Source organism: Candida metapsilosis, assembly GCF_017655625.1.
Source record: "Candida metapsilosis strain BP57 chromosome Unknown scaffold7, whole genome shotgun sequence".
NCBI classification, from domain to species: domain Eukaryota; kingdom Fungi; phylum Ascomycota; class Pichiomycetes; order Serinales; family Debaryomycetaceae; genus Lodderomyces; species Lodderomyces metapsilosis.
This window is the reverse complement of record NW_027138165.1, coordinates 1,535,692-1,647,842: the sequence shown is the minus strand read 5'-3', so window position 1 is coordinate 1,647,842 and position 112,151 is coordinate 1,535,692. Positions and strand designations below refer to the sequence as shown.

At 37.9% G+C, this 112,151-nt stretch overlaps 46 protein-coding genes across 46 annotated transcripts; 13 read left to right on the top strand and 33 right to left on the bottom strand. All coding sequences in view use genetic code 12, as the record gives it.

Moving 5' to 3' along the window:
- Positions 1 to 2,833: 2,833 nt before the first annotated feature.
- On the bottom strand, positions 2,834 to 4,483 carry I9W82_005298 (uncharacterized protein; the record flags this gene model as incomplete). The annotated part of the gene is made up of 1 exon (XM_067694459.1): positions 2,834 to 4,483. One exon carries the CDS (start codon positions 4,481 to 4,483, stop codon positions 2,834 to 2,836), a length of 1,650 nt encoding a protein of 549 aa, XP_067546778.1.
- Positions 4,484 to 6,548: 2,065 nt separating this feature from the next.
- Positions 6,549 to 8,492, top strand: CDC7 (serine/threonine protein kinase; the record flags this gene model as incomplete). The annotated part of the gene is made up of 1 exon (XM_067694458.1): positions 6,549 to 8,492. One exon carries the CDS (start codon positions 6,549 to 6,551, stop codon positions 8,490 to 8,492), a length of 1,944 nt encoding a protein of 647 aa, XP_067546777.1.
- Positions 8,493 to 8,647: 155 nt separating this feature from the next.
- I9W82_005296 (uncharacterized protein) lies at positions 8,648 to 10,828 on the bottom strand (the record flags this gene model as incomplete). Its single annotated transcript, XM_067694457.1, has 1 exon — positions 8,648 to 10,828. One exon carries the CDS (start codon positions 10,826 to 10,828, stop codon positions 8,648 to 8,650), a length of 2,181 nt encoding a protein of 726 aa, XP_067546776.1.
- Positions 10,829 to 11,362: 534 nt separating this feature from the next.
- RPC40 (DNA-directed RNA polymerase core subunit) lies at positions 11,363 to 12,388 on the bottom strand (the record flags this gene model as incomplete). The annotated part of the gene is made up of 1 exon (XM_067694456.1): positions 11,363 to 12,388. The coding sequence occupies one exon, from the start codon at positions 12,386 to 12,388 to the stop codon at positions 11,363 to 11,365; it is 1,026 nt and encodes a 341-aa protein (XP_067546775.1).
- A 189-nt stretch (positions 12,389 to 12,577) lies between these two features.
- Positions 12,578 to 13,531, bottom strand: I9W82_005294 (uncharacterized protein; the record flags this gene model as incomplete). Its single annotated transcript, XM_067694455.1, has 1 exon — positions 12,578 to 13,531. One exon carries the CDS (start codon positions 13,529 to 13,531, stop codon positions 12,578 to 12,580), a length of 954 nt encoding a protein of 317 aa, XP_067546774.1.
- Positions 13,532 to 13,825: 294 nt separating this feature from the next.
- Positions 13,826 to 15,490, bottom strand: BUD14 (protein phosphatase regulator; the record flags this gene model as incomplete). The annotated part of the gene is made up of 1 exon (XM_067694454.1): positions 13,826 to 15,490. The coding sequence occupies one exon, from the start codon at positions 15,488 to 15,490 to the stop codon at positions 13,826 to 13,828; it is 1,665 nt and encodes a 554-aa protein (XP_067546773.1).
- An 840-nt stretch (positions 15,491 to 16,330) lies between these two features.
- On the bottom strand, positions 16,331 to 17,653 carry AAT1 (aspartate transaminase; the record flags this gene model as incomplete). The annotated part of the gene is made up of 1 exon (XM_067694453.1): positions 16,331 to 17,653. The coding sequence occupies one exon, from the start codon at positions 17,651 to 17,653 to the stop codon at positions 16,331 to 16,333; it is 1,323 nt and encodes a 440-aa protein (XP_067546772.1).
- Positions 17,654 to 18,979: 1,326 nt separating this feature from the next.
- On the bottom strand, positions 18,980 to 20,075 carry I9W82_005291 (heat shock 9/12 family protein; the record flags this gene model as incomplete). The annotated part of the gene is made up of 2 exons (XM_067694452.1): positions 18,980 to 19,035; positions 19,892 to 20,075. 2 exons carry the CDS (start codon positions 20,073 to 20,075, stop codon positions 18,980 to 18,982), a joined length of 240 nt encoding a protein of 79 aa, XP_067546771.1.
- Positions 20,076 to 21,140: 1,065 nt separating this feature from the next.
- Positions 21,141 to 21,812, bottom strand: I9W82_005290 (uncharacterized protein; the record flags this gene model as incomplete). Its single annotated transcript, XM_067694451.1, has 1 exon — positions 21,141 to 21,812. The coding sequence occupies one exon, from the start codon at positions 21,810 to 21,812 to the stop codon at positions 21,141 to 21,143; it is 672 nt and encodes a 223-aa protein (XP_067546770.1).
- A 401-nt stretch (positions 21,813 to 22,213) lies between these two features.
- I9W82_005289 (uncharacterized protein) lies at positions 22,214 to 24,274 on the top strand (the record flags this gene model as incomplete). The annotated part of the gene is made up of 1 exon (XM_067694449.1): positions 22,214 to 24,274. One exon carries the CDS (start codon positions 22,214 to 22,216, stop codon positions 24,272 to 24,274), a length of 2,061 nt encoding a protein of 686 aa, XP_067546769.1.
- Positions 24,275 to 24,285: 11 nt separating this feature from the next.
- Positions 24,286 to 25,659, bottom strand: PEX2 (ubiquitin-protein ligase peroxin 2; the record flags this gene model as incomplete). Its single annotated transcript, XM_067694448.1, has 1 exon — positions 24,286 to 25,659. The coding sequence occupies one exon, from the start codon at positions 25,657 to 25,659 to the stop codon at positions 24,286 to 24,288; it is 1,374 nt and encodes a 457-aa protein (XP_067546768.1).
- Positions 25,660 to 25,890: 231 nt separating this feature from the next.
- CDC15 (serine/threonine protein kinase) lies at positions 25,891 to 29,178 on the bottom strand (the record flags this gene model as incomplete). The annotated part of the gene is made up of 1 exon (XM_067694447.1): positions 25,891 to 29,178. The coding sequence occupies one exon, from the start codon at positions 29,176 to 29,178 to the stop codon at positions 25,891 to 25,893; it is 3,288 nt and encodes a 1,095-aa protein (XP_067546767.1).
- Positions 29,179 to 29,466: 288 nt separating this feature from the next.
- Positions 29,467 to 30,582, bottom strand: I9W82_005286 (MDR family NADP-dependent oxidoreductase; the record flags this gene model as incomplete). The annotated part of the gene is made up of 1 exon (XM_067694446.1): positions 29,467 to 30,582. One exon carries the CDS (start codon positions 30,580 to 30,582, stop codon positions 29,467 to 29,469), a length of 1,116 nt encoding a protein of 371 aa, XP_067546766.1.
- A 525-nt stretch (positions 30,583 to 31,107) lies between these two features.
- CDC21 (thymidylate synthase) lies at positions 31,108 to 32,064 on the top strand (the record flags this gene model as incomplete). Its single annotated transcript, XM_067694445.1, has 1 exon — positions 31,108 to 32,064. One exon carries the CDS (start codon positions 31,108 to 31,110, stop codon positions 32,062 to 32,064), a length of 957 nt encoding a protein of 318 aa, XP_067546765.1.
- A 72-nt stretch (positions 32,065 to 32,136) lies between these two features.
- On the bottom strand, positions 32,137 to 33,651 carry SGO1 (Sgo1p; the record flags this gene model as incomplete). The annotated part of the gene is made up of 1 exon (XM_067694444.1): positions 32,137 to 33,651. The coding sequence occupies one exon, from the start codon at positions 33,649 to 33,651 to the stop codon at positions 32,137 to 32,139; it is 1,515 nt and encodes a 504-aa protein (XP_067546764.1).
- A 163-nt stretch (positions 33,652 to 33,814) lies between these two features.
- On the top strand, positions 33,815 to 34,183 carry DAD2 (Dad2p; the record flags this gene model as incomplete). The annotated part of the gene is made up of 1 exon (XM_067694443.1): positions 33,815 to 34,183. The coding sequence occupies one exon, from the start codon at positions 33,815 to 33,817 to the stop codon at positions 34,181 to 34,183; it is 369 nt and encodes a 122-aa protein (XP_067546763.1).
- Positions 34,184 to 34,204: 21 nt separating this feature from the next.
- I9W82_005282 (uncharacterized protein) lies at positions 34,205 to 37,318 on the bottom strand (the record flags this gene model as incomplete). The annotated part of the gene is made up of 1 exon (XM_067694442.1): positions 34,205 to 37,318. One exon carries the CDS (start codon positions 37,316 to 37,318, stop codon positions 34,205 to 34,207), a length of 3,114 nt encoding a protein of 1,037 aa, XP_067546762.1.
- A 161-nt stretch (positions 37,319 to 37,479) lies between these two features.
- Positions 37,480 to 38,484, bottom strand: RPF2 (rRNA-binding ribosome biosynthesis protein; the record flags this gene model as incomplete). The annotated part of the gene is made up of 1 exon (XM_067694441.1): positions 37,480 to 38,484. The coding sequence occupies one exon, from the start codon at positions 38,482 to 38,484 to the stop codon at positions 37,480 to 37,482; it is 1,005 nt and encodes a 334-aa protein (XP_067546761.1).
- Positions 38,485 to 42,295: 3,811 nt separating this feature from the next.
- On the bottom strand, positions 42,296 to 43,708 carry I9W82_005280 (uncharacterized protein; the record flags this gene model as incomplete). The annotated part of the gene is made up of 1 exon (XM_067694440.1): positions 42,296 to 43,708. The coding sequence occupies one exon, from the start codon at positions 43,706 to 43,708 to the stop codon at positions 42,296 to 42,298; it is 1,413 nt and encodes a 470-aa protein (XP_067546760.1).
- Positions 43,709 to 44,755: 1,047 nt separating this feature from the next.
- Positions 44,756 to 46,021, bottom strand: I9W82_005279 (heat shock 9/12 family protein; the record flags this gene model as incomplete). The annotated part of the gene is made up of 2 exons (XM_067694438.1): positions 44,756 to 44,921; positions 45,882 to 46,021. 2 exons carry the CDS (start codon positions 46,019 to 46,021, stop codon positions 44,756 to 44,758), a joined length of 306 nt encoding a protein of 101 aa, XP_067546759.1.
- Positions 46,022 to 46,590: 569 nt separating this feature from the next.
- On the bottom strand, positions 46,591 to 47,706 carry I9W82_005278 (MDR family NADP-dependent oxidoreductase; the record flags this gene model as incomplete). The annotated part of the gene is made up of 1 exon (XM_067694437.1): positions 46,591 to 47,706. The coding sequence occupies one exon, from the start codon at positions 47,704 to 47,706 to the stop codon at positions 46,591 to 46,593; it is 1,116 nt and encodes a 371-aa protein (XP_067546758.1).
- Positions 47,707 to 47,907: 201 nt separating this feature from the next.
- On the bottom strand, positions 47,908 to 49,023 carry I9W82_005277 (MDR family NADP-dependent oxidoreductase; the record flags this gene model as incomplete). The annotated part of the gene is made up of 1 exon (XM_067694436.1): positions 47,908 to 49,023. One exon carries the CDS (start codon positions 49,021 to 49,023, stop codon positions 47,908 to 47,910), a length of 1,116 nt encoding a protein of 371 aa, XP_067546757.1.
- Positions 49,024 to 49,580: 557 nt separating this feature from the next.
- Positions 49,581 to 50,936, bottom strand: LEM3 (Lem3p; the record flags this gene model as incomplete). Its single annotated transcript, XM_067694435.1, has 1 exon — positions 49,581 to 50,936. The coding sequence occupies one exon, from the start codon at positions 50,934 to 50,936 to the stop codon at positions 49,581 to 49,583; it is 1,356 nt and encodes a 451-aa protein (XP_067546756.1).
- A 486-nt stretch (positions 50,937 to 51,422) lies between these two features.
- Positions 51,423 to 52,352, top strand: PHO15 (4-nitrophenylphosphatase; the record flags this gene model as incomplete). Its single annotated transcript, XM_067694434.1, has 1 exon — positions 51,423 to 52,352. The coding sequence occupies one exon, from the start codon at positions 51,423 to 51,425 to the stop codon at positions 52,350 to 52,352; it is 930 nt and encodes a 309-aa protein (XP_067546755.1).
- A 1,590-nt stretch (positions 52,353 to 53,942) lies between these two features.
- YPD1 (Ypd1p) lies at positions 53,943 to 54,596 on the top strand (the record flags this gene model as incomplete). The annotated part of the gene is made up of 1 exon (XM_067694433.1): positions 53,943 to 54,596. One exon carries the CDS (start codon positions 53,943 to 53,945, stop codon positions 54,594 to 54,596), a length of 654 nt encoding a protein of 217 aa, XP_067546754.1.
- A 245-nt stretch (positions 54,597 to 54,841) lies between these two features.
- Positions 54,842 to 56,530, bottom strand: ALG9 (dolichyl-P-Man:Man(6)GlcNAc(2)-PP-dolichol alpha-1,2-mannosyltransferase; the record flags this gene model as incomplete). The annotated part of the gene is made up of 1 exon (XM_067694432.1): positions 54,842 to 56,530. The coding sequence occupies one exon, from the start codon at positions 56,528 to 56,530 to the stop codon at positions 54,842 to 54,844; it is 1,689 nt and encodes a 562-aa protein (XP_067546753.1).
- A 263-nt stretch (positions 56,531 to 56,793) lies between these two features.
- Positions 56,794 to 57,180, bottom strand: I9W82_005272 (uncharacterized protein; the record flags this gene model as incomplete). The annotated part of the gene is made up of 1 exon (XM_067694431.1): positions 56,794 to 57,180. The coding sequence occupies one exon, from the start codon at positions 57,178 to 57,180 to the stop codon at positions 56,794 to 56,796; it is 387 nt and encodes a 128-aa protein (XP_067546752.1).
- A 180-nt stretch (positions 57,181 to 57,360) lies between these two features.
- On the bottom strand, positions 57,361 to 60,378 carry FUN12 (translation initiation factor eIF5B; the record flags this gene model as incomplete). Its single annotated transcript, XM_067694430.1, has 1 exon — positions 57,361 to 60,378. One exon carries the CDS (start codon positions 60,376 to 60,378, stop codon positions 57,361 to 57,363), a length of 3,018 nt encoding a protein of 1,005 aa, XP_067546751.1.
- A 264-nt stretch (positions 60,379 to 60,642) lies between these two features.
- DRG1 (GTP-binding protein) lies at positions 60,643 to 61,746 on the top strand (the record flags this gene model as incomplete). Its single annotated transcript, XM_067694429.1, has 1 exon — positions 60,643 to 61,746. The coding sequence occupies one exon, from the start codon at positions 60,643 to 60,645 to the stop codon at positions 61,744 to 61,746; it is 1,104 nt and encodes a 367-aa protein (XP_067546750.1).
- Positions 61,747 to 62,059: 313 nt separating this feature from the next.
- I9W82_005269 (uncharacterized protein) lies at positions 62,060 to 65,335 on the top strand (the record flags this gene model as incomplete). The annotated part of the gene is made up of 1 exon (XM_067694427.1): positions 62,060 to 65,335. The coding sequence occupies one exon, from the start codon at positions 62,060 to 62,062 to the stop codon at positions 65,333 to 65,335; it is 3,276 nt and encodes a 1,091-aa protein (XP_067546749.1).
- Positions 65,336 to 65,393: 58 nt separating this feature from the next.
- I9W82_005268 (uncharacterized protein) lies at positions 65,394 to 66,656 on the bottom strand (the record flags this gene model as incomplete). Its single annotated transcript, XM_067694426.1, has 1 exon — positions 65,394 to 66,656. One exon carries the CDS (start codon positions 66,654 to 66,656, stop codon positions 65,394 to 65,396), a length of 1,263 nt encoding a protein of 420 aa, XP_067546748.1.
- Positions 66,657 to 66,794: 138 nt separating this feature from the next.
- On the bottom strand, positions 66,795 to 73,178 carry GLT1 (glutamate synthase (NADH); the record flags this gene model as incomplete). Its single annotated transcript, XM_067694425.1, has 1 exon — positions 66,795 to 73,178. One exon carries the CDS (start codon positions 73,176 to 73,178, stop codon positions 66,795 to 66,797), a length of 6,384 nt encoding a protein of 2,127 aa, XP_067546747.1.
- A 1,735-nt stretch (positions 73,179 to 74,913) lies between these two features.
- I9W82_005266 (uncharacterized protein) lies at positions 74,914 to 76,164 on the top strand (the record flags this gene model as incomplete). The annotated part of the gene is made up of 1 exon (XM_067694424.1): positions 74,914 to 76,164. The coding sequence occupies one exon, from the start codon at positions 74,914 to 74,916 to the stop codon at positions 76,162 to 76,164; it is 1,251 nt and encodes a 416-aa protein (XP_067546746.1).
- Positions 76,165 to 76,167: 3 nt separating this feature from the next.
- BUD6 (Bud6p) lies at positions 76,168 to 78,246 on the bottom strand (the record flags this gene model as incomplete). The annotated part of the gene is made up of 1 exon (XM_067694423.1): positions 76,168 to 78,246. The coding sequence occupies one exon, from the start codon at positions 78,244 to 78,246 to the stop codon at positions 76,168 to 76,170; it is 2,079 nt and encodes a 692-aa protein (XP_067546745.1).
- Positions 78,247 to 78,369: 123 nt separating this feature from the next.
- I9W82_005264 (uncharacterized protein) lies at positions 78,370 to 79,302 on the bottom strand (the record flags this gene model as incomplete). Its single annotated transcript, XM_067694422.1, has 1 exon — positions 78,370 to 79,302. The coding sequence occupies one exon, from the start codon at positions 79,300 to 79,302 to the stop codon at positions 78,370 to 78,372; it is 933 nt and encodes a 310-aa protein (XP_067546744.1).
- Positions 79,303 to 79,619: 317 nt separating this feature from the next.
- Positions 79,620 to 80,891, top strand: I9W82_005263 (uncharacterized protein; the record flags this gene model as incomplete). The annotated part of the gene is made up of 1 exon (XM_067694421.1): positions 79,620 to 80,891. The coding sequence occupies one exon, from the start codon at positions 79,620 to 79,622 to the stop codon at positions 80,889 to 80,891; it is 1,272 nt and encodes a 423-aa protein (XP_067546743.1).
- A 98-nt stretch (positions 80,892 to 80,989) lies between these two features.
- RPS23A (40S ribosomal protein uS12) lies at positions 80,990 to 81,427 on the bottom strand (the record flags this gene model as incomplete). The annotated part of the gene is made up of 1 exon (XM_067694420.1): positions 80,990 to 81,427. One exon carries the CDS (start codon positions 81,425 to 81,427, stop codon positions 80,990 to 80,992), a length of 438 nt encoding a protein of 145 aa, XP_067546742.1.
- Positions 81,428 to 81,627: 200 nt separating this feature from the next.
- I9W82_005261 (putative ubiquitin-specific protease) lies at positions 81,628 to 85,428 on the bottom strand (the record flags this gene model as incomplete). The annotated part of the gene is made up of 1 exon (XM_067694419.1): positions 81,628 to 85,428. The coding sequence occupies one exon, from the start codon at positions 85,426 to 85,428 to the stop codon at positions 81,628 to 81,630; it is 3,801 nt and encodes a 1,266-aa protein (XP_067546741.1).
- A 204-nt stretch (positions 85,429 to 85,632) lies between these two features.
- I9W82_005260 (exosome non-catalytic core subunit) lies at positions 85,633 to 86,700 on the bottom strand (the record flags this gene model as incomplete). The annotated part of the gene is made up of 1 exon (XM_067694418.1): positions 85,633 to 86,700. One exon carries the CDS (start codon positions 86,698 to 86,700, stop codon positions 85,633 to 85,635), a length of 1,068 nt encoding a protein of 355 aa, XP_067546740.1.
- A 220-nt stretch (positions 86,701 to 86,920) lies between these two features.
- On the bottom strand, positions 86,921 to 87,868 carry ANT1 (Ant1p; the record flags this gene model as incomplete). Its single annotated transcript, XM_067694416.1, has 1 exon — positions 86,921 to 87,868. The coding sequence occupies one exon, from the start codon at positions 87,866 to 87,868 to the stop codon at positions 86,921 to 86,923; it is 948 nt and encodes a 315-aa protein (XP_067546739.1).
- A 1,242-nt stretch (positions 87,869 to 89,110) lies between these two features.
- Positions 89,111 to 91,159, bottom strand: I9W82_005258 (uncharacterized protein; the record flags this gene model as incomplete). The annotated part of the gene is made up of 1 exon (XM_067694415.1): positions 89,111 to 91,159. The coding sequence occupies one exon, from the start codon at positions 91,157 to 91,159 to the stop codon at positions 89,111 to 89,113; it is 2,049 nt and encodes a 682-aa protein (XP_067546738.1).
- Positions 91,160 to 91,909: 750 nt separating this feature from the next.
- On the bottom strand, positions 91,910 to 94,376 carry I9W82_005257 (uncharacterized protein; the record flags this gene model as incomplete). The annotated part of the gene is made up of 2 exons (XM_067694414.1): positions 91,910 to 93,470; positions 93,799 to 94,376. The coding sequence occupies 2 exons, from the start codon at positions 94,374 to 94,376 to the stop codon at positions 91,910 to 91,912; spliced, it is 2,139 nt and encodes a 712-aa protein (XP_067546737.1).
- A 699-nt stretch (positions 94,377 to 95,075) lies between these two features.
- Positions 95,076 to 97,559, bottom strand: I9W82_005256 (chromatin-binding protein; the record flags this gene model as incomplete). Its single annotated transcript, XM_067694413.1, has 1 exon — positions 95,076 to 97,559. The coding sequence occupies one exon, from the start codon at positions 97,557 to 97,559 to the stop codon at positions 95,076 to 95,078; it is 2,484 nt and encodes an 827-aa protein (XP_067546736.1).
- A 2,492-nt stretch (positions 97,560 to 100,051) lies between these two features.
- HAK1 (Hak1p) lies at positions 100,052 to 102,466 on the top strand (the record flags this gene model as incomplete). Its single annotated transcript, XM_067694412.1, has 1 exon — positions 100,052 to 102,466. One exon carries the CDS (start codon positions 100,052 to 100,054, stop codon positions 102,464 to 102,466), a length of 2,415 nt encoding a protein of 804 aa, XP_067546735.1.
- Positions 102,467 to 102,723: 257 nt separating this feature from the next.
- On the top strand, positions 102,724 to 105,792 carry VPS34 (phosphatidylinositol 3-kinase; the record flags this gene model as incomplete). The annotated part of the gene is made up of 1 exon (XM_067694411.1): positions 102,724 to 105,792. The coding sequence occupies one exon, from the start codon at positions 102,724 to 102,726 to the stop codon at positions 105,790 to 105,792; it is 3,069 nt and encodes a 1,022-aa protein (XP_067546734.1).
- A 1,762-nt stretch (positions 105,793 to 107,554) lies between these two features.
- I9W82_005253 (uncharacterized protein) lies at positions 107,555 to 110,794 on the top strand (the record flags this gene model as incomplete). The annotated part of the gene is made up of 1 exon (XM_067694410.1): positions 107,555 to 110,794. The coding sequence occupies one exon, from the start codon at positions 107,555 to 107,557 to the stop codon at positions 110,792 to 110,794; it is 3,240 nt and encodes a 1,079-aa protein (XP_067546733.1).
- Positions 110,795 to 112,151: the final 1,357 nt, after the last annotated feature.

The following is a 112,151-nucleotide window of genomic DNA, read 5'->3' as shown; positions in this document are numbered from 1 at the left end:
CTTTCTACTCTGTTTACGAGGTAACAATCATACATCTTCAATAACTGGGTTCACACTTTTATACCACCATGAGGATAACTCGTACCACAATTCAGCCAAAGTAGCATTCTTCTAGTATGGAACATAAAACGGTGTATAATTCTCATCTTAACCGAATGTATCAAGCATATACTATGATTCTGTTGCTTGTATGGCCATGGTGCAGATGGATGGCACTGATGAGGAAGTTGTAGCGACTCCGACACCCTCACTTAAGGAATCACTCATACCACATAGTCTCATGGGATGAGAGCATCATGGCAATGCTGACTGATTGAGTCCCATAATGATTTCAGGTTTCCAGCAAGTGTACCTAGCAGTTGTAATTAGGAAACAAAGGAAAAAAGTTCTCCAAAATATTTCGCTTTGGGGAGAGGGTTGATTCCTTTCAAGACTGTACAAAATACGAGCAACAAAGTGTCAAGTGCATAATGGACGATCCATAATGACAAAACAACCACCTCAGATTACTGGAGTTATGGAGGTATTGTGCAGTGACTCAAAATCGACAACTCATTTACTTTCGTATTGCTGATTATATCGTACTTGTGATGTGAGACATACCTACCCGCAAACATGCTCAAGATTACAATAGCACAATAGATTGCAGCATATCAATGGGGCTAAAGACATTTGAAATTTATCTGATGAAGAGGTTTGCTCATATTGAAGGTCACGGTAGCACCGCTAATACATTTCACCCCTGAGCTATACCCTATCAACAATGCATCACTCAAATTTGCTTATCGATCGACAAGGAGGTGGTTCAATAACGGTGAGAGCAAGCATGGGATATATGTGAGAAACTGGTATTTGTTGCTGAAAGCAGGGACATCCATTGAGCCTGTGTAGTTACTACGATGGATGAAGGTCCTCCTTAACATAACTCAAGACGTTGAAAAGTTTATCCAAGCGGACCTACATGATTGGCTTCACGACAACAATGAAGCTGCCGATTATCTTAAAGTGTATGATGATGAAGAGGGGGACTGAACACGCCATTTCTTAAGCTATGCCATGTTTTCTGGTCATGAACGTAACGTTATCAGCATGTCCTTGATGAAGCAATGTATGTGAAAAGATCTACATTGACAAATGAGGCTTATGAAATGACAATAACGGGAAGTCTGTTCGTGGTTTTGGTATTCCACGCTCGGAACACGAACAAACGGCCCCCCCAGAATCGATTTAGCTGATTTGTGAGACATCGAGCAGGGGGGAGGTAGGAACTATGGGATTACTGTTTAGTCTGTCATTCTATGAGTGCTTGTGATGTGACGTTGATGAAACAATTTCAAGATCCTTCCGGATTCATGGAGTGCTGACAATGACCAATTTTATGCCTGTATCCTGAAGCTTTTCAAATACACACGTGATACTACTCCATACGCAATAAGAGCTTGCGCTTCCATGAACTTTATTGCGGGTACAACTACTTAAATAACGATGACATGCTCGATGTTGGTACATGAGGAGAAGTCTATTTCAATCATCAAATAAAGTTACATCTTCTACAGTACCTATTTTGAGGCTCTCGTTTTAGTAATTAAACAGGATATTACGTCAGCAGAAGGATTTGGTTGGGAGATCTTTACCTTCTGACCTTACTTTGAAGATACCCAAACACTCTTACCATTGCCGCGAATGTTCAAAGGAGCGACGGGTCCCGAAAGGGAGAGGAAGAGCAAGTATGAATGCAAAATTGACAATGAATATTCGAGAGTGCAGGGTTGTCATTCACAGAAACGGGACAACTTGATACTAGAGGACTGGACTGTGTCTATCATCAACCCTTGATATCAAATGTTGTGTATTTCATTGGTGTGTTCTTGCAACAGATAAACGAAAATGACCTTCATTGAAGTGCCTTTTGAAGTCATCAGTTATTGGCGAGTGAGTTGATAGATCTCTCCAGCTGTGATGGAATCTGATGGTCGTGATTACAGTTAACGGCGGAAATGAGAAAGAAGTATTATCCTCGTGATAATTGTGCTTTCCAGAAGAGGTGTCAATTTGAATCACAATGCAACAGTCTTGCATTAAAACGCATTCACAAGCAATGACAAGAGAGTGACGGAGAGAGAGATAGAGAGCTTGCTACAAGGGGTGAGGATCAAAGACGTCAAATTATAAATGTGTGACACAAATATAAAAAAAAATTGCAAAAGCAAATGGGAAATTGAAGATAAAGTGGCCCACCACCACAGCACCTTTCTCCCAGTAATTTGACGTCAAATAAGCGGTCACCAGTCGCTTATAATCCATTTTCAGAATTAAACAATCACACATAAACAAATGACAGATAAAAAAGTGTTTAGCAAACAGTTTCAACAGTCCAGTCAGTGTAAACCAAAAAGCGTACCAAAAGTAAGTAGTCCAATAGTCCATAAAGTGTATAACCAAAGCTTAAACCAACGTATCAAGATATATCTGTTTGAGACAATATGAGCACCAAAGATTGTAAACTAAATAACCAATCACGAGTTATTTCTTTGCTGTAACAACCTCATTCCTCTTCCATCGACTTTTCATAGTGAGTTAAACCAAAGGGGCAGTTTTCAACATCATCATCCTAAAACGCATCGCTGAGCGATTCCTTGTTTGGACTTCACAGACCCACATTTTGATGGTGGGTCCCTCGAAGTTAATGAATTTAAAGTATTTTAAATTCTCCACGAATCGACACTCTGCGTTATATCCTTCTTTGTTAATGCCCTCATTGTATTAAATCCTCTTCTCGTTAAATGTAATGTTCATTTTTGCTCATCTTATTTTCCGTCTCAACTTCATCTCTCTAATGAGATCTCTTGTAAATTCCGCCATTGTCAAATACCCAGTAGCTCGTTGGTTGATTCTGTACAGAATCAGTGTCAGTATGAGTGTCAGTATCAGTATCAGAGTCAGTGTCACTTGGTGTTGTTGCTCCAGTGTCTTTACTCTTTGACTTTATCCAAGTGAAAAACCTTTTAAACAAATTCCATTTCCTGACAGGCTTGTCTGGACCAAGTTTAACAGCAGCAGCAGTACCAGCAGCAGCAGTAACACTAGAACCTCCACTATCATCTTCATATTCAGTCGAAGTCGATCCGGCATCGCCACTTGGTCTTGTATCAGTATAGGGATTCCATCCAACACATGGGTTTAATGCCAAATTAGAATCCAGACCAACTGCTTCATGTTCAGTTGGTTTCAAGTTTGCACCATTTGGATTCAAGTCTGTGTCATTTTCTGAATTTCCAGCAGCAGTAGCAGCAGCAGTAGCAGCAGTAGCAGCAGCAGCAGAATAAGTAACATAATTGTCAGAAACAGTTCCATAAGCAGGCTTAGAAGATTTCAACTTTTTGGCCGCTTTTCTTTTTCTCTTGTATTCCTTTCTCCTCTCTTTTTGCCTTAACGTTCTAGAATCTTTGGCACTAGCCTGCTCTAAACACGTCAAACCAGCAGGGTTCTTTTTGCTGAATCCTAACCATTTTTGAATAGTGGATTTGATTTGCCATTTCTCCAGCTTTACCACCAAAATGGGTCTCAGGGGCAAGACAACAGGGGAAACAGGGACAGATGGAACAACAGGAGGAGCAAGATATGGGTTAAAGCTTGGACAAGGCTTTGCTTTTTGAACTGGTCGGTTGTTTAACTCGGAAGCATCAGGTAAACCAGGACCAGTGGTAAATTCAGAATTCAATTTTTTTCTCCTGAATAAATTTTTCCACTTTGCAACACCAACTTTCTTCTGTTCAGCAGTAGCAACAGCTTGTTGACCATATCCACGCTCTTCAACTTGAGGACTCATAACTGGCTGTTCAACTTCAGTATTGACAGCAAGTGGTTCAATTTGGTCAGTGAAGGAATTGGTAATTTCGGGAATTGGGGCTAATACTGTCTTTTCAATTGGAGAAGCTGCAGTTAATTCATTTGGACGGCGGTATGGATTGTGGTGTCCATTGGCTTCTCTTTCTAATAATCCTTTAGTTGCATAAAGCATATCCTTTCTGGCATCACATTCGTCTTTCCAGTCAGGTCTGTGGTTGGTTCTTAATGATCTCTTGAATCCAACACCTGAGTTTCCTCTTGCATCTTCCACTCTTTTCTCTTGACACAACTTAAATCCTCCTCTATCTCTCTCAAATTGAACATCAAAATCTGGACATTTAGCTGAATTGGTGGGATCAGCTTTTTCATTTTGAATTGGTGAAGTGGTTGTAATTTGAATGTCGTTTGATGTAGGTTGATGATTAGCAGTGTTGGTGAAGGCACTGACTAATCCAGTTGAATAAACGTTTGGGGTAGTAGCATTAGTGTTGGGTGCTAAATTACGCAATCTATCAGCTCTTTCAGCTTCTTCAGCTCTTTCAATTCTCTTTCTTCTTTCAGTTCTCCAATACTTAAGGGGGTCATATGGCTCTGTTGGAGACATCGACTTCAGTTGCGGTAATTTAAGTGACATTCTGCTGGGGAGAGAAGAAGAAAAGAGAAGAAAAAGGGGAAGGAAACAGTCAAATTTAAATGGTTTGTTGGTATGGATTTTCGTAATTAATTTGGTGAGTCTGACAGAATATCAAAAAAAGAATAAAAAATATAAATTATATCCCTTCACCCACCATTAAAACAGACACAATATATGTATTGATGTAAATGTACAGTCTGTTTGCTTCTTTTTTAGTATGCTGTATAGCTATATTATTAGTGCTGCTGTTTTAGTTGTGCTTGTAGTTGTAGAGGGATTATTTGTACTTCAAAGTGATAAGTCTATACACTTTAAGCCAAGTGAGGTACAGTTGGTTTAGCTAGTTGTCTACTGCTTATGATAGATATCCTACTATCTGACTGGATAGCTCAGTCGATGTGATTCCATTCTCTGTTGTCTGTGTCTGTTGTCTGGATTTGTGTCTGTCTGATTTGTATTTTATTTTTTTTTTTTTTGGAGTTTTTGCAACCAAGTAGTTAAGAGTGAGGAAAAATACGAAATATATTTTTTTAGTATGCAAAGAGTAGGCACAGACAACAGACACGAAATTTACGATAACTTCGTATATCTTTAAACATCTCTACTTACTAATTCTTGGTTGATGCTGCTGACTCGAGTAGGGCTTTTTCCCCTCTAGCTGAGGTTCGAACCCTTATTTTTCCTGAATCACCTTATTCTTCAAAACCGTTTTCTCTTCCTTTCTATAGTAACTTCCACACAACACCTAATTGCTTGTGCCGTTTTCATCAATGAAGTATTCGCTCTCGTGACCTCCCAACTCAAGCTCTTATATACCACTTATATTTGCCTTGTCACTATATTGATCGATATCAGTAGCTTCTTCGCAATCCATTCCTACCCCGTTTGACATTCTGGCATAAAAATCACCACCACTAGATCTCTTGGTTATGCTTGCTTCCGTTCAGTTTTGCAATGTTATAGATACTTCAATATTCTTCAACTTCATGACAAAGGGGCCACGAACGACTACATCTTCGTCTTACGTGCCCATCAGGTACACTTTAGTCTGTCCGTATATCACACACGATGGTAGTATATTCAGGTATCACCGCGCATTCATCCTCGCTCTTCTCTATCGCCTTTTGCCCCACTCTCTCCCAATGTACCTGTTCGTGAGCTTTGGCTCTTTGGTTCCATGTGTTTAAACTGGTTTCATGTTGTGAAAGATGATAATTTAAACGGTATGGCTTCTTTTTTTCCAATGGATTAAACAGCTTTCCCAAAAAGGCACCCTCAACATTCGTTTAAGGTTAGTGCTTACTTTGCAGGCCATTTTCATTTCAGCGTCTTCGTCCAGGTAAAAAGTTGCTCATAATGGTGGGGAGCACTCAACTCCCTTGAGCTCGGGATTTGCACTGTACTGGAAAACTCCCCATATTTTCTCAAATAGTTACATCACCCACTTCCTGACCTCCGAGATCTATGAAATTACAGATTCCGCTTGCTGTAAGAGCAAATGTTTCAATGGGTGGCTCGCTCGCATCTCTTTCACGTCCGATTCTTGCTCATATTTGTTCTCACTGCATTTCTGAGTGCAGAATTGACCAAATGGTATCATTACCATCTAGCCTTCATTCAAGCTTGACAACTTTCCCATTTTTCTGATCTACTCTTTCACCAACTCAAGTACTAACTGGCTGGCTCTCTTGAAGGTCATGTTCTTGTAGGTCGCAAATCCAAATTCGAACACTTTTGAAAAAGAGTTTCTATCTATGATATATTTTCCTGTATTGCTAGTTTCATCTCCGTCAGATCTAGATCTGTTTGGTGTACATCTTTGGGCCTCCTCATTTTTCCTGTCTGCTCATCAATGCAATCGTCTAAAGTGTTTGTCGTGTAAACCAAGCAATACACGACACGACAAAGCAAAAGAAAAAAAAAAAAAAATAAACAAACCAAACCAAACATTTCAAAACAGATCACCAAAATACGCACTCCCTTTTTCCTTCATTAACTGATTTCAACCGAAATACTCAATTACATCCACCCCTCACTCTCTTGTATATACGCTAGTTGAAGAAATATGTCACTGGATCTACTAGCTGAATCTATACATCAGCACAATCCATCAAAGTTATTAAACTCACAACATTCCAACGCGTCTTCTTCCAGTACTAAGATGCATTCAGTTGTTGCTGCAAATAAAGCCCATCCTTCAAAACCATCCACAGCTGCATTGAAGCGAGTCCGGCCCAGTGAAGATTCGGATGATCCATTCAAAGATAAATCACAGCAGCAACAGCAACATCATCATCAGCCTCGCACCGCATCTACAAATAATCAAAAGGGAATATATAATTTACTGCATCATAGCTTTAACAAGTCTTTTCTCAAGAATCAGAATTTGTTAAACTCACCAGGAGTAAGGTCTCAAGAGGTACATGCATCTCACTCGCAATTTCATGAAAGCTCATTACAGGACCATCATCCACAACACAACCAGCAGCAACAACAACAACAACAACACCACCATACACAACATGCCGTATCGACATCACAGCTTCTGCGACCACCAGCTCCTTTCAAAGGAAAGTCATATGCTACAGGATATGAGCAAGAAGACGAAAATGAGGACGAAGACGAAGTTTCACTTGAAGTTCTTGAAGATATGCATAAACTCGAACAACATTTCCCTATTTTGGCCACAGACTACAGATTAATTGATAAAATTGGGGAAGGAACATTCTCCACTGTTTACAAGGCAGAAGCAACCGGTGGAAAAATTAAACTCGATAGCGATGTTTGGAAATCACCACCATTAAAGAAACACAAGAACGCGGCAGGAGATGCAACCACACTGATGGTAATAACAAAGAAGAAGAGAAAGAACCCTATTGTTGCATTGAAACAAATTTACGTTACTTCATCGCCTAATAGAATATTCAATGAATTGAATTTGCTTTATATGCTCACTGGTAATTCACGAGTTGCTCCATTATTGGATGTTTTGCGTCATCAAGATCAAATATTGGCTATTTTACCCTATTACCATCATTATGATTTCCGTGATTTTTTCCGTGACTTGCCTATAAAAGGAATTAAGAAGTACATGTGGGAACTTTTCCAAGCTTTGGAATATGTGCATGGTAAAGGTATCATTCATCGTGATTTGAAACCAACAAATTTTTTGTACGACCCATTCAAAGGTAGAGGTGTATTGGTTGATTTTGGATTGGCTGAAAAACAAGTAACACATACTGGCTCATCGTCCAGTGCTAACTCATCTGCATCATCCACTTGTTGCCCTTGTTTATCAAAAGAAACTCTTGTTCCTGCAAGCAAGTCATTATCTAAAAGAATGTATGTTAAAGGTGCATACCCAAAATCTGATAACCGACCACCAAGAAGAGCTAATAGAGCGGGCACAAGAGGCTTTAGAGCACCAGAAGTTTTGTTCAAATGTACGAATCAGACTACTCAAATTGACGTTTGGTCAGCCGGAATCATTGGATTTTCATTATTGACGCGGAAATTTCCCCTTTTCAACTCACCTGATGACAACGATGCCATAGTGGAGTTAGCTTGGATATTTGGATATGAGAAATTGGTCAAATGTGCCGAATTACATGGATGTGGGTTGGAAATTTCCATGAATCAGGTACACAAGTCCAATGGTAATTTAATCAAGATTTTATATGACTTTTTGAAGACTGAAGTTGACAATGAAAGTGTTCCTGAAGATAGTGTCGTTTATGATACTTTAAACTTGTTTAATTCAACAGGGGATAAATTTATCAGGCCTACATATGTTGAAGATGAGAATATGTCACAAGATGAACGGAATTTAATGATTGATGGATTTAGAAAAGAAATGGAGGATTATAAAGATCATAAGTATTTGATGGAGTTGTTGTATTCGTGTTTCAGATTGGATCCAAGTAAACGATTAACGGCAAAGGAAGTATTGCAATTGCCATTTTTCCATGAATTATCACCGTTGGATAAAGATGAAGATGTTGTATTTTGAAAAGATAGAGAGGTAGATCACTGTATTTGCTCGCCTTACTTTACGCAATATATATTATTTAATAGTACAGATTTAGAATTGAATATATAAGCGTATACAAAAAGAATGTACAAATTAAAAAGTCAACCGTTTAAAATGTGGGATATTGTCTTTTATCATTTATCGTAATGGTCGTCGTAATTGAAATCATCAAAACTGGTGTCGTCCTCAAATGAATCACGTCTTGAACGTTTCCTATTGTTAGAATTCATGTGTAGTATATTAGTGTCTCCAAATTTAGAATTATCAGATGGTGATGCAGATTTAGTGACAAGATTATCATCAGAATTGTTGAACTTGCTATCGTCCTTGCTGTTGCTATTACCTCCATCGTCAGCACTGCTATTACTGGTACTACTATTAATCATTGATTTGTTCCACTTCTTATTCAACTTTGTAATCAACTCATTTTGTTCCTTGACTGACTGCATAGCCCGCAATGGCGTCAACGGAGTAGCATAATGGCCACGAGACGTATCCTGCTCGCTCGAGAGTACGCTCGCATTTGTGCTCAAATTTAACTCGTTGTTCACATTTGCACCGTCATTTGGATTGGAGTCCTCCCCACTCGCGCCCGCGCTCGTGGGTGTCGTTTTTGCAGCTTCTGCTGTCTCATTGAGCGATGATGATAATCTTCTGCGTCCCGGCATTGTCATGTTTGAAGATGGTGGTGGCAAATGGGCAAAAAACTTGGCATCAGATAAAGCAGTGCTTAATGGAGGTGACATTGTAATCAAATGTGAATGCAATGCACCTTTAGAGGAACAAGTATGGTCGGGTGCTGATGCTATGCTGGTAGTGTTGTTACTGTCGGATGCAATGTTGAATTCAATTTGCAAGTCCTTGGAAAATGCCAATTTCTTTTTCAAGTAAAGTGATTGTTGGATTAAACTTGCGGATTTCATTTTCTTAATTGATCCCAGGGGTTGATTGAATGAAGAAGATGAAGTAGGTAATTGAATACTGCTTTTTATCTCGGGACTATCCAAATGTTGTTTGCCAATTGGATCCTGACTCAAGCTGGGGCTAGTGAGTGCCATTTGACTATCATCTAATGGTGAATCATTACGTATACTCTTCCCTCCCTGCATCAATATATCTGAAGTAGGACTAGCATTCAAGCTATAGATTTGTGAACTAGGATGATGGTAAGATACAGGAGTTGTTGGTATTGTCGTTGGTGATGCTGTTGCAGCAGCTGCTGCTGCCGCTGCTCCTGCAGTATACATATCGTGAAATTTGAATTTGAAATCGTTTTTCAAATGTTGAAGTGATATGTCGTCTTTGAAACTGCGTCTCTTTGGCCGATGCATTGGTTTTGTCATACCTCTTGATACTTGCCCCATTGAGCTTGTATTTGTAGTTGTTGCTCCGAGGACAGGTGTTGTTGGAATAGTTCTCAAAGTGTCACTTGATTGCGAGACTCCACTTGCTGTCATATTAGCGTCATACTCCGACTCGTCATCAGTTAAAATAGCTGAACCTGAGCGTTGACTATCATAAGCACTACCACTACCGCTAACACCGCGTGCAAACCTCATTCTTGAATCACCATTGCCTTGATCAAGCCCATATTCTGAGTGTCTATTCAGTCCAGTAGCACCACCAGATGATGAATTCCCGATTGGTGTCATTGCCAAAGTATTGTGATTGACATGTCCAAGTGATGCCAAGCTTGCTGAACTATCATTACGAGTATGATATCGAAGGTTTTCATCAACTGATACAATTGAGTTACGAGCACTTCGTTCGAGACTCACTATTGACATACTTCTTGTTGAACTTGGTGTTGGTGCTACATTTTGTATGGAGCTGATATTTGCTGAAGAAAAGGTCGGTGTGGATGTAATGTCGTTCTTGTTGATGTTGTTGCTGTTGTTGTTGTTGCTAAGTGTTGTTGTTGATGCTGCTCCTGGAACTGATAACGTGGACGTCGTAGTAGCCGAAGTCGAAGTAGGTGATATTGAATTTGCATGTGTATTAGTTGGCAGTGATTGTGGCGGTTCAAACGTGTTACTATTACTTGTTGTTGTTGTTGATGATGATGATGACACTAAACCAGGAGATGCGCTCTGCCTCAAACATTGGTTGTGTGGCTGCTGCTGCTGCTGTTGTTGCGTATTCAAAGAAGGCAATACACTATACGGCAGTGAATTGTTGGTCATTGTCTGTGTTGATACTGCTGAATGAGGCAGAAGTATATTGATTGGCGGTGGTTGTGGCGTAGAATATGATGAATGGTTCGAATTGATGGAGTTCATCGAAGAAGATCTCTGTCTTGTGTATGTAGATGACATATTGAAAAAAGAAACACCGCTTAAACGACTATTCTCCCTTCTTAGTGGAGTTTCAAAGTGTTTTTGGGAAATAGGGGCGATGGAATCACACTGTACACGCCAGATATCAGGATTAATTTTTTTTTCTTCTGGAAATCCGTGTTTTTGAGTTTGATGATGATGAATGATAACACACAAGGTTGAAGGGGAAAAAAAAGAAAAGAAAAATAAAACAAACAAAATTTGAAATAAAACTGTGATGATACGTGAAGACACCTGTGGTCTATGAGAATTGTCTATTTGGGTGGTATATGGTCTTGAAGTGGGGTTTCTGATTGTGAAAATATGTTTTATCAGAAAAAGGAAAAAGGGTCTATCGTTCTGTATAAATAATAAATAAAAATTTCTTTTCCTTCTCTGTTATTGTTGTCATTTTCTTTTTTCCTTTTCCAATGTCATATATCCTTATCCTACGACACGTCACTATATTTAACGACACTTACTTGTTATTACTCAAACTTCGTCTTCAGAACATCTACATAAAAAGTCTCTTCTCTAATGACCAATTGGACATTTCCTTAAATACTCAGCCTTATTCTTCAACACTCTAACCGACTTGAAAAATATCTCCTCCGGAGACATTGCTCCAGTAGATTCAACCTGGAAAATAAAATAATCACGTTGTCTACCCAACTTGACCTTATCTTGAAACTCAGCATGTCTTAAAACTTCTCTCGACACAGTATCCTTTCTTGCATCAGCAACATATGCTTCACCACTAGACTTGTCAATTTCAATGACTCCCAGGGGAAAACATTTTTGAAATTTCTTGGCCAAGTCTCCAGTTATTGGCTGTTTGATATCAATCACAGGTAACAACCTATATGATGCGGTGGCAACGGGGGAGAACTTGGCATGGTCGGATCCGACTCCTAATATACAATGAGCTCTTAGGGATATTTCTTGGCCGGGTCTTAGTTTAGCCAACAAAATATTTGGATCAGTAGGCACCACTGGATTGTCTTTATACTTTTCCAATTGACTTCCCTGAGGTTCAAATTTCAAATCTTTAGCATAAACATTGCTATTTCGATACAATTCATTTGGGTCAGTGGAGTTTTTTGGTGCGTTTGGGTTCTTGGTGCACATGACATCCAACGATAATACAATTGTATTGTCTTCAGTATAACGTTCACTTTCGTCGACGGATTTATCTACCCAAGTCAAAGAGTCAGGATCCACTTTTAATGGAATTAATCCAATCCTATGAGCCAAAACTTCATCTTGTATAACTGAGGTGTTCATGAAGGAATACACGGTTTCAACAGCCACTGAAGGAACTTCAGCAATCATTATACGACGGAATGCATTTGCTATGGAGGTGTCTATGTGAATCAAATCGAAATTGGCAACTCTTTCGCCGACATTTGTAATTTTAATGTCAAATGAATTTTTAAACTTTTCGATATCCCATGAGTAGTCTCCTGCGGATCCAGAAGAGAGTTGATGACCTGGGAAATCAGTAGATGATGTGTTTGTGACTCTGTTATATTCTATCCCTACTATGTTATTGTCAGACATGGTGGGATTGTGTGTGTGGAATGTGTGTGGAATGTGCGATGGAAGCGATGATCTACGGCCAGATTTCAAACTTTTTTTTTTTTTCAACTTTTTGATTAGATGAGGGTGCTACCAGGCACACTTTACACAATACAGCACATTACAAATGCAGAAGTCAATTCACTCTATTTTGTATACACTATATGACCACTATACCAAACTAGACACTCTAGGAAACGCACCAGGCAAAGTCGAAGAGGAAGTAGATAACCCACTACTCTCACCTGAACTTGGAATAACCTTTAACTTTATCATTTTCCGAATTCCATCAAATAAATCAATCGTTAGTAGTTCGACATTGCCATTGTATCCATCACCTTCAATACGAGCTTTATCTATTACTCCATGATGAATATCTTCTTCTTCTTCATGATGTCCATTGCTCAGTAGTAGCTCACTCAAGGGGATATCTTCCATACTACTCTGCAGTGAAACTCCATCAGCACGTGGTGCTGAGCTCCTCGGCCTATCTACACGTGAACCATCGCCTTCATTCTCCCTCATCTCCTCTCCCTCCTCCTCTTCAAACACCTCTTCGTTCCCAACAACACCATGCAAATACAAAAGAACCAACTGAGCACCAAACACAACCAAATCCAACCCCATCAACTCCACCCTACAAAAGGGCAACCTTTCCCCCATAAACTGCACCGTCAACCCACCATACAAATACCCGATGGCCTCATCGCCATTTTGGCCACTATTACTAGGACTTTTCGAATAAACGCCAAAGATCAAATGCATTAGGAAACAAAAACAATTTATAGATAGTACTCCTCTGAAACTCATCTTGATCATCGTTTTGGTGTGGACTAAAGACGAATAGGAGTTTGTATAGTATTTACTAATGTAATCTGGGTTTATACTCAAGATGGTGAAATGGATAATACTGCGTAGAAATAGCTTGAAGAATGATAAATCTCGCAAATAGATAATGACAATAGTGACAATTTCAATCAATTGGACTGATTGTTTGAGGTCGGCTATAAAGAATTTCTTTCGTTTGGCTAGTACTTTACGATTGTTGAGGATGGTTTCTTGTAAAGTGGGATATTTTTGAGTTTGGAAATTATGTAGTTCTTGTTCGAGATTTATTGGTTGCATGATTGTGGTCAAATATGTTGTAAATTTTGAGTAAATGGGATACTTATGGTAGTCGTTATTCCATTGATTAAAGGGGATATGTGCTTGTCAAAAAGAGTGTGTCTTGTTGGCTGTATGCTTTTATGTTCTATGTTTTTTCGCCAGCGGAGAAATGAATCCGATCTTAAGCGAGAGAGAGAGAGACAAAGACACATTACACAACTTAATTCAATGCTAGTGCTGTTTGTAATCAAGATACACACAATAAGTCTATATATAGTTAGTGCAAACTACTCTCATTTATTGGCACTTCCATTACTTTCTCTTATTTATAATTAAGGGTGCTTCAATCGGATAAACATCACTCAAATTTTCATGCTCTTGATGATGTGAAGATGATGAAGTGGTTGGTGGATGCAACTCATTTAAATCAACATTATAAAGCTCTAAAATTTTGCGAATATCATGCTCGTCTTTACTGACAACAAAGCCACCAGTGCTTAAATTGTCGATTTTACCATTTTGTGTAAGGTGAACTTCCTGCTTCTCCTCCTCTTCCTCTTCTTCTTCCTCCTCATCACTATCTATAAGATCTCCCAAGTTTTCAAATGTTACTGCTTTGACATTTTTATTTGCCTTTGCTTCTCGATCAATTAATGTTAACCCATTTTCCAAAAGTTTCTCCATTTCTTCATTCTTGTGACAATTTAATCTTGCTAATCGCTCACCATGAGTTTCAAGACATTCAGCAGGTACAAATCCAATTTTACCATCCTCTTTATCCAGTTCGATATCTATTGATTCATCATTTGTTGCTTGATATCTAGCAATCTTCTCATCTTTAGTTAATTTTCTAATTAACCACCAATAATTATCTTCATCATTTAATAAATGCACTGGTTCATCTCTAGTCAAAGAGCAATGTGATGGATCTGGTCCTGAAAAGTCGTATAGTCCATATAATTTAGTTGGATCTAAATCTCGTGGTGGTGATCTTGGAGGTGAAGGTGGTATTATTAAATCTTCTTCATATTCATATTCAAATAAATCCATTTGTTTATCTTCTCCATGTATATGATCATCATCGTCATCCAGATATGCTGTTGATCCATCATCAAAAGTATCCATATAGTCGTCATCATCCACAACAACGTCGTTATCAGATTGGTTGCCAGCTTTGAAATAAACGTCATATCCGTCATCTTCATCCTCATCTTCTTCTTCTTCTTCTTGCGCTTGTTCCTCCTCTTCTTCGTCAGATGCGTAAATGTCGTGTTTTTGTATCTCACTTGAAAATAGTCCATTATCATCAATGTCATTATTATTATAGCTACTAGATAGTGATCCTTTGCTTTCTAGTCTATTTTTAGTCAAATTTAGTGAATTTTGTCTCACAACTGTGCTAAGAGTACCATTTTTTTTATCTCGCTGTTTAATCAACTGACCGTTGCTATTCTTCTTTTTAACTATGCTATCGTCATTATAGTGAGATGATAATTTGGTATATTTAGTATATTGGCTTCGTTGTTGGAAAATTTCGTTGGGATTGAATATACTATTGTGTATTCGTTGGGTTTTTTCATGATCATCGTAGTCGACATTACCATTGTTGTTGTTACTGTTGTTGTTGTTGGTACTATCATGTAGCATTGAGTTTATAACATGACTTTGTATTCTTTGTTTACCTAGTCCTTGGTATTGGTTATTGTGTACTACTGATGATGTATTGGTTTGTTGTGATGAGGTTGATGACAGTATTGATAATTTACGTTCCAATTCTTTTAATATTTTATTAGTATCATCGAGTATGGTTTGATCGAAAGCAAGATCACAAGATTCATCGTCATCATCTATAATAAGATCATCAGTTATAGCTGTGTCTTTGGTTGTACTAGGAGTAGTATTGTGAGTACTAGTGGAATATGAGTTGTTTTCTCTCCTGCTACTCTTTTGTTGAGTGCTAGTTGTAGTTATATTCATAGGAATTGTAAAGTGTGTATGATAATAGAAAGTCTATTGGTATGTGTGTATATATATACAGTAATAGATTGATGTAAGAGTTGCGATGATGATGATGATGATGAGTAGTAGTCTTGTGTGTGTGGTGTGGTCCTCTGATGTGGTTTGGTAGTTTGATTTTTAATTTTTAATTTTAATTTTTTTTGAGTTACGTAGTACTGCATATAATATATATTTACATTACGTTATGCTACACTCTCTACTCTACGTATAAACTACGTATAATACGCGTCCTACTTCTACAAACGTGTAATGTCATAGAAGTATGAGTAGAGGAGTAGTTACTCTCTTATGCTGATCTATTTCTCTCTGTAAGGAGATTCAAGTATTTCATCTATACATCAACATAGTAATAAAGCAGAGTCTTATTATACATACATATACACTCTCTCTTTGTTTCCAATAAGTTATATATATATATATCACATGGTTAATTAGTAATAATAATGTATTATTACTACTACTACTGACGTATTACTTTTATATATATATTCTCATAGTATATGGTGGGGTTAAATTGTGTTTGTCTAAGAGAAAATCAAAAGAAAGAAAAAGTAAAACCGCGTCTCTTGTTGCACAAAAAAGAGGAAAAGCAACGCGACTTTACTTCCTTTCCTAAAACCCTTCTTTCAATCGACAGAGTATATATATATATACTAAGATACTTTACACTCCATCCAGTATATCAAATGTATACATTCATAAACTTAGTTCGTAATTCAATTCAATTCATCTCCTTCTTCTTTTTTAGACTATACAAGTTACTACTAGAGTATGTTAAACAAAAGATTATCTGGCTCTTTAGTTTCCTTTGACAACTTCATTGATAGCATTGGCCAAATATTCAACATTTCCATCATTAATTCCAGAAATACTAAATCTACCATCTTCAGTAGCATAAACACTATAATCATTTCTCAATTTAATCACTTGTTCAGCAGATAATCCTGTATAAACAAACATACCTCTTTGTTTCAACAAATGATCCCAATTGTAACTAGATTTATCCAAATTATCATACAATTTTTGACGTACAGTGTTTAATCTGCCAACAACTTTGTCCAACTCTTCCAACCATTGTGGTAATAATCCACTAGATTCATCAAATATAACTTCAACAATCTTGGATCCATGGATTGGTGGAGATGAGTAAATTGGTCTAATCAACTTTTTCAATTGAGATTCAATAGCCTTTGATTCATTAGCTGATGGAGTAATGATGGAAATTGAACCACATCTTTCACCATATAATCCCATATTCTTGGCAAATGATTGACACAAGGCAAATGTAGGAATCTTGTTTTCATTAGCCAATTTAGTCAATTTTCTAATCAATTCAATATCATTGTATGGTTTACCACTAGCAAAACCTTGATAAGCCATATCAACCAATGGGAAAAATTTCTTATTTTGTACAATTTCCAAAACTTCATCCCATTGTTCATTGGTTAAATCCATACCAGTTGGATTATGACAACAAGCATGCAACAAAACAATTGAACCTTCTGGTTGAGATTGCAAAGAAGATTTCAAATTGGCATAATCTAAATCGTTTTTACTAGTTTCATAATAACTGTAAAATTCAGGTTGTAAACCAGCATCTTTGAAAACAGCAACATGATTAGCCCAAGTTGGCTTAGGAACAAGAATCTTTTTGTTGGTGTAGAATCTATTCAAGAAATCAGCAATAACTCTTAATGAACCAGTACCTGAAATAGTTTGAGAAGTAACAACTCTACCATCATCAATCAATTGTTTACCATTAGCATCCTTATTAGAATTGTTAAAGATAAAGTTTTTAACAATTGATTGGAAGTTTTTAGAACCAATGATGGCAGTATATTCCTTTTCAGTTTCCTTCTTTAACAAAATCTCTTCAGCCTTTTTAACTGATGGGAAAATAATTGGTTTACCTGAATTATCTCTATAAGCACCAACACCCAAATTGATCTTTTTAGGATTAGAATCATTGTTGTAAGCTTCAGTAATACCTAAAATCTTGTCCGGTGGAGCCAATGGAATTTCAGCAAATTTCATACATTTGGCAGTTGAAGAAAGTGATCTTAATTGCAACAATTGTTGTTGTTGTTGTTGTTGAACCTTGAGTAATTGAGTCTTGTACATGGTGAAGTTGAGCTTACCTGGATGGAGTAAAAGTATCGTGAAGAAAAGGAAGAAGAGGAAGAAGAAGAAGAAGAGTTTTGTTTGGGTATATAAATTTTTCAAATGTTTGATTCTCTCTGACGAATGGAAGTTGGTTATTTTTTACTTTTTGTGTTGACATATAGTTACTACTACTACAATAATACATATAGAATTATTCCCCACTTTCACTCTATATACACCTTTACAATAAGATACTTTTGTATTATACTAGAGTATATATCAATTGGAACTCTCTTTACAGTGTATTACATCCATGCCATAATCATCCTTTCAAGTGCTGTAGTTGTTCCAATCACATGACTCATACGTTACTACCCTTTCTTTCTTCTATTCATGTGAAAAAAAAAAAATTAAAAAAACCCTAACTACTACTGCACTGCAATTTGTTTCCTAATTAATCCGCATATTAACACAAAACATATAGCACTCCTCCACTTTTCTCGCCAAAATATATATTCTATTCTATATCATACAGTAAAGACGATTACCATTCCCAACACCGCATAATCCTCCTTTACTTGTAACCGGTATAGTAATTATAACCGCAGTAACTCTTCCCTCTTGGTCGAGAAAAGATGCGTTTTTCTATGGAAGTAAAGAACAGAAAAGAAGAGAAAAAAGAAAATGACTCAAATGTATATATATACCCGATATCGGATTCAAAATAGGTTTTACTCCAAAAAAAAAAAAGAGGGGGTCAACCAAGTAGATCGGAATATTTTAGTAAGCCGCCACAGTAACACATACTGTTACTACACTTGGTCTAATATTAGTCTATATCTTGGGTGTCAGATCGTCTTTTATCTTTCTTTTCTTTTACACGACTTTTGGTGGTTATAAATCATACGATGTGGTTTTTCCTTTTTTTTTTTGCATCCTCGGGATAATGGAGACCCCATTTGGGGGAAATGTTGCATCAAAAACCAGACATCTAATCCAGCCACGTAGGTAAACCGATGAATCGGTTAATGGTCTCTGGCTTAACCAATTGACGGATATAGAAGTGGTTTAAAAGAAAATAGCAACTAAGTTGAAGATGTTGTGGAACTGTATGAGGAGGTAGAGGTTAGCCAGGTATGATCCTGAGCATCAAAATAATGAATTTGGGAGAGATAAAACAGCATATATTTCTGGTTGCCAAAATTTCGGTGGCAAATATGGGGTATGAAATAGAGAGACAGCAGTTGTTCAATCTTGATTATAAATGAGTTGCCACCTAGTTTTATTAGTGATGTGGTGGAAACTAGAACAATACGAGATCTGGTGTTAGAGGTCTAGGGGGGGTCAAGCTGGCGATGGTGGTGGTAGAAAAGTGGCATCCCATTTGCAGAACAGTGCACCTGGTGCGTTGATAGTGGGATCCTCATGTTGATTCAACAAAAGTTATGCACTTGCTGTTTTGTATAATGGAGCTAGTTCAAAGCTGGAAGCTACGTAGCATGGAACAAATGCACTCGGTGCTTTGTGTAATGGAGTTGGCCCCAAAGCTGAAAGCTATGCACCATAGAACAAATGCACTGGCAGCTTTGTATGATGAAGCTACTGCTAGGTTCAAATTAAATACTTGATGACACTGGCAAAGCAAGATACTCGGTATGTTGTTAACGCCACATCTCAAAAGTATTAAGAAAAATGCATTTAATTTAACATAAAAATCGTAGTCTCTTTTTCTTACTCTGTGCTCCTTTCCTCTTCTCTTTTCTTTCTTGTTTCTCTTGACACTTTACAATTGGTGTTGATAACCAGTCGGACATCAATTTAGATTTGACAAATGGAGTAGAACAATACACATGTATCCAGACAACACTCAATTGTACCAAAATAAGTGTACATTTTGAATTGTATAATCCTAGTGTCCATAATCCAGTCCGTCCTTATCACGTAGCAACTTTGGTGTTAAACATTGTGTGGTTCCCTTAGCTGCTTGTGCTTGTGATACCTGGTACATCTGCTCTCCGTCACTGAAAGCGGAACTCCTATCACATCAATGACAAAACGATTTTGTACAATTTGCTAATTATTGCTGCGAAAAAGCCTATTTCAAAGCAGTAATGGATAAAAAGCTTCTCTACATTTTATTCAAATCCTATCAATTTCAATTGATTAAATTTTATTATACTTTAGCTATATAAAGATTACCCAATGGCAAATTTTATTCAAGCAGCATCAGCAGCAGTAAAATCTATTTGCTGTCACCAAAGACAGCATCAGAAGCAGATTGAGTAGCAGACTTGTCCTTTTCTGAGGTTCCCTTACCAGCCAAGCTGTCAACAGCATCAGTAACCTTGTCCTTAGCTTGTTCAAAGGTAGACTTTTGGGAGTCTGGTTTAACCTTGCTTTCGATTTTGTCACCGATATCTTTTCTTCCTAAGTCAGACATTGTTGTAGTTATAATTTGTAGTTTGTTATTTGATAGAGTAAGAAGAAAGAGGGAAACAAATCTCTGAAAGAAGGATATTTTGGTCCCTATTTATACTTCAATTGCCAGAGACTAAGTAACTTGGTGTTTGCTATTTTCTTCGAGGCAAAGTAGCAATATAAGAGCATCTTTGTGTAATGAACTACTGTATACACACACACAATTCACATGCCAATATATAAAATACAAAAAGGTATTAGATGTATGACGTGTTAATTGTGTGTTGTTTCAGATGGAGAGAGTAAAATGAATTGAATGGAATGTGAATGACCAAACTTTTACCCCCTTTTAACCACTTGTCCCGCCCTTTGATATACCTTTATGTTGTAATTATGTGTGTATGTTAATTTTTAAATGTGCCACAATTTCAATATAGATTGCTATTCTATAATCTTTTTGTGTAATTTTAACCCAATTAGGAAAACTTTTGGTTTCTTTTAAAGTTGCTGTCAGACATAATACACAACAGAACCAAAGGAACACGTCATTTACAATATGATAGAATAAAATAGAATAGAGTACAATGTTTAACACCTGGTACTCATAACCAATTGAGCCAAACAACTAATCAACAGATGCTGAGAAGAGTGCAGTCCAAATCGATACGAAATTTACGAGGAGATCTCTCTCTCTCGAAGAAATCAAATGCAAATGCAATTCTTTCTCCACATTTCGTTTAAAATCTAGATTCACCAGCAAATCTCTAAATTGAAATAGTATAGCAATCATAATACTCACAAAACTATGTGCTTCTACTCAATTGGATGACTTCAACACTTTATACTGCGCCTTCATTGCTACGGCGCCATACTCATTCTCAAACAAGTTCGGGTTTTACTGTATGACTATTTGTGACGATTGAGTAATTGGTCACAAAATGGACAATTTTTCGAGGCGGATCCCGGTCACTTTGGCTTGACAATTTTGCCTTCGAGTTGCAGAGAAGTCCTACAATTCCTTGCTTATTAGTGCCACCCTAAAGGTACTACTGTAACATTCTCAACTATATAGAATTCCCCAACCGATTCAAATTTGCAACCATGAAAAGTACTTGAACCATTTAGGCTCCACAAGTACACAATTTGCTTTAGCAATCAACAATGGCTTCTCTACTGAATCACTCAATGTTTCCAAATACCCTTCAATAACAACTTTTCTTCCCTTTGCTTCCTTCACTTTCGAATGCAATACAACTGTACTTTGTGGTGGTGCTTGATTCTCAAAATCAATCAGCAAACTAGCAGTGACTCCTCTTTTGGAAGGTAGTTTACTAAATCCAGCAGAACACAACCCTTCATCCAAAATAGTGGAGATAATACCATTATGTATTTGTCCATCCTGACTTATCAATTTATCTCCTAAATGATAGAAACTAGTCAACTCTCCTGTGGATTCATTAACAAATACAAGAGGATCAATCTCCATCAAGTCAGGGCCAAATAATATTCCAGTGTTTATATAGTTATTACGATGTTGTTGAGGAAACGATTTACTTGATGTATAATGCTTGACATTGGGATTAGATACTAACCTCTTGTATTCATCAGTAGCTTCAATTTGTTGAATGACAGAGTCATTGATATGATTGAGCTTGCGATCAGTTAAAAATTGGCCCTTTCTCCAGTCTTTGGGGAACGCAACTGCACCCACTGCAAATGCAAATAATGGAATAGTTTTCCTAACTGTGCCTCTGAACATGTAAACTGGAGATGGTTGGAAGTTTGTTGAGGAACTGAATTGTGCCGGTTGACTCCTCTCTCTCGCTGATTTCCAGAAAATAAAACAAAGTTCTACGCCGCATTGATTACTTCTTCTGGAAGAAAAATAATCTAAACTTATGGATCGTATAGACTATTACTTCAGTACTATCTGGTATGTTTGTGTTAAGAATAGGAGCCTTATTAGCTCATTAATAGCTCCTTCTTGCAGGCTCCAATTGGGAGTACCACTTGCCATTGTACGTCAAATGTTGCTCACTTACTCTCAAGTTAATGGGTAGCGCATGCCCATCTCAACTTGATTTTTTTTTTTTTCGTATTTTTATGAGATGAGTTATGAATTGTCTTTCTATCTATCTTATCCCCCAGCATATAACCAAGATGGGAAATAACTTAAAGGGCGCAAAGCGTCAGAATGACAAAGCAGCTGCAAGCTCAGGTGCCAAAAAGGTCAAGTTGAATAACCAAAAATCTAAAGTTACCAAGCAAGAATCTGAATCCGAATCTGAATCTGAATCAAGCAGTGATGATTTATCCGTAAGTGAAGATGGTGAAAGTGAAGAAGAAGAGACATCAGCAAGTGAATTAGATGAGTCAGAGGATGACGAATTAGACAACTTAGATGAAGAACAGCAAAATGAAGATGACCTTGACGATCTTGAAGTCGGAGATGATGAAAAAGAAAATTCAACCAGACCAGTTGACCCAAACAAAAAGACATCCAAAGAACAACACTCAGAACAAAGGAAGTTATTAAGTGATAGAAAATTGCAAAGGAAATCTGGAGCCAAAGTCCAAGATATTAAAAAATTGTGGGAAAAAGTCAGAGTCAATCAACCAGCGCCAACGAAGGCACAGCGTGATAAATTGTGTGACGAAATATGGGAATTGTCACACGATGTCATTAATGACTTGGTTTTAAAACATGATGCATCAAGAGTGGTCCAAACTTTGGTCAAGTATTCCGACAAGGAAAGAAGAGACAAGATTGTCGATGCTTTAAAAGGTTCATTCTATCAATTAGCCACATCTGCATATGGTAAATATCTCCTCATAAAGATCTTGCATTATGGATCTAAAGAATCTCGTGCGGTTATTGTTAATGAACTACACGGTAAACTTCGTAAATTGATGAGACACAGAGAAGGTGCATATGTCGTTGAAGATTTGTTTGTATTATATTCAACCGCCGCACAAAAACAACAAATGATTAGAGAGTTTTGGGGAAGTGAGTATGCTGTGTTTAGAGATTCTGGTAAAGGGAAAACTATTGTTGATATTATCAAAGAGTCTTCTGAAAAGAAGCAATTAATTATGCAAAACTTGTATGGAACTATCAAAGCATCAGTTGAAAAGGGATCGACTGGGTTCCAAATCTTGCATGCAGCAATGAAAGAGTACGTGAGTATATTGGTTGAAGACATAGATGCAAATGATTCTGCCATTAGGGATTTTATTGATTTGTTGAGTGAACAATTTGCTGAATTGGTACATACGCAAGAAGGTTCGGAAGTTGCATGTTGTCTAATTGCATTGGCAAATGCAAAGGAAAGAAAAGGAATCATCAAGAGTTTAAAGACACACAGACTGGAATTGATCAAGAACGAATATGGAAATGTTGTTTTAATTACATTGTTTATGGCTGTTGATGATACCGTCTTGACCTACAAATCATTTTGTAGTGAAATATTTACTGCAGAAGAGCTTCCTCCATTGGCTCAAGACAAGTTTTCTAGAAGACCCATTTTGTACATATTGAGAGGCTTAGACGGGAAATATTTTGCTCCTAATGTCAAGCTGGCTTTGTTGAAGTACCAAGATTTGGCTTATCAAAAGACATCCAAAAAGGATAAAGAGGTTAAAAGACAGGAATTGTTTGACAAATCAATTGAACCAATATACAAAGCCTTACTTGAAAGTCGCGAAAGTGGAGAATTTGATAAATTGTTGTCTATAAATATCGGTATTCAATTCGTTACTGACCTTTTGACAACTCCAACCTCCAATGAAAAAGTGAATTCTAAGCTTAGACCAGAATTGTTGAATACAGTCTTTGACAAGATTATAAAGGGAGATGTATTGGAAGACTTCCATTTATTAAACAAGATACCCTTTATGTCAAGATCGGTAAAAGCATTGATGCATGGAAATCAATTCAAATTCAACAATGAAACCAAAAAGTTGGTTCAAGTTGAGGATGCAGTAGAGATACCCGGTGTTGGTGTTGAATTTGCCGAAAAGACAATTGATGAGATTTTGAATAATGATAACTTGAGTAACTGGACCAGTGGGCAACCTGCGTTTGTTTTAGTTGCAGCTTATGAAGTTTTACAGTTGGCAAATTCAAAAAAGTTTAAACTGTTGCAACAACAGTTAAAGAAAGAGAAGAAAAACTTGTCAAAAGAAGATAAAGGTTCCAATCTTTTATTAGAACTTATATAGTCTAACCAACGTTAAAACATTGCTTCATCGGCATCTATTTCCTCTTCTTCACTGTAGTCATCATCATCATCATCATCATCATCACTCATATTATCCATGTCATCATCGTCATCTTGGAATATATTCAGAGCACTGCTACGTTTCCGTTCAATCTTGACTCCCATGGGTTTCTCTTGAGTGTATTCAGCTAATCGATAACTCGAATCACTTTCAACACTTTCATTATCGCTCTCATCAGAATCACTATTGCCTTCGTTGTGCTTTTCTTGCTTCACTTCGTCGTCGTCCGATTCTTCCTCCCCTTCCTCTTCATCCATTGTGATTGTTATTGCATCCACATCAATAGCCTTTTCATCAGCTTCAAATTCTTTGAACCATTCTAATTTCCTACTGCACCTCAAACATGGTACATCATCACCACTTGATTTCATCACATTGAATTGAGTTGCAATGCAAACATAGCAATACACATGACCACAATTTGTAATACATGGATTAGTCACTGGTCCTGCAGTTGTAAACACACGGCCTCCAGATTGTGCAGCTTGGTGGTTATTATAATGGCAAATGGCACACTCCAGTACCGGCAAATTTGTATAAGGAGTCATTTGTGGCGTGTGTCCGGGCTCAAATTCAAATGTATTTGGTCCATTAGCTTTATGGAACAATTTCTTTGTGAATTTTGCAATTCGTTTCAATTGCAATAATGGTAAAAGAAACACCAAGAATTCCGTCATGACATTCCATACCAATTGTCGATTTTGAAACTCATAATTGACGTTGCTTCCGTTAAACTTTAACAAATCGGAGACTACTGGAGTCTCGGTTATACCGAGTAGTCTATGCAAAATAGATGGGTATCTTCCATTGATCAAAAACACTGTAAAATTGAGTAGATTTACTGTTTTCAATGTGTTATCAATCCTTGTCAAGATCGTTGTTCTGTTGTTGAGAACAGCATTCTTCAATCTGTGAAGCAAAGAGTCACCCTCTTCATCATCCCCTGATACGTCATTGATTTGGTAAAGGGCAGTTTCAACTTTTTTATACAAATAAGTGCCCACCAACGCCACTAACAATATCCCCTTCTTATTAAGTCCAATAATTTTCCCAGTTCGTGCATCTGTAAGTTTTAAATTCTGCAATGCAGACCCATAAGATGAACCTGATTTCCATACTGTTAGCTTAAAAATGAGCAAGTTTAAAAGTAATGAGTAGGTCTCTGGATGTCGATTATATGAAAGCTTGCTAGCAATCGAGTTGTTGTTTTCATGAAGTTGAAAAATCGACGAAAGTTGGTCTTTTAAAAGCGTAAATAGCTCAGAATCCAAGATATCTGCATCTAGTTGAGAAACTCGTGATGAAGGGTATGGTATGGGAAACATTGTCTTGTGAGGTCTTTTGCCGAGGAGGAGTGTCACTTCCCCACCAAAACTTTTCCACTCGTGAAGAAAAGAAAAAAAAAAAAATCTGGAGTCAGATGCTACCAGTTTCTGAAATGATAAAGAGGCACTATGTATTAAACTCAGCTGGTCCAAACTCTATATACACTCGATAACTCAGGTGTGCCTCTGTATATTCTAATCACTAGCTACAACAATGGCAATCTCCCTCTATCACCAACGAGATGGTATCAAATTCAAAATTTCTGTGGATATTTCTCCAACCAAAAGCGAAGTTTGACGTAGAGGTAAGCTTTGCAATGTGTCCACCACCAGTTTCATTACATCATTCTGATTCTTCTCAACTTGAGGGTTGAAACCAACAAGTATAACATTTGTCAAGATGACTTTTAAAATTTTCAATAGCAGGACTTGTATCACAGGATTTTGTTGATATCCTTTCAATTTCACCTCTATATTTTCCACAATATTCACTTCCAGCATGGCCTTGATTAAGGATCTATCCATGGCCAACAATTTCAAATACACGTCAAGAACAGAACCTAAACTAGCAACCTTAGGCAAAAGAAATCCCGCAGCTAAGCAGCTATTAGCTTGTGGGCTATCCATTTTTATATGCTTTGGACTCATTTGATACCACGCATACAAAGATTCTAATGCGTTTGATTGCCAGTATGGATCGAGCAATAAGTTAAAATATAAACCAAGGATGTCGCACGATCTCAATTTTGCCCTCACTGATTTGCCACAATATACTAGTTCACGTACAATAGGCAAAATAAACTGACGAAATGGTAATTTCATCATGGATAAGGCTCGCAAATGTGGAAGAGCTCCTAAGTTGACAAACTCTATTTCTTTTGCGTGATTCAATGAAAGACAATTGTAAATAAGTGGGGCAATATTGTTAATCACTTCCTTGTAGTTGGACCTTGATGGAACATACTTGTCCAATAATCTCGCCAAAAACTCCACAATATCAGCTTTATAAAGATACTTTAAAACTTCCTCGATGCATGACATAGATCTAAGGAATTTCAAAATAACAATTTGCTGCGAAAATGCTAAATTGTCAAATAATTTGAGCAATAATTTGAATATATCCACGTTGGCAACAGCAATCCTAACCTTTGTCTCTGCTTGGCTAAAGAATTTGAGAACATCCACCACTTTTCCCGCAGCCAACTCCATTTCGTCATGCTGGACTAAATTGTAATTTGCTTGATGGCACCTTTTCAAGAGCATATTCAATAACACAACAAACCAGAACAAAACACCATGTTTTGACAAAATCCGGCATATATCCGATTTCGACCTACTTACATCTCTTATAAGGATATTATGGATCGTGTCAATTGCAACCAAGGGGAATGTAGGAGTGGCATCAAAATCTTCTTCAACAAATTTGGCAACCAATCTAAGCCCACCACATGAAACAAACATGGACAAGGCTCTGTTTGAAACGTTCAAGCAACTGATAAATCTGGCAACTTCGAGCCTTACTTTCTTATCATACGTTGAACTTCGAAAATGTGCAATTGTGGGTATTCCTCCTAGAAAGCAAAAGTTCTCCAATTGCCCCACATTTGATTCAAACACATAGTTCAATACTGATAATGCATAGTACCATAACTGATTCAGTTTAGGAATATCCTGGTGTGACTCTAGTAGCTCCATAAGTGAAAGAATGCCATGATCCCGAATAAAAGTGTCGTGCAGATATGGATATTTCTTCACCAAGTGTAGCATTCTTCCCGTGACTTTGATAAGTTTATCGACAGCATCCACATTACCAGAATGCAACTGCTCCAATTTTTGTGTCAATTTAGTAACCAAGTATTCCATTTTGGCTTGAATTTCGATTTCATCGGTGTCAAATTCATCCACATCAATATTCAAGAACGGATCATTCTCTTCAGTTTCACCCATATCTTTATGGAATATGGCAAGTGAATTACTCTCCTTTGCAAATATTGACGATGGAAACAGCTCCGACTCGTCATACTCGTGAAATTTATTCAAGAGATCATCCTTGGAGAGTTTAGTTTTCAGTACCAACTGACTCCTGGAAAACTTAGGTTCCATTGCTTCGGGTTCATCAATTTGTTCAGTAATACTGTGGGAGTCTTCTTGGTATGGCAATGGAACAGGTGGTTGAAGAATGTGGGATGTCCTTTTCTTCTCATTGGTAGATTCAATTGACGAACTTTGGTTTACCCACTTGTGTTTGAGTAACAAACTGGCACTTATCCTCAAATTCGCTTGCTTTTGGAAACATTCCAATAAAAAGTCGCGTGCCAATGGCGAGATGTTTTTGGGCAAAGGTGGATGATCATCAGTTCCAATGGCATGAAGAGTAGCCATTGCATTCAATTCGTGATAAGGAGGGTTGGTTGTAAATAGTTCAATTATCGTTGCACCAAGTGACCATATGTCTGAAGCAGTACAAAGACCCTCACCACCGAGAACAGTCTCTGGTGCCATCCAATTGGGAGTTCCTACTACTGTGAAATGTTCCGAATTGACTTTTGAAGCAACGCCAAAATCTGCCAATTTGACCTCGCCTTTGTCGTTCAATAACACATTTGCAGCCTTGACATCTCGATGCACCACACCTTGTTCATGTAAGTAATTTAGACCAGCTAATATTTCTCTCACATACTTGACAATTTCAATTTCGGTAAGACCACTTTTTCTTTTCTTGTACAATTGACGTAAGGAGCCCCCTTCGCAGTACTCAAGTATAACATTTAATGAACTTGGTGTTTTTACAAAACCATGGTACTTGACTATATTTCGATGCTTCAAAATTTTCAAAAGATCAATCTCTCCCATCAATACCGCAACATCTTGATCAGCGTCAAGTCGTATTTGTTTAATTGCAACAATGTGGCCAGTGGCCAAGTTCTTTGCCTTGTAAACACTGGCAAATGCTCCATTTCCTATTAATGTTCCGAACTCAAAGTTGTCGAGCGCAGACAGTGTACGTACATCGCTCTTTTGCTGTGTTTTTTGTGCCGGTGTAAGGGAAATCTTTACCGATGTGGTTCTCTTTGGTGTAGCATTTACATCTCCAAATGATTTTGCTGGATAAGGTATATTGTTAAGCTTCGCCTCTGGTATTTCTTGGAGACGATGAGATCCGTGAAATTTGCTCTCCTTCGAGCGATGTCTAGACGCATGATGAGACAGGGATTGCTGAGGATTCAATGAAGCACCATTTTCAACAAATTTAGATCCAAATCCAGACTTCTCTTGCAACCTTTTCATAAATGGAGATTCATCACCTTGACCTTCGGGTACTCGAAGTGGTAGTGATTTAGCAAGAGCATTCGTACTGGAAAACTTTGAAAAGGACAAATCACCATAAAACTCAAATCCTTCTAGATCATCTGCTTGATTATAATTCTCCTGGTACTTTGACAATGTAGCCTTTTTACTCTCAGTTGCGTGTTTGGTGGATGTTGAATGACCCAGAAGTTGAATATCTAGGTCGCCCATATTTTCAAAGTTCGAAAGTTGGTTACTCGGCTTTGTCATTTCCTCATATGCTCATGTTCCGGTGGCAATGTGATTTCAGTAAAAGTCTTGGTTGTAAAAAGTGCTGTGTTTACCTTTTCTTTTTTTTTTTGTTCCGAGAAAATCACGAAATTGAATCACGGGCAACGAACTCACTTAGTCGTTGCTTGACCAAGCTACACACTGTCGAGCGTCTACAGTACCGCCAAGAAGTCTTCAAAGTCACTTTACTAAATATCTATATAGTTAGAAGCAATTCAGATGATCACTTTATGCATCTGCCACCTTGATCAACAATTTACCTTTTGGTTTCTCTCCTGTAAACAATTGATTCCAAATTTGAGGAATTTGGGATAATTTCTTCTCATCAGAATCCCCAGTCAATGTCTCCACATGGATGGAGTCATCAACATCCAATTTCTTCTCCTTGATTGCTTTTGACAAAATTCCAATTGCTTCAGAAAATTTATCTTGGTAGTTACTGACAAGAAAACCTTCAACCGTTAAGCATTGTGCTATAATATGGAACCAGTTGTCGACTCTAGCAGCGTTTGGATCATTGTATCCAGAAATAGCACCACATGCAGCAATCTTTCCAAAAGTTGCCATTTGTGTCAAAACAAAACTGAGAATATCTCCACCAACATTGTCAAAGTAAACATCGATGTATTCACCATCAAGGAACTTGACAATTTGCTCTTTGTAGTCGGGGTTTTTGTAATTGACACACAAGTCAGCTCCAAGTTTCTCTACCCATTTGGATTTTTCATCAGAGCCACTCAATCCAATTACTTTGGAAGCACCGAGTAAGTGTTTGGCAATTTGAACAACTGTGGATCCAACAGCACCGGATGCTGCAGAAACACAAACAATTGGACCCTTTTCATGTTCCCCAGACAAGTATTTTCTCAATTGACCTGCTTCAACTAGACCAAAGAAAGCAGTCAATGAAGTCATTCCCAAAACTGATAAGTAGTAAGGTAATGGCAAGTTTGCATTTGGATCAACCTTATTGAAAACAGCATCTGCTGACAAAATGGAATAGTCTGCCCATTGGATTCTAGAACTAACAATATCTCCCTCTTTAAACCCATCAGCATTTGATTTAACCACCTTGGCAATTCCTAAAGCTTCCATCACTTGACCTTCATAAACAGGTTTTATGTAATTCCTTTCTTTATTTCCCTCTTCTTTCAACCAAGTACGTTGTGTGGGGTCATTCGAAAGGTACAATGTCTTGATCAATAAATCACCTGTTTTTAAATCTGTGTTGAGTTTAGCTTCTTTAACTGCAAACGTGGAATCGGATTTGGTGGTATCTGTGACGACATCACCATTTGGTTTACGTTCAAAAACAACTTGGGTGGCTTTGGTAGGTACTGACATCTTTATGTTTGATGCAATTGATAGAATGGCAATGATTCTGGAAACTTGTTAGATTTTTATAGCAAACTAAAAGTCAGTGCGGAGTTCGCAATCATTGCCAAAGTCCGCTCACAGCTTATTAATACAGCTTACACAAAGCAATGTCAGAGAACCACTACGGCATCCTTTGATTATGTTTTCGAATTCCGTTACATTCTAGTGTATTTTAAGCTACCTTGGTGATCAATTTTCCATTTGGCTTTTCATCAATAAACAATTGGTTCCAAATCTTTGGAATTTGTTGCAATTTCTTTTCTGGACTGTCACCAGTCAAAGTATCAACATGGTAAGCACCTTCAGTCTTAATATTACCCTCTTGAACAGCTTTTCCTAAGACCTGTAATCCCTCCCCAAACTTGGAGAGGAAATCTGTGAGAAGTGCTCTCCAAGTCGCGTCACAAAAGAAGAAAATATTATTACTTTTCTCACAAGACGCGACTAAATAAACAAACGATACACAGCTTTTCCTTTTCAACTTCTTTAATCATGACTGTCGCTATCAATAAAGCAGAACAACAATACTTGGATCTCTGTCAGAAAATCATTGACGAAGGTGAACACAGGCCAGATAGAACTGGTACTGGTACTAAATCCCTCTTTGCACCCCCACAGTTACGATTTGACTTGTCCAATGATTCATTCCCTTTGCTCACCACTAAACGAGTATTCTCCAAAGGAATAATACATGAACTATTGTGGTTCATTGCTGGGTCCACTGATGCCAAGATTTTGAGCGAAAAGGGTGTCAAAATATGGGAAGGAAATGGTCTGCGAGAATTCTTAGACAATTTGGGATTAACTCATCGACGTGAAGGAGATTTAGGGCCAGTATATGGATTTCAATGGAGACATTTTGGTGCCAAATATCAAGATTGTGATACTGACTACACTGGCCAAGGTTTTGATCAATTACAAGATGTAATCAAAAAATTGAAAACAAATCCATATGATCGAAGAATTATCATGTCAGCTTGGAACCCACCTGATTTCCCATTAATGGCATTGCCTCCATGTCATGTGTTTTGTCAATTTTACGTTAGCTTTCCAAATGAGCAACAGGCACCAGATGCCAATACCACCAAGCAAGCCAAGTTATCAAGCAGACCAAAATTATCGTGCTTGTTATATCAAAGGTCGTGTGATATGGGATTGGGTGTTCCTTTCAATATTGCATCATATGCTTTACTCACAAAGATGATTGCGCATGTAGTCGATATGGATTGTGGAGAGTTTATTCACACTCTAGGTGATGCTCATGTGTACTTAGATCATATTGATGCATTGAAGGAGCAAATGGAAAGGACTCCAAAGCAGTTTCCTAAATTGATCATCAAAAAAGAAAGAAAAGAGGAAATTAAATCCATTGATGATTTCAAGTTTGAAGACTTTGACATTGTTGGATATGAACCGTATCCAGCAATCAAAATGAAAATGAGTGTTTAGAGATTAGTGTTGAATTGTTTATTTAGATTTAAAAAGAAATTGAGTACAGTTATATAACAATTAGAAGCTCTTCTAAGCATTCCTAAGATCAAATATATCAAGTCCCCAATCTTTGCTTTGGTTGGTTCTCTTGCGTTTTTTGGTTGGTTTGCTCACATTGTTGGTTAAGGTTGAAAGAGGTTTCCGCTTTGTATTCTTACTTTCTGTTGTCACTTCCTTCTGGGTAGATTTTTCTGGGGATTGATCCAATTCGATCACTTCATGCGTTTGTATGTCTTTTTCCTGCACCTTAGATTGTGTTGTTGTAGCTTGTGTATCGTCTTTGGACTTAGATGCCGGTGAATCTTCCTTGATCTGTATTCTCTTCAGTCTCCTCTGGTTGGGCCTCTTTGTAGATTGTGTGGTCTCTTTAGTCACAGCCTTTTTCAGGTCAGATACACTTTCTACGTCAACCTTCCTCTTTTCTGAATCGTCTTCGTCTTCACTCTCCACCTTGTTGTCATCACTACCGCTAGCGTTAGATTTCCGGGTCTTCTGACTTGGTTTGCTCTTCTCTTCCAAATCTGAATCCGAGCTTTTCTCCTCCACTTGCTTGTCTTCAATTTGTTTATCCTTTAATTCATCTCTGGACTTCAAACTCTCCAAAAGAGCTTCGTAGTCCAGCATATCGGGTATGATCGACTTCCGCTTATTTCTCCTCTGCAATGGTTCAGTGCTACAACTCTTCTCCTTCCTCTCTTTAGGCTCCTCTACGAAAGAAGACTCGTGACGACCAAATTCTGCTAAGAAATCATTTTCATCGTGGCTCTTGTCTTGATTTGGAGATGTATCACCCTCAACTGCATTACTCGGAGATTCAACATCTGAGACATCTTTATCACTTCCATCATCGATTATTATAGTTGGCTCTTTTGCAAAAACTCCCACTTGTCTTATATCCGATACATCATCTGAATCCAGTTCATCCAAAATTGCCAGGAACTTGCTAGTGGAGTCATTTTCATCAAGCTTTTTGAAGAACTGTGGAATCCCAGGCTTTATCTGTACCTCAGGCTCGTGCTTTTTTGTGGTCATAGTGTCACTCTTAGTATTTGAAGTAAAAGGATTCGATGTAGATTTTGTCTTTACAGCTTGCAACTTCGTTGACAAAGCTGGCTTTCTTTCATCTTTCTTTGCCAAATTAACCTTCGAGCTCATATTTCCAGCCGAATGATCAGCTCCACTGGCCTGTACTCCGTTATCAACGCGTATTCGTTGCAATTGTTTCATACTAACATTGAAACTGTTTACCAAATTTTTTTCAACTAATTCAAGTGCCAGCTTTAGGGAGTCATTCTTCCGAAGCCTAACAAGCTCATCATTCAATACAGTAATTTTATCCTCTAGTTCAGTAATTCGCGATGACAAAATCCCATTGCGTCGTGCAAGGACTTTGTTTTGGTTGATGTATTGTTGTAATTGTGTGGAAGATGTAGGTTCATCTTCGTCTAAATTATCTTGATGTAAAGCGTGAGATGAAAGGTTGTGAATAGTAGTTCTTCGTGATGGATCTCCCCTTGGTTCTCCAAGATCTGCCTTTCTTGCCATTTGCGATGATATTCTCTGCTGGAGTTGGGACGTGGGTGTTGTGGTTTTTTTTTTTTGTTTTGCAAAATGTAAACAAAGGAAAAATAAAAAATAACCAACACGAATTGAGAGTTCTACTACATAAGCAAGCCAATATCAAGCAGCACTAACCCTATTTCCTACCATGGCGAGACAAAACACAGCTATATATCAAAAGATTGCCGAAAAGAGAGCCAATTTAGAACTTCTACGAGAATTCAAAACTTTAACTGATGAATTAGCCAACGAATTAGAACTGATTAGTGATCGCTTAGAAACAATGAGGGATGGTACAAGTAGCGTTGCATTGATTCTTTCTAACTGGCAAAGAATAATTCAGTCTATATCATTGGCATCACTAAGTTTGTTGAAGCTGACAAGCAATGGCCAGAATGTTGATCGAGACGCGTACCCTGAACCCTTGATTAGAATAAATTTAGATGAAGATGGCGAACAAGAGGAAGAAGAGGTTGACGAGGAGGATGAAATGGGAGATATTGAAGATGCTAGTTGATCCGTTTTCTAATAAAGCTACCTAAACCAAGATAATCTTGGCTTGTTCTTCAACCAAATGCACCCACGTTTTAAATGACTTATTACTGAGTCGTTTCTTCAACTTATCGAGCAACCCCTTGTTGAAAGTTGATAAGGATTGACTCAAGCTACTACTGGACTCGGCAGTTTCTATTAGCTGGTTTAATTGAGAAATGATAGTAGGCTGTCTCAGAAGCGTTTTGAACAATATGCTTGATTCAACTCCATGTTTGACCACTTCGTCAGAGCCATTAATAGTGGGCTTGGCATCAGTACCCAATGTTAATAGACGTAATAATATAATATTGACAAACTCGTGAGTAACCTCTTCGTTCAAAAATGTTTGTGCTACTCTCAAAGCAAAGTAGAACCCATCATTGCTCAAAAATTTGGGATCAATAATGGTCAATAGCTCAATTAGTAACAGTTCTGGTAAACGATAGTTGCTCGACAATGCATCAAACACGTTTGCTGCCAAGTTTTTGGCATCGGATTTGTCAATATTAGTGTTTATAAATTGATTAGCAAAGTTTTTCTGTGTAAGGGCAGCAATTCTTCCATCTCCAGCAACAACGTTACGTATTTTAATTTGATAACGCACCTTAATCAACTCATCGTCAAACTCCTTTACCGTGGGTGCTCCAGCAGCATGTGCCGACAATTTACCCAACGAAAGTTGCGTCAATTGATTATCAATCAGTTCCGAATTGTATGACTCGGCAAATCCCAACGCCTTTGATGCTAGTGAGAAATCCTCATCAATCAAGTATCGTATCCAGGAAACATTGGAAGACAATTTGGGATTTTCTTCAAAAAATCGTAAAAGAAAAGGCTTGTAGTTGGAAAACTCCATTAACAACTTTTGAATTTCACCCTTTTTTATAAAACATTCATAAACACTGGCAGCAAACGGGTATCCAAATTCTTCAAAGTAAAACCCATAGTGTAAATCTTCCACTGGTTTTGTGTCTCTCTCTGTGTCTAATACCCTCGCGAGCGATGAAAAGTCTTGGTACTTTTCAGTGATAACTCTTGCTTCTTCAACTAAGCCCAATCTCAATAGAGCTGTTGTCCAACCATTCTTTTTTTCGTTGTAGAAGTTACTGAACTTTTGGTATTTGTCATCAATCCTATGTGTCTTTGTGAATGTAATAGCATTGGTAAAGAAATAGTACAATAATTGAACAATACAAGACGCATCGTCCTTGTCATTATTGTCGCCAGTAACAAAATCCTGAGTAAATTGTGATTCAATATTTTTAAGTAGCTCAGAATCAAACAACCACGACTTGCCCACATCCTCGTTATATCTCACACTGTTTAAGTATACACCATCGTAAATAGTAGTTACCACTAATGAAGACGTAGGGAGCCCGGTTGCCGTTAGTTGATCCAAAAATGATGTCAATATTTCCAATATATTCTCAATTTCCGAAATAAAACACTGTCTTGGCTCAGGTCTTATCTTTTGAAATACTTCCATATATGGTTTGTTTTTATCGATATATTTCCACAAATTCAAGACGCAATGAGTCTTTTCTAAATTCTTAACTACTTCGGCCATCATCTCATCATCACTAGGAAAGTTTCTTTGACAGTATGCTATTAGTTCTGTCAAAATCTTTACCTTGAGTTGAGTTAAATCTGTCGTTACTGGAAGTGAGTCAGGTAAATACGGTGATGTCGAAGTCATGACCTCTTTCATAATGGTAGCAACGGCATTATGTACCAATTGTCTATCAACCTCTTGTACGAAATCAAAATCAATCTCCTTTGAATCAGAGAAAAAGATTGCTTGCTCAATGTGGGATTTTACAAGCTGGGCCGGATCATAAACTATCTCCTTTCTAGATGTTTCTGGGAATTTCTCTACCCTCAAAACTCCATAGTTTTCCGTAATGACGATGATTGAAGGGTTTGCATTCAAGCTCTGATTTTCGTACCCATAACCTAACACATTTGTCGATGGGTTGAATCTAATAACATCCTCCCAACGTGGATTTGTGTATGTGAACGTGTCTTTTGGCTCTATGTAAGACGTATCCAAGTCGGTCATGATTACTGAATTTCCAATAATTACAAATGCTGTCTTACCAGGCCTGGGTAAGAATAGCCTTGGTGTAGCTAAAGTGTCGCTGGAGTTTAGGTAATGAGACCCATAGTAAAGCGCACCTGATTTATCGGCACGGAAAGTTGCCAACAATAAAGCACCATTATATCGCACCAAGGCAAGAAAGTACTTGTCATCCTTCATGGGCCAAATGTCCAAAAATTTACCACTAGCTCCGCTTCCGGGGTAAGTATCTGGATCAATCGTCAATGTTTGTTTGAATGAGGAAGATTTGTCAATGTATGGAGCAGCTGTTGAGGATAACAAATAGTACTTCACTGAGTAAAGTGTGCCAGATGAATCCAAAATAAGGATTACCTGAGATGTGTCGTTATTTTCAACTGAGACCGATCTTATCGCCGTAATATCGCCTTCATTATGTCTGAAGAATTTCGAAAGAAACCCTCCATGTGGATTGGCCAATTCTGCTGTTGACAAATGGGGCTTACTCTTGTAATCCCTAAGTGAAATGAGAATACATCTTTGCTGTGAAGTTGCTATAGCTATCCCAGCAGGTTCGACATTCTCCACCAAAGTTATACATTCATCAGGGTAAAGATGCACTTGCAACTCTAACGACTTGTCGTTTATCAATCCCAGAGTTGGTGCATGTTGAACACTTTCATAAAACTTGATAAGTCCGGTGATTGAGTCGATCATCAAAAGACCTGGATCTTGATCTGTCCCACTCGATGGTCGAGTCAAAATGGCCATTGGTAATTTAAACAACTCTTTGTCGATGGGGAAATGAATAGCAAAGGGAGATGAATCAATTGACTTGTAGCACCACACATGGATAGATTCGTCGCTTATGACTACTGCATAATTGGATTCGGCATCTGAGTACGCAGTTGAAAAGGATGTGGTTTTGAAAACGCTGGGCAACCCTGGCAATCGTGAAACACAATAGTGTTTATTCTTGGTGAGTTCTTCAGCATTGGGGACACTAGACACTATTTCCAGTCCAGTAGATCCTCCGGCACGAGGCTTGAAAATAGATGACATTGGGGGGAGGAAGACGGTTTGGGTACTGTTTTCAGTGTTGCTGGATAGGTAAATGCTTTTTGTTTTTGATTTTTTTTTTTTTTTTTCTGCTTTGCATTAATTCTCTTCTCTACATACAACAATTTTTCTTACTACTTTTTATTACCTCTATACACTATCTCCTATACCTTTTGTCTTTTAGCTTCTGGCTCATCTACCTCGTCAGCAAAATACTCTTCATCAGATGCATAAACATCGTCTTCTCCTTCTTCTTGGTCATCCTCACTTTCACTAATGTCGTACCTTTCCTTCAAACCCTTCATCTTTCTTGTTTGAAGTTTACTCAAGTCTTGCTTACCAACGTGAATTTGAGCAACCTTATCACCCATGAAATCGGTACTGATATTCTTCTTGGTCTTTGCTTCCAATTGTTTAGGTTTCCTATGTGCTTCCTTTTCAACTTCAGGTGCTGGAGCTCTTCTTCTTCCAATCTTGAAATCAAATCTTGGTCCAATTTCATCCAATTCAACTCTGGGTAATTTTTGTCCCGATTTAAATGTCTTTAATCTGTATACTCTAAAATGAACATTTGGTAGTTCCTTTTCATTATTGGAATCTTCGATCTCCCCAACTGAAAGAGATATTATGCATTGTAAACCTGCGACATCTTGCAAATCCGTTTCCTCACCCCGATAGAAATCCATAAACATTGATTTAATCTGTTGGTAAACTGGGTGAGTATCGAATGCAGGTCCATTGAAAACAAACATTGGCTTCAATCCAATTGTAAACGTGAGTTTTTTGAAATCCTGTATCAATTTAGGGTCGTTCTGTATTGATAACTCGATCATGTCATAAACCTTGTGGTTGAAAAATCTTGTGAAAACTAACGCATTTGGTCTCTTCTTATTATGCGATGAAAATACCATCAAAGATGAGTCGTTCTTTTCAGCAAAAAACTCCAACTCCGTGGCGTCTTCAAATGGTCTTACTTCATTCTTTTTGGAAAATTTCTTTGCAAATGGTTTCTTCAAAGCCATCAAATCACACATAGCATCGTGAAGAAGCTTGTTACCAGTGGATCCAGGGACAAAAAGGGCCGATTTTGTATTCTCAACTAGCTTAGCCTCTTTCTTGGCCAAAGCTCTCTTAGAACGAGCATTCTTTGGTTTGATGGTTCTGATCATCGTTACTTAGTGGGGATAAGATGTAGAAAGTACCTGATTTTTTTTTAAAATTTTTTTTTTTTTTTTGTGAAGAGATGAGATTGAAGATTGGATTTTGTGTGGTAAATGCGGGACACTTTACATGTGTATATAACCACAGAAGGAGGGAAATAACAGGAATCAGATGAGAGTGAAAGTGGCCTTGTGATTCTCAGAATTGCTTTTTACGTGAAGCATGCTCTGTCCTATCTGTTCTTGAGAAAGAGCCAGACTAGCTAGAATTGCGTCACGTGCTTAGGATGTATAAGTCCAGTCAAATGTTGACGGCCATCCCAGGCAGAGTTAAAACTACAAATTCCACATGACGTACACACTTCTAAGCATAATACGGTTCGTTATATTACTGTGTTTACGCATTCTCTTTTGCGTTGACCGCCCATGATTTGTTTTCGGTACAGACCTTGGATTTAAGAGAATAATTTCCAGAGTTATCTCTCAAGTTGGACTCTATATTTCTTCTATACTTAACACATATCTATATGTTGCAACTCTTTGTCTGTTGATACTCAAATGCTTTTCAACCTTTAAATTCAGTGAAATCAAAGCGATGTTCACAATACCCAAAATCGGACTCTTCTTTTCGATACTCTGGTTTTAGTACACTTTTCATTTAATGCATTTCTCTCGTAGTTTAACAACTCTCGATGACTCTTTCGTTTATGAGTTGCACAATCTTCAGCAATGTCAAAACTTTGAATACAATAAGCACAATGGTAAATCATTTCTAATTAACCACTGGTTCTGTAATGTAACATAGACACTTTAACTCGATATTTTGAAAATTGAGAAACATATAATGATTGAAAGATTTCTTGATTTTATTTCGTGGGCAGATTCATTATATTTATGCTTTATATTGAGTACTTGCGACAATTTTGCAACCAAATGTTATAAATTCCTTGAAAAGAAAAAGATCCTCATAGTAAAAGTTTATTGGCACAGCAACGTATAACATGAAACGTGAGTAAAATCAAGAGTGCCATGTCCTTCTATTATATGTAAAGTTAAAGGTGAAGTATAGTATTCACGTTGTAAGACACAAGTTTCAAATTTGCCGCAAAGACGTGCAACCAAATAACATAAAGAATCCTTGTTACTTTTTGAACACAACCTTTTCAAGCGCTCTGGAGTGGCGACTACTTGCCCCCAACTTTAGACTGAATAGCTCTTCATTTTCTAACAAAAATATTTTTGAAAAAAAAAGAAGGTCCTAACCAGATTCGAACTGATGTTGTTCGGAAGTTTGATAATTATAATCAAAACCGAAAGTGATAACCAAGCTACACTATAGGACCGAAAACTGAGCAATACTCATTGAAAAGGTCCTAACCAGATTCGAACTGATGTTGTTCGGAAATTTTTAATTTCAATGCGAAATCAAAACCGAAAGTGATAACCAAGCTACACTATAGGACCTGACAACTAAGCTATTAAGCTCATTTTCTGCCGAATTGAAATCCCGGTCAAACCAACAATGCAAAAACTAATCACGTTTTACACTTGTTTTTGCCACCAAATGTAACCCACATCAACCAATCGAGGCAACAGTGGCATGAAAAAGCAGATATACCAAATAAGACTAACATGTTATTGGCTAGAAGTTTTCCAAAATTGCCTTTGACGCGTGCCCGTATTTCTGTGAGACACATGAGTGTACTTGGTTTCTTCGAAGGTGATTACATTACATGAAGTTTATCAGAGCAACGTGTGTCGCCAACATCGGTAGTCATCTTCAGATCTAGGTTAGTGTGAATTGGAATGAGATTACAGTATACTTTAGTCACGGTTTTCGCTGCTTCTATTATAGGCAATTCTAAGCTGGAAATTTCCATATCATCATCGGAAGCTCCTGCTGTTATGACCTTTGGAAGTCAATCAATGATATCCGTCAACATGGAGCTATTGATATATTGGATTTAGGGTTTAGCGAAGAAGCTTAGCGATAAGGCAAGGTGCATGGCACGATTATTATCTGATGCAATCTTGGGTTGGTGTTTCATTTGAGTTTACCATGGATGTCACTTCCGGTGACGGTGTACCAGACATCACAAGCACAAAGATTTAAGGGACATACATGATGTGTGCGTGTCAACTATTTCAATTGAAGGTTTACACCAAGCCACTACATGATAAAGATGGACTATAACTGGATAGGATTATAAAATACAAATGTAAACTTATAGGTACAATCGAATGTTGTCTGGATATAGGCGTATTATTCTACTCCATTTGTCAAATCTCAATTGATGTCTGAGTGGTTATCAACACCAAATGTAAAGTGTCAAAAGAAATACAAGAAAGAAAAGAGAGGAGGAAAACAACACAGAGTAAGAAAAAGAGACTACAATTTTTATGTTAACTAAATGCAATTATCTTAATAATTTTGAGATGTGGCGTTAACAACATACCGAGTATCTTGCTTTGCCAGTGTAATCAATTATTTAGTTCGGACCCTGTAGTTGCTCCATTAAACAAGGCTGCAAGTGCATTTGTTCTATGGTGCTTAGCTTTCAGCTTTGGGGCCGACTCCATTACACAAAGCACCGAGTGCATTTGCTCCATGGTACGTAGCTTTCAGCTTCTGAACTAGCTCCATTATACAAAGCAGCAAATGCATAACCTTTGTTGTATCAACATGATGGATCCCACTATCAACCCCCCCTAGACCTCTGATTCCAGGTCTCGTATTGTTCCTGTTTCTACCCCATCACTAATAAAACTTGATTGCAACTCATTTCTAATTGATCCACAGCAGTCTCTTCAATTCAACCCATATATTTGCCACCGAAATTTTGGCAACCAGTAATGTACTATTTTTTCATTCCCAAATTCTTGTTTGTTACCTGACTAATCTCCACATCCTCATCCACGCCCACAACATCTTTCAACTTGTTTGTTTTCCAAAGCGAGCAAATTCCAGTTGATCAAATTCTTGGTTATGATAGTAGATGTATGCTGCAATGGACAGCTTCTTTTCTAATCAATGTTTCAATTGCAATATGACTCGAGTGTTTATTAGATTGATTACTCGATTGATGGTAACTTTTTGGTTTGGTGATATAATGTGTTGTCTCAAATTTATGTGTTGAGTTAAGTTGAACCTTTTGATGGGGAACCTTCACCACTTTAAATAAAGTCAGACCAATAATGATTTGGTATTGGTAGTACGCTGCGTTTGTTATTGTTGGATGTAGTATTCTTTGTACAACATCATGGCATTAAAGAGAAAAGAAGAAGAAAAGAAAGGGAAAAAGGAGGATTCTAAATTTTAGGAATCTTTTGTGGGTATTTATAGTGTTTGCAACAACAACAACATATCAAAAAAAAAAAAGAAGATCGAAATTTTATTGTTCACAGTAAAATATCATTTGTTATACATTGTTACTTGACTTATGATACTGTTTTAAAGAGGTGATTATATATCTTCAATATTTGATTGTGTAATTACAAACATATGAATAGATTATATCTGTGGCTGTCCTCTATTCTCTTACCAGTATAGTTAGTTTTGCAACACACTATAAAATCGTCAAATGCACTAAAAAAGCCATTAATCTAGCTCAACAAATCAGATATCTGCTCCACTGATCCAGTAAACTTGCGTTGTAGATCCCATTCTTTTCAGGGTCAATCACTGACTTTACCAACAAATGAGGATCGAGCTCGTTAAAATTTAAGTACTGCTATCATATATAAAAGAAACACTGTTTATTACGAGGTTACTATAAAAGACATCCGGTAAATGAGGTCTGCTTAGGACTCACTCAACGCTTCATTGCCATGGGTTTGATGGCTTGACACGCTTGAGATTCTCCGCAACATCATTTGCGGATTTAGCATTTGGACCGACAGGAGATCCTCCTAAATCTCTAAGGATACCAGTGAAGTACTTTTTCAAAGAATCTTCAACATTAGGATAGTCAAGAGTATCTGTATATGATTGCTTAGAACAACCCTTGACTGGTTCCTCACCTTCGAAACGCTTGGTGATCCAAGCAACAGCAGCTGGAGCACCAATATAAAGCTCCTCGGAATGCAAATAGGTTTCATCAATAGCCAACTCCAAAGAGTCAACTCCCCATTCACACCAATTGTTATACACTCTTTCAACATCAGCAAAAGGAACAATATCATCTTTTCTTCCGTGGTAGATAAACACTGGGGCACGTGGCAAAAGAGTGGAGTTTTGATATTCTAATCCAATCTCTTCCAACATTGATTTCAATGGTTCTTTGTTGAGAACTTCAAGCCCGCCATTGTATACAGACTTATCGTCGTTGCCAAAAAATGTAGCATTTTGGAAAAGCAAAAAGGAGTCTAATAAGCAATAATTAGGAAGGTTATTGACCCAGAAGTTGTTCTTGTCGTTTCGGTAGGTCTCTAAGAAGTTTCCTGATTCTGGGTAAATCTTTACGATACCGGCAATAGCATTTCCAATAAGACCAGCCCACTGAGCACCATTAGCAGCCTCAGCAACAGCTGTGATGTTGGTAACAAATCCACCAAAAGCTGCACCAATAATTCTATCATCCAAGTCTGGAGCATACAAATGTTGAGCAGCCACAGCCCATCCTGAAGCAAGGGCGCCTCCCGAGTAGCCCCATAAAACAGTTGAAGCATCAGAAGCAATTCCACTAAAGTTTCCTGAATTCAACGCTCCTCTAACACTATCCAATACACCTTTTGCTGATTGCCAACCAACAGTAAAAGCAGATTGCGGACCTTCATAATCGGGAACGATTACATAATAACCTTGATCTAACAATGGGGTGAATAAGAGGACCTCTTCACCAGTAAGGATGGTTCTAATGTTTGCGCCTTGTAACATGGCATAAGTTGGTGAACAATCAATGTTACTTGCGTCTTCGAACGTTTGGTAGGATACCACTTTGTCAGGAGATGCGTTGTATGGTTCAATGATAGCAGCAGCAACAGCTTGAGGGTTACCATGAATATCTTCTGATTTAACCAAAATTTGCCAAAAGTTTTTAACATTAACAGCTCCACCAAAAACAGCGGTAAGTTTTGCTGGTGCGTTTCTGTGTTTCAAAATTGCACCATTGGGTTTGCCTTCATATCCTATTGGGGGTGAATAGAAATCGTCTTGTGAGGGTGGAGTGGGACCAATGAGTGAAGCAAAGATGCCACCAATGAAAAAAAGTAAGATTGTCAAGTGTTGTTGCATAACGGAGTAGTTGTTTTCAATGAATTCTTCAAATTTGATTTCATGAAAGTGGGACTTTTAGAGGGATTTAAATATTTTTGGAAGTGATAGAGTCAAGTTGATATTTGGGTTCAGAGAGGCAGCGACGCGGTGGTTGTGAATATCGCAATAGCAAATGTGAACAAGCATTATCTGAATCATGATCATTGTTTCACTGCAATTCAATAATGATAATCACCACAATTGCCAGAATAGGGAGCTCGATGCGCCATTGTTACTACATACTAGATAGATATTTGAGAATGAATGACTTTGATGATACTAGAGAGTCAGCCTAATTTTTGGGAACAATAAACATACCAGCTGCAAACGCACAATGTACATGACAAAAGAGACAATCACCTATTTTACACAATGCACAGGCCTACATATTAAATACAATAGTACACGAAATTATTCATTGTCCAGGATTCTCGTAGAATGCTCTCGTAGTTTCTACGAACAGTGAAAAGCCCCAGTTAGGCTGAGTCTTGGTTGTGGTCCACCCTGACTACAGCATTTTTCAGGTAGTTGCTTACCCCTCGAGTTTGGAGATGTTTAATTGCTCACATAGTTTTCAAGTCCTATCAAGTTTGGTATTTAATTTTAGTTCAAAGGATATTCAATTTTGCAATTTCCGGGTTGATTACGTAAGAATGCAATTTTTAGTCGCGTGATGACAATAGCTTATCAGTTTCGCGGCTAAAAAAAAAAATTAGTCCCCTCTTGTACTTCCCTGCTTTTATCTCCATTTTCCCAAAATTCCTATTGTTCATTTGAATAGGGCCAGTTATAGTTATTGTCAAAAACTGTTTAAAGCCCCCTCCTCCACTCTAATGATATTCCTCATTGTTTAGTGAGAATTCGCGTCATTTCTTACTGTTAACTGCCAGTCACTACGAATGACGTTCGAACAATGGAGGAGCAATTTTTCCCAAACAAAGAACCAAGATAGCTAGAGCGTATATTACTCTGGATGAAGATACATTGTCTTGATACAAAAAAACTTGAGCTACTGATTCTGAATCCTCAAATATTTTCAGGATAAGCTTTCAAAAGACCAAGGTTAGTCCATGGTACAGATTTAGGTGCCTGAATTTTTATATCACTTAAATCCAATTGTTTAAGCCCGTGGCAAGGGCCAAGACACAAAACATCAGGCTTAGTCGAAATTTTGATCGTTAATATCCGAAGTCTGGAAATTAAAATATATCAAATAAATCCGCAATGATACGTTACACAAAACCAGACATTATTCTTTTAATGAGGATATCCCCAATAAATTTGAGTGTGTAAAGTGAGTATCAAATTAACGCGACTAAAGATAAAGAATTATTGTAACTGTGTTTTAGTTTTGCCTTCTTTATTGTTTGAATAAAAAGATAACTTCTGGTGTCGGGCCACCGCTTCCTTTGCAGTATAATATATTTTTTTTTTGCAGCAGGTAGTGTGATATCTAAATTATTTTCCGCAAATTGGAAAAGATAAGAGATACAGAAATGAACACAATTTGTACCTCTTACAGGGCTGCAGGGTTAGAATTGCTTCCAGGTTTGAGACTCAATGTTTGGTGCCGAAGAATATTGACATCATTCTTCATCCTACACCACAAATAAGAATTGATCTCCACGAAATATATCTGCAAACGTACGAAACTAAGTAGCGGAGAAACCGACTTACTTTTTAGTCCTATTTAGGAATTTTTATTTCCCAATTGAGACAAGCCAGAATTAGACACATTGTTTAATATAGTCAAGTAATAGAAGTGACTGTTTATCTCCCTTTGTCAGTTGGACCCTGCCACACACATAGGGGTGAGTGGAATCGGTTTCCCAAAAGAATTGTTCATTTCGTCATCTCCACTTTAAACTTAGGGGCCACCTAACTTGGTTAATCACTCTATCTATATTTTGCATTTTAAACTAAGATATATTTGTAGGATATGATTACTTTGATCTTTATGGCTTATGTGATAAAGCACTCATGTAGTCTCCCCAAAAGTGTCTTTGAAAAAAAAAAAAACTACAGAATGTGTATTTGAATCGATTCCTTTTATTAAAAAATAATCACACCTATATAAAGCTTCCAAGCAATAACAACTTATTTACTACCAAAAACAGTATCAGAAGCCTTTTGAGGTATAGACTTATCGTACTCTGAAGTACCTTTTCCAGCTAAATCATCAGCAGCATTGGCAATCTTATCCTTAGTTTGTTCAAAAAGGGTCTTTTGTGAGTCAGGCTTGATTTTACTTTTAGCTTTGTCGTGGATATCTCTTCTACCTAAGTCAGACATTGTTGGTTAGTTTTGGATGAAAATGTTAAAGTTAGTTGAATCTATTAAGCTGAGTATAAAAAGATAGGAGTATTTGGTCCTGTATTTATATGAAAAATCCTTGAGGGAAGTGAGACACACATACACAAAATACAATAGTACGGCTAATTGCTACATAAATAATGAATGACCAAACAACAAACAACCACTACTACTCCACTTCTTTTTCTAGTTGTAGTAACTATAGCAAAAAGGGATTCTGAGACAGCAATTTGCAAAAAGTAGGTGACTGCAAGTAAGTGTAGAGTATGACGTAAGTGCAGAGAATTACTGAGTTTGTGTAATTTGTACCGCAAGGGGCAATGGACCAAGTAGAGGTTGCTAACAACGAAATACACAAACAGTAAAATCAGGGGTCATCAGTTTATGCAATAACCAATACGTAATATTGCAAATGGGGAACTGTTTTAAAGAAGCAACTCTCACATTAGAGAGCTGATTTGTGCGACACTACTGCACGTCTATAGAGACAATCAAAGTCAATAGTTTTTCACAGGTTTTTATACATGGAAGCAATACCGACGACCTCCTCAAGAATCGGCCACCTTGATCAACAATTTACCTTTTGGTTTCTCTCCTGTAAACAATTGATTCCAAATTTGAGGAACTTTGGCAAACTTGTCACTGTCAGAATCACCCGTTAATGTCTCCACATGGATGGCATCATCAACATCCAATTTCTTTTCCTTGATTGCTTTCGTCAATATGCTAATAGCTTCTGGGTATTTGTCCTTGTAATTACCTACAAGAAAACCCTTCACTGTCAAACATTCTGTTATTATGTGCAGCCAGCCGTCGACTCTAGCGGCCTTTGGGTCATTGTATCCCGATATAGCTCCACATGCAGCAATCCTTCCAAATTTTGCCATTTGCGTCAAAACAAAACTGAGAATGTCACCACCAACATTGTCAAAGTAAACATCGATGTATTCACCATCAAGGAATTTGACAATTTGCTCTTGATAGTCGGGGTTTTTGTAATTGACACACAAATCAGCTCCAAGTTTCTCTACCCATTTGGATTTTTCATCAGAACCACTCAATCCAATCACTTTCGAAGCACCGAGTAAGTGTTTGGCAATTTGAACAACTGTGGATCCAACAGCACCGGATGCTGCAGAAACACAAACAATTGGTCCTTTTTCGTGTTTTCCGGACAAGTATTTTCTCAATTGACCTGCTTCAACTAGACCAAAGAAAGCAGTCAATGAAGTCATTCCCAAAACTGATAAGTAGTAAGGCAATGGCAAGTTTGCATTTGGATCAACCTTATTGAAAACAGCATCTGCTGACAAAATGGAATAGTCTGCCCATTGGATTCTAGAACTAACAATATCTCCCTCTTTGAACCCATCAGCATTTGATTTAACCACCTTGGCAATTCCTAAAGCTTCCATCACTTGACCCTCGTAAACACTCTTTGCGTAATTCCTGCCTTCATTGCCCTTTTTTCTTAACCAATTGCGTTGTGTGGGGTCATTCGAAAGGTACAATGTCTTGATTAATAAATCACCTTTTTTCAAATTGGTGTCAAGTTTTGCTTCTTTAACGACAAATGTCGAGTCTGGCTTAGTGACATCTGTGATAACATCACCATTTGGATTGCGTTCAAAAACAATTTGGGTAACTTTGGTAGGTAACGACATGGTTTGGTGTTTGAAGTTATTTGAGAGAATGAGGTGATTTTAGAGAATTGTGGAGTCTTTAAAATTTGAAACGCAGTTCGCAACCACTGCCAAGCGCAAAACACAGCTTACTAATAGAAATCATGCAAGGTACGTCTACAACATCCATCAGTTCCGAAATCTCATTAAATTTCATTATAATCTACTAAAATTCCTGTTTAACTAAGCTACCTTGGTGATTAATTTTCCATTTGGCTTTTCACCAATAAACAATTGGTTCCAAATCTTTGGGATTTGTTGCAATTTCTTTTCCGGACTATCACCAGTCAATGCATCAACGTGATAAGCACCTTCTGTTTTAATCTTGCCCTCTTGAACAGCTTTTCCTAAAACTTGTGCTCCTTCTCCAAACTTGGCCAAGAAATCTGTAACAATGAATCCCTTGACGGTCAATGAATTAACAGTTATTTCTCCCCAGCCCTTGACACCAGCTGATGTTGATTCACCTCTGGAGTTGTAAGTTGAGATTGATCCACATGAGATGACGTGACCGAACTTATTCATCTTGGTCAAAGCGAAGTCCAAGATTGAGCCACCAACATTGTCGAAGTAATAATCAACCAAGCCATCACCAAGGAATTCACTAATTTGCTTTTGGTAATTCTCGTTCTTGTAGTTGACACATAAATCGGCGCCCAAGCTTTCGACCCATTTGCATTTTTCATCTGAACCAGAAATACCGATAACCTTGTCTGCACCTAAAACATGCTTAGCAATTTGAACAACTACTGAACCAGTAGCACCTGAAGCAGCAGACACCAATAAAGTGTATGGCTTTTCTGGTTTCTCTGTCAAGAACTTTTTCATTTCACCAGCTTCAGTCAAACCAAAGAATGCAGTCAAGGAGGTCATTCCTAATACGGAAAGGTAAAATTCCAATGGGAAGCCCAAAGACTTGTCAATTTTGTTGATAACATTAGCATCAGAAACAGTAATGTAATCGGCCCAGTAAAACTTTCCATTCACAACATCTCCCTTGGCGTATTTACTGGATTTACTTTCAATGACTTCACCAATGGCCAAGGACTCCATTGGAGCACCAATTTCAACTGGAGGAACGTAGTATCTCTGGTTAGAGTTTTTGTCTCTAATCCATCCTCTTTGGGTAGGATCGTTTGAAATTAACAAAATCTTGAGCAACAATTGGCCATCTTTCAATGGTTCGATTGGAGCTTGCTTGATATCAAAAGTGGAGTCAGATTCACCAAAGTTTGGGTTAATGTAACCTGTTGGTGAGTTCTTGAGAACAACTTGTGTAGATGTAGTTGGAGTGGACATTGCTTTTGCTATCAATTGAATCGCAGCCTAAAGTGTTAATGGAAATGGGAAAGGGTATTTATATGCTGTATAGTTGCTTTCCCCTTTTTCATTCTGCAATATAGAACTTACAAGGCAAAAATGGTTGCTGAGAAATTATCCATTGATTTCATTTTCCGTTATTTGACACAAAATTACCACAACTCCGGACAAAACCATTGTCGTAGCTCAATTGACACCTTACATTTGTGGTTGTTTCGGAGCAATTTCCCAATCAAGACATATCTATTGTTGTTATACCCGGGGTTACCCTAACTGGAATTTTCTTGGAGGCAATTGTATTTGTAATCAGACCCGCCCCCCAATTTCACTTTCCTTTACCCTCTTCCCTTGCCGTTCCCGAAAAAGGAAAAAGAAAAAAAAAAAAAAAATCATGTCAAGTTTTTGACGAGCAGAGATAATAGAATTTTCCAGATCATTTGCCTGAATTGCGGAAAATAGATGAATCTACGATGCCACTTAAATCACAAAATCACATCGTTTCTCTAAAACCTATACAAATGTTAACAATCTTCCTCTTACTTCTCAAAACTACTCGTGTGAGCCATCCCTGCATCATGTTCATCTCTCTTTATAGCCTCTTGATTCCAACTCAAGAGATTGACATCACCAGTCTTTCTTGGCTTGATAAAATTGATAACTAATAAAGTCAATCCTAGTATAAAGCAGATTCCTCCACCAACCATCCAAGCAATTCCCAAAAAGTCATTCTTACCACCAATTACCGACCTCTGTGAGATATAAATGTATTTCCCACCTTTGTATGGTAACACTGGGAAATGTAATCCTACGTTAATCTGATACGTTCCGTTTTGCAACGATGCTGTATCATTTCGCAATGCCAATTTGTTGAACGTGGCTAATGCACTTGGACGCATCCAATTTTGGAATTGGGGCCAAGTTGAAATATCAGGAACATTCGTTTCATTGTATCCATCAGGAAACATTTTGTACCAATTTGGAGGAGGAACTATGTCCTTATAGCTGTATTGAGTCTTTTTGTATCTATTCTTATCGGTTGACCAATTGGTACCATTGGCAGTGAGATACACGGTCTTTTCAGGACTTGTACCATTGACAGCCTCAAAAGCAGTTGAGTATGTATCATTGAATAAACTATTGGCAATAAGGCCACATGGATAAATTCTTTTTCCATCTCTTTCTGATAAAGGCTCACAGTTTTGTCCTACTGTGTTTTTGATTGTATTTAGACTTGCGGGTTTACCATTCAATTGATCTTCACTAAAAGATTTAACAAATCGACGATGATTAGCATAGAACTTGTGTAATCTGTAGTAAAGATAAAGAGGTCCCTTTATCTCGTCCAAGACTTGAAACTGTATTTGACAAACTTTCTTGTCTTCTTCATACTTTTGCGTGTCATCAGTTACTATTCTCCAAGCAAAATTAGGCTTGTATTCTGCATACTCCTTTTTGAAGTTGTAATCGGTGTAGTTATCAGGTATCGGGGTAAACACATTCTGCAATGCCAATCTTTCACACTGGGTATATTCAATTGTAATGTCTTGGATCTTGTGCGAAGCATACCACATGGCTGCCCCAAGTGGTACAAACACTATAGCAATAGCGATCAACAAGGGAATCACAGTTTTAGCTGTCAACACCGGATTGTAAGCTCTTAACCTTTGTTGTCTAAATGGATGATCTGATGGCCTTCTAGTCTTTTCCTTTTTATCCGTGTCCAATGGCTCATCCTCCGACGACGATCCGGAATCATAATCATCATCTTGTACACCATCACCATTTGGTTGTCTTGAGTAATCTGCCAGCCCATTTGCTCGGATATCAGAATCTGCCAATCCTGCAGCCGGTTCTGGTCGTTCAGAATCGTAAGCGTTGAATCTCGATGCCATTTGTGAATGAATCAATGTAACAACGTCAACCTCTTGTTTGTATTTTTCTTTTTTTTTTATCCCTCATTTTCATTTTTTTAAAAGCCGAACTTTTTTGATTCCGAGTAGGAATCAGATAACGAAACCTCGAGCAGGGATTGATGCAACCTGTAAGAGTGGGAGGGCAGGTAACTGATATAACAATGATAAAGAGAAGGAGGAGGTTGACTGACTGTAAGTAGCTTGGAGAAACGTTTTGGCCGTGTTTTCGGAACGGAACGGATCGGCTTAGTCTGGCCTCTCTCCCTTGAATAACAGGTTTCAGCTTTAGCTGAATTAGTCTGCCCTTATTACCCAGCTCCCTTTATTTGACTCGACCTACGATAACTAGTTTAGCTACAGTTGACTTTCAAACTTTTTGGTGAGCCAATCGCGATCTGCTTAAGGAAAAAACAAAAAAAATGATTATCAACGCCGACGATAAAGCAATACTTCCTCAGTCCTACAATGTCAGTAAAGATAACCGAAAAGTCTCAAGTACAGAACTTAATACTCGACAAGTATGACTATTTCCTTTTTGACTGTGATGGCGTGTTGTGGTTAGGTGATCATCTACTTCCTTCAATTGGTGAAACTTTGGAATACCTTAAACAACAAAACAAAACCGTGATATTTGTCACCAACAACTCAACTAAATCACGTACTGACTACTTATCGAAATTTGAAAAGATGGGAATTTCCAATATCGATAAACTGGAGATATTTGGATCGTCTTTTGCATCTGCAGTTTATGTGGATAAGATTTTGAAGTTGCCTAAAGATAAGAAAGTTTGGGTTTTGGGTGAAGAAGGGATTGAAAAAGAGTTGCAAGAGTTGGGATATGCCACGGTTGGAGGTACGGATCCATTATTAGTTAAGGATGGAGTGAAATTTGATCCAAACACAGACTTGTTTGATAAATTGGATGCAGATGTTGGTTGTGTTGTTTGTGGATTGACTTTTAACGTCAACTACTTGAAATTATCCCTCACGATGCAATATTTGCTCAAGGACAACAAAACCGTTCCTTTTATTGCTACCAATATTGACTCTACGTTCCCCATGAAGGGCAAGCTTTTGATTGGAGCCGGATCTATAATTGAAACCGTGGCATACGCAAGTGGAAGACAACCAGATGCTGTATGTGGGAAACCTAATCAAAGTATGATGAATTCTATCAAAGCACAGTTGACAGGATTAAAAGAAAACCCTAAAAAAGGACTAATGATTGGTGATAGATTGAACACTGATATGAAGTTTGGAAGAGATGGTGGATTAGATACCATGTTGGTTTTGACTGGTATTGAGACTGAAGAAAATGTTAAAAAGTTATCCAACGAGGATGCACCAACTTATTATATTGAAAAAATGGGGGACGTGTATGAATTTACTCATTAGGTGTCTGAAGTGGGAGTTATAGACTCTATAGACTAATAGAAATGCAGAAAGTTTTCACAGAAGAGGGGATCTAGTGGCTGACTCGGTTTGACTTTCCATCAACTGTAAATTACCTTCTGAAAGGAGACTGCTGAGCGTATGGAATCCAATGACAGGGATAAACATTTTGATTCTGGCTCTCAATGCGGCATCCCTTTCCAGGGCCAAACTAACAATAAAATTTTAAACATACCAAAGTCACAAAAGTGTGGGACTTGCTCAAACAATAGGCTTAAGGCTTTAGTCTTAACACAAAAGAGCAGTCAACCGATAAAGTGATGAAGGCTATTGTAAAGAATCTAAATAGGAAATAAGCGGTTTAATTACATGAAAAGGGTTTCAAACGCATCGTGAAGCTTATCAATAGTTCTTTCCCTCTTACTTCATACATAAGCTATTTGGGTATCTTTACTAATTACTAGTCCTTTACTTGTATCGTTATGAACTTTATAAAAGCTGGAATTAAATATATGACGTAATTTAAAGTTTTGTAACTTTTTTTGTGTGTGTTTCGTCAAAAGATTTTTTATCACTACTGACACTACCCATTATAAGAAAAAGTTGTTCTATTTTTTTTTATGCAAATGTGGGTCTATTCTGGGAGATACATTGCCAGGTGTATATGTATAGAAGGCTGTATAGAAGGACTTGTCTTTCAACTAATCATTAAAAGCAAGTCGTCACCAATTGATTCTCTTTTGTATACCTTTGATACCTAGAAGTTTTCGTAGTTTCGGTAAAATAGAAAGTGGGGAGTAAAGAATCGATTCGAAAATTCTAAAAAAATTTGGTCCAGACTTGTATTAAATTGTTACATACAAACTTGAATTTATGAAGTTAGGACTGGTAATAGAAATTGATCAAACTTCTCAAGGGACAATTGTATAAATGAAGTGGCCATGTAAATGGCAAACAGTGGTATATCTCTATTATCAAGGTAGAGGCTGTCTGTAGATTTTTGACACCAAACGAAACACAGTGACAGAGAGCCAAAAAAAATACAAAATAAAAAACAGACGAAAGAAGTAAAAAAGAAAAAAACCAACCTCATTTTGGCTTAGAACGTGAAAACAGAGACCAACAGGCATTTATATCAAGACAGCGAGATTGAAGACCCTTGACCATAGTCGAAACTTAAAGAATTGATTTAAACAATACATTTGAACATACTAAGCCACAGAATATAAAGTACAACCATTTTCATTATACACAGCCTATCACAGCAGATTTCGGACTACAGAGGATAATTGCGATTTAGTGAATCAGCCAATTGCATACTACAAGACACATCATTTACAAAATTAAAATCATTAGATCAATTCTAAAACCAACGAGTCTAGAAGCTAAAGCCTTATTAAAAGTCAGGACCAAATTTGAGACCCACTCACTCACTCACTTTTATATTTTAAAAATAGCAATTACATCATCCTCAGAAAATTTTATTTTTCTTCTTAAAACAAAACAAAACAAAATTAGAAAAAGAAAACTTTCATTCAACTTTTCCCTAAACTAAAGAATCGCTTTATTTTACTTTCAATTTTTTTGTCAATCATGTCATCACCACAGGGAGGAGGATCAGGAGCAGCACAACACTCTGACGACGAGGAAAGATATGTGCCCGATATCTATTCATCTGATAAACAACATAAATTACAACAGACCAAACTAGTTGATTGGGCCGTATTTTCCGAAATCCTACAAATGGATGAAGATGAAGAAGGGTTTTCACAACAATTGGTTGAAACTTTTGTTTCTCAAGTGAAGGAAACAATTGATAAAATTGAACAATATTTAAAAGAAAAAGATTTGGAACAATTGAGTTCATCAGGCCATTTTTTGAAAGGATCTGCCGCAGCTTTAGGATTAACTGCTATATCAGGTGAATGTGAACGTATTCAAAATTATGGACACAAGATCAACTTTGACAATTTCAGTCAGAAAGGGAGGAAAGATGCCAAGGGAGATTCCGGAAAGGATATACTGGAAAAAGGAGAAAAATCTAATGGTGGAGCCACTGCCACAAAAGATGGCGAATCAACGACGAAAGGGGATAGTCAGAGTACAACTGGAAAGGGTATAACGAGTGGAAAGGAAGATGACGAATCATCTGATGATTTCTGGATAGCGGCAATTGAAGATGCTTTGTCGAAAGCCAAGGATGGATTTGTTAAAACTAGAAAGGCTTTGGATGAATTCTATGCCTAACGTTCGTACAGTGGTGGAGAAGTGTTGCGAAACTAGAGTATGCAGTTTCAATATGGTTGCATTGAATTATAAATGTTATGAGAGAGGAATATTGTTGCTACATGTAGGTAGAATATCTTTTACATCTTATTCGACTTAGTCACAGTATAAAGTTTGGTGGGTGAACATTGTATCCGTTTTAGCTCTAACACCATCGATCAAAATGATACAACAGTGCAATGTTGCAAAAGAGAAGAGACGCTCTATCACGTCTTCATCCCATCCTTTCTCACTCTTTTCAATAGACAAAGTTTCATATAGTCGACCTTATACGAGACCAATGTTCTTGCCCATTGTGGTATATAAAGCAACTTTCCAATTGAATTATGCTCACCATTTGGATTGATAATCTTGTTACATTTCAAAATTTCCCACTGATTTTCATCTACTGACATATCCGGTCCAAACAACTGAGGAATAGATTCCAATTGCGTATTGTCAACAAAATAGTCACACTGTTCCCAAGGAACTACTTTATCGTCTTCAAATTTGTTCTGATTATTCATATGTGGTGGAACAAACGTTGTTGATTCAATGATGGAGTATTCTGGTTCATAGAAATCTCCTGGAAGTAACCCATCAAATCCCGATTCAACAAACCTTAAACGATAATTGGCAGGTAAATGGAAGGAATTGGGGAAATGGTACCACTCTTTACCTGTACATACATTGACCTGATTTGAAGGGGATACAGGTAAATGAGCTACCGCTTCATAAACCTGTAGCGGTGCAGCATAATTTTCAACCAAGTTAACAATTCTCAACACCGAAACTAAAAGTGTAGTTGCGACAAACCCAAACTGAGCAGCGTAGTATACAAAACGTGGCAACTTATTCTTCACAAAAGACGTCAATTTTGACACACTGATAGCTGCTGAAAGGGTAATTAATGGATAAATTGGGTACATAAACCTTTCTTCTTTATGTGGTTGGCTGAAAAATATACCACACCAAATTAATAATTGTGATGAAACGATTGCACTGAATTGCTTAGCATGCGTCGTGATGAACGGATTAATTAACACTCCCAAAGCGGCTAATGGTAAAACAAATTGAAAGTTTAGTAACAAGTTTAGTATGTAGTAACTCAATGGCTCAACTCCAAAAATCTCTGGCCCCTCACCTTCACCACCAAACACATTATACAAGACAATGTTTATCGGCACAAACACCAATTTCTGTAAGTAATATGAGTCTATGAATGAGATGAATCCAGCAAGTGAAACCAATGCACAGGCAATCTCGACTAAAATGACACTTGAAATACGCTTTCTAGCAACCTGCCACAATGTGTAAACTCCAACAGGCAACCCCAAAGCCAATGCAAATGGCCACCCTAATAGTCCACCAACAAAGTACCAAGTAATTGCTTTCAATAATAAGCTCTCCTTGTTATTTGCTTTTTCACTGTTGATGACAAGACTTTTGAAAATATACGTGTTTGCCAACAAAGTTGTCTGTAAAGCCAAAGAGCTAGGCAATAATGCCACACCACCATGGCTCATTCCAACATTAACACTAGTTAAAAGCAACCACCAATTGGCTAAATTCGACGAGTAAAGATTCAAATTGGCAAACAAAGTCAACTCAACAAATGAGGTAAATCCGCCAAGTGCGAAAACACGGATGCCATAGAAGACATTGATTGGAGTCACGCCAAATAGTTGCAAAATTTTTCCTATGATATAATACGGTATTAGATAGGCATATGATCGGATGGAGTATACTGGAGAATATTCCCACGTTTGTTTACCAAATTGACGCAATAGTAAGTTAAGTGGTTCCCAATAGTTAAATGTCTCATCACAATCTCCAATTATCATGTATAGCGATGAGTATAGTCGAAACGCAACATTGAGTAATATCAAACCATATTGTGTTTTGGAGAGCCTCATGGTTGCCGGTTGCTGTTTGTAGCTGACTTTTTCAGTTCTTTCTTTCTTTCTTCACGCGATTGGAAATTTTGATGTGGCCCAGGACAAGAACACTAAAGATTCACAGAGCAACCAGATAACTTACATTGTACATTCAGAGACTACTTCTTACCTACTTCTTACCATTTAAACATCAAATCCCATCCAAGTTGCGTGTTTATAACCCTATCTAATAACTATCAACAAGCACATCCTGTAAATCCTCTTTAACTACTTCTCTCTCCTTAAACATCCTTAGGATTGAGACCAGGGACATATCTTGGGAACCTAAACTTGCTCTTGTCATGATACACATCTTCTTCTAAACGTTGCTTAACTTCATCACTAGCACTTTCCTTAATCAAGTTCTGCCTTTCTTCTTCAGCGAAATAACGTCTAGCAATATTTCTATCTTCTTCAGCCAAAAGCAAAGGTTCTAAATGGAACCTAGCCCATTTCTTTTCCCTAGTTAATTCACGTTGTTCATTGACTCCTTGGTAATAACGGTAGAAACCAAATGACATGACGGCTAGAATTCCGAAAAAGTATGTTGTGCCTGAGAACCCACGCGATGGTAAGTTTCTCTTCCATTGAATGGGGTCATAGCCTCCTACTGGTGGTAAATCTTGCATGGTTTTGTATTGAGTATAGAGGATTCGTCTGTCAATTTTTTTTTTCTCTTTGATTATTTTTTGTATGGATCTCATTGGTGAAAGATGCGCGCGCGCTACCTGTGAATAAAACCAAAATAATTACAAAATGCTTTAAACAAAGTACACAAGCCCTTATATACCATGCCTTCTCTTCTCACCTTACTTGATATCAAAGACTGATTTCAACTTCTTAATCAATAACCAATCATCTCTCGACACAGTGTCTCTAAATGCTGGATCTTTCAATGTATCAATTGATTTACGAGTGATCAATGAGTACAAATTATCACTTTCATCAACATGACGTCCCCATGTAGGTTGAGCTGAGGATGGGTTTTCCAATCTCATAGCCACACCAGCAGCAGTTTGACCTTTCTTGACCACATCAGCTGGTTTGTGGTTAACTTCCAACGAAGTTACTTTACCCAAAACCATGATATTTGGCTGTTTGGTGACTGGGTCTTGACGAACAGCACAAATTGGAGTACCAATACGTACAGCACCTTCAACAACATCAACACCAATAATCATAGGGTTTCTCTTGTTGATGATTTGTATAGTCTTTAAAACACATGGCAATACAGCATATTCCATAAACTCTTTACGACGTGCCTCCAACAACTTGCTTTGGTAAGCAGTGAATGCATCAAACAAGTGATAGATAATATCAGCATTGAAGATCTTGATGTTGTTCTCTTCAGCATAATGCTCAGCTTCTTTATCAACCTTGACATCAAAACACAACATGACGGCCAACTCTGGAGCCTTGTCCAACATGGTGACTGCCTTCATTACATCTCTCTTGTATACCGGACCCAATCCAATAGACATAACTGGAATCTTCATATCTTTCAAGAAGTCCAACAAGGCTTCCAATGAACCCAATGTTGAGGCTTGTACAACTACACCTCTTCCAGAAGTGTCAACTGAGTCCAACAATCCTGTCAAATCATCCATAACTTCGTCCATCAAGTCTTCTTCGTCATCATCTTCACCAACAACAAGCAATCTAGAACCAGCAACAGCCTTTTCCAAATCATTGGCAGCAATCTTGACACCCAAAGCAGCTTTAACTTCCTTGTGATGAACATATTCAGATTTAATACGCAATTCCCTTGATGGTGGCGGCGTCAAAAGAGCTCTGATATTCGTCGCTATAGGACCATTCAAACCACACAACACAATACGGTCACCTTCTCTCAATATACCATTTGACAAGACAACATCAATGGTGTATCCGAAACCTTCAACAACCTTGACTTCTAAAATAGTGGCTTCAATCTTTGATAAGTACATCAATTGTTTAGACATCCTCTTTTGGGTCAACTCCAACAACAACCACAACAAATCTGGAACACCTTCACCAGTTACTGCTGAAGTTGGCACTATGGATACATATTTAGACATGTTTTTGTTTTGGAAGTACAATTCAGAGTTCAAACCTTGCTCTGCAAGTGCCAATTTGATCTGGTCATATCTGTTGTGGAACTCTTGTTGAACTGATTTCGATTGTTTGGCAAATGAGTCTCTGAATGAATTGTTTGGAATTTCCTTCCAATCGTATAACCTATCAATCTTGTTTAATGCAACAACAAATGGAGCTTTTCTATCCCTAAGAAGTCTGATAGATTCCATCGTTTGCTGTTCCAAACCATGCATGATATCAATAACCAAAATGGCAATGTTACACAAGGATGAACCACGAGATCTCAAGTTTGTAAAGGACTCGTGACCTGGTGTATCGATAATCAATAATCCTGGAACTTCAAATACCTGTTTCTCGTATTGAGCCATAACGGCGGTTTTTTGTTTAATAGCTTCAACAGGGAAGTAGGTGGCACCGATTTGTTGGGTAATACCACCAGCTTCACCACCTTGAACATTTGTTTGACGGATTTTGTCCAATAATTTAGTCTTACCGGTATCGACATGACCAAGGATACAACAGATGGGCGAACGCAATTCTTTTTCTGGAGGAGTCGATGTCTTCTTCTGAGAAACTGCTTGCTTAGCCTTCTCTTCTTGTGCTTGCCTTTCACGTTCTGCCTTGGCGGCAGCAGCAGCTGCTGCTGCGGCTTCCTCTTCAGCCTTCTTTTTCCTCTCTGCTTCTTCTTGAGCTTTTCTTTGAGCTTCAGATTCGTCTTCAGCTTTACCTTCTTCTTCGGCTTCAATTGCTTCTGGCTCAGCAGATGCCTCTTCATCACTATCCAAAGCCATCTTCTCCCAGTCATCGATCAATGCCTCTTCTTCTGCTTCATCCTCCTCTTGCTTCTTTTGTTTGGCTTGTTCTTGTGGCTTTTGGGTAAAAGTCTTTGGCTTAGTTGACTTCTTCTTTCCATAGACAACTTTCTTAGGTTTTGGAGTTTCTCCATCGGCATTGTCCTTTTGTAATCCCGGAACAATGACATTTCCAGCTTGTAGCAACTGAGCACGACGACGTTCTTGCAATTTTTTCTCCTCCTTTTGTTTCTTTGTCAACAATTTTCCTTCTGCTTTTAATTGCTCTTTCTTCAATCTATCACGTTCCTTCTTAGCTGCTTTAGCTGCTTCTAATTTAGCTTCTTCTTCGGCAGCCAATTTTTCTTCCTCCAATCTACGTTGCTCTTCCTCTTCTTCTATCCTACGTTGCTCCTCTTCCATTTGCTTCTTTAATTCCAATTGCTTCTTCAAAGCAGCAAGACCAGCTGGGGCCTTCTTTCCTTTCTTTACAGGTTTAGGTTTTTGCTCTTCCTGTTCTTCTTTAGCTGCTTCTGGTTCAGGTGTAGCGGATGCCGATGAAGATGCTGCATTTTGCTTATTGGCTTCTTTAATCTGTTCCTTCTTATTTGCTTGTTGCTCCTTCTTCTTTTGGGCCAATTCTTTCTTCTTTTGCTTTTCAGCTTCTTTCTTTAACTTTTCCTTCTCCTTTTTGGACAAAATTTTAGCTCCACCTCCATTGGCATCCTCCTTAGCTTTTTCTTCTTGCTTTTGAGCTTTCTTTGATTTCAATTTACGGATCGATCCTAAGAAATCACCAGCAACATCGTCGGCCGATGCCTCTTGGGGTCCGCTTGGTTCAGGAGTTTCTTCTGTGGTAGTTTCGGTAGTTCCAAACTCTTCAGCTTGTGGTTGGTCATTCAACATATCCTCATCATCCCAGATATCTCCCCCTGCTTTCTTACTATTCTTTTTTCCCATTGTAAAATCTATGTAGAATAGGATCAACTGCTTAAAAAAGATTTTCCAAAAATGGGTTTTCTCTGAATAATTTTTTTTTTTCCTTCTCTCTGTTTGTATATTGTTGCATGGATGCGCAATGAGAGGTTCAAAATTTTTCAGTCAACCTCACACGACTCAGTGAAAAAGCTCATCTATATGACATCAAGAGGAGTTTTTGAAAAAAAACAATCACATACACACATACACACACAACAGTGAATACTTAACCCTTCAGCTATAACCATGACTACTGTTGAAAAGATAAAAGCTATTGAAGATGAGATGGCCAAGACCCAAAAGAACAAGGCCACGTCCTTTCATTTGGGTCAACTTAAAGCTAAATTAGCAAAGCTTAGGAGAGAACTATTAACAGATGGAAGTTCCGGTGGTGGAGGAGGTGGTGTTGGTTTCGATGTTGCAAGAACAGGTGTAGCCACTATTGGATTTGTTGGGTTTCCCTCAGTAGGTAAATCAACCTTGTTGTCGAAATTAACTGGGACCCACTCAGAAGCAGCTGCTTATGAGTTCACAACCTTGACAACTGTTCCAGGAATCATCAAGTACAAAGGTGCCAAAATCCAAATGTTGGATTTACCTGGTATCATCGAAGGTGCGAAAGACGGTAAAGGTAGAGGTAAACAAGTTATCGCTGTTGCAAGATCAGTTAATCTTTTGTTCTTAGTGTTGGATGTGAACAAGCCTTTGCAACATAAGAGAATCATTGAACATGAGCTAGAGGGTATGGGTATCAGGATCAATAAAGATGCGCCAAACATTGTTATAACAAAGAAGGATAAGGGAGGTATAAACATTACGAACACAGTCCCTTTGACTCATTTGGACAATGATGAGATAAGGGCAGTCATGTCAGAGTATAAAATCAATAGTGCAAACATTGCTTTCAGGTGTGACGCAACAGTTGACGATTTGATTGACGCTATAGAGTACAAAGCTAGGAAGTATATCCCAGCAATCTACGTTTTGAATAAAATTGATTCGTTTTCGATTGAGGAGTTGAATTTGTTGACAAAGATTCCAAATGCAGTCCCTATATCTTCAGGTAATGGATGGAATTTGGATGATCTTTTGGAAGTTATGTGGGATAAACTTAAATTGGTAAGAGTATACACAAAGCCAAAGGGAAAATTACCAGATTTTAGTGAACCAGTCGTTTTGAGAAATGACAGGTGTACGGTGGAAGATTTCTGTAACTCAATTCACAAGTCCTTAGTGGAGGATTTCAGAAATGCTTTGGTGTATGGAACTTCAGTGAAGCACCAGCCACAAATTGTAGGACTCACTCACGTGCTAGAGGATGAAGATGTGATTACCATTTTGAAGAAGTAAAGGGAAGTCCCTCCTCTATAGAGACCGTAGATTATATAGGTTCCTTTGTAGTAAAATCACCATACAATATAGAATGATTAGCTACGACTTATTTGCAACTTTTCTCTCTCTCGTGAAAATTTTTTATTTCTTTTTTTTCTCTTTAAATTTTTTTTTTTTTTTTTTTCAATCTGTTGGATCAGAAAGTTTACATTCCAATCATTGAAACGAAAAAGGTTGTCTCTTTTACGCTCCCCATCGAAAGTCAACCATTTCACGTGTATCTACCCCGCATATACTAACTTTTTGATTCGATTTACTGCCTTTAACAGATATGGGTGTGTTACCAGATGATGTCAATGCAATATTGACGCATTTACTTGAAAACTTGTTGTCGACAGACACCAACTCGCGAGTAAACGCAGAGAAATCACTCGATATAGAATGGTCCACCAAGCAAAATGTTGAGCTATTACTTGTCTTTTTGGCAGAACAGGCAACTTCTGGAGCTAACGATACTGTAAAAGCATTTTCAGCTGTCATGTTTAGAAGGATGGCCATCAAGTCACCCAAGGAATTATCTAGTGTCACTGATAGAACGATAGGGGTTATTGGAGAACCAGCTAAGCAACAAATTAGAGCAATTTTATTGCATGGGTTTTCGTCCCCACAATCAAACCAAGTTAGGCATAAATTGTCCGATGCCATTTCAGAAGTCTCAAAGGAGGACTGCTCTCCTCCAGGTACTTGGAATGAGTTAGTTCCAGCATTGCTCCAAGCATCGAAAAACCCAGACCCAAGTTTCCGTGAGTCTGCGTTCAGAGTCTTTTCTGCATCACCCGAGTTGATTGATCAATCGTTTATAAATGAAGTGTTGCCTATTTATACTTCTGGATTTGATGACGAGAGTGACGAAGTTCGTATTGCTGCTTGTTCTGCCTTTGTTGCCTTTTTCAGAGAGTTGCCAAAGAATGTATGGCCTAGCTTATCCCCATTGTTACCAAACTTGCTCAACTCGTTGCCACGGTTTTTGCAAAATGGTCAAGATGATGCGTTGGCATCGGTTCTAGAAAAATTGATTGACTTGGTGGAACTTGCTCCTAAAATGTTTAAAGACATGTTTCCTACAATAATAGACTTTTGTGCCATGGTGTCCAAAAATAACGATTTAGGCTCGTCCACCAGAATGGCCTCATTGGAGCTTCTCACCACTTTTGCTGAAGTCTCACCAGCTATGTGTAAGCGTACCCCAACATACACTGAACAAATTGTTCTCATTACCTTGTCGATGTTGACTGAAGTGTGTATTGGTGATGATGATGCAGCTGAATGGAACAATAACGATGACACCGAGGAAGATGACGAAGAGCCAGAGTATGACGCCGCTAGGCAATCATTGGATAGGGTCAGTTTGAGACTTAATGGACAATCAATGGCTGGACCTTTGTTTCAGTACTTGCCAGCTATGACTCAATCTCAAGATTGGAGAGAGCGCCAAGCAGCTTTAATGGCATTGTCGTCTGCCGCTGAAGGTTGCTCAGATGTTTTGATGAATGAAATTCCAAAGATTTTGGACATGGTATTGCCTACTTTGAATGACGAGCATTCAAGAGTACAATATGCCTGCTGTAATGCTTTGGGTCAAATGTCGACTGATTTTGCTGATTTAATTCAAAGAACAGCTGGAAACAGAATCTTACCTGCTTTAATTTCAAAATTGACCAACAAATCTGTTCCACGTGTGCAAGCACATGCTGCTGCCGCTTTAGTCAATTTTTCTGAAGCTGCTACCAAAGACATTTTGGAACCATATTTGGATGATTTGTTGAACAACTTGTTAGTTTTGTTGCAATCACCAAAAAGATATGTTCAGGAACAAGTATTGACCACCATTGCTATTATTGCTGATGCTGCCGAAAAGACATTTGTCAAGTACTATGATACATTGATGCCTTTATTGGTTAATGTGTTAAAGACTGATATGGGCGATGAAAATAGATTGCTTAAAGCCAAGTGCATTGAATGCTCCACTTTGATTGCGTTGGCTGTTGGTAAAGAAAAATTTGAACCACAAAGTCATGACTTGATACAATTGTTTGGGCATATTCAACAAACGGCGACTGCTGATGATGATCCAGTTAAACAATACTTGGAACAAGCTTGGGGAAGAATCTGTCGTATTTTGGGTAAGGACTTTTTACCATACTTGCCATCAGTCTTGCCACCATTAATGGTTACAGCAAAGGCTTCTCAAGATATTTCCTTGTTGGAAGAGGACGAAGCAGAAGAATACAATAACAATGATGAGTGGGATGTGATTAACTTATCAGGAAAATGGATTGCAGTCCACACTGCTGCCTTGGACGATAAAGTCACCGCAATGGATTTGTTGAGGACTTATGCAATTCAGCTTAAGGAAGATTTTTACCCATGGGTAAAGGAGATTGCTGAGGATATTGCATTACCTGGATTAGACTTTTATTTACACGATGGTGTGCGTGGCTCAGCAGCATTGACTTTAGCATCTTTATTGAAATGTACCGTGGCAGCATCAGGAAAAGATTCTCAAGATACCTTGCTTCTTTGGTCAAAGATTGCCGACAGATTAGCCGAAGTCTTGAGTTCAGAACCAGTGGCTGAGTTGTTAGTTGCTTACTATACTGCATTGGTGGAATCAATCAACACGCTCCCACCAAACTCCATTTCACCACCACAATTACAAGCGTTTGCCAAGTCAATCAATGCCAACATGGTTGAGATATACGAGAGGATAAAAGCGCGTGACAACGAAGATGATGAGTATACTGAGGATGTCGAGGAAGACGACGAGGAATACACTGATGAAGAATTATTGGATGAAATAAATAAGGCTATTTCGGCCATTTTTAAAAACGTCAAGGCCAACGCTTTGGAAAATTTCCAAGTACTCATTCCAACTGTGGCCACATTTATCAATGAAGAAAACACAAGTTTAAAACTTTGTGGATTGTGCATTGTGTGCGATATTTTGGAGCATGGTGGACCACAATCGATTGTTTTCAAAGAGTCGTTCCTTAATGTTTTGGCCCAATCGCTTTTATCTCCACATGCTGGTATACGTCAAGCAAGCTCATACGCAGTTGGTGTTGCTGCTCAACATGGTGGTGATGAGTATAGAGAATTCTGCGTTCATTGCTTAGAGCCAATGTTTAAGATGTCATCGGTCCCAGATGCCAAAGCGGATGAAAACATTCATGCTACTGAGAATGCTGTGTCGGCAATTGCTAAAGTATTACACACTTTTTCCTCATCGATACCTAACCTAGACGCATTATTGGATCAATGGATCAACCTTTTGCCCATTGTGCAAGATGACAATGCCGCTGCTTTTGCTTATGTATTCCTAAGTGGATTGATTGATAGCCATCATCCAGCTATTGCAAAGAATATCTCAAAGGTCGTTGACTCGGTGATACAAGGATTGGCACATGCTTCTATTGGCGGTAATACTGCAAACAGAGTTGTTACTTCAACTAGGAACTTGTTGGGCTCTATTCCTCACGATAAAGCCATTGCATTACTTCAAGAAAACCCATCAAATATAGATGTGGTGAAGAAGTATTTTAGTTAAAGAGAGTCTAAGTAGACACACAATTATAAGGAATTAGTTTTATACGTTATTTCTCTATCTATCTCCATTCAAATGTTTGTCTATCTATACCACTAGTTACAAGAACTTCATTCCCATTATCAAGAAAGTAAGTAAAGTCTTTGATCTTTGTTTGATGGCCCTTACCATCAACTTGAGCCAATTCCACAACGACCCTATCATCAACAATGTCCAAGCCACGTATGGCACCATCTTCACCCATGACCCATATCCCGGACTCCTTCTCTTTGGAGTCCAATTTCCATGAGATCATGGGCTGGGAGAATTTATCTTGAGGGGAAAGGGTATTCAAATTCTTGATAATCTGATTTCGAGCTATGGATGATTCTGGTGGGGTTTCGTAATCTATAAATGAGGTGATGATTACTCTCATGTATGGCTCATGTGAAGTGGCAACCGCAATCAAGGGTATTCCATTAGACTTTTGAGATATTGTTATAAACCGCGGTGAAAAGCTTGATGTGGTGAATTCAGCATCATTGATTGAGATTTTGTACTTTGGTGTAAATTGTTCATTTTGTATAGTAATCACATCTAATAATGTGTTTTCAAGCTTTCCTAGTACAACGACTAGCTCTTCCTTGTATGTAGTGACATCAAAGCAAGTTCCTTGTTGTTCTAATTTCAATTCGCTTACTAAGGAAAATTCATCATCCAGTAACTTGACAAGCTTGAGCATGTTGTTCCAAGTGAGTATCACAATGTAGTTTATTCCTTTAAAAGACACATGCTTGGCGTCAACTGTAAATCGAGACTGCGTATCAAGACTGCCAATATCATTAAAGTCATCATTTTTCAAATAAAGTTTGCCACTCATTCCCAACAACACAATATTCAGTCCAACAACCAACACTTTTTTAATAATTTCACTAAACTTAATCAGCTTCATATCGTTGCCATTTCTGATAATAACTTGCCCATCGTTGGTTGAAAAATACATTACCCCCTTTCTTTCATCATAAGCACTCGAAATGACTAAAGAATGAATATTCAAATTGGTTGGAGTTTGAGGATACGGCAGTGTCCAATTTATCAACTGCTCATCAACTATCTCCTTCAATCTTAATGGGAGTTCTTCGTTAACATCTATAGGATCGTTCAGTTTACTCAATGACGCAAATTGCAACCTATCGTTGATAATTTGTGTTAATGATTCGGAATTTAGCAATTGTGGTTGTATTGGTTTACCATGTTCTAGTTCAAGCTGGCGCAATGTCTCTGGGTAGTTGTTCTCTTTGAGGAAATGAGCCACTAAGCTAAGGATATCTGATTGATCCACCATATTGTAGGTGCAGTTGCGGTTGCAAAAGATTCAACTAGTGTCAACTCCTGATTTTTTTTTTTTTTAGTACAGAAAGAGGAAGGGTAACACAAATAATCACAAATAATTTAATAATTTATACATTATATCTTCTAAAAATCAAGCTTCACAATACTCCTCAATCAACTTGTAACTCCTTTGCTCAATGGATCCATTTCCTGGTAATCTAGTAGAACTCATCAAGTACTCATCAACCTCTCTAGCAGCTTGTCTACCTTCTTGGATACCCCAAACAACCAAGGATTGACCTCTTCTACAATCTCCTGCAGCAAACAAATTAGAATCATTATCAACTTTGTAAACGTTAGGGTTGACTGTGGTGATAGTACCTCTCTTTGTCTTTTGGACTTCAAGATTATCTGAATCAGGTCCAATGAATCCCATAGACAACAATACAACATCAGCTGGGAAGAATTCTTCACTACCTGGAACTTCAGCCATTTGCCAAGCACCCAGGTCAGAACGTTTCCATTCTACTCTAACAGTCTTTATACCCTTGACTTTACCATCTTCACCAACAAACTCCTTGGACAAGATGGAATATTCTCTTGGATCTTGACCATAGTGGGTTGAAACTTCAGTGTGACCATAGTCAACTCTAAAGATTCTTGGCCATTGTGGCCATGGATTGTCCTTTGGTCTGGATGCTGGTGGGTGTGGTAACAATTCAAAATTGGTGACAGACTTGGCTCCATGTCTAGTAGATGTACCCAAACAATCATTACCGGTATCACCACCACCAATAACAACAACGTGCTTACCTTCCAATGTCTTGCGCACTTCTTCCAATTCGTCGTCCAAAAGAGCTTTGGTATTCTTGTGCAATAATTGCATAGCAAAGTTGATGTTTTCCAACTCTCTTCCAGGAATCTTCAAATCTCTTGGAATGGTTGAACCAACGGCAAATACAACTGCATCAAAGCTGGATTGTAATTCGGAAACGGTAACATCTTCACCAATAGTAGTGTTGCAAACGAAATTGATACCTTCAGCAGCCAACAAATCAGTTCTTCTCTTGACAATTCCCTTATCCAATTTCATATTTGGAATACCGTACATCAACAATCCACCCGGCCTGTCGCTTCTTTCGTAAACAGTAACTGAGTGACCAGCTTTGTTTAATTGATCAGCACATGATAAACCAGCAGGTCCAGATCCAATAACAGCAACAGTCTTTCCTGTTCTATGAGTTGGAGGTTCTGGTTTGATCCAACCTTGCTCAAAACCATAATCAATAATGGCACATTCAACTGATTTGATATTGACTGGGTCTTCATTGATACCCAAGACACAAGCACCATTACATGGAGCTGGACAAATTCTTCCCGTGAATTCAGGGAAATTGTTGGTCATCATCAACCTTTGCAATGCATCAAACCATCTATCATTAAACACCAACTCATTCCATTTTGGAATAACGTTTGAAATTGGACAACCAGTGTCGGAGGTACAAAATGGGACACCACAATCCATACATCTAGCAGTTTCATACTTCAACTCATCCTTGGTCAATCTCAGAGTCATTTCATTCCAGTCCTTGGTTCTCAGTTTAGCATCCCTGTATTTTTCGTTTCTACGTTTGTACTTCATAAAGCCCCTTACTTTGTCCAATTTCACTGGCGCTTTCTTTTCAAACTCAGTGTCAAAGATAGTATCCTCCACATCAGCAACCTTTGGTTCATTGTTCTTCCTTGATGGACGGTGCACGTGGCCTTTCTTAATCTTGTATGCTTCACCATTGGTAACGTCAGATTCAGGGTCTTCCTTGATTGATTTCATGAATTTGCTCAACTCCTTCTTCTTGGCTTCTTCGGCAAGTTGCTTTTCCTTCTCCAAAACCTTTTTATAGTCGTAAGGCAAAACCTTGACAAATCTAGGCAAATATCTGTTGAAATCGTTCAAGATTCTATCTGCAACTTCAGATCCAGTGTAGTGACGATGATCTTCAATCAAGTTTCTCAAGAATGCAATTTCATCAGTTTCAGACACCGACGAAAGCTCAACATTGGCCTTGTTGACCTTGTCTGAAAAGTCTTGCGCCATATCCAAAACGTAAGCAATACCTCCACACATACCGGAAGCAAAATTTCTACCAGTAGATCCAAGAACAACAACTCTACCACCTGACATATATTCACAACCATGGTCACCAGTACCTTCAGTAACAATAATGGCACCTGAGTTTCTAACTGCAAATCTTTCAGCAGCAATACCTCTAATGAATGCAGAACCTGAAGTGGCACCAAAGAAAGCAGTGTTTCCAGCAATGATCTGGTCTTCTGCTTTGAACTTTGACTCAAGTGGTGGGTACACAATAATTCTACCTCCTGACAATCCTTTACCGATGTAATCATTAGCATCTCCCTCTAATTCTAACGTGACACCTGATGCTAAGAAGGCTCCAAATGATTGACCAGCAGATCCAGTAACATTGACATGAATAGTATCATGTGGTAATCCTTGTTCACCAAAAGTCTTGGATACTCTGTATGACAAAGTGGTTCCCAAAGAACGATCAGTGTTGACAACTTCACAATCAATGGTAACTGGCAATCCTTTAGCCAAGGTCAACTCGGACTCATCGATTAACTTATTGTCAACTCTGATGTGCAACTTGTGGTCTTGTTTTCTAACACAATGAGTAGCTACACCTGGTCTGATTGTATGGGCAGGTGTAAGAATTGGCGATAAATCAATATTGGCACTCTTGGTGTTTCTAAAATCGTCTCTAACCTTTAATTTTTCTGCTCTTCCAACCATTTCAGCAACAGTTCTGAAACCTAATCTGGCCATAAATTGTCTCAAGTCATTGGCCATGTAGTAGAAAAAGTTGATAACGTGTTCTGGAGTACCTTCAAACTTCTTTCTCAATTCAGGGTCTTGAGTAGCAATACCAACTGGGCAAGCACCAGTGTGACACTTTCTCATGTAGATACAACCCATGGCAATTAAAGGAGTTGTGGCAAATCCCCATTCTTCAGCACCCAACAAACAGGCAATAGCGATATCTCTACCTGTTCTTAATTGACCATCAGTTTGTAAGATGACTCTTCCTCTCAAATCATTCAATACCAATGTTTGATGAGATTCAGCCAAACCCAATTCCCAAGGTAAACCAGCATATTTGATTGAGGTTAACTTGGCAGCACCAGTACCACCATCACCACCAGAAATCAAAATGTTTTCGGAACCAGCCTTGGCAACACCAGCTGCAACAATACCAACACCAACTTCGGAAACCAACTTGACCGAAGTTCTAGCTCTTGGGTTTGAGCATTTCAAGTCATACAATAATTGCTTCAAGTCTTCAATGGAGTAAATATCGTGATGTGGAGGAGGCGAGATTAAACCAACACCCGGGGTTGAGTGTCTGGTTTTTCCAATCTCAGCAGACACCTTGTGGCCTGGTAATTCACCACCTTCACCTGGCTTAGCTCCTTGAGCCATCTTGATCTGCAACTCATCAGCGTCAGCCAAGTAATATGAAGTGACACCAAATCTTCCTGATGCAACTTGCTTAATGGCGGACCTCATAGTGTCACCATTTTCACTAACTTGAGAACGAGCAGCATCTTCACCACCTTCACCAGTGTTTGACTTTCCGCCCAATCTGTTCATTGCTACTGCTAATGTTGAGTGTGATTCCATTGAAATGGATCCGTAGGACATTGCACCAGTAAAGAATCGACGAACAATTTCAGTCCATGGCTCGACTTGATCGATTGGAACTGGAGTTGAAGATTCAAAATCAAAGTCCAACAAACCACGCAAGGTACAGTTTCTGACTGCTTCATTTTCCTTCTTACAGTAAGCATCGAAAGCTCTCTCATTTTTGTTTCTAACAGCATCTTGCAATGATGCAATTGCAGCAGGCTCGTTGATATGCGCATCTCCACCATCTCTCCAATGGTACTCACCGGTTTCTGGTAACCCAATTGGCTTGATTGTTTCTCTAGATGGGTAACCCCTTTCGTGTAAAGTGAATGCGTCTTGAGCAATGTATTCAAATGTAACACCCCTAATTCTGGAGGCTGTACCAACAAAGCACCTATCAATGACTGAATTGTCAACACCAAGAGCTTCGAAAATTTGGGCACCCTTGTAAGATGCCAATGTTGAAATACCCATTTTAGACATAACTTTCAAGATACCAGCATCAATTGATTTTTTATAGTTGTCAATGACTTTCTCCTCAGTTAATGACTCGTCCTTCAAAAGGCCTTGTCTTTTCATTCTAACCAAAGTTTCCATGGCCAAGTAAGGGTTGATACCATCGGCACCATAACCAACCAAACAACATGCGTGATGCACTTCTTTAGCCTCTTGTGTTTCAACAATCAAAGCGACTTTGGAACGTTGCTTTTGTCTAACCAAGTGATGATGAACAGCACCCACAGCAATCAATGCAGAAATTGGCAACCTCTCGGCACCTGTGGCAATATCAGTCAAGATAATGATTTGATTACCATCAGCAATAGCTTTTGAAGCAGCTTGGCACACTCTATCAATAGTATTAATGTAACCTTGAATACCCTCTGATTTCTCAAATGTAAAATCAATACTGGCTACTGACCAAGTTGGGTAAACTTTTTCAATATTTTGAATAGCCAATAATTCATTGTTGGTCAAGATTGGCGATTTCAACAACAATCTATTTAATTGATCTGGTTTCATTTCCAAAAGGTTACCTTGTGGACCAACATAACACTCCAAGGACATGACAATCTTTTCTCTAATTGGATCAATTGGAGGGTTGGTGACTTGGGCGAATAATTGACGGAAATATTCATACAACAATTTGGGTTGTTCAGAAATACAAGCCAAAGCATTATCATTACCCATGGATCCCAAAGCTTCGTTACCCTCAGCCATTGGTGCCAACACAAACAATACTTGTTCATGAGAATAACCAGAAGCCACCAATCTTGGGTCGGTTTCAATTGTCAACTCCGTGTCGATTGGTTTGGTATTCAAGTTGATATTTCTCGATTCAAACTTCTCAGACAAGTCTTTTAACGAAATCATATTGGCCAATACCCAACTCTTGAAATCAAATCGAGAAGCAACATTATTTTTCAATTCTCTGTCATCGACAATTCTGCCTTCCTTGGTATCAACCAATAACATTCTACCTGGTTGTAATCTTCCCTTTTGCAAAACCTTTTCCGGTTCAATACCAATGACACCAACTTCGGATGCACAAATCATTCTGTCATCATCGGTGACGTAGTACCTACATGGTCTCAAACCATTACGGTCCAAGTTTGCACCACAGTATCTATCATCAGCAAAAGTGAATAAAGCAGGACCATCCCATGGCTCCATCAAACAGGCAGCCCATTCATAAAATGCCTTCTTCTTTGGGTCGATATACTCATCATTTTGCCATGCCTCTGGAATCATCATCATAACTGCTTCAGGCAAAGAAACAACACCATTAACGACCAATAATTCCAAAACATTATCAAAGGCAGCCGAATCTGATCCACCTTCTTCAATAATTGGAAACAACTTGTCCATTTCCTCTCCAAATAATTTGGACTTCATAACACCTTCTTTGGCTCTCATCCAATTCTTGTTACCTCTCAAGGTGTTGATCTCACCATTATGAGCTGCTAATCTCAATGGCTGAGCTCTGTCCCAAGAAGGGAAAGTGTTTGTTGAAAATCTTGAGTGAACCAAGGCAAAATGGGACTCATATTCTGCATTAACCAAGTCATGGTAGTAAGCGTAGACTTGATTTGGGGCTAATTGACCTTTGTACACAACAGTCTTTGAAGAAAGTGAACAAATGTAGAACCAATTGTGTAAACCAATGGTATGAGATGATTGTTTTCTCAAAATAAATAATCTTTTTTCAAACTCTTGTTGATATTTGCTTGCAAATTCATCATCGTCAACTTCTTCCAAGTCTAAAATTTCCTTCATAACGACAGCTGGCTGTAAAATGTATGGCTCTCTAGACAACGAAGCTGGACCTAAAATAGACGAATCATGTGGTACTTTTCTCCACCCTAAAACCTTCAAGTCCAAAGATTCAGCAATATTTTCAAATGTCTGTTTTGATTTTTCAAAAACAGCATCATCCTTTTTGAAAAATAAGTTACCAACACCATATTGACCCTTTTTTGGAAGCTTGACATTGCAGTGATAAGCAAACTCACGTTTTAAGAACTTGTGAGGAATTGAACTCAATAAACCAGCACCATCACCATCTTTAGGATTCAATTCACCCCCTCTATGGGTCATGTTACACAACAAGTTTTTGGCATCGGAAACAATCTTGTGAGATGGTGATCCTTTCAAGTGACAAGTGAAACCAACACCACATGCATCTTTTTCATATTCTGGATTGTAAAGACCTTTTGCTATAGGCAAGGAAGAAGCCCAAGATTTGTTTTCTGGCACCTCATCATATTGATAGATATTAGTCTCGCTAAACTCTTGTTGAGGTAAGTATGAGGAAGTAGTAGTATTACTCATTTAGCTCCTCTGTGAAAATAAGCTATAACGGTTAAGATAAGTTTATGAAATCAGTTTCCGTCTATTTTCTTTTATAAAGAGCAATGTACCGTCTTGCAATAACTTGATCTTGAAAGTAAAAAGAAAAAGCAAGAATTGAAGAAGAAAAGAAAAGTGGGTTTGTTTAGATATAAATTTTTTTTAAATCAGAAGAAAGAAAGAAGAATGAAGAACTGAAAGAGAAGTTCTTAAAAAACTAAATAAAAAACATTTCACAAAAAGAGAGAGAAATTGGAAAAAAATAATTTATTGACCAACGGATCTACCCCATGTGTATGCTACTATTGTTGTAATAAAGAAACTTTTTTTTATTATCCAACTACACTTTATAAAGAGTAATTTGTATTATATTATATTATTAGCTCTTTTAAGAAAATTTTTCCACTTTGTAGAAGAAAAAGCTTTTTATTAGTTAGACCATTTCTTAACTTTTTAAATAGATAAGAGAAGCAAAAAATAAAAATGAACAGATCTGAATCATTGCTGGAGATTGCTACACTACTGAGTATCATTGCTTTACTAGACTATGATATAGAAGGCTAGCTTTGTCTGAGTAACCTATTAATCAATCATCTACGACATTCAAAGGGACTAATCTCAATCCAATTGACTTTTTTTTTATTTTTATTATTTTGTATTTTGTGTAATACTATTGTACTCTTAATCTATAGCCAATCATATGCTATGAATTTAAAATCAGTCACGTGTACACTAAATACTTATGTCCTTATATCCATTGCAGAAGAAGTAATCAAACAGCTCATGTTTGGTCCGATAACTAACACCTAAACTTAGCGTATGCATGGGCTTAATTCCCAAATGCAAAGGCTTTTAAAGGTGGAATAGAGTCAAGCATACTTCAGGGTAGTCACACACTAATTGGTACATCTCTGTTATCACCACCCCTTTTTGTTTTTCGGCAAAATGCGGATCATCAGCTTTTGGCGAAATCTGGGGCAGGAAGGAAGGATGAAAGGCAGAAAGAGAAAAATAATTATTCGAGCTTTTTGTGGCATTAATGAGTCATTTGAATTCAAAATAATAATAATAATAACTATCCGTTAGCGGCCAAACCGTTTGGTCTGCCCTTATTTTAGATAAATGGAACGTGAAAATAAAATTTATCAAATGAGGGGTCCAATATGATACATCTTTTCTTGCTTTGTTTTCTTTGGGGGGATTCACACACAAACTCTCTTATGAGTACGCATTCTGCCAATGTCATTTATATTTGTAAAATTTTTGCATCGAAATAAAGCAAAACCTTGCAAGTCTATTTCTCTGCAAAGTCGTAGAATAAGAGTATTTTGCCATTTACACACAAAGCAGACTGAAAAAGGTTACTCGGCTTGGTTTGAGCTTATATTGGGTGGTGGAACCAACGTCTTCGATAGTCGCTGAGGAATTGTTGCAAAAGGCAAAGAAACCAAAGGAACACAAGAAGAATGAGTTTGGTGAATTTCAAGATGAAGAAGAAGACATCAAGTATTATCATTTCACTTACGCTTTGACTTACTTCTGGAAGACTGGCAAAGGTTTAGAGTTTAGTTGTTCTACTCTTTTGTAGCTTGACAGAAACTTCCGGAAGTATACATGCGAGGCACGTGTATTGCCTCTTTTTACTTTTTCCTCATCAAATCTTGTGAACACTCCGAAAAAAAAAAAACAAAGGTCTGTGGGACATCTCTCAGTAAAGATGAGCAGTGTGTCCCAGTTAATTGCTGAGATCAACAAGACCCACCAGTCAAGCAAGCAAGAGCAGTTCAATAGCTTGACAAAATTGCTTTCGGTGAATCCAGCAGAGAATAGTTTTATTGCCTCAATTTTCAACAGCACTTCAGCAACACCAACAGCACCACCAACAACACAACCATTAACAACCTTGTACGATGAAGAATGGTCGGCATTTCCTGCTGTCGTTTCGAGCTTTGTTAAACTTTGCACTGAAATCAACCCATGGTCAGTTTTGGAATCCTTTGACCTATACACAACATATTTAAACAATCTATCCATTGCATTCAACAACAACAATTTCGGTTGGCTTTTATCAGGTGTGATTAAATCAACAATTGGATTAGTGACCCCCTGGGCATTACAATTGGATACACAAATGTTTTTCAAAGAAAATGGTGGCAAGTTTCGTTTAAACTATATAGCTAGTGTTATTTTGAAAATTTTCAACAATATTCGAATCAATTCAACGTATAAGGAGTCAATTATACTATACTTGGGAAACAAGCTATGCTTTATTTACTGGAAGTTGGATAATCCTTTACTTTGTCGAAACATTTTCAGTAATATGAATAATACTAGTTTGAAATTGGCTGATTTCCCATTAGGTGAACAATTGAAATATCGATACTCCCTAGCTCGTTACTATTTCATTAAATATGAGTTGATGGAAAGTTTTGAATTATTGAAATGGTGTTTAACAAGAACGAGTAGTGGCAAAAATCAACAATTGATACTTGAGTTATTCATTCCCATTAGTTTGGTGATTGGTAAAACGCCAAACTTTGCTGTATTGAAACAATCGCAGAAAAACAATCAATACGTTATGGGGCTCATAATAATGTATGAAGAGATGTACCAAGCTATACGACCTGGTGATTATGCATCATTCAAATCCCTCGTGGAAAAGAACCATCATTACTTGAAAAGTAAAAACTTGTTACTATTAATGAACAAGATGGAGATTTTGATTTACCGAAATTTAGTCAAAAATTGTTGGAAGATATTAGGACGACAATCTACAATGTCGTTTAACCTTGTGCCAGTTGGTGACATTTACTTTAAAGAAAATCTTTTTGTCACTTTAATCGATTCAAATCTAATCAAAGGGAAGTTGACAAACAAGTCAGTAGTGTTGAGTAAAAACGATCCATTCCCAAGAGTATTTGACATCTACACGAAACGATTCAAATCTAAACATAACCAATGGATGTAAAAACTATACAACGCCAAATGAACTTTTCAAGTTTTCTTGGTCTCGTTGCTTTCGAAAATTTTCAATTCCTTCAATACCTCCAGATTTTTTCAATTTCTTATCTTCAACAAAATCACCCAACTCTTCTTGAAACTTGTTCAACCTTGACAATTGCCTTTCACGTTCTCTCAATTTCTCCGCCCGTTCAATAGCCTCTAATCTGCTTTCATGATTTGGATTCAATTGTGCAATATCAACCAACACTTGACCCTGAATATCATGCAAACTTTCTCCTGGTTCTGGAATGTGCAAGTTGGCCATAAACTTGTTCCGCTTAGATGATAAACCTTTACTTTGTTCGATAGAGCACTGTTCAATCAATTCATAGGTTTCTTGAATCTTTTGCAAATCTTCTTGTAAATCACTAGTTAAATCATCTTGCAACTTGAAAAATTGCTGCTCTTCACAAACTTTATCCAATTCAGATTCCCAAATCTTTTTCCAAATCGATTTTTCTCTGGATATGAAGTTATTCATTTCATCAAGTGATTTCTTTGCAGCAGCAATCTCCTTTGTAATATGCCTCAATTGCGTTTCACCAACACGAACACCTCGTTGCGCAACATCCTTTCTCATTTCCTCCATCAAATCTTGTAAATCATCGACTCTCGTCAACAATGCATCTGAATCATCAGATAATTTTGAGTGGCATGTTTCCATATACATCCTGTTTGAATCTTGTGAAACTTCCACATTTGATTCTTGGAATTTCTTCAACTGGGAGGAGATATTTGTAAGCACCAGCTTAAAAGAGTCAGTAGACATTTTGTTCAACTGCTTAATAGCGCGAAGCTCATTTTCAATTCTAGTGATTTCCTTTCGATCGTCTGAAGAAGAGTCTGAGCTAGTTGGTACCGGCATTGGGGCTTGTACACTCATTTCACTCTGCATGGTATCTATTTTCTTCAATAAGGTTTCAAATTTTGAATTCAACTGACTAAGCTGGTCAGAGTTTTCCTCATTTAAGCTCAACAACGAACCGTCCTTGACTTCGTTTAATGCTTGCTCCTCTAACTCATAAAATATCTTTGTTTGCGGATCTTGAATGTAGATTTCAGGGAAATTGCCTGTTCCGGGAGAATATGCAAACTTTTCAACAAATACTAGGCGAATTGAAGCTATTGTGACTGGAGATGCAAGAGTCGCCTTTCTTGTTTTCTGCCCTATCCTCAACAACACATATATATCGTGTGAGGGTTCGTCTTGCATTGATGTGTTGGCAGACAAGTTCGGTGATTTGGGTATGGGAAGTGCTGGGGATGTATCAACTCCATTATGTGTGAGTTTGGCATATTGATACGCACTAAATCGCTTACTGGCACGACGTTGCATAGCATCACCATTTTGAAGTTGAAGTAGTGCTTCATTTTGGGACCTTCTAGACTCCTTTGGGCGAGAAGGAGGCCTTGGCTGCGAAGTTGCTTCTTGTCGGGGCTCAGCGTTCTTTTGATCTACCTTAATCTGCTCTTGATGCCTGTCTTGACTCCGTTCTCTAGACGTCACTCGCTGAATGCTCTCTGGTTTACTTGAAATCTCCCTGCTTCTCTCTTCTCTATTTCTCTCTTCCCTGCTTCTCTCTTCTCTATTCCTCTCTTCCCTAATTCTCTCTTCCCTGATTCTCTCCTCTCTTGCACGTTCCTGTGACATCACTTTTGCACGGGCTTGCTTTGCTTTCAAACTTTGTAGTAGTGTAACAATAATGCTCCTTATTTGAGGCAAAAATCGATCAAGATTCTCTTGTGATGGTGCTTCACTCAATGCAGCTTCCAAAATTGTTCTCAACTCTTGTGGTACATTGCCAAGATCTGAAGTATCAATCCCGCTATGTGCAAATGCCTTGGTGGCTGCTCTAAAATCGTTGCCCAATTTCACATATGCATCAGATACAAACTTGTCGTCCGCTTCCTGTCTAGCCCATTGTGTCAAACTCTCAAGCAAATGCTTTGTTGACACTAGTAATCTAGTCACGCATGATTCAATGGTATGCAATGATTTCCTTTTTGGATTGACGAGCATCTCCTGTGATGAATGGAACGAAGACATGCTGGAGTCAGAGAGAATCAAGAGAGAGTGTGCATACCTTTTTTTTTTGTTTTTGTTTTTGCTTTTGCTTTCGTGCATAACAACTTATACACAAACTACGTAATAATTTTTTAGTTTTCCAATCTACGCCCATTCTGGGGTTGGTTCACTTCTACCTCTCCAATTGCCTCTACCACCTCTACCTCTGCCACCTCTTCCTCTTCCTCTGCCTCCTCTACCTCGTCCTCTACCGCCTCTAGCACCAGATTCACCGAAAGTGTCAAAATTCAAGCTTCTTTCCTCCGCCCATCTATGTCTGTTGTGTCCTCTTTCCTCAGCTGAAGATGAGATTGAGTCAAAAAAGGAAGACTGCTTATTATACTTTGGGCCTTCATCTTGTTCTTTGATTTCTCTTTGAAATTTAGCATTTGACAGTTCAAAATCGAAATCTCCTTCAAAGTTTAATGGCTTTGATGGTTTTGGTCTTGATCCGGGTTGGGATTCGGCAACCTCCTTTGATTTAACATTTTCTTGTTCTGTTTCGTTAGGTAATGATCCAGGCTCAGCTTCTTTGGTAGTCTTTGTAGGTGGCTGCTGTTCTTGAGTTGTTTTCGTTGGCTGAGGTTGGGAAGCTGGAGCTGGAGCAGGAGCAGAGGTCTCTGCAGGGGCCTTTGCAGCTTGTGCTTGTGTGGGAGTCGGTCCTGGTTGGTTCATACTTGTGGTGGTAGGCTGTGGTGGAAACTGTTGAGGGTACTGTGATTGTTGGGGTTGTGAAGTTGGTGTGGGATAAAAACCTGATGTTCCCATTGGTGGGTACACCGGCCTCACCTGGTCAATAGGGACATCCAAAACAGACAAATCTTCCACGTCGTTACCCCTAAATACAACATAATCGTAGATATCATTTCCTGGAGGCACTTCCAAGTGCGGTTGTCCTAATCTTCCTTCAGTACCAAACATTCTCACTGACTTTAATGCAATCGTGGCATCATCGGCATTGATGTTTTCTAAAATACCGACATACCTCAAATTCTTTTTAGAAATCAAGGAAATCGTCTTGCCAACAAAATCCGACATGGTTTGATAAAGTAAGAGTATTTGGTGTTGTCAATGTTTTTTTTTGTTCTTTTTTTTTTTTTTAAGAACAAAATTTCTCGTTGGAGAGATCACGCAGATCGTCACGTGTAGAGGGTGATGTTAGAGTGAAATGTAGTATAGAGCTCGATGTAGAAAGAGTAGCTATGTTACGAGATGCTAGGTGTCAGTAGAGGTTAGTATGTCAATTGCGTGTATGTAAATTTATTTGTCACTCTTTGTATTTTGAAGGGGGAAAAAAATTCAAACTAACCTTCGTCGAGAGAAAGCAAATTACCACAATGGATCTTAATCAACAAATGGAACTGATCGCAGCTCAAGCAGTCAACATAGCCCAACAAAGTGGCAAAGAGGGGGAAACTAATGCAGATGAGATAGAAACTCATCAAGAAGAGGCACAAGAACAGGCATCTGAGGCACAAGAACAGACACAACCAGAAGCACAACCAGAAGCACAATCAGATGCACAATCAGATGCACAATCAGATGCACAATCAGATGCACAATCAGAGACACAACCAGAGGCACAATCAGAGACACAACCAGAGGCACAGTCAGAGGAACCACTCGATGAAGATGAAGTCATCAACTCTATCAAGGCAAAGAAAATCACCAATAGTGATGAGCGATTCCACACACACAAGAAATTCATAAGAAGATCAAGACCTCATGTGACTGATGATGAGCCTATCAATGAACAACCATCTAGTAACGACGACATGAACCCTCAACAAAGAAAGCGTTTGGAATTGGAAGAAAAAATGACAGCAGCCATCAAAGTCAAGTCGAACAGAAGAAGGAAGGCTGATGAAGATGATATTGAAAGGATGCAAGATGATAAGATTGACCATTTGAAAGAACAAATGATCAATGCTGCAAACTTGGATGTGGAAAAGAATTCACAAGGGCAAATTGCTACTGAAAAGTTGAAGTTGTTGGAAGATGTATTGAATATCTTAACAAGAGCCGACTTGGCAGAATCAATCTTGGATAACAATTTGTTGGAAGCAGTACGGTTATGGTTGGAGCCATTACCCGATGCTAGTATGCCAGCTTACCAAATTCAAAAGGAACTAATAAACTCTTTGGAAACTTTGCCGATCAAAACTGATCACCTAGTTGCTTCCGGAATAGGTAAAGCTTTAGTATTTTATCAAAGATCTAAAAGAACAGAGCCGCTGTTGAAAAAGGTTGTTGATCGATTGATTGGAGATTGGACAAGACCAATCTTGAACAAGTCTGATTCCTACAAGGATAGATCAATACAGTTTAGCGAATACAACAAGACAAAGTATTCCAACAGATTATCCAGTGGTAATAAGCAAACTGCACCAAAGACATTGTATGAACAAAATGCCGAGAGAAGGAAAAGAGCCGCTATTCCAACAGCTAGAACTGCTGCGTACAAGATTGCTCCCAAGGTCGATCCAAGCTTGTTGCTGAGACAAGCAGGTAGAGGATACGATGAAAGATTTAGAAAATTAAATCAAAAATTGACAACAATGGGTACCAAGAGAAAAGTGACAAAGAAAGGCGGTCCATCAATAGAAGGTAGAGATTTAAGTATTTAAATAGTAAAAACTTCTCAAATTACATTCCATTTTCGTAATGACTTTATATTATATATTTTCCAGTACTTAATCCTGCTATTGTACAAACTCCAATCCCCTTACGATCTTGGCTTTTCCTTCTTTTCTTTCCACAAGGCCAACAAAGAAACACCTGATACTTTAACAACCTTGAATCTGACACCTGGAATATCACCCTTAGCCTTACCTCTTCTACCGAAACCGGCCAACAAGACTTCGTCATTTTCGTCAACAAAGTTCAAACAACCATCATTTGGTACGAAGGCAGTAACTCTCTTACCGTTCTTGATTAATTGGACTCTGACACATTTTCTGATAGCGGAGTTTGGTTGTTTAGATTCAACACCAATCTTTTCCAATACAATTCCCTTGGCGTGAGATGAACCTCCGAATGGGGATGATTTGAAAGCAGTTCCCAACAATCTAGCCTTATAAGCTTGATCGGCCCATCTGTTGTTTCTTCTGTGAACTCTTAATTTTCTAGCTGAGTTAAGTCCTCTTGGTTTACCTTTTCCCATGGTTATTTGCTCTGTTGGTGTAAGTAGTAGGAGGAGGTTTTTTGGAAAAAAAAAAATGTATTTTGAAAGAGACGGCAGAGAGAGAGAGAGTGTGTGTGTGTGTGTCGGGTGAGTATGCGCACACAAAAAAAAAAAATCATAAAGATACTTATAGGGTTGAAGCCCTGAGGTAACGTGCGCACAAGAAAAAAAGATTCAATTCACTGTAAATTATTTGCAACCACATCCCCCGCTGCTGCGGCTTCTCCATTCAGATCTGAATTTTCAGACAGCACATCGGCATCCTCAGGAGGACTTGAATTCATTTTCTGCCGTTTGCTGTTGCTATGACTTAACGAACTTTGACCGTCTTTCAGTAAAACTCTTTGTCTTCTGGCAGGTTTTGAGACCTCATCTTCTTCGCTACTTACAGCCTCACCATTTGGCAATTCACTTTCATAGTCGACTTCACCGTCGTAACTTTGGTCAATCTGTAATGTAGAATGATACCTCTCAATCAGGCTTTGCAAGTCAGCTAATAACTCTTTCTTTTCAATCGCCTTTGACTTGTACTCCTCATCCCCACGTTTAAGTATATCACGCAATCCGTCACCTCCCAAAAGCTCATCCGCTTGTGTTCTTCTGCGATAGAAAAGTAAATAAGCAGCACTTGATACTAGCTCCTCCGGATTATCGATCTCAGTAACTCTACTATCATTGAAATAGTACCATTTATCATCTTTGAAATTTCTTACCGATGCAGTATAATGACCACCACCCAATCCACCATAATGATTATCAACTGCAATCAAGTCATAGACGCAGTCTTTATCCTGGACAGTTGGATTAGCCACATATGGTTTCATGTCCAATCCTTCAATTGGAAAATCAACAACAACATCAATCTTGTCACTGAATGCTCGAGCGCTATGGAATCTCTTTAAGTGGATCGTTAAGATATCCCCAGTTGACCAGATCTGAATAGATTTCGTAGCTCGTTTATGATCCTTACAGCTAGGGCAATACCACAAATCATGCTCACCAAGCACCTCAGGAGTACTAAAGCTCTTCAAACAATCTGCCAAAGTGATTTTACTCTTTCGTTGACGTTCAAATCTTGCCTTACTTTCGACCAACTGCTCATTAACAAGCTCTGGTGCTGAGGTCCAGGTAGTTAAAGAAGCATCACCAAACAACTTCGAATACACCTCCCTATCCCAATCGAACAACAAAACAGAGCTTTTGGACACCAAAGTATGAGACTCTTCATCAAAATTTGTTTCCAACGGTGAATTAACATTTGATGGCTTGCTCGAGTCAGGGTAATAACTCGAGGCTTGTGGTGGTACAAATGAACTTGAACCAAACATTCCCTCGCTCTCAGTATCTGACAAAGTTAACTGTGAGTATTGTTGATTACGTGGTGGTAAAGTTGGCCGTAAATCTTGCTCAAGAGTATTGCTAGTTTCCAGTTCCAGTTTACCTCCGCTTTGTAACCTCTCATCAACCGAGCCCGCTGCGTCATTTGAATCACTCCATTCGTCTCTTCCCAATGGCATGACTTGAGGTGTATTTGAACGCAGAACTGAATAGCCGTCAACCAGAAGCTTCTCGTCTGATGGAGCCTCCTCTAATGGAGCTTCCTCTTTTTTCTCTTGAGCACCCTTTTGTGAATGGTAATACATTCTCTTCAATGGTGGTAATTGATCCGACAATAGCTTATAGCTGCTGATTGCAGGTTTGTGTAAAGGAACATGAATAGTTGTTGTCGTTGGCGTATAGGATTTGAAACCAAATCTGGATTTTTGGCTGCTCGGAATTGCACTATCATAGATGTATTTTATTTTGAACCCAAAATCGGCATCAATGTAGGGATTTGCTAGTGAAACATCACTATCGTATTCATTGTCCTCCTTCGCAACTTCCTCTGTGGCCAAGGGAAAATCCAGTTTGCTATAGTACTTCTTCTCAGTATAGTTTTCATCATTTTGCTTAATCTTGTCATATTCACCAACTAGATCCACATTTGTCAACACAGAAGCAGCTTCCAACAATTTCTGTCTAATGCTTCCAAAACTGTTTAGCTGATCCTTTGAAAGAGTGATAAACAACGGGATACCAAAATACTCCTCCATTCGGTACAGTGTATCTTCATTCTCTACCACATTAAACACCGGTATAATCACGTCAGTCTCCGGATCGTGAGGAATAATGTAAACCACCACATCATCACCATCTTTGATGATCTCGGTAATCGGTAAAAACTTGTTCTTGACTCGATTCTTTTGAAAGTCGGCATAAATCCCATGCTGGAACACTTCATACAAAAATAAATCATCCTTACCAACCTTGAGAAAATTTGACAAATAATTAATCAAATCATCGTAGTTTGAAGTCGACTTCAACTCCACTTCAAGCCTCATAATTCTATTCAGAAGCAAGTTGGAAAAATCAACAATCGTAAATGTGTGATACCATTTTTTGCTAATGGGCAACGGTAATGTTAAATCGCTGAATGGGTCAAATGTAATCGATGTCTTGCCACAGTCAGGACAAACCAATACCGACTCGTACAACCCTGTAAACAAGTCTGTTATAACCGAATCATTTCTCTGTTTATGCTGATTCCAACATGTTTCAGATAACCTAGCAATTGCTTCTTTATCATCAACTTCATCGTCCTTCAATTCTGGTTTCTCGCAATATGGCTTCTTTTGAATACGATTCAAATCTTCATGCAACGCGTCTAGAAGCCAACTCAAAAACTCTTGTGAGTCCTGCTGCAAATATCCTGAAAACATAGAGCTGTATCTTCCTATGGTGTGCTTGAAATCACGCGGCGACATACTGGACGAAGTCTTGACTGGGTCAAAAGCTTGCTTCAACAATGATCCAAAAGCATTGGCAACATCCCCATTGTACCCAAGTGGATTGTCCATGTTTAATTCTTTTTGATACACATTATGGAAAAAGTATCGATTAACTTCCGGTACATGAAGTAAACATTGCAAGGCTGAGTTCATGTAGCATGTGTTTCCTAGATTTGAAAGTCCCATATGACCACCTAATCTCTCTTTATTGTCCTCTTTTACGTGGGACTCGACAAATATATCAATTGGGAAATCAGGATTGCTCTTTTCCTTGTATTCAATCACCAAGTGGATCCCACTGGTGTTGACACCTTCAGATAGCATTGCTTTATTGTAAAATGCTGGAGTCACAACATTCTTTGTAGAAATTTTGTAGGCAAAGCTTGTAACTGAGATTAAAAAGGGAAATTCATTCTCCTTGGGGTCGGATATAAACCATAACCTGAAATTATCAATTGATCGTCTTGGCATCTTCAAAATTTGATCCTTGACTAGCTCAAGCAAATACAAAAATGTTTTGGTTCGTGAAACTGAAATCAAATATGGTCCCTCATTTTCTGGCTCTTGATGGTGATTATACCGTGAATACCCATGTCTAAAGTAAGTTGGTTGGTGAGTTTTTTTGCCTATACAGTGGACAGCAAATGTAATTGGCCATCTTTCAATCTCAACGATACCTGTTTCAGGATTCTTGATAAATGATCTAACAACTGGTTGTCCTAGGACACCAAACCACTGAGAAAGATGGTGAAAAATGTCACGAGAAATGCTTGTTGTTGGCGTTGGCTCACTCTCCGCAGGAGGAAGCTGTCCTAGATTGTCAACTATGGTATGGAAATCAATAGGGCCAAGTTTGCCTTGTAAATCATCAATTGAGGTTGCAGGAGTGTTGAAAAATGAGTCAATGAATGGTTTAGGAATTACTAGGCATGTGTCACCTTCTTCCCAGTTTTGATCATCTATTAGTGTTTGGATCAATTTGCGTCTGTTCTCCAAATCATTTGCTAACTCCTCACTGTTATCCACATCGTCCTGTTCTTCCTCTTTGGCATTCTCTATAGTTGACTTGACGGAGCTTGTTGAGGATGATAGGACATCTCCTTCGTTCTGTAACGCACTGTAGCTTGTAATCTCTTGCTCCTCATCAGGCATAATGTAATATGGGGGAAGATAATAAATGGTGTTTTCTGAGACAATCGTTTGACGATGGAATTAAATCGACCTCAGCTTACTATAAAAGTCTGATGTCAATCGTATGCAAGATAGTGTTGCAAATAGATGTTGACAACTTTGAAGAAATTTTGTGAGGATTTTAGTTGCGCGTCTACATTTACAAAAAATTTTGCCACATTTTTATTAACAGTTTAAACTAGCTCTCTGTTTAGATATATCAAGGGCTCGCCTAAGTGTTTCCAACGTGATATCACCATTACTCACCAAACTTATCCTGTTTATCGTTTGTGAATTATTAACAATGGATATTCTTGACAAGATTGTTGATTCTTCTTCTTCACCTTCAATATCAGTCAATAAAACAGGTTCGTTATCGAGGTGCATAATATCGTCACCTTCTGGGTCACCCTTCTTCTCTATGCCAATAACTCCATAGTTACTTGAGACTGTACCTGGTTTCACATTCAATTGTAAACTGTGTTGAAATCTTAAATCCAAATTCAATACTCCCTTGTTGGTATCTACCAATCCCCTTGCATTTGATTTTCTGGATTTGATGGATATCTTTGTAGTTATAGAATCATTAACATAACATCTAGGTAATTTCAAATCTTGCAAGGCTTTCAATATTGAAGCAAAACATAAATCAAATACTGAATTCGTCGATACTTCTCTCAGGTACACTTTTGTATTAGCCAACAAGACAAACTGGAATGGCTTTTTATGCATACTTGATAAATTGACATATTGCCATTGTGATTCATTCGAATCGGGATATAATATCTCTTCTTCGCCAGTCTCTTCATCCTTTATTTTAATACCAATGTTGTCAATATTTAAGCTCTCTTGTGGTATAATTTTGCAATGTCTGAAAGTTTCAAACAAGTCTTGACTGATAATCATTTCCTCATCTGTGGGAGCACCGGACCTACCACGAAGGATTTCAATCTGTGGGTAAATAGTGGCAAAGTGCTGATTGCGTTGTCTATGTGTGTTGCCTAGATCTTCAACAATACCTAGACTAATTGTCGTGATGGCTGTAGTCGATCCACTTTTCACAATGGATGAAGCAAATATGTTGTTTTCATTATGTTCTAATTGCAGACTTCTGCCAAATTCAACTGCCTTGAATTCTGTGAAGTTGCGCAAGTTGGGTCTGATCCCAATAGATAGATGGCGTTGTAGAGATACATCCGGAGCCACTCTTGCCAATACATCCGGAGCAAACGACACTTGTTTTAATTCAGCCATTGATCAATAGAGGATAAAGCCTTGTGTTGTAAAATTATTTCCTTTGATGAGGTTTGAAAAAGAAAAAAGATGTGCGTCGCAAGTTCACATATTCAGACATTTAAATCGCGACACCAGTAAGCACGTGCAAGCATACGTTCAGAAGACTATAAGCTACATAGTGTATTATACTAAAATCTCAATCCATTCAAAATAAAAAAACTAACTAAAACAAACAAGTCTAAGCCTTTGCAAGTCTTCTTCTCTTTGCCAATGCCAAAAGTGACAAAAACAACAAATCAATTTGATCTTTAAACATAAACAACAAACCTTGAACGAAAACACCTTTCAACAATTGTGGACCAATTCCCTTGTATAACCCTTTAAACTTCTCAGTTTTCCACAAGTGAGCCAAAGCGTGAGTGAAATGATCAAACTTGATATCTTCTTCTTCATCTTCATATTCACCAAATGTATTCTTCTTGTGTTCCTTTGGTTTCTTTGCCTTTTGCAACAATGCCTTAGCCACTATCAAAGGCATAGTTGCCAAGGTACTGAGTACCTTAGCCAAAACACCTAATGTAAAGGAATCAAGTGGATTTAGGATATTCTTGGAGGGATAAATGATCAGTTTTAATTTTTCATAGGAGCCGTATGTTATTGCCGGATTGGCACACAATATCATTGAAACACGCAAACCTCTCCATAATCCAGTAATACCATCCTCTTTCAAAACATCTTTGACAATTTCCAAGGTTGAACGACCCAGTTTATCAGTTTGTTGCATAGTAGTGATCACACCGATTGGCATGGTAAAACATTGACTAATTGCCGCAGCAATAGCACCAAGGGCTAACTCGGTTAATGTTGTAGGCTTGTGATTGGGCTGATTTTTCTTCAAGTTGGCGTAAATCTTCTTCACCAAGGAATACCAGTAAAAGAAACTCAAATTTTGGGAGAAAGAGCCCACAATTGTTGAGAGAAGCCCTTGGTACCATCCAATGATACCCTTCTTTTTGTAAATTTTGGTCAAGACGTCAATGGTGTTCTTGTATTGAACATCTTTCGTACCACTCTTCACCTCGGTCTGTATCAATGTCTTGGACAAATCAACAGGGTATATAATGGTGTTGGCAATGGCTGATGCCAATGCACCTGATGCTGCTTTTTCGATTGGGCTGAGTCCCATTTTTAACTGTTATTCGTTAGTATTTGATCAAACAGCTGGAATCACGATTTTGTAAAGAAGCCGCCACAGCAAGCTTTGGTTTCCTTTCCATACACTTTCCTGATCAAGCAGGAAAAGCTTTCAAATGAGCAAGTAAGTAGGAAACATACCAATAAATCTTAGTTTTTTGGAATATTTAAATAATGTGGTGGTTTACCAAAGGAAAAAGAGTGTAGTAACGATTTGAAATATTTTTGGGTTTTGATAATCAATCAAAAGCGCTCTCACTCTATTTGAAAATCTTGCATTGGATAGCGGATTTAAACGTACGAGAAACCCCAAAAACAACAAACCGGGGCCAAAAAGCAAAAAAAAAAGAAAAAAAAAAACAGAAATATGGCGAGAAAGAGAGAGGGAGTGCAAAACAATGCAAAGTACGAAGACAGCAAATAAAACGGTTAATTTGATATCCGTCCCCTTACATTACACACATACATTTGGCGCCATTATAATCGGCATTGGGAGGACTGCCGCTTTCTGATCACCATCAAGGTAGTACTGCTGTTCATGAGTATGACCTCCCCGGGCCTAAAAACCCAAAAAACTATTCCCGACAAATCTTTCTCTTTGTGTATGCTTTTCTGACATTGCCGAGGGTAAAAGGAAGACTCAAACGCGAAGAGCGAAAAAAAAAAAAAAACCCCACATTCTGGAATCACGTGCAAATCAACAAATGCTGGTCTCAGCATCAAAGGCCGACATGTGTTTGCGAAAGCCAAAACAAAAAAGGCGTTTAGAGATTAACTAATAGCTTAAGCCTCCACGTGAAGAAGGACTTAGTGTTTGTTCATTATTGCCCGTTTTATTGAAACGTTATGTGCATTTAAAACTGGGGTAAATGTGTTGCAAAAATGAAAAGAAATGATATTTTAATAAGACATCTCTAATTGGTTGAAAAACCTAAAGGACAAAGTGGTCAGATAAGCTTTCTGAGCACTACATCCTATCTTTCGAAATGACCTCGAGTGTCTATCTATAATGAAAGATTTAGTGTGGTGTTTTAATCCCCTTGAAATGCCGCTAAAGTAATAATCCTTTAGACAGAAAAACAAACGTGTATTATGCATAACTTGCCCGCATCTGTGCCCCACTTGAGATCACTGTGGTGAAACCTGCTCGGAAGAGAGACCCGGATAAATGTACCTACTTTTACCATTTTTTTTTTTACCTATGCGATATATTTTTCTATTATCTAAAAAAATGCTATTTATTTTTACCAAACCAAAACCCATCACTTGTATTCTCCTTGGAGGATTTCAGATAATCATCAGAATCACTATCATCACCATCAGTTTCGAAATTGTAGAAAAATGGTCGCGGCTTCTTTGCGTCATCCTCTTTTCCCTCATTGGACAATGTTGAGTAAAACTGTAACGAATTCGGTTTCTTTTGTACAACTGCAGGTTTACCTTGGTTATTCTTGAATGATAATGAGAGTGGCCTAGACCCCGTCTCCATGTCTTCATCTGATCCTGATCCTGAATCTTCATATTCATCATCACTGCTGTTGCTATTGTTCGAGTCATGTTGCATGGTGAAGCTCTGTGGTAGTTGATTCTGCGACTTCTTTTGCTGATAGGATAAGAATAGTGGGTTATTGATTCTTTTCTTGTTGAGCGATCGTGCTCGGTTCAAGGTTTCAATGGGGGAAGAACGGTTGGCAGCAGCAGCGGCGGCAGCGGCTGCAGCAGCGGATATTGGTGGTTCATGATGTTCTTTAATAATGTCCAACTCATCAACACTTTGATCACTGATGGAGTCAACCGACATATCTGATTCATTGGATCGAATACGATTGATGACCTGAGGGAAGTATGAATCCTTAGTATGATGGGCAACAACCACAGATGAGTTTGGATTTGAGCCTGATCTCGATCTGTTTTGTAGTTGCGTTGACACATACTTGGGAAGATCTGTGGTGGAGTTTTCTGCTGATGAAGTAGGTCGATTATACTGCTGCAAATTGACTTGTGAATTGACTCTCGAGTTTAGCCTATGGATGGGTATTTCTGAAGTATTGGAATACTTTAACTTGATCGGTTGTACTGATTCATTACTTAAAATCTTGGATAAATCGATAACCGAGTTATTCTTTGTAGGTGCGGAATTGGGTGATACATCAGGACTTACCCTCCTAGAAGGTGGGTTGGTTATAGCAAATCCCTTTTTAAAAGCCTCACAATTCATCATTTTTTCTTTGAATTCAGATCTTATTTGGAAATGTTTCTTGTCAGGTACCCAATCTTTTGCAGCTGGACAAAGGTAGTTATGTCTGGCTGGGGGTAATCCATTAACACTTCTTGAAGCTGATGTCGACTCTATTTTGAATGAAGCTCTCGGTTTATATTCATCTTTGATATCCGAATCCTTTGGTTTATCAATAAGATCATCCTTTTTGATGAAATTGGTCTTGTAATATACAATATCCGTTTCTAGATTCAAAGTTGTATCAACATCCTCCCTTGCAATGCCAAGAGCATCCTTAACCAACTTCCAATAGTAATTCTTTGGATCAAACTCATCATCCTTCACTTCCTCCTTCTTTAACCTCCTTGCTAGATTGATCTTTGCTTCGGGAATCTCTTCAAAAATGGGGTGATTTATAAAATATGACATCAAATTGTTGATCAAATACCCATGCGACACCACAATAATAATATCATTATTCTTAATATACGTTGGTTTATCATAAGTGGCTAATAGTTTTTGAAAATACTCTTTGCATCTAGCTTGATACTCCTTGTAGGTAAGATTAGGTCCATTATACTGTCCCAAAGTCACCGTTGGTCTAAAATTCGAACAAGCATTTTTATTCTTTAACGTCTTCAAATTTGGTGTATACATATTGTACGCGTCATTCGAATCGACAAATGGAGGTTTATTTGTCATTTTATCATGAACCCATTCACTCAATGCAAAGTCTCCAAGAAGTTGAAATCTGACTTTATAGTTTGGAAACTGTTCACTAAATTTTGCTTTCAAATCGGTAATCAAAAGGTCAGCTGTCTGACAACATCTCAAATAGGGACTGAAGTGGATATATACATTTTTTCGTAGTGATGATTCCTTATCTTGAAACGCTTCAGTAGTGGCGCAAATGTCTTCAACAACTTGTTGTAATTGGGGAATAGCTGTCGTTGCCAACGAAGGATCATATGCGTGGTATTCCTCTATTATCGGCTTAGCCTCTGGGTCTCTTTGTAAAGCATGGTCTATTCGTTCTCCGTGGCGTAGAAAGTATAACTCTGTCATAATGTTTTTACAGGCAATGGTACATTCTATTTACCACTGATGGAAAAGTAAACGGATGTAGTAGTTAGTGAATGTGGTTGCTTGGGTTAGCCTCTGCGATTTGTAAATGACACTTTTTATCTAATTTCCTTGGCGATGGTAAGAAAAAGCTAAGTTGTGTATGTGTGTGTGTTGTTGTAAAGAAAAAATGATTGTTTTCCTTCGTTGGAAATCAGAAAAAGAAATTCCGGTGATGAAAAAAAACAAAGTGAGAGAGAGAAAGGGATTTTTAAAGTATTTGCTTTCACAAAAAAACAAATAGAATATAGAATCAGGATTACTAAAAAGGAGAGCGTTGAGTGACAGCAATTCAGAAAGCAAACTACGCAGGGGAATAAGAGTTAACTCACTAGCCTGCTTACAGACCGATTTGGTCATCTATGTACCTAAACATCGGTCGCAAAAAAAAAAAGCTTAAAAAAAAAAATTAAATTACATTATATTAAACTCAAACATCAGTAAAATTCGATTCACATCGATTCCATCCAGCTCTTTCCCACTACGTTACTTTAGACCTCATCTCAACTTACTCTTCCGATATTATATGTACTGTTACGTAAATTTTAACTAAAAAGTTTTTTTCCAGCGGAAATTAGACTTAAAATGCAATTCCCGCCCGTATGACGTCATACAACTTCAATTTTGTGCAGACTCACACGACAAAAACGGAATTTTGTGTAGCGTTGAAAATGCACGTGATAAATCTTTTTTTTATGCATTCAAGTTCAATCCTTCCAATTGATCATCAATCTTGGCCATTCTCTCCTTTTTTCTTCGTTCATGCCTCAGCTTCTCATCAGTAGAATGCTTCTGATCCATGTATTCATGTAGGACCTCACGATCTTCAATATCATCAATTTCGACACCTTGACTACCATATGAATACTCATTGTCAGGTTCTTTCAAAACCTCTCGGATGGACTCATTAGCAACTAATTGGCTGTGCAAACCAAAACTGAAGCACCATTTCAAATGTCTTAGTCTAGAAGAAAGAAACCACGTATTGATTTTCAACTGTTTATATTTGGATAGCTTGATATTTATTGAGTCAACACAGGTATTGAGTAGCTCAATTCCCTCCTCGGTTCTTTTGTAAACTTGCAGTCTCTTATTCGCATCAGTGTACGTCTCAATAGTATTTATAATGTTTCTGAAAACTGAACTAATCTCCTTCTTATCCTTCTTTGACACCTTTTTCGAAGACAAGTTGAGTAGTCTCGTCAATATCGAAATCAATGGTTCCTGCTCATAATAAGGTGAATTCAAATTATAGTCCTCATCGTCTCCTTCATCTTCTGCATTACCATAATCGTACAATTCATAAATGATGGCAATTGTCCTTCCTGCAGCCTTGGCAATATCTCGATTCTCATCATTATCCAATAGTGGCACCAACTTCACCATCAAGTCTTCAACCACTTCATTCAAATACTCACCGCGACGTAACAAGGTCAACAAGCATCCAACCCCATGCAATGCAGCAACGGCAACTGAAGCTTCTGCTACAACCTTAGCATTGGCTTCGTTGACCAACCTCTTATCCAAATTCTTATCAGTTATAAACGTCGAATGTTCACGATCACCTTGTTCAACTTCCTTTTGTAATGCCAATGCGCTAGCACTGTACCCCTCGGCAATCTCCATCAACATATTGACTCTATCATCAACTCCAAAACTAGATGAACCATTATGCAACACCACCGTTAATGCAGTATAGCCTAATATGACACTAGACTTGTTCTCAGCCGTGACAATACTATTTGTCGGCTCCGTGATCAAATGCTGAATCCTCGTCAACAAATCATTGCTAATCAACGCACCAAATTCATCAATATCACTACAAATCAAGGCAATCAATGACCTAAAAAGGTACTGAAACTCCAATTCACTTCGATAGTTTGCACCAGTAAATTGATTAATCAATGTATTCACCGAATCCTCATCAACATAATTCAACCGATTACCCAAATTCTCCTCATTATAAACCACCAAAGGCTTAGACACGACAACTTTATAAAGCTGCGCCAACAACAATTCCCTCGACCGTGAACTAATATCAGTACGTGAAAAAGTAAGCGACTTGATAATCTCATTAATATTGGAATTTTCCTGAATCCGTTTATTATTCAACTGATGAGCTTCATATTGACGTCTATCGCCAGCACTTATTCGATCCTCTTTGGCCATCTCGCCCATCTCTTGTTGATTCAAATTGGTGAGTTTTTCACGCAAGATTTCTTCAATTTTGATCAATTCTCCTTCATCATAGTCGCTTTCGTAGTCTGAGTCGTCGGAGCGAATTGGTGTTCCAATTGCTGATGTCGCGCGAGAGGATGACGCGGAGGGTGTGTCAAATCGTTTACCCTTGTATAATGATCTGTGTGACATGTCTGCTTACGGAAGAAGAAGAAGAAGAAGGAAACTTTATGGAGTGCATTTTTTTTTTTCATTTGTAATGCTTGCTATATATATTACATTTTGTGTACTCTTACTATGTGTCATACAAAAAACAAAAACAAACATTCGAGAAAGTGGTAGCGGCAGTTATAACCACTAGCTTAATCTCCTCCTAGAAGACCACTTCATTCGGTAGCACATACACCTTCTCTCCCAAATCTCTCACAGTTGCATTCTCTTTATCCAAAGGCAACGACTTCCGCATGTCAAAAGCATCAATATCATCATTAATCGCATTGCGATCATCAGGAAAACTATCTCCACCTCCTCCACCATAATATCCCACCACTCGTCGATACACACTATATCCCAATTTCTCATATAGCATCTTTCCCAACGAGTTTGTAACTTTGACAAACAAATCAATAAATAGCGTCGATTGCACCTCGCTAATTGATTCCAAATGTAAACATAATTTAGAAGCTAAGGAGATGCGTCGATACTGATCTTGGATCGTAACGGCAGTAATGTGGGTATGGTACTCCATCTTGCTTAGTTGTCCTTCAGTTTTAGCCATCATGTAGCCACTAGTTACACTAGTTACTGGGTCTTGATCTTGTTGATCTTGCTGTGTTTGCTCAACTGATTTATAAAACAAGTTTGGCCATGAAATCAAGTATTGCGAGTAGAATGAAATATTGAAATTTTCAGTCAATGGGTCGAGATTGACTGGATTGATGGTGAATAGATCTTCCAATTGGAATGGCTTGATTGATGTCATTGGGGGGAGGGGAAGCCAGGTGGATGGAGTGGGTTTTTTTCAGTGTAGATTCTTTTTTATTTTTTTGTCGTGTAGAGATTTACAAAATCATGACATCATTAGGAAGATCTATGAGGAGATTGATACCCTTTAAACTACATTTGTTAGTGTTTAGGAGTGGGGTTGGTTTTAAGAATGCCATCTCTACTCCGATTCGTGTGGTTTTGTTGTAGTATAATCTGTTCCTCTACGTATTCTTATATAAGTATCCCCTAATCTCACCACCACGAAATCAAAAAGAAATAAAAAAAATTTTCTTTTTGGCAAAAAAGAAAAAATCACAACATCTAAGATCCAACCCATCTACTTAGAACATATCTATCATGTACGGAGGTCCACCACCAAGTGAAGAACAAAAGAAGTTACAGGAACAATACGCTTACGACACTTTGAAATTTGCTGGTATAATAGCTGGTGTGTTGTGGGTTAGTCCACTTGTTTTCCACTTTATCCAAAAGCAACTCAAGTAAATCAAACACCATGCCAGTATAGAGGTAAAACGATGCTACGATGAATAGGGTATTTCTTTTGACAATCACAAACGGCTATTGATTTATTGGTTTGTTGATTATATTTGTATATAGACTCTAATACATTTAGTTTTTATCAATCATTTAGTTTTTATCAATCATTTAGTTTTTATCAATCATTTAGTTTTTATCAATCATCTAGTTCCACCAACAATTGCTCTCTCAACTGCCCAATCTTGTTAGCAAGAGTTAAAAACTCCATCCGTTCACTAATTTTACTAGCGGCCAACAACGCCTTATCCGTCTTCATCAACTTGGCAATACTATACGCCTTGTTCAACTTCAGCTGTTTACACACTTCAGCAAACAATTTAATCAATGATTTATCAAATACGGTACTGTAATGTTCCAATTTGGTCATGATTGCTTCTTGATCAACGTCATCATCATCTTGTTGTTGTTCATCTTCGAAATTGGCTGCTGTGTCGTTGAGCAACTTGCCCATGGTTAATGATCGAAGAAACTGTTCCTCGCACTTAACCTCTTCCTCCTCTTCCGCATCACCACCCAGCTTGATCGGTATTTCAATATCAATTTCAACGGGTAATGGTAATGGGAATCCTGGATATCCACCATTTTTCAAGATTAAACAATTGAGACAATCATTAATCACTCCCAAGGGCCAACATGACCAATTTAGTTTATTCTCATTTGATCCATACTCTGTGATGGCATTATGCAAGTTCAAAATTGGGATCCATTTGGCATTACCAGTTTCTCGCCACGATTGTAGCACAAGTAAGGTGTCATCGTGTCCTCCAACGATACATGGATCATTATACTCATTGAAAAAGACACCTTTTATCAACTGTGTCTTGCATTCTTTCAATGGAATTGGACAGTTCAATTGAATGGTTTTGTAGTCTTGATAAATGTCAAATATGGTGTATGTGTAGACATTGGTAGTAACTTGATTAACCATCAATATGATACCATAGGAAGCAGCCAAAGACACCACTGGTATCGTTTTAATCACATTTAAACATATACCATACTCATTGAAGAAACGTAGGTATCCTAAATTTGTACCAACAACAATGGTGTTATTTGCCTTGGAGTTGGTGATGCATATACTAGTCAAGTACTCATCTTTAACTAGAGGTAAAGTCTTTTCCCATGAATCATTACCAACATCATTGTGAGATTTGTAAAAGATGGTTCCTTTACTACTTTCACCCAAGACAATACTCCTTTGATTCAACGACGCAAGATCAAATTTCTGATAGTCGGTGAAATGATACTCACTATTCAATGAACGATCGAAAAATGACACAGTGATACTATTTGTAGCACCTGGCTCTTTATTAATCACAATCCAAGCATATCCAATATTATTCATGGTCAAGTATCGTCTATCAACAATGTCACCTTTATTGGTAAATGGGGTAGATCCAGGAGAGTAAGGAAGTATCTTGGATGTGACGTAGCTCTTTACTGGAGTTGGAGATGGTTTATGCTTTTTGAATCCATTTTGCACCGGCTGTGGTCTTGTGTACTCCTCATCATCCAAAATTGAATTCTCATCATCATCATCGTCGACAAATAAACGTTTTGCGGTATCAATTTGCTCCTCCTCCTCTCGATGCAGTGGCTTTTCCGTCGGATGATCGTTTTCAAACTCAACATCGCTCTCCTCTAAATCATCCATAAACAAACTTGCTCCAGTATCACCAGTTACATCCTTCACTACATCCTTCAATCTTAGTATATCTCCATAAGTACTACCAATTAAAAGACCAGTTTTATTCTCCCAATCAATATTCAACAGCAATGCATCCTCATTTAATTCGAAATCATCTTCGTGTAACGTAGTTGTGGAATCAAAATTAACCACTTTGTATGTATTTAATGTCAAGATGGCCAATTTATTACCAAACAAGTTGTAATCGATGATTTTGGAGTCACTTGCAAACAGTTTCACTTTAGACCAATCCAGTCTTTGATAAACTTGGATGATATTGTTTACTCCTGGGATTAGCAAAAATTGTCCATCTTTTGACCATTGTGTCTTTGCTGTGTATAATTCATCATTGTGTTCATTATTAAAGTCGATATTCTCAGTAGACAAGTTGATTTTTTTATCAATAACATTCTCCAAAGTGTGTAACAAATTCAACTCTTCATTGAAAACTGAGTAGATTTGTACTGCCCCATTAGATAAACTAATACTGCACAACTCTCCCGTGGAATCATAAGAAATGTTTAACAATTGGTCAGGTAATGCAACAGTCTTGTACTGATTATCATTTTGTAAATCAATAATCACTAATTTATCATCATCACCACCACAAAGTATCCTATTACCTTGATTTATAAATGTTAAGTCACGCAAGGGCAACTCCGACCTGAAAATAACACCCCTTGATTCATGTTTAGATAAATCTATAAGCTCCAACTTTCCCTCAGTAGTAGTAACTGCTAATAAATCATTATAGAAAGAAGTTGATGTCAAATGCAGTAAAAAATCAATTGATACTGGTTGTGAATCAAAGTCTTCAACATTGACCAACTTGATAATCCCTTCACTATTGGCAATAACCAACCTTTTCAAATAGTCATTAAAGTAGGCATATGAGTTACCATCTGGAAAAATGGATATCTTCTTGTACGACATGGGATGGTGGTGCTGGTGTAGATGAGGAGTGGTAAACGACAACCTGAAAAAAAATAAAAATAAAATAAAAAAATTTAGTCGCGTCGAATTAAATACGCGTATTCACTTCTTTTTTGGGTAAAAGCCGCACACACAACAGTAGTTTGGCAAGTGGGATAGATTCAAGAAGGGTAGTAATTTAGGAATGTACTTTCTTTTGTAGTGGTGTTTGTTTAAAGCTTGGGTGGATTCATAATGCAAAGCAACTGTGTCTTGTACTTTCATGAAGACTTTGTTAAAGCAGGAGCCAAATGAGTTGAACTGGTTACAGTCTGTATTCTCAAGAGTCTTGATAGTTTGATACTGCCTGAGAAGCAGTACTACGGACTGTGACTCTCTCTCGTCATTTCTTTTCACGGAAATTAAAATATTTGCACCAAAATCCATTGAAAATTTCATGTAGACATTCATTTTTAATTTATTGTATAGAAAACACATCTGCGCATCCACTGTAGCATATCACAGCCTCACCTGCTGTATCCTATTTTAAGCTATGTAGTGTAGTAATAGAAACATGGTGTAGAGAGAAACTGAGCATTTGATTCAAAAAATGTTGTAATAACTTGCACAAAAAGAGAAAAAATTCAATTGATTGAGTCAGAGTTGCTTTTTTTGATGCCGTATGAAGGGAAGGAATAGAAAGAGAATAGGATAAAAGGATAGAGAAATATAGGAGTCAAACAAGCTATTAATTATTTCAAGATAGAGAGATATTATATTTTTAGGATATTTTGAAATTGCGTGTCTTGTCTTTGTTTGACATTTGAGGGATTTTAATTTTTCTTTGTGAAGAAACAACAAAAACAAAAACAGAAACAAACAGAGAAATTTTTTTCATTTTTTTCATTTTTTTCAAAAACATTCTAAAATTAGAGCAATCAAGATACACATAAACTTTTTTTAAACAAGTAAAACTGATTCATTTCAAGAATATAACCTCCTTCTGCCTTAGGTATATATATATACAATTACATAGTAGATGAAAGAACGTGCTACTTATTTGTTGTGCTGATAAGTATGAGCTTATGTTTTAGTATGAATGTTTGGTTGCAAAAAAGAAAAAAAAAAAGAAAAAATTGAACAAAAGTACACACACACACACACACACACACACACACAATTAGGGGCACAGAGAGATTCAATTTTGTATTTCGCTAATCTTAAAGACAATAGTAGTAATAGTAGTTGACAAATTCTCCAATGAAGCAAAATACTACTCTATTGTGTCTCTTAGCAAAGTATTTTGTGTGTATGTATGTAGTATAGTTTGAGGGATTTTTCACTTTTTTTTTTTTTTTTTTTTTGCTTTTGTTGTGTTTTATGTATTGTGTTTTGTGTATGTATGTGAGGCTATGACAGCACCAGAAGATGAATAAAGAAAATATACTTTTCACATTTGTAATAACACCATTCTCCTCTAGCCCTATTAAACGACTACTATCATTACTAGACATGACACTAATGTATAACAGAATTGTGTACCTCTGAAAGCCAAGGATTAAATAGATTAGTAGCCTAGTAAAGCATAGCCTCACGCCCCCTAATATTAGGGGTTTTCTCCATATTTCCGTGTATTTCGTTTATCACTCTTTTGTACTTTGTATATAGAATCCATTTAATCATGGAGTATAAGCTAATGTGCATCATTAGTGTCTTAGAGTATTTTGTGTATTGGTTACTGTATTGTCTTCAAAGATGAATAGACATTGGAGTTTACGAACTCTATCAATACACATACCCATAAACTAGTAGATTGTATTGGATTCTATTACGTAACTACTGCTAGTACGATAGAGATACATCTAACTGTATTAAAAAATCCCTCAAAATATGCATACATAGATACAATATACTCAAGTTCATATACGAAACAAGCATAAAAGAAGATGTATTACTATATGACGTATATATTAAGAATAACACATGATTAGACATACATGTAATATTTTATCTGTCTATCTGTCTGTATGTATGTCTATGGCGCTTGTAGTCTATATTTACACTACTATACTAAAAAAAGAAAAAATAAGACGAGTTTTCTGTGGTTGTTTTTGTTGCTTTTGTTGTTGTTGGTACAGCCCCTCAAGAAAAGTGTAGTACGTAAAGTATAAACTTTCTATTGTCTTATGTATTGTACTATTGTCTTATGTATTGTATTGTGTGATGTACGTAATGCAAAAAGTTTTGAGGGATTTAAAATTTTCAATTTTTGCAACAACAAACACTACCTACCAAAATAGAAATTAAAACAACAACATAGATAGATACACATGGGACACCAAAAAGTAGCCCTCATTCTAGGGCTTCAACTTCCATCAACCAAGCACAAGCAAACTGTTCCAAAGAGAGAGAGTATATAAATACTCACATAGATTCTTCCCCCGTTTTCTTTCTTTTTCCTTTTCGTAGATTCACACTCTAAAACACATACATATAGTTTCTTTTTCCCATTGATGTCTACTGGCAACACATCCACCTTGAAAGCTGATTTTGACACATCCATGCACGCTGCTTCAGTAAACACAGAAGAAGCACCAGCATACACACAGGAAGCTGATACAGATGCTTACGACGAGTATGATGAAGAATCATCAATTGACTCTTCTCCTTCACCACAACCACCACAACGCAAACAATCATGGAAAGAAATCTTTATGTTATCATTCAGTTCCTTAGGTGCAATCTATGGTGATTTAGGTACATCTCCACTATACACCATGAACTCAATCAAATATTCTCAAAACCCACCAAACAAAGATGATGTGTATGGTGCTGTTTCCATCATCTTTTATGTATTCACATTCATTGTTATTTTCAAATACGTGCTAATTGTCTTGTATTTCGGTCCAAATAATGGTGAAGGTGGTCAAGTTGCCATTTATGCTAAAATTGCTAGATTTTTGAAAATTGGTCCCAAGGGAGTCATCATACCTGGTAAAACTGAAGGTGAATTGGATGATTTGGATTTAAAAGTACTTGCTAGACACGATACTTCCATGTCTACTGACACTTTGCATTCAAGAATTGAGAAAATCAAACAACATCCAGTTGTCATCAAAGTGTTGAAAACTTTCATTCTTGCAGCTTGTTTTCTTGGTTGTTCATTAATCATTTCCGATGGGTTATTGACTCCAACTACAACTGTCCTTAGTGCAATTGGTGGTATTCAAACAGCAGTACCTAGTTTCAACAATGTATTGGCGGTATCTGAAGTCATTTTGGTGCTTCTTTTCGTTATTCAAAGGTTTGGTTCAACAAAGTTGAGTTTTACATTTGCACCAATTATAACCATTTGGATGTTTGGTCTCATCATTTGTGGTATTTACAACATTGTCGTACATCATCCAGGTATTTTCGCTGCTTTATCTCCGTACTATGCAATCCACATATTACGTAATGGTGGTATTGATGTCTTTGGAGGAGCAATGTTGGCAATCACAGGTACTGAAGCCATGTTTGCTGATATTGGACACTTTGGAAGATTACCAATCCAATTAACAATGACTTGTTTTGTTTATCCTGCATTGATCTTGTGCTACTTGGGTCAAGGAGCTTACTTGGTAAAACACCCAGATGCAGTCGTCAACCCGTTCTATATTTCATTACCTGGTGGTACGGGCTCAGGTCCATATTGGGTCATGTTTGTGTTATCAACATTGGCTAGTATTGTTGCTTCACAAGCATTGATACTTTCTGTATTCAGCATCACTTCCCAATTGATCAATCTTGATTGTTTCCCCAAATTGAAAATAGTTCATGTTTCACGTCATTATGCTGGTAAAGTTTACCTTCCGGCAGTTAATTGGATGTTGATGATTGGTGTTGTCTGTACTGCAGCTGGTTTCAAAAATAGCAACAACATCACTGCTGCTTATGGTTTGGGTATCTGTCTTGATTTGATTGTCACTTCCTTCTTGATGCTTATTTGCTTATACTATGTTTACAGCTTGAACATTATCTGGCCGCTTTTATTTGCTTGCATCTTTATTCCATTGGAGATGTGTTTGGTGATTGCCAATATGAAAAAAGTGCCCCATGGTGCTTGGTTCCCATTAATGATGGCGGCAATCTTTTGTACATTCCTCTGTACTTGGCGATGGGCAAGATCCAGAAAAGTCAATGAAGAATTACGTCAGCAGGTTAAAATTGCCGACTTGTATCCATTTTTCCAGAAAAGACCAGTCACAGTTGACCTTAGTGGGAGTGCGAATGGTGGTGATGCCAATGGCGGTGATGATGGCGATTTGAGTGATCGAGGAAGAGCGAGGGAAAGAGTCACTGTTGTTGCTCAACCAGCTAGTAACCAAGTGATAACCAAATACGGCACTCAAGTGTTACAAAAACACCCTGGTGTTGGATTCATGTATGTCAACTCCCTCCTCACAAACAGTCCAAACACATTACCACAACTATATGCTAAAATTGTTGAAAATTTCGCTTCAATACCTAACAACTTGGTCTTTGTTGGAGTACGAGTCCTTTCCATCCCATATGCAGTTGATGAACGATTTGTTCTTGCGCCAATGAAGTTGCCTGGCCATTTCAAATGTATTGTACGATTTGGATTCATGGAAGAAGTCCGCATGACTGAGGACTTGATTAAAGCGATAATGAAACTGATGCCAATACCTGAATCCCTAGTTGATGAGTTACCAGTGATGCATTTCTATGAAAATGATATTATTCAATGTCGTGAATATCAACGTGATGAACGCTGGGTTGTTAATGGATTGTTGAAGTTGAAATACACAGTAAGGAAGTTGGTGGTTAATTATTTATTCAACCCATTGATTCAGCTAACTCAGGATTTCGATGATGGGCATGAAAAGATTGAAAGAATTTTGATTGGTGGTGTAGCTAGGATATAAAAGATGGGAGTTTATAGTTTTTTTGATAGAATGCACGTGCAACTTTTCAAAAGAAGTAATTGTAAGCTACAAGCCGCATAAGGGAAGAACAAATAAGTAGCTTTTGCCTTATCAACAAATAACGTCTCCTCTGCAACGGTACGGTAATGACAGCAATCCCCCCACATCCGGAGCAATCTACTCCCCATAACCGAACATTGACCACATTCGGTCTCTCAAAAGACCTATCACAACCAATCAACATCAAAATCAATTACATGGAATGCACAAATGATCATCTTCAACTAGCTTCCATCTCCGACAAGTTTACCAATCCAGCCATTTTCCAACAATTGTCGAAAATATATCGATACCTGGACCTATATGTCACCATTGAGGTCTATGACGGCAAGGATAACAACCTAATCAGCATACCGATTCAAACTTCATACAAGGCTTTCAACAACAAGAAACGAATATGGAACCAAGTATTGAAGTTGGCTATCGATGGGAATCAAGTGTGGTATGATTCGTATTTGAAGTTCTCAATAATGGAAATTGTCAATACAAAACCAGTGGTGTTTGGAGTTGGGTTTCTTTCTTTATTCAACCATAAGTCGTCGACGTTGAGAAGTGGATCCCACAAGGTGCCTATATATACTGAAGCTGATGTCAATGTTGAGCAAGAAAAGTTGAATTATGGCGTGCTTACGGGGTTGACTCCATTAGAGCAAGATTTAATCAATTATGAAAATGGACAGTATTCTCGCATTAGTTGGCTTGATAAGATTGCGTTACCCAAGATTGATGTTACGACAAATGGTAATCGAGATCATGATTATTTCCTATACGTTGAGCTCCCGCATTATGAATTCCCCATCGTGTATTCAGATATCATATACAATGTACCATCATTGGAACCACGTAGTGGTGTTGATCCACCGTTAGGTAACACAATTAGCAAAGTGATCAACTCAATTGATATACCAATGTCAACGTCACTGGATCCGAAAGCTACCAAGATATACGATCCCGATTTTCAATTGACTGCAAATTACGCCACAACGACAACTGGACCAAACTTGAATACGAATACGAATGTTAATGCCATGTTGGATCCAATTGAGTTGAAGTTTCATAAATTGGAGAGAAATATCAACAACAATTCCATCATTGATAAAGATTTAAAACCTTCACCACAATTACGAGATGAACTACTAAAGATTTTACTCAAGCCATCAAATGCAGAATTGACTGATAATGAAAAGAATCTCATGTGGCGATTCCGGTATTATTTCAGCAAGAATAACAATTCTAATGATTCCACTTCAAAAGCATCCAAATCATTCTTGCCCAAGTTTCTCAAATCAATCAATTGGGAAAATGATTATGAGTTGGATCATACATTTAAGGAAATCTTGCCGTTGTATTGGAGTGTAGAGAATTTACAAATTGGCGATGCATTGGAATTATTGGGCAAGTTTTTCAATCCGCATGTGTTGGGTAAATCAAGGTACTCTGAAGATGCGTTTGAAGTGAAGAACAATAGTACAGATGATGCAAAATTGACCGATGATGAATTGAGGTTTCAAAAAGTGTTTGATGATGTTTGCTATTTGCGGAAATTGGCGGTGGAGAGATTGAAGTTGGCAAGTAGTGACGAGTTGTTGCTTTATCTTCTCCAATTGGTTCAAGCTTTGAAATATGAGGCATTGATTTATCAAGATGAACAGGGTAGAGGAGGAGGAGGAGGAGGAGGAGGAGGGGCTGGATCTGGAGCTGGAGCAGTTGAAACGTTGGACTGCATGAACTTGCCACTTGCAAAATTCCTAATTACACTGGCGGTTGAAAATGAGCAATTGGGAAACTTCTTTTACTGGTACGTTAAAGTTGAAAATGAGGATCAATTGAGTAGAGGTGGCAAAACCAACATTTACTCCATCGTCTTGAACAAGTATATCGAGTGCTTGAAAATATACAGTCATGAACATAAGGTGCCCCACTATAAGCATCTTAAGCGACAAATTTGGTTTATTAAAAAACTCACTCATCTTGTGGAATTGATACGAACTACATTTAAAAAGGGCGAAGCCACAGCTAAGAAAGTTGAGTTTCTTCGGGAATACTTGTCATCCTCAACGAATGAATTGCTTAAATTCCCCGATCCGTTCCCGTTACCGTTAGACCCTTCAGTTGTTGTTTGTGGATGTTATCCTCAAGAATCATCAGTATTCAAATCATCACTTTCTCCATTAAAGATTACCCTCAAGACTATAGAGTCCAAACAGCCAAGTCGTCATACGTCACAAATATTTGGCAAGAAATCAAGTAAAAAGTATGGCAAGTATCCATTGATGTTTAAAATTGGTGATGATTTGAGACAAGATCAGTTGGTGATTCAAATTATAAACTTGATGGATCAATTGTTGAAGAATGAGAATTTGGATTTGAAATTGACTCCGTATAAGATTCTTGCTACTAGTCCTGTTGCTGGGCTTATTCAGTTTGTGCCGAATGAAACTTTGGATGTGGTGTTGTCAAAGTATGCACAGATGCCTCAATTGGATGCTGGTGCTGGAACAGCCACTAGTGCCCATGCTCCAGGTGGTACTGCATCTGATGGGAAGCAGCAAAAATCCTCCGCGCTTCCTCCCAGTGTCACTTCTAATGGGATCCTCAATTACCTAAGGATCCACAGTCAAGATCCAGATCAAGATGAACAGGCAATTGAACCAGTTTCCAAAAGTGTCTTGCATAGTTCCACAACCAGTACTGATTCAGCACCAGCACCACCACAGCCTAAACCCACAGTCACTTCCGATCTAGGAGTATCTCCAAAATTAATGGACAACTACGTCAAATCATGCGCTGGTTACTGTGTCATCACATATATTCTTGGTGTTGGAGACCGTCATTTGGACAACTTGCTTCTTTCACCCAATGGCAAATTCTGGCATGCCGATTTTGGTTACATACTAGGCCGTGACCCAAAACCATTCCCGCCTTTGATGAAACTCCCCATTCAAGTAATTGACGGAATGGGAGGTATGAATCATGAAAATTTCCAAATTTTTAAAAATTATTGCTTCATTACTTACACAACACTACGCAAAAACTCACAATTGATTTTAAATTTGTTTCAATTAATGAGTGATGCCAATATACCTGATATTATTATTGATCCTTCACGCGCTGTTTCCAAGGTACAGGATAAGTTTTGTTTACTGATGAGTACTGAAGAAGAGGCGATTTTGCATTTTCAGGATTTGATTAATGATAGTGTTGGTGCGTTTTTGCCGGTTGTTATTGATCGATTGCATAGTTTGGCCCAGTATTGGCGGGCGTAAGTAGGGTTTTAATGCAGGAGGTTGACACTCGTGTTGTAGAGAAGAAAGGGACCTCTTTTGAGGAGTAGGTAGAGGGAATGAACTACGTAGTTTTCTTTTACACAACATTTTAACTCAATTTATTAAATAAAAGATAGAAAAAGGCAACAAAGCAAACTGAGTAGTGGTTGGTAATTCATATATTTGTCCTTCAAAAAAAGTGCAAAATTAAAGTTATCCGTGAGCGGTGGATTGTCTGAGACAGTGTTGGTTCGTCTAGTAACGTATCTCAAAACTGGTAGTTCCAAGTCGTATCTAAATATACCTGTAAATGACTTGAATATATATATATACTAACAGATTACCCACATAGTGTTGATTTTATGAAATAAAAGTTAGTTAATAATTTTAATTAAACGATAATGATAAGCACGTGCGCACAATTAATGAATCTAGTTACGTAACCCAAATATAAAATAAAAATAAAAATAAAAACAATAATAGATATACACTCAGACACAGAAAAAGAATGTCAGACACAGAAATTCAGACAGACACAGAAAACAAAAAGAAAAGGGATTTGAATATTACTCGCAGCAAAAGGTACCAGCGAGCAACAGTGTTGTTTCTGTCACAAAGAGTGATAAATCTCATTATACACCACTCCAATGGAGATCAAGAGTTTGGAACATGTATCATATAAAGATCGGAACAGACTCTCGTAGAGAGATACTAGAGCTGCAGGTTTAAACTGAATACAAGAGAAATTTAACGTACATTTTATCTGTGAACATCTAAGTAATAATACGTACCTCTTTACTTCAAAACGGAAAGCCTAAAAGCTGGTGGCATGTAACACCTTGAACGAGTATCTGGGACACCTTGAAATTGACAAGTCTGTCATATCCAAATCAGAATCACACGAATGAGCGACTCTGCTCAAGATCCAATTATAAACGAACTTCGTGGAGTTTAGCTCTAACTTTAATTGAACCTTATGACTGGTTTCTTTCAATGAAACTTATGAGCTAATGAGGGATTAATCCCCAATGATATCTATCAAGAGATAGACTTGATGAATACCCTTTAGAGGATTCCTTAGCTATCTCCACTACTGCCCAATTAGATCAATCCTTTGCTGTTAACATTCGAGCAAAACTAGCTGATGTGACAAGAAGATACGATCACTTTTGTTATGTTCAGTTTGGTTGTAAAAAAACTTTTGGTTTACAAAATTTGTTGCTGTATTTATACTTTTGAGAAAGAATCGTGTTGCAAAACTTTTACTACACACACCAGTGTCGCATTATTTCATTCACGACAGACCAAATCAATATTTTTTACGGCACGACATTAACGGCTGGAAGTGACACAAAAGTATACAACAAATGTTTACCAATTAGCCTAATGAAGAAGGTCACCACAAAATCAGATCTTCCTTTCAAAAAAAAAACAAAAGAAAACCCATTTGATCTAGTAGACCAAGATGATGACGCTCATAATAGAAAAAACACATCTGAATATAGCAATTGACAAAACAAGATCAAAATATTTTTATTATTGGAAACTTTTTTCCTGTTGACTAAAGCCCTTTCATTTCCAATATTCATTCCAAAGGAAATAGAATCAATTTTTAATTGCTTCATTCCTTTTAATACAATTATAGCATTGTTATCGCCCACATTCCTTTCATTCAGTTTTATTACATTTGCATTTACTAGCATTATAACATTCAACCTTTTGCATTTTACAAACTACAGTTTCATTCTACTCCTTTCCGCATATGACACTACCTCCACTACCATTTAAAGTAAAGACCACTGTGTCGTGGCCCGGTGAAGAATCTGGGGATTTGGGATTTCTCGAAAATGAGTTGATCCAAGTGTTTTCCATTGTTGATGAGAGTTGGTGGAGTGGGAAGCTACGTCGTAACGGAGCAGAGGGGATATTCCCTCGCGAGTATGTTAGTGTAATGGAAGACGAAGCATCAAGAACCCCTCCTTCTGGAATGGGCACCCCAACAAAGAAGAAACAGATGGGAGGAAGTACCATGTCAGTAGACAGGATTCACAAACAAACTTCCAACCCCATGTTGAATTACAAACAAGGGGAGTCTTCACCATCAAGAGGTTCGTATGATAGAATGAATCAGAGTTTCGATGGTATTCCATCGCCAATGAAAAAGTTTCCAGTTTATGCATCTTCAGGACGTAGCAGCAAAGTGAGCCATCAACAACAGTTGCAATTACAACGGGACCGTGAGATGGAGATTGAATGCTTCAAGCGTATGCAAAAACAATTAAAACAACAAGAACAACAACTCAACAATTATAAGCTTTACAAATCGACACTGGATTTGAACAGAAAGGTAATGGTGCCTGACCAGAGGGAAATGGCTCGTTCTCAACCGTATCCACATGGCAATTCCTACAAATCAAGTTCATATGCTGATATAAAGTCGTCTGATATGGTTCAAAAACAACAACACAGGGAAAGATTAATGCAAAAGCAGACACACTATGGAAGTCAGCCATCGTTACCATTATCTGCCAATGCCACTCCATCTAATCAGAAATCCAAGTCATCGAGAGAGCTAGAATTTGTAAAGGAATATGAAGAGATTGCTCGAAAAAGGGCCGAGTTGGAATATGAATTACAAAAGTTAAAGAGAAATGACAAGCAAGCACAAAAATCACCCACATCGCCATCAAAATATCAACACTCTTTTAGAACAAAAGATGAATATTCAGTTGACTCGTACGACTCTCTCGAAGAACGTAAGAGATATTCACGTGATGATTTGAGTAAGAAAATGTCAAATTACGTCACTGACGAAGAAGATGATATTGCACATGGAATGCCTGGAAACCCATTGACCAATTATGTTAATTCAGGTGATGGTCTACTCAGGGACGACAACGAATCACCACCCCCACCACCCCCTCCAAAGCATTCCACACCATCAAAGTCACCAGGTGCCAATGGTGCTGTGGATGACATGGGATCATCACAAATGAGAATGCCTTATGACGGTGACGATTTTGGAGGTGCTATCAGTAATGATGATGATTATTACCGATTATACATGCAACATGAAGAGTTAAAAAATTCGATAAAATCATTGCAAAGTGATGTGATGAACTTGTCCGAGTTGAGTGCCACCAGCGCAGGATCATTCATGAGACACAAGTATGAAAAAGATTTACAACAAAGTCAATCAAGGATGAAGGGGATGTCTGTTGAGGATGATGTATACGATTCTAGCATGATTGAGGGCGACGATGATGATGCTGCTGATGACGACTTTGCTTCAGAATCCAAGTCTGATGTCATGAGCGCCGTATTTGAAGATAAAAGGAAAGGCAATGGAAACATTTTCAAAAAGTTATTAAGGAGGTCCACACAAGAACAGTTGAATCCTATTGAACAGAAGTTACAACGTCAAGATGAAATCGATTTGGTTAGTTATAAAATGGACATTAATAGAATGAATTCGTTAACCTCAAAGGAAAAACAAGGAAGAACGAAAAGAGTTGTCAAGAGTGAAGCCAATTTAGTTGTTAAACCATTGGACTACATTTCAGAAATTAATACTAATGAAACGGCTGGGTTTAATCGTGGCGAGGTTTTGGTAACTGATGATGATGATAATAATGATTATATTGATTTGTCACTGGTTCCTTATTCCAAGATTGATGCATTTGTCGCCAATTATGATATTCGCTACGATTTGAATGAGTTTATATCAGATGTTTCGGTGAAATTTCATAGTTTGGACTTGGCCAAGATTAGATGTGTGTTGTTACACTTGTGCAAGTTTCATATAATTGAAGAAGAACCAGGTAGTGGTGGTGACCAAGCCTCAACAGCAGGCATTTCCCAAGTGAAGCCGAAATTAAAAGAAGTTCAATTAAAAGGAGAAGCATCAATTTTCCAAATCAATTATATTTTTAAAAAGATTTTAGATGCATTGAGAATCCCATGTGAGATTGTCTTGGGGTTCTGGAAAAAGCCTAATGAGTTTTATCATAATGAGCAGTACGTTATCAACCACTGCTGGTTATCAGTCTTGGTAGATGATAAGTTCCGTTTAATTGATATATACAATTTTGCAAACCCATCCATTTGCAATTTACAAGATGTTAGATATAATGAGTTTTATTTCATATCCCAGCCATTGAGTTTGGTATCTACACACATCCCATCAATTATTGACTTACAACATGTGACACCACCAATTGATCCAAGTATTGCATTTTATTTACCACGCACATATTCTGGATTCTATGCCAATAACCTATCATTCCATAATTTCAACAATGCATTAACTAGGTTAAAAGATTTGGAAATTTGTGAATTAGAGTTGTATGTACCCACTGATGTCGAATTATTTACATTGGTTAAAACATCCAAAATTACAACTAATGATTTAAGTTTATGTCAAATGAAATGGGTTAATCATAGACGTATGGCTAAGGTGAAAGCCATATTACCCAAGAATGAATCTATTGGAGTATTACAAATATTTGCTGGACCTAAAGGATTACAAAAGCATTTTGATAATATCCATCAATTATCAATTGTGATTCCATTGACTCATCAAGGTACAAATAGACAAACTAAATTTGTGCAACGGTTCCCCACTGTTCAAGCTCAACTGAATGATTTATACATTGTTAAACCCCAGGCTAATAAATTGTTGTTGAAAAACACGTATTTGTTCCAAATTGACCAGTATCCAAGTCAAGGGTTACGAGGTAAGATGGCGCATTTACCAGACTTTAAAGTTGTAATTGAATCGCCACTGGGTAAATATTTCAAATTAACTCGTGATGAAGAAGATGAGGCGGACCATAGTGGAGATGGAAGAGTGACAGATTCTATTCAGAAACCATTTGGGGTGTATTCGTCAAACATAAAGTGTCTGGAACTTGGTGTCTATCGTGGTTTAGTAATTGGTGATAATGGTAATAGTTGGTACGTGTTTGCCCAATGGGAAAGTGTACAGAGTTTAGGTGTATAAGCAGCACGGGGCTCTTGTACCCCAAAAAAAGTTAATTCATAATACAAATATTTACAGACTTCCTGTAGAGAAACTTCGTTTGCGTGTAGTGTGCTAGATAAGCCTCGGTTAGTGTTACAATTATCGATGTGGCTAATAAAAGGCACGTCGTACCCGAGTAGTTCCTTTTGTTTTCGCATACGAGGTTGGGTTTCGTAGGGCGGGCGGTTGCAAAACAGTGGAACGATGGAGAAAAGAAAAAGAAATTTTTGTGTTTTTTGCTTTTTCGTTTGTTGAGCTGTTGGGTGGGGCGATCTTTGTACAAACATAACCGGGAAAATCAGGTGCGGCAACGTGTACCTTAAACAGCAAGCAAAACGCTGGGGGTATTAATTTATGCATCCATTTAGATTTTTTTTTGCCAACAGAAGGCTTAAGCAATCAAAGGATCAGGTGAGGTTGAAGTTGAGAAGGAGAGGTTTTCAGGGGAGAATTTGAAAGCTATTTTGCTGGGTGAAAAGTGTGTGCGTTTTCACCAACAGATTAAAAAATTTGTATATGTATGTCGGATGACGGGGAAAATGCGAGCTCCCATACAAGGGCTGTGGATCTCGGGGGGGTGTAAATGTAAAATTGCGTTTTTTTTTTTTTTACATTGGCCCAGTAAAGAATTTGATTTTGTAATCCCCAAAAAGGGAAAGAATTGAGTAGGACTTAAGCAGGATTTAAGGAAGTAAAAGAAGGGTAGTGTAGGGTTTACAAAAAACGTTTGATTTTCCTAATCAAGAAGAGAGGAATAGCCCCGATTCAGACTCAGACTCAGTCTCAGTCATACGGTACGATTAAGCTGTAAGTACCACCTGTAGGAGCAATTCCTCAACAAACTTACGCAAGTTAATTTGTTGAGTACATATAGATGGTATGGTTTTGCGTTTTCTTCAATACAGTTGTGTGTCTCACTACTGTATGTAAACGATAATTAAAAGGAGTAGGAGAGTAACATATGTTAATCCTGTATGTAAGCGACAGCTAACTTTAGCTTTTTTTTTTTTTTATTTTTTTTTTACTCAACAAATTTTTTAGTTTAGATTGCAAAAGAAGCTTTTAGCCGCTGGATAAATTATCAAAGTTTTTACTCTCAATTGCCACTGCTTTAATGGATTTATATACCAGACTTTGACTTACATGGGAAAAGGTATTGTATAACACAGTGTCAGTGGAGTCTATCTTACTTAACCATCTTTGAAGACGGTGAAACCATTGCTATCATATGCTATAAATTTCTTTCCTTTTCTATTTTAGTTTAGACTAGATTTTTTTTGGGTAAAATACCTCAATTTGTGTAATCTTCGTTAATTATGGAACACTCTAAGCAGTT